This window comes from Poecile atricapillus, chromosome Z (assembly GCF_030490865.1).
Source record: "Poecile atricapillus isolate bPoeAtr1 chromosome Z, bPoeAtr1.hap1, whole genome shotgun sequence".
In the NCBI taxonomy this organism is placed as follows: Eukaryota; Metazoa; Chordata; class Aves; order Passeriformes; family Paridae; genus Poecile; species Poecile atricapillus.
Window position 1 is genome coordinate 122,152,866 of NC_081289.1, and position 144,179 is coordinate 122,297,044.

Below are 144,179 nucleotides of genomic sequence, written 5' to 3' on the forward strand. Positions count from 1 at the left end.
GTGCTGCGCGGCTCGGCTTCTCCGGGAGCTGTGTTCAGCAGTGCCCGGAGCCCCAAAGCCAAGGAGTCAACTTTTCCGGTGGCGCCGTGACCACCCGAGAGGAATTTTCTGTGCAGATATTCCCGGAGAGGAATAAATCAAGGGAGAAGAGTTCTGTTGTTGAGGTAATAACTAGCAAAGAACAAGCTGCTTGTGAGGAAAAGACCACCGAAGCACTGCTTGGGGGAACTAGTGCTGTCAGGAGAGCTGCAGCTGCATTTCTTAACTTTGGAGTGCTGTGAAACCAACCCAAAGGCAAACCAAAGAGTTTGCTCGAGAGCAGCAGCCTAAGCCTTTTAAGTAGGGTGTGATCAGTGTTGTTCTAGAAAATTTGCTCGCACCTAGATGTGGCCACTGTCCTGCCAGAAGTTAAGCTCCTCGGGTAAATGCTAACACCTATTGCTACTGCTAGCGGCAGAAGACTGTTGTTGTTATGTTTCTGTATGTTACTCTTCCTCTTCAAAACGGTGTAGTAAAGGTTTGTTGTGTCTCTCAAAATAAAGCTGACAGTAAGGACAGTACCATTTTGCCCCGTTCTAGGGAAAATGACTGCAGGTGTCCATCCCCAGGAGGGAATCTGCATCCCTGGGGCAGCTCATCACCTCTCAGCAGTGAGGAGCAAAATGCCAGGACTGCATCTTCTCCTACCCCTAGGGAGGGAGAAACAACTGCAGATGGAGAAGGGCAGGAACCGACACACTTCCTTGCTCGTACACAAAGCAGTGTGGAGAAAGTGGAGAAGGTAGAGAGTGAAGGAAGGCCGCCTGCCCTTCTGTGCACTCAGAACAATTTGTGCTTGGCAACTTATATAGTGGCAAGGGCTGCTAGTGGAAAGGAAACCAGAGGAGTTTCCTCTTCAGCTTTGCTGTCTTGCAAAATATCCATAATGTAAAGTATTTTATGAACTTCAGGGCAAAACTGAACTAAGTGGCATTGTTCAAGCCCATCAAAATCTGACTTTTGAAGGAAGATCAAAGTCAAGTTATTGGTGTGATTAACAAGCAATTCCAGGAATCTCATTCTAGTGAACAATACCTACCAGAGGGTATCTTTTTTGTAGGATTTTGCAGGATTTTGCAACTGGGAGACTGTTATACACAGCAGTCACAGAGATGGTGTAATAGTGTAAAACTAAAGTGTACACTAAAGTGTAAAAGGTAAATTAAAACACAGTTTTGCTGCAATGAGTGGCTTTTCAAAGTTATGAAAGTAAAGAAATTTGGGGCAGAAATTTTAAAAAAAGGATAATTTTGATTTTTGGTTGAGTTTGAGAGAGGTCGTTGCTGTCAGTGATGTTCCTCTTTATTTCTTTGTTGAGTGAGTCATTGGATTTGTGGACTGAAAACCACACTTTGCTCCTTCTCAAGCAAAAGTAAACTTCACCTCTTGTATTTAGTATCTTTGATTTCCAAGTGTCATGATGTGCTGTTGATGAGTAAAATCATGAAGTTAGAGTTTGATAATATTTATACATTATCAAAGTACCATAAAGAGGGGTTGGTTGTCTTTTTTTTTTAACAAACAGAGGTGCACAGTTAAAAGTTCTATTCTAGCTGTCATGATTATTTTTCTCATATCTACTTTAAGTAAAAAACAGTGCATGTAGTCTGGACAATCTAAATAACTTTTAGGTATTGACTTTGCTGTAATCTGGGTGTACAGGATGTTATTTTTTACTGCAGTTAAGAAATTTGTTGGACCAATATGAAAGGACTGTGAAACTGTTGAGCCTCCTAAGAGCCTAGTAACATTTTTTTGTACAGGCTTATTTATACATTCTTAAACTGGTTTTACAGTAAATGAACCATGAATAGAGGTAACTGTCTTCAATAGCAGATTGTCAAGTACCAGATTTTCAAGTCTCTGTAAAATATGACCTCTGAAGTAGTATATTCTTACTGCAATGAACTGGGATTTACAGATGATACTTCCAATAATACCAACATAAACTTAGCAATCTACTTGTAGCATAAAGCTTTAATATTGAGGTCAGAGTGAAGCCTATGACTGGCTTTAGAAGGGATATAAAGTTTAGAGGAGTGTATTTTCCTCATTCTGGAGGGATTTGCAGGTGTAAACATCATATAGAATGTATATCCACTGCTTTCTTCTGGGAAAAAAGCAACCAAACAAATACAAGATGCTTCAGGGTTCCACTGCTGGCTTCCAAAATCACTCATATGCTTAAACTCATCATGTTGAAATTAGTCATGTGTAAGAAATTGGTTTCCTGTGAGCATAAAATTTGTTAGGATTTATAAAGTTGCAGTTAAAGCCAGCAAAGGCTCTTTAGCAATGGAAAAACTGATACATGTGAATATTTTTCAGTGCTTGGATGCAGTGACTTCATTCTGGGGCCATACTAAATATGCATTTCTGAGGGTAGATTCTACTTCAATATAGCTGTCCATTCTGTATGTCCTTGGTAGGCACATGCTGCTTGCAGAAAAGCCTTCTGCTTTAGTGCTCATCAGTCAGGTCATACTGTGGCAAGGTGACTTCAGGAGCATGACTGGAGTGTGCTATAAGAAGTGGTGCAAGTGTGCACCTTTAAATATTCCCTTTCTCCTTGTTCAGTAAATCCATGGTTGTCTTCTCACAGGCAAGATGCAGAAAGACCACTGATGGTAGGAAAAGAAGTATTTAACTTTCCTTCAATTCCTACTACAGTGACAGACATACTTCCCCTCTTGCAGCCACTCACTCAGCTCCACTCCAGCTTCTGCTCACACTGATCATCACTTACTTCTTTTGTCTCTCTAAGTTCCTCCTGAGCACCGTGCTTCTGAGGAGAGGCTGAGATGAGACCCTTGAGCCTGGAGAAGAGCAGACTCAGGGCATATCTCATCAATGTAAAACTGAAGGGAGGGTGCAAGGAGGACAGACTCCTTCAGTGGTGCCTAGTGACACGTCCAGAGGCAATAGACATGAAAGAAAATATAAAATGGGAGACCCTCTATGAACATCAGCAGGGAACAGAGGGTGACTGCAGGTGGTATCAGTAAGGGTGACTGAGCACTGGAATTAATAGGTAGTTCAGAGCTGTTGTCTTCATGCTTGGAGATACTAACAACTGCATCCAGATAGCCCATCCCAAACAACCAGCTATTGATTGACCTTCTTGGGTGTGTGGGGGATTTGACCAGATGACCTTTTCAAACTCAAGCATCCTTTGGTTCTTTGCTTCTTTGATTCTGCTGTCAGGCAAAACATTGTTACTCTTCACACTTTCCTGTTGCTTTTCAGCAGTCAACATAGCTCCCCATTCCGCAGCCTTCACTCCTCTCAAGCACTCTGGCACATTGCACAGAGAGGCTCATCCTCTTTAGGTGTGCTCTTTCACCATTAACCTAAAGTAAACAGCATGGGGGTTGCTGCTTGAGGGCTGCATTTAGCAATGCTTCTCCAGAGTTGTGACTTCTTGTTCCTTAAGAAGAAATACAACAAATTCCTTAAGAAAAAATACAATTTATTTTCTGGCATCAACTCAAATGTATACCTAAGCAAGGGAAATCCACGTGAGAATGGGCAGATTCCTGCAATGCTGTCTGAAATCAATAACAAAGTTGTCACTGAACTCAATGAGAACAGGGCAGGAACTGGAATACTAGGATGTTAAGGAAACCTGACTAACTGACTAACAAAATAGTTTATCTGCTAATGGATATCAATTCAGAAACAAGCACTGTGAATAGCTAGCAACACAGTTTAGGGTATGACATAATATTTTCACCAAGCTCAGTCTGCAAAGTCAAAATATGGTTTATGTTCACATCATTTATTAAAATTCTAAATGCCATTGATATCTGGGATCGGTAAATTACCATAAAAAGAATCTCAAACTAGATAGTCAACAAATCTTAGAGATCTTTTGGGTAATACTGCTTACCCAAAAGTGATAGGTTTGGGGGTACCCCACAAGTGTATGGGTTCTGAGTGGCATTCCTGAATTCCTGGCTTTTTTCCAAATCTCAGTTGTGGTATAGGGCAAGCAGCTCAAATCCCCAACTTAAATTTCCCAGCCATTAATAGAAAGGAAGTGAGTCTTTAGAGTATTGCAATGAATGCATAAAACTGTCTGCTCCTGTTATTAACTGAGGTTTTAGGACACATTCATCTGCAACTAAGTGCATTATGTTCTGGGAGGCAGTGAAGTCTAATCCAGAGCTGCAGTCTAAACAGCAAGAAAGACTGCATGGTTGAGTAATGAAACACAGTCTGCTTCATTTTACTTATACTGAATCTATCTTCAAGGTTGTCCTCAAAGATAGCCACCAGAAGAGCACTATGGCAAGTGGGCAAACATGCAAATATGTAGTGTATGCAGGATGTAAACCACAACTTGATTTGTGAACAGTGACAACTAGTGGGCAAAACAGTTACCTAGAAATTTGTTATTACCAGGGCCAACACGGGCTCACTGTGGTAACTGGAAAACTGAAAAAACTTTGTCAAAGAGATTGATAATCTCAGTCCAGTTCTTTGATGGATTAGTGCCTGTTAATATTGCCATAATTGCAACGACCCATGAACTGCATGAAGAGAGACATCCCGCAGATGTCTAGAGGCTCATGGTCTCTCTAAACTGAGGCGTTTTAGTGAAACCATCACTTATGAATAAACTGAAATCTAATTCATGAAAGTGCTTCAAAAGAATTAAGAACCAAAAATAAGTTATTCAGACCATTTTTTCATACAACATCACAACCATTGTAGCAACCATGCTTCGTGTTTCTAGTATTTTTATATTACTCATTAAAATTAGGGGGAGAAACAGTGGTCAAATGTCAGGTTATATTCCAAAAGGAAGGAAAGGTATATACACAAGTGTTCCTTGGTGACTGGCTTTCAGATAAATGCTTTATTAGGCAGGAAGTGTACTGCTTGGATGACATTACCAATTCTTGAAGGATTTATTATGTGCCATTTAAAACAGAGAGATTTAAACTAAAACCTTGCAAAGACTTAAACCCCCCATATTTAGCTTTACACCTCCTACATAGTTTCACTGAGGTCAATGAAACTATTCACTGTGGAAAGCTAAGAAGGTGTGTAAATCTCTGTAGCGTTAAACACTTTTCTTGATTATCTCCCAAGGGACTGGAAACAGGGATTGGCAGCTATCAGACACCCAGGGTAAAATGGCAACTTGTGTCATTGAATATTGGCTTAATTAAAAAGCAACAAAATTGTGAAACAATTTTGGCCTTTTCCCCCTAACTTGCAGTGGGTGCTATGTGGCTCTAAACTGCTCCTTTTAATACCTCCAAACAACTGAGATATCCTCATACGTGACTAGGGCACATTTTGACTGTCAAAATAAGTATTTGTAACTTTTTTTCAAAAAGTATTTAGCCCATCTGGGGCTGCTGGGGACGAGTGTATGTGTGCGCGTGTTTGTAATGTTGTCCATACGCGAGGCTTGAAAGCAGACCTGCATGGCTCGCCATGGGGCCGCACCACCGATAATGATCCTTCTTCTCACTCTTTTCCTTATATCCTCCTCCGCTTCCCCCCACCCCAGGCGGGCACAGCCCGGTGGTCGCAGGCGCTTCCTAAGACGCTGCCGAGGAGGGGAAGGGGCTTAGCAGGTCTGGGGACCCCGGAGGCAGCGCGGGGAGCTGGTGGGGGTGACGGGGAGGCGCCGCAGGGGCGGGAGTGGCCGGGGCAGCGCCAGCGGCGGGGGGAGGCGCCGGTGCCGGCGGCGCGGGGCGCGCGGCGCAGGGGCGGCGGCCCCGCAGCCCCGGCGGGCGGGCGGCAGGTGGGAGCGGAGCGGAGCGGAGCGGAGCGGCGGTGCAGCGGGGCGGGGTGGCTGGGAAGGGAAGGGATGGGCTGCGCACCCAGCATCCACGTCTCGCATAGCGGTGTGATATACTGCCGGGACTCGGAGGAGTCCAACTCCCCGCACCAGACCACCACGATCTCGCAGGGCACCACCACCCTGCACGGCCTCTTCGTTAAGACAGACGCGGCCGACTCCATCCCCTCCGTCCTCGCCTACCAGAGCCGGCAGCCGCCGCCCTCCGCCGGCCCCCGCCGCAAGGAGCGCAGGGAGTCCGGCGGCGCCTCCGCCCGGTCCAGGACGCCCCACTGCTGCAGCGTCGAGGCGGAGACCCAGACCAGCAGCTCCAGCGGCAAGGTAAGCGTCCCCGCTCCGGAGGGATCTCCGGCTGTGCTGGTGCGGGTCCCCGCCGGCCGCGGCAGAGGGAGGACGGTGCGCGGAGCCAGCGCCTCCCCCGCCGGAGGATGCTCGGCGGGCGGGATGCAGCTGGCAGGAGCGGTGCCCTGGTGCCCACTGACTCACCGCAGCTGCGGCGGCCGGGCCGGGCCGGGCTGGCACTGCTGCGGGGGGGCCGCCTCGCCTGGAGCTCGCCGGGGGGGAGTAGCAGCCGCCGGGCCCCTCGGGCTCTCCGCCTCTCTCCGCCCCGAGCCCACAGCCTTGGCGAGGCTCCGGGGCACCCTGTGCTGGGTTCGGTCACGCATACCCAGCGAGCGGGGAAAGGGTTTGTTTCGAGCTCTGTGACTGATGGCAGAGAGTGGGAGCCTCTGAGAGAGGCGGAATAGAATCTCCCCTCCGAGTAATTCTCAACTGCAATAAGCCCATACTTGCTGCTGGCTTTACTTCACCCCTTTTTCTTCCCGCCATATCTGGTTAAAATGAGCTGTTGCTGCTAGGCGTGGATGTTCGGCTGAGAACCGAACCGCCGTGATCTGCACACGTATGTCAGTGCACCTTGCTGGTGTTGGGCTGTGGAGATGCTCCTGGAGGAGCGGCGCGGGCTGTGTCTGTAGGGTACCTGGAAGGCTTGGGTCCCCCTCTCAGTGGCTGAGACAGGCACTGCTGCAACCTGCCTGTCAACGTCTTCACTTAAGTTTAGCACTTGAAAAGAGATCACTGCGCTGGATTTTTTTTTCCGTGAGGTTTGTTTGTTTGTTGGTTTTTTAAAATATCAGAGTAGGTTTTTCATGAACTTCCCTGAAAGCCTTTTTAGAAATTAAATTTTGCTTTGTTGTCCTCCTCCAAAGTTTATTAATTAAAAAAAAACCAAAACAGGCCAGTGTCATGGTCCTAGCAGCTCCTTAGATTACTTTTCTGTTGTACTAAGAAAGCAGAATATCATGTCACGAAGTAATCCTTGTATTTTATTAGAATATCAGTAAGAAATTCTGAAGTTATAAAATATTCTTTAATAATTTGCAAATTCAGTAGTCACCTTAAGGAAAACACAAATGGGAGAAACCACAGAAAAATCCCCAAACTCTCCCACAGCCCAATGTCAATTTGTTAGTTCAAATGCTGAGAAATTTGTAGAATTGTCTGTAGTCACATTGATTGCTTTACTCATTCAGTTGAAGAATGTGCATCACCAACTGGGACAAAATTAAAGCATGACTGGAGTAAAGCAATTATTGTATTTCTTGGATTTGTAGATTCATTTATTTTTTTTTTTTACTTGTCAGAGTGTAATTCTTAAGATAAATCATAATTTCTTTTTTAATGCAAAGGAGAGCAAAATCAAAACACTTTCACAATTGTTTTAAGTTGAGAATTAAAAAATAAATTAAAGAATTTGAAAAAAGGGTTTGTTTAGAGTATTTTATTATATGTTTTTACATTATGTGCTGTTACAAACAAATATATTTGCCAACTTTCTAATTATTTAAACTGAATGTATTTCAGATGTTTTTGAACTTCCTGATTGGTATTGTAATGTTTTGGGTTCAACAAGGCCCAGAGCTGGGTCCTGCGCTTGGGTCTCAACAACCCCAGGCAGCTCCACAGGCTGGGGCAGAGTGGCTGGAAAGGACCTGGGGTGCTGGTGGCAGCAGCTGAACATGAGCCAGGCTGTGCCCAGGTGGCCAAGAAGGCCAATGGCATCCTGGCCTGGATCAGCAATGGTGTGGCCAGCAGGAGCAGGGCAGGGATTGTCCCCCTGTCCTGGGCACTGGTGAGGCCACACCTCGAGTGCTGTGTTCAGCTCTGGGCTCTTCACTACAAGACATTGAGAGGCTGGAGGAAGTTCAGGGAAGGGAAACAGAGCTGGTGAAGGGTTGGGAGCACAAGTCCTGTGAAGAACAGCTGAGGGGGCTGGGACTGTGCAGACTGGAGAAAAGGAAGCTCAGAGGGGACCTTCCTGTACTGTACAACTGCCTGAACAGAGTGTAGCCAAGTGGAGGTTGGTATCTTTTCTCAAGCAGCAGGAGACAGGATGAGAGGAAACAGCCTCAAACTGCTCCAGTGGAAGTTCAGGCAAGACATCAGGAAGAATTTCTTCACATAAAGGATTGTCAAGCGTTGGAAAGGACTGCCCAGGAAAGTGATAAAGTCACCATCCCTGGAGTTGTTCAAGAAATGACTGGATGTAGCACTTAGTGCCATGGTCTAGTTGACAAGGTGATGTTATGTCATAAGTTTGATGATCTCAAAAGTCTTTTCCAACCTAATTAATTCTGTGATTCTGTGAAAAGACATCCAAGATCCAATCTTTGACCGATCACCACTCTACCACGGAGAGCATGCCACAAAGTGCCACATCCAATCTTTTCCAACCTAAATGATTCTGTGGTTCAGTGATTATTTTTGGTAGCTTCGCTTCTTTTTAAAAATTTCAAGTTTGTTAGGTGTCTCAGATTTTTTAAGTTATTTAACAACTGTTTCAATTATATAGTATAGATATTTCCACTCTTATAAGAATTAAGATCTGTTTGGGGTTTTTTATTATTTTAAATTAAATTAGGGCTGCCATTCTTACTGCCGGTCCTGGCATGATTTTGTACATCGCATTAAAGTATTGACTAAAACAGGGTTGGATTGTTACAGAACTACCATAAAGGCAAAATAGTATAGTATACTTGATAGATTACAAGAAGTGGAAAAGTGTGGAAACATGCTTCTGCAGTAGTATATGATAACAAGACTTATTTCTATAAATGCTCAAAAGTGAAGAAAAATGTTATGTCATGTTTCAGCTGCTGTAATGCTTGGTTGCATGTGTGAGCTGTATTGGATATTCAATACTGTGTGGCATCACACTGAGGGAAAGAAGGAGGAAGGAGGGGGACATTTGGAGTGATGGTGTTTGTCTTCCCAAGTAGCCACAGCACATGCCCTGCTCTCCTGCGGATGGCTTTACACCTGCCTGTCCGTGGGAAGTGGTGACTTAATTCCTTGTTTTGCTTTGCTCATATGTGCGCCTCTTCCTTTACTTGTTAAAGTGTCAAAATTCCTGAGTTATTTTACTTTTACTCTTCAGATTCTCTCCCCATCCTGTGGGTGGTGGAGTGAGTGAGCAGCTGCCTGGGGCTTAGTTGCCATCTGGGGTTAAAACACCACAAAATCTCATCTGAGTGTATTAGGGGCAAAACCAATATACTGGTCAAATGGCTGTTAGCACTATTATATATTAAAATAATTTCCAGTTGTGTAACTGCTCAAACCACTTAAACCATATTGCTTGGAGTATCTTCATTTTGTTCTTTAGTTGTTTATACAATTAAATATTGCACTACTTACATTTGATCCTGGCTTTATACAATATTTTAAAACTCATCTACACTATGCCATGAAACTAGCATTAAAATAAATCAACCTGTAATAATTTCAACTCTATTCAGTTCAAATAAAGATAAAATAAAAGCCAAACAAACAAAAAAATTATACCGTGTCACTTGAAATATAAGGCTTATCTACACCTTACTTTCAAAGTTTATTTAATCTGTATTCATTTGGTATGAGGTCAGTGTTACAAAAGACAGGTTTTTATTGTTTTCTTCTCCTTTCCTTAATGCAAAGTTCTGAACTGTTCAGAGCATTGAGATGTGTTGGTCCCATCCCGTTCACACTGTAACCATTCAACAGTTTTGGTGGGTGGGTGAGTTTCTTTTGATCTTGAAAGCTTGATAAACAATTATCTACAAGTTGCCTGACAAGCATCTCAAGTGGACTTTTTAAGGATTAGAAAATGCATCTGTACCTTGGTTTGAGAGAGGACCTACAGTTTCTCATGCCCAGCCATATGCTCTATTGTTAAGGTACTTGGGCAGAAGCACTCCATTGAAAAAAAAAAAGACATTCCTTCCCCTTGTACCTTCCTTAACAAACCCAAACAGTGTAATGAAAAGAAAGAGCATTAGTATCTCAAATTCTCCATCAGCTTTGTATGAAGATACAAGACATTTAGCTTCCATCACAGATGCATAACTATGAAGACGCTGACTGTATAATGGTTGCTTGACCCATTGCTCAGTTATTACTAGTTCTGAAGTGCAACTGTGCCAGCTGTTAAGCAGGAAAAAAACAGTTTTTTGGACACTTCCTTGGGGGTTTGAAAATGTAAAAAAAAAATGCTTACCTTATATATGTTTACATCTTTTAATTATGGCCAAATCTTAACCAGAAGTTATGAATAGTTTTGCTTTTCTTGAATATCTTGAGGCTTCAGCATTAATGAAACTTTACAGCAACTCATGTTTAAAACTCATGTTGCTAACATATTAGATGGAAAAAAAACTCCAAATAACTTGCAGTCTTCCATTGATTGCTTTATCATTTTTTTTCTTCATGAAATTACAAGAACAGCAGGTATAATGATTTGGTTCTTCTTATGCTGTATTCTTTGTGAAAGAAAAAGTCCTGTTTATGAACCTCTCTTGATCAGTCACAAGAGGAGTAGGTTTTGACAGTTTTCAGGCTTTTCTGTAGCAAAATAATTATTAGAAGCAAAGCTCATAAATAAGCAAAAATACAGTAGGACAGTATCTCTTACCAGTGTTGGTCTGTGTTAAGTTCCAAGGTAGAAGTGTTGGGATATATCCTTCTCTTCAAAATGCCAAGGACCTAGCTTTTAGATTTTTATTTTTTTTTTAATATGGGGGAATAAGTCAAAGGCTGCAACTGCCAAATACAAAGTGGAGAACATGGAGAAATCCAGCCTCTGAGAGAACTGCATCAGGTCCATAGGTCCTGTAGAAATAAAGTCATAAGTATTGCCTTGATTTCAAATACTGTTGTCTTTCAAGCAGTACCATGTGTAAGAAAACCCAGTGTACTTCTTGCACTTCTGATTTTTTTGAAGCATACTATGGTTTAACTGGCTGCTAGTAAGTTGTTGGCATGTGGAACATGCCAGATGTAAACTTGGAAAATAAACCTCCCAAATCTGTACCTTAGTGTGATGAAGATCCATTTCACAACTCATTAGAACACCTGAGACATAAGACACCTCTTGAACATAGCTGAGGTATGCAGAGTTGGCATAAAAAAATTGAGCAGGCTAAAAAGTGTTGAAATATGTTATAGTGCGGGACCTTGTTAATTTAGGCTAGCTGCTCTCTGAGAGGTGCTGGCCTGAATAGCTCTTACCATATAGAAATGCTCTACTGTAACTAAGTCCAGGCATCTTGAACGAATGCAGTAAAAGGAATTTTGCTGCTCTGTACCTGACTTTTCCATTCCTCCTTCAAATGATGCAGGTAAACTTCAGAAAGCACTGTAGTTATACTCTTAAGCAGTGCTAGACAGGAGAACTGTTACAGAACAGATAAGACCATTTCTTCAGAATATATTAAACCACCTGGCAAAGAGAAGCCTGATGGATGACTTCACACAGAGTCAAACAACATTCTGGACTTCTGAAAGTGCTCTGGCTAATATGCATTTATGTCACTAAATATAAAATGAGCATATGTGTGAGCACACACACATGTATAAGAAAAGAGAATTGCTGAAAGCTTGTAAGACAACAAGCCTCAATCATTTCATCATTGGAATTCAACAGGTCCAGGACCCCTCTAGGTCCTATAGTAAAAATTTGTTTTGGAACTTTGGCTTTCAATGCCCAAAATACCAAGTGGTTTTAAACTGACCACTAGCAGCATCTGTTTTCCACCTTTTACTGTTTGCTATGCACAATTTGTGACTGAGGTTTTATCTTCTGAGGAGTTTTGGTGTGAATCTTTGAACATTTTATCTTCTGTAAATGTAACTTTATTAAAAGTGCCTTTAGTGAACACTGGATGTACCTGTGTGGCTGCTAGAAAATAGCATGTGAAGTATTTTACGGTGCAGCAGAGTTTACCTCTTTTTGGTGAGTCTTGTCAAACCCGGGATTAAATAGCTTAAGGAAATCAACAATCACATTTACTCATGTCAAGATGAAAGTACAGGGCATTGTGAAAAGCAGCCTGTGTGTTTGAAGTGTTTGAGGGCATGAGCGTACAGTAACAACTGCCACCTGATAATCTCTTGTGTAGTACTGTCTCCCTCTGGCACAGATCAGTAGGTGCATTTCTAGTCTTGCAGGGCAGCAACACAACACCTGGCTGTCCCCTTGTTTCTCTGAGGGCATCTTCTCTGGGGCAATCTCACAGGCCATGAAGTAGAACGAGCTCATTCTGCAGGAGCTTCCACAGCTCCCCCAAAACACCAGTGCTATTGGTTTATGAAGCTAGAGTCACCTTTCCCTCTATGTGAGGAAGAAGCACTTTCCAAGATACATTATTAATTCTGAGCTAAGGTAATATTCTGTACAACTTTTTGATTGCAGTGTCTACTCCAGATAACTTTCTTCACTTGGGAGTACCATTATTCCATTTCCTGGTGAACTTTATTTTTCCCTTTCACTTCAGTCATTTGTGTCAACCACAGCCCCATCCTTCAGCATCCAATCATTTACAAACCTCTTTCTCACCCATGTTGTTAGCTGTAAAAGAACAAAATGCATTAGAGACATGCTGTTCCTTTGTATTACCTCTGACTCTTTGAATAGCAAGGTACTCTGGAGAATAGTTTAAATCTCTCTATATCTCTACCCCGTATATCTCTGACTTAGCTATCCATTGCCAAATATTTTGGATCTTGAATATAGAAAGGGTAGGGTTCTGATTTATACTGAGAAACCCCTCAGCTAAATGGCGCTACTTCAGAAACTGTCTCAATATTAAACTCTTAATAATGTGAGTTATTCACTTTGAAAATGCTTATCTAATTTTGGTGTAGATTTAAAATTCATTGACCTTTTGCCCTGGATTCAGACTGCATCTGAAAAGAGCTTTTGCTCCAAAAGGATGGGAAAACTGGACCAACGCAATTGGTTTCATGGCATGGAAGAAGGGAGCAGGAATTGCAAAGATCTACACCTGGACTCCAGCACACTGAATTCACAGACAATGCAACCAAGTGTGTACAGATATTATTAAACCGCTTTTAAATAAGAATTCCAAGGGAATAATGGATAGTTGAGAGACTATCAGTAGGGTCAGTAACATCCACTGATTGAATAGGCAGAATGGAGTTTTGAAGCAATATGGGTATTATAAATCAAGCTATTCAACATCTGTTTGTAAGCCTGGGAGAAACTGCTCACAGCCAGTTTGCATACAGAGCTGCAGCCTGTCAGATTTAATTACAATTCATTTGTTTGTATTTGGAGGAGTGAAGTCTGACTCTTATCTTGTTGTATGCATGTTTTCATTAAGTAGTGATATAGTTACAGGTGGTATACCTGTCAGTGCTGTCAGTAAAAAAAAAAATCAATGCAAATGAATGTGGAATTGGACTTGAGGTCTCTGGTGTTAGCTTGGGAGCTGCTTCCAGCAGTCAACTTTTCCTTTGCTCTTAGGTTAGCCATTTTGCCACAAGGACAGTAAGAGAGGCTTTCCTCTTCCCCTGCTGCAGATTTGGAAGGCTGTGTGAGGTCACTGTGGACTTGAATGTTGTCAATGGCCATTGTTCTCCTGCAGTTATCGTGTCCATTATGAAGTGCAATTTATCAAACCATTGTGCCAGCCAGAAAACCAAGAAACCTCTTTTAGAAAAGGAGAGAGAAAATGAGGCTTCAGTTTTTTGTGTGTGTTCTTTTCCAAAGTTAACCAAATTTCTTCTGAGACCCCAGATTAGGCGTTAATGTGATGACTCAGCTGTTTTCTGGAGAGACACCCAAGCTCAAGTCTCTGTTTTGAAAGAGTCTTAAAAGGTTCTCCCACATGAGTTCTCTTCTTCTGGCCTGTTGGCTATTGTGGGTTTCTCTTTCTCTTGCTTTTAAGATTGCTTCCCTGAAATCCATGCATTCCAAAGAGTCCTGCCTGATGAATCGCTACTTCCTCCTTGTCGCAAAGACAAATCTTTCTTAAACATCTGTTCAATTATAGTGTGAAAAAACAAGATTTCAGAAAGGGTCTGAATATTACATTTCAGAATTAGTCCATTCACATGTGTTAAATATTTGGGGCTGTGTTAATGTTCCAAGGAGTGTTGTGGCTCGTGGAAGAAGTCAGTAAGTCCCAGGTCAAACAACTTGCCATTACTTTGTTTCAGGCTGCTTCATTTTATCTCAAATTGCAGTGTGAAGGAGACTAGGATAGAAAGACAAAAAAGTTAAGATTTCTTTAATTCTCATGGCCACATTGTATTGGTCTGCAGCTGCTGGACAGCGCTTCTTCCCCTTGGAGCTCTGGATGGCAGCCACAGTGTTCTGGTGGAAACCTGGGAAATCTTTGGCTACCTTTGTTCTAAAGACATTGAAAAGGTCAGCTGGAGTACTATGGCGGTGTGGTGGATAATTAGAGAAGAGATGGGTAAAGTGAAGATATGGGCTAAGCAGGTGAGGTATCACTGCTCAAGTGGGAAAAAAGTGTTCAATCTGGCCTAAGCTGGTGTGGTTGTGGATGGGTCCTGTCTAATGGGCTGGAGGAGATCAGGGCAGAGACATGCCAAAGCAAATGACACTTAAGGGGCATGTGGGTAGAGAGGTGTTTTGGGGGAAAATAAAAGTCTTTTCTTGGTGGCACAGGATGTCTTTGACAATTAGGTGTCGTGAGGAGATGTGATGTCTGAATCTAGAGATTTCTGTCCAAATCTTATAGCTGCACAACAAAAATGAATCTTACCATTCAGTGCTGCTGCAAGCAGTATCTAGGAATTGCCTAGGTGATGTTCTGTGTACAAAACTGTAGTAATGTATCCACTGCTGCCTGAAGTCACTTGATAGTCTGTGCTCATCTCCGTTTTATTAATGAGCCCATCACAATTGCAGAGGACTCCTTCTACATCTTGTAATTAAACATTTGAAAGCAAGAGAGAAGTATCTAATATTTGTGTAGACAAACTGAAGATCACTAACCACCTGTTTTCTGAAGAAAGCTTTGACAAAAGAGGAGCCAAAGGTATTCTTCCCAAAACCAAAATTACAACAACAAAATCATACCAAAACAAAATGAGTAAACACTAAGAATCAAAATTATTCTAATATGGTGATACTACAGGTATAACTGGTTTTAGTATAACTTCTGTGATAACTTTGTTAAATGGCAGCATGCACTCCTGTATTGCCATCCCAATCAAGAGCGAATTCACACAGTGTGTTAGCTCTGTGAGTCTGGTGCATGGGAATAATTTAACCTTAGTGGTAGTTTTTTCTTTCAAACGTGACTTTTTATAAATGTTGTCATTTTGTTTGGTGGGATTTTTTTCATTTCAGTGTGACAGAGCTTTTACTACTCTAGTCCTTCAGGTGAGGTTGGACTGATAAACAACTGCATTTTTGTTTCCTCACACCATTAGTGGGTGAAAAACAATGTATATTGATAGATTTATTTAAGGCTCACACTCAAGACAAGAGTTGTGCAAATCTAAAATGCAATGTATTTTGAATGTCATCATTTTAGGTTAGATTCTGTGCCTCCTGGTGGTGCAGATGTCAGACCTTTTCTTTCAGGTATGAAAGTAAAATATAAAATTATTGAGAACAGAAAAACTAGTGGGACTGATGAGTATTACACTCAACCAGAATGTGTGTCTGTTCGCAGATACACATTAACAAGAACAGCTGATGCACATAGAGATAGATCTCTTTTGGCCCTCTGGCATTTTAGTGGCTTAGAGTCTATCCATGTACTTATCCATTCAGTTCAAAGAGTTCAGTAATGAACTGTCTTCAAAGAAGGGAATCTTTTTCATGGGTTCCACTGCATTTATACAAGAGGCTATTTTTAGATGAAGAAATTTTTTTCCCTTTTGGAGCTATACGACATCTGTGACCTCACCTTAGATTTGAAAAATCTGCTGTGCTGGAAGTAACTCCTTTAAGGCCATCCTCTCATGTTTACTTTATGGTTATTTTTCATTTAGTTGCAAATATCTGCAGGCCTGAAGATAGTTGAAAACTAAAAATGACACTGTATTTCTGTGGCTCACAGGTGAAGTCTTGTCTGAGAATACTGGTTTCCTGCATGGTCGATGCAGACGATTGCCCATCAAAGGGCTTAATCTTAAAACCCTAAATCGTCTGAATTTTTTGTGTATCATTTCCTATCACTGAAGAAAGAGAAGCATTTTATTTCAAAATCTAATGAAAGAGCTTAAAATACAGGTTTGCTGTACAGAACAGTGTTTAATGATAAAACATAAAAACTTGATAGAATTTTGCACTTCCAGCCCCAGTGCAGAAATGTGAAATGCATACGTATAGTCCAGTAGTGCAAATTCAGAAGTCACCACTCCATAGGTTAGAATGCAAATCTTGCATCTGGAAAGACTCCACTGACATCAGTGAGATGATGATCTGGCTTATTTTAGATAGACAGTGGGCAAAAGGCTATTCAAATTTTCTGAAAATTTCCCCACATTTTTAATTCAATAGAAATAAATGACTGGGCTGTAATACATTCTCTTGTGGTTAAGGGGCTAACAGGGATCAAAAGAGCAGGAGTTATACCTCCAGCACAGCCCTCAGCTATTTTGGCTGTAGTTGGGCTGTGCAGTGCTGCTCCTCCAAATGGCTTCTTCCTAACTCTCCCTGATAACTGTTCAACATTTCTTGGTGGGTGAAGGAGGTAGTGGTAGGGCATTGATGCAGCATACAAGATTTGCATCACTTGGAGATGTCAGCAGTCCGTCCTTTAGTTGATCTGCCACTCTCCCTGTCGCAGGATTTTTATTTTCACCTGTTCTTTCAGCATAGGATCACTGAAGAAGTGATCACATAGGAAGATGATAGTCTGCCTTCTTTGAACAATTGGAGATTCTTTTGTATGTTTGTACATACACTTGCTGTATTCTTAATCTGCAGGTTGTGTGAGCCATCTGCTGGCATCTTTCCTGCAGTTTTTGTTGATTTTATTCCCAAAATACATTTTATTCATTTTATTGCCCTGCTCCTTGCCCTTTTGAACAGTTGCAGAGGTATTGCCATTTCTGAAAATTGAATCAAAGTAGGATACATTTAAATGTGTGGATTTCTTGGTTCTTTCTGGTCACAGTTCACAGCCTGCTTTTACCAGCTGCTAAATATCTTCTATCATTCTTCCTCACTCCAAAGGAGAGCTGTTTTTTGTCTTTTCCAAGTATTGTCTAAACTGATTAGTATCTGACAATGTAGGTGTATCTTCTTTTTTGCTATCAATATGCATGCAATGGACAGGAAAATATCATGGCATAAATGTGTGACACAAAAAAGGACCATAATCACAGGATTAAGCATGAAACAGGGAAGAGCCTTCTGTGCATCTTCTCTAACCTCCTTTCAAACTTTTTCTACTTGCCTGCTTAAAAATTCACTCAGCAACTGACTCGTATGCTAATGGAAAGTTAGTGAGAATTGGATTTTCTCTGTACTTGAAAATTCTGCTTCAACAAGAGAAATATTTCAAGGACAAAATTCTGGAAAAATGTTTCATGTAAATTAGAACTTACTATAGTCAATTTGAGATTCTGGTTATATTTTGATAAAAATTTCACCTGTTTTACTGTTTCTTCAAAAGGTTTTATTTCTAATACATTAATGTCTTCTATCAGCTGGGAGGATCCAGATGAAAAATTTCTCACTGTCTGGAACTGCTACCCTCACTTCATGCTGCAGTGCGGAGGTCCGAAGGCATGTTACCATAGAGATACCCACAGTAGTTTTAAACCAACTTTAGGTTACTAAAGCTTGAGTGCCAGTGATCACTGCAACATCAGCTGCCAAATGCACACTGTCAGGTTGGATGTAGGCTTCAGCAGCTGGCTGAACTACAGCCTAACTACAGCACAGTGGTGTTCCTTTCGGAGGCTGGAAGCATAGGACTGCGACCTTACAGCTCTTGTTGAGATACAACCACTCGTGTATTAGGGGACCTGACCAGGTGCATAAGCACCTCAGTTGTGCTGCTATTGTTAGGGAGAAGTAGGTGGCCTTGAACAAGTAGATCAGGTCTAAAAAGGCCCCAGTGTCTGCCCAAATGGAATTGCAGTGCTTGCTGCTCTTCCTCCTTGTTTGGTAACTGACGTGTTGTTTTATTTTTTTTAGTTTTTGTGATGATGTATTTCACATCTTGGCTAGAGGTTGAACTGTTAGATCAATATTCCAGGTGAAAAATAAAATGAGTGATTATTTACTCATCTCACCATCAGCCATTACATCTCCTATGTAGCTACAGATTCATCTCCACTGCATGTTTAATGCTTGCAGATGTGTTCAGTGAGCACATACGGAAGTGGAAGTTCATTCCCTTTTGAAGAAAAAGATGCAGTAGAGCTCTAAGGTGAAGAATTTAGCAATCAATCTTTAAATAAATAAATTTCTTATTTGATGTGCTTCTGATCTAAAATCAGCCAAAAAAAAATACTAAGCAAGGTGGATGGGCTGGTAGTGTTGTCATTATGTTTATTTTCATGGAGAACCTAGCCTTATGAGACAGCACATGGATGAAATACTTTCCTGATACTGCTAGCAGTGATGGAAGAGTAAAGTGTACGACAGTGAGTCCTGTGTGTTCTGCTGTACTTATAAATACATGAAGATGCCTGTGCTGCTTCATGTTGTATACATTACAGTGAGAAGAAATAATCTCAACCAGAAGCACCTGCAAGTCTACCTGTAAGAAGCAACATAGACAATCATTAAACCAAGCCATCTTAAATAAGATGGGCACTCTTGCAGCTGTTCATTTCCTCAGAATCAGTATTTAAAGTAGAAGTAAATCATGCTTATAAATCCTTTTGAATTAGAGTGTATTTATCCTATTTGTACAGTCACGGGCTCTTCACGAGTGTTCCAAGGATAATAGGAAAATTTGCGATGGGTACCAGTGAAATTACTGTGTTCATAGTATAATCTAGTTACTTGAACCTGTGTAAAGACTGTGCAAACCTGTGACTATACCTGTGTAAATACTGCACTTCTTGGCAAGTGTCTCATGCAACTAAGAAAACTCAAAGTAACTGGCATGCATGAGAAATGCAGGCATAGTTTTTATTTGCTGTGAACATAGGTAAGGCTTCTTCATTACCCTAATGTGGTAACATGAGCAATAACTACAAAATTATTGCATTTTATTACATGCAGAAGTAGGGTAAACAACTCTTTTATGATCTGATGTAGGAAGAGTTTGAAATTTCAGTGTCCCAAGCTTTGAGATGATGAAATGTCTTTCATGCTGTGCCTACTGCCTCCCCAGAGAACACTGGCTGTGGAGACAGTTTCTGCTTTGAGATGAGGATTCCTGCACCACTGCAAAGATTGTCTCAGTTGACCAAGTGGGAGCAGACTCCCTTGGCTGGAAGGGTAGTTTCCAATGCACAGATGAAGATCCCACTCCCAAGAAAAATAGGAACTGTGCCTAGGCTTGCTTTTAGATTGCCTTTGTAAACTTCCAAATATATATTTCTTAGCTTTCTCATGGTAAGTGTTTTGAGGCAATCATATTTTGAATGTGGTAAATAATTTAAAAATACCTCTGCATACATCATGATTGAAATTAAAATACAAGATTAGATAATGACTTTTTTTTTTAATGGCAAGGTATATTTTTGAGGGCTGTTTTAATGAAGTTAAATATAAAAAAGCCAGTTAATACAAATTCATTTAATTGAAACTTTTTATGGGACAAACTGTATCTACAAATATGTGTGTCTCTGCTGGAAGCTGCAACAGGAATTGAAACACAAGAAACTTCTATAACATGAAATATTAAGTATAAGCCAGCACTTCAGACTTCTTTGGGGAAAATGCATTTTTCAGCACTTTGTTTGTATTCAGTACACATTTTTTTAAAAAATTGATGCTGAAATGGGTCATCAGTGCATGCTTCTATAAACTCTCCATAGTTCTCATCACTGGCAAAATTACTTCTCACCTTCTTTCTCATCTTTCTGCTAACCTTAGTGGGGGCTCTTTTGCTGAGACCTCCACTTGTCTCCTAGAGTACACAAGGCAAATCCCCATCTCAGAGCAGATCTCTTGGCATGATAAATACGCCACACTCACTGTAAAATTGCTTTTAAGTCTGTCAGAGCTGTTGTCTCTGACCTACTGCAGATTCATACCTACTGCAGTGTTGTGTCAAGGCCACTTGTTTTTTAGAGTACACAAGGCAAATTCCCATTTCAGAACAGATCTCTCTGTATGGTAAGTACACCATGCTGACTGTAAAATTGCCTTTAAGACTATCAGAGCTGTTGTCTCGTATCTGTTGTGGATTCGGGGTATGTTGATTCACACCAGCTTTGAAAATATGACTTTATCTACCTAGAGGACTTAAAAATGTCTTTGCTTTATTTTTAATGAGAGTTTTCTGAATAATCTGTATCTGTTACATGGTGGCCACTATGAAAAACATAATGACTGCAAATTACAGAATGTGTCAGACTGTGCTGTGCTTCTCAGCTATATATAAAAAAGGAGGTAGTGTTCCATGGTGCACATAGCATGAGTTCTCAGCAACAGTACAAAAATAAGTAAAAGAACATTTTTTGGGAGGATTAATAAGTAAAAAAATTGCTCCTGTGTATTTTGGAAAAGTCTAAGGCTTTTAGTAGGGAATAGATGTGGGATGCAGTCACACATGCTTATGCTGGTCTGGTACAAATTATCCTGTGTTGACCATTCTCAGAGATGTGATGTTAGTTTGGTGGCTTGATATGACCCTCTGCAGCTGTTATGTCTTTGCAATCCTGATCTTCATTGAAGCCTGACTTAGCAAAATATTTAAGGGCACAAGTAGAACCATCCAGCTTGACTGGAAAAACCAGAGCACCCGTTTGACTTAACATTTTCACAGGGTCATTACACCCAGAAGAAGTCTAAAACAGCCTTGGGGTGGTTATGACCCGTGTCTGGCAGCAAAATTTGGAGCAGTTGGTTAGCTCCATGCCGTTGAGGTCTAAAAGGGAAAAGTGGTATTTCTCCAAGGACTGCATATGTGAAAATTCATTGTTTTAGTAATTTTATATGGATCTGAAAATTTGAGGTCTAAATTCTGTAGTGATGTAATTAGTAGTAATGATATATTTCCAGTGCCACGATTGAAAGGGTATGGGGTGCTCTTGTGTTAGTCAGTGTGAGGATCCAGCAATCTGCATTACCACTTCATCACAGGGTTTCTTCTACAGGTGGGACTAGAGAGCAAGTCACAGTGTTCTATGTGTGCCCAGAAATGAACTTTTTATGTTCCTTGACTGTAACAATTACAGACATTTTGCTACAGAGGAAGAGGTCTTCCAGCCCAATGTCTCTTATTTGCTCTTGGGAAAGCATTTGATCTTTAACAGTAACTTGTTATGTGAAGTGAAATGTAATTTCTGAACTCTTGGATCAGAGAGCTGACCCTTGCAATTGTCAGAAGCCACCTCCTGTATCTCCTTCGGTTTCATCAAAGCCTTGAGAAAGTTTATTTCTGGTCTTCTCTGATTTACTGATGGGAGTCCTTAGCTGTCATCTCTGCTTTTTCTGATGTATTCAGCTACGAAGCTTCTAACAGATAGCAACATAGCTCTTTTTATTGTTTGAATGTCATCTCATTTCTATGACTCCTGCAGTCAAGGTTCTCTTCTACCCTACCTATGTTGCAGTTTTTGTTTCTCCTCCAGTTTTTTAATAACTTTGCCTGTGACATTCCTACAAGCCCTTTTCAGTAGTCTTGAACAGATAAATAAACAAATTTATTAAATGATCTTTCTCCTGAAAATCATATTTATGATTATATACGTTTTTACATTTTTCTATATTTTATAAATATTAAATATGATTTTATCTGCACTCATTTTAGAGTGACCACATGTTTTATAAAATGATACTGTATTGCATCATTTGTTCAATATAACTCAATGTTTTTGTTCTTCCATAGAACTCTGTCACAGAGTGACGTAGAGTAGCATGAGTGGCCTGAATGCCACTTCACCTGCTCTCTTGGCAACTCATTTCCCCCAGTTTATGACAATCAAATATTTCTTAACTTCTTTGAACACTGAATGGGACCCAGTAAAAAACCTACAAAAGTTTGTACTTTTACTTATTACTAGTGACATGCACTAGTAATAAGTACAATATTAACAGGAAATACAACATATTTTCCTGAGAGTGCCCCCAAAGACAGCTGTAAAATAAAGAGATGTATGAGAGAGATATATAACAGAAAACTCAGCAATAGATTTTTCTGTTGTGTTCTCATGGGCTGTAGTGTAACAGTGTGAATAATTTACGCCTAAGCATCTATTCATTGGAGTTGTACATGATACAGGGTCTAATCCACTGAAGCGAAGACATCATGTCTTATAAAATCTGTATTGGTGAAAATGTTTGTGAATTGAATCTAAAATATTTTAAGGCATTCAAAAACTGGATTTCTTAATAAGGGTGGTTGGAAAGTGTCAGGCTTCTGGGGTTCTTAATTAGGGTGGCTGGAAAGTGCCAGGCTTTTAATGTCCATGTGATGTCTCCTCTTGGAAAGGAGATTAATATTCTTCCACAGTTCATGATATGTATATAGTTCCTGTTTCTTAATAAGGGCTTAATTCAGTGAAGTCCTGAACATTTGGGTTATGCTGCCTTTAACTGTACAAGAAGACCTTTTTGTCCCCAGAAATCTTGCTCATAAAATAGAATTAAATAATTGCTGAGCTGAGTTCAGCTTCTGCAATATAAGGTACATTGAAACTAGGCAATTGCAACTCTTCTTTGGGGAGAGAAAGTTTGGCAGTTAATATTGCACGCAGCAGACAGAACTTCTGCTTTTAATTCTTAAGGGTGGAAGTTCATTCTATGCATGTGCAGAAGCCATGGAAGAAAATTGATCGCCAAGACATTTGCAAGAGGGCTGTGCTTCACTGTGTCCACAGAGTATAACAGTATAATTTTTTTATCTTCTCAGTAATGTGTTGGTGGTAAGTTGCATAATTATATCCTCATGATGGACAATCCTAATGGTGGGCAGAAATTACTATATTGTGTTCAAATAGATGTCAGTACATAAAAACTGGAGTAGCAGTAAGAGGTCTCTGTAGAACATTTGCATGAGTCTTGTAATGCTGGGTCTGAAACCTGGCACTTAATTTAATGGTGCTTCTCCTTGGTAGGACTGGAACAAAATGTCCAAAGAAAACTTTTTCCAGAAAGCTTTTAATTTCACACACACACACTGTGTAAGTAGTGATGAGTAATACCAAAATTATTATTGCTTATTGCATAAGTAATAATTTGCACTTGTTCAGCAGACCAGGTGAAGGTCTATTGTTATGCCTTCTTTCCATGCTTTAGCAGAGCTCTTTTGGATCGCAAAAGTTCAACCCTAAAATCAGATGCGGATCCTATCTACATTTATATGAATAGAATAATGGCAGTCAAATTTTCATGGCTTCATTCAAGTTTGTAGGAGTGGGTAACTAAGTTTCATCAGAGTATTTCTTGCTCCTTCAAGGTATGAATTCTTAAGGTACATCCAATACTTGCTTCTCTGTTGATATGAGTTAGAGCTTCCCCTTTCTCTACCACTTCATATATGTCACTTATACCTACCTTGTATAAATACACCTTCTACTCTTCCTCACTCTTCATCTTTGTTTTGGTAGGGCTTATAGGATCAGTCAGCCCATGTGCCCTGTAATAAAAGTGAGAGGTGATCTTTGTCTTTGGGAATTGTAAAATAAGTGAGACAACCTTTGTAAACACTTTACTCTTGAATGATAAAACACAGAGGGTGGAAATGCTGGGTTTGGGTAACTTCTGTGTGGCTTAGTTTGATGACTCACGAGTGGGCAAGGCAATGTGCATATCACAGAGTGTGATATCTGGATATCAGTCTTGGAGTATTTGAGACATGACTGCTGCTGTCTGGATTAGCTGCAGTGCCTTTGTCAAAACTAAAATAGAAACTGGAACTGAATTAAATGTGATCATGAATTATTCAGACAGCATGAGAGCCTTGGAGCTGTTTATTTTGATGAGAATTTGGCTTTGATTTTCGTTGTCTGCACAATTTTTAGTGTGAGACATGGCACATACTTTCATGTTGATAATTTGTAGCTTCACAATAACAGACAGTACAAAGCTGAAGGCTTTGTTACAGGAGAAAGCATCATTCGTGATACTTGAGATGGTAGGGTCTGTTATGGGAATAATTCTATTTGTGGGTTTCTAACGAAAGGATCAATGGTAAAACAGTTAATTTTTATATATATTTGAATACTGGTTTTGGATTTTAAAGTCATTGTTAACTGTAATGGGAAAAGCATGGTAACAGGTGTCTGTTATCCTATAAACTTGAGAAGATATAGTTTTTGTTTTATTGGTGTTTGTGCTGTGAATTTGCAATTTGGAGTGTTGTTGGGTTTTGTATTTTTGTGGAGGTTTGGAGATTTTTTTAATAGAGTTCCTAGGCACAGTTCTAAGACGCATCTTGTGGATGGTAAAGTTTTAATCAAAAGCCAAACTAGTTGTTTTCAGCTTCCATCTCCCAAACTCAACAGTCAAGATAGAAGTGCTGCAAAACAAATGCTGTCTGACAGTATGAAGGAGCAGGGAGGAGAGAACATTATGTTTTCAAAGGACATATATCTGTCCTTTATGTACAATGCCCTGTTCTTTACTGGAGATTATTTTGGTATTTTTGCAAAATGTAGATCAAAGTTCAATGCTGAGGTTTTTTTCTAACTGCAAGACAATTCAGAAAACTTGAATAAATGACTCACTCTCATCAGAACATGCTTGTTCTGGGTTTTGTCAGGGTTTTTTTGGCTTTTTTTCTTTTTTATTCCAGAAGAGGAATATGGTGTTTTATAGAGGTTTTAGTCTGAAATAGTATGTAGGTGGCTTTCAGGAGCTGGCAAAAAAAGATAGGAACAGACCACTTTGAACCAGGAAAAAATTCCTTCCAGCATTTCCCACCCAAGAGAAGTAAGAGGAGGTAATACAAAGCCAAGACTGTAATGGTGACATCCATCATGCATCTCTGAAGGAGCAGCCTAGGGTTGATGTTGAAATCTAGCAGCATGTACAGTGAATAGTCTTGGAGAAATGGTAAAACAAAACCACACGTGCTGGTTTTGCACAGCCTGGTTTTTGGTACGGGGGGGCACAGCTGTGGCTTCTGTGAGAAGCTGCTAGAAGCTTCCACCATCTCTGGCAGAACCAATCCCTGATGACTCTGGGGATGGATGTGCTGCTGGCCAAAGCTGAGACAATTAGAGATGTTGGTAATGCCTCTGTGATAACAGATTTAAGATTAAATCAAAGCAAAAGTAGTGTCAAAGTTTTAATTCCAGCCAGAGAAGAGGAGGAGGTGAGAACATGTGAGGAGAACAACATGGAGACACCAAGGTCAGTGGAGAAGGAGGAGAGGAGGTGCTCCAGGTGCTGGAGCCAAGATTCCTCTGCAGGCTGTGGTGAGACCATGGTGAAGCGGCTGTGCCCCTGCAGCCCATGGGGATCCACAGGGGATGCAGAGACCCACCTGTAGCCCCTGGGGAAGATGCCCGTGCCAGAGAGGGTGGATGCCTGGAGGAGGCTGTGGTCCTGTGGAAGACTCGATGGAGAGAGGGGGCCCTGCTTCCAGGCTGGAGCAGCCTGTCCTTGGAGGGCTGCACCCCATGGAAGGGTGACCCACACTGCAGCAGTTTTGGGAGGACTGCTGCTCATGAGATTGGAAGGCAGAGAACTGTGTCCCATGAGAGGGACCCCGTGGTCTCAGAGGGGAAGGACTCCTCTCCCTGAGCAGTGGAAGAAAACCTCAATGATAAACTGACCAAAACCCCCACGCCCTGTCTCCCTGCACTGGTGGTGGGAAGGAGGGAAGGATTGGGGGGGAAAAGATGTTCTTTAAAGACTTACTTTACTTCTCATTATCCTCCTCTGATTCTGTTAGCAATAAACTCAGTATCTTTAGTTTTAGACTATTTCACCCTCAAAGTGTTTTCTCCCAGTCATTAACTCATTAATCCTTCATGAAATTTTCTTTCCCCTGTCCAACTGTAGCAGGGAGGGTGAATGAGAGGTTTCCGTGGGTGCCTGGCATTTGGTCAGGGTGAAACCACGACACCACAGCACATGCCTTGAGTCAAATTCTTTTTTCCATTTTAACCTTTCTAGTAGAGTCCATAATTAACTACATGTGCACTTGCACACCAGAAGTTCAGGTGCTGCTTCTGACTGCTCACAGACTGTTGAGGGGCATGATCTTAGTGACTTCGTTTACTTTTAGTAACACGCCATATAGTTTATGCCAGACAGTGGAAAAGAAGACAGCTACATTTTTCAGATTATCTACTACTGGAAGAGTAATGTTAAATTAATTGAAGTAGGTAACTCAGGTGTATGCAGGTAACTTCCAGGTGCTTTTTCTTAATCAGTGCTTGGAAGACAAAGTAAATTTTGCATTTAAAATTATTGTTTGATTGCAGACTAGCAGTATGCTTCACAAGTTATGAGTATTTACCTAGGCCAAGAGGTGATGGAAGACTATCATGACTATTAAGCTAACCTCTTCCTGCAAAATTATGTTCTAGCTGTTTCTGTTCATATTTCTATGATCACATTACCTGAATGAAACCAGTATTGAAACTCAGCTCTTGGGGTTTTTGTATCAATTTTAATAGCCATGTCCAAGAGTTGATCTACTGTATTAAGCTGTAGATCTGTCTGGCTCTTGTCTTGGGCAAGTGTAAGGAGCCTTAGACAACAGAGAGAAAAGATGGAGAGGGATCATTCCCTGGGCCTCTTTTAACTTATGACTGAAGGGCATGTGAGTTGTGGTTATGTTCCTCCTGGGATGTTCTGCAGCAGCACAGGGGCCTACCCTCAGTCAGTTTTGTTCAGCTGCTCTTTTGACAATGCCCCTTCCAGTGGCCTGCTCTAAGTGCAAGCATCAAATTTCTTGTATTGGGAATACTCTTGGTGAATCATGTTTCATTCTGCTCTACACTACTCCTGATTTCATAGATACCTATTCAGTTCCTTAGGAAGCTCTCTTCCTAGACAAAGCAGCCTGGTCTTTTTAATTATCCAAAGGTATATTGAAATTTCATTATTATTCTTGTTGCTTTCTCTTTAATTTTTTTCCAGTTTTCCTTAATTTATCCCAAGGAAAGCAAATATATACAACATTGAAAGTGTTGGTTTACCATGAAGTTACATGGTAGTATAAAGTTGTTTTGTTTGGATCTTTGTTCCTATCCTCACACTGGCTGCTTTTTTGACTACCTCAACATACAAAGATGAAAATACGATTAATTCTTATTTCTTTCTGTATGTATAGTCTTGGATTTTGCTCTCTCCCAGACACCATAGTATGTATTTTTTAAGCAGCTCTGTCTCAGTTGGTGTGTTTTTCCCTAAGGTGAAGAGATCTGATCGGATTCCCCAGTAATGTGTGTGACTCATGCTTCTGCGAAGTTGAGAATGGACAGTAATGACAGATGGATTTACAGAAAGAAGTCTCATCACGCCAAGATACATAAGTCTGGACATACTCTGTTCACTTTGGAAAAAGTGAAAGTGAAAGATGTTTGGAAAAGTTTGTTTTCCCTTCACCTCTTCGCACTGTGAGGGCATTAACATAACTAACCTGCCATGCATATTTAGTGAAGTGAAATTTATGTGCTAACAAAATAAATACACTTTCAGAGAAACTTCTGTTGATAAAATCAAAAGTATTCAAAATAAACATGATGCATTCAGTACTTGGTTTTCCTTCCAAAAATCTAAGAACACGGTAGTTTGGAAATCAAAGCACTTGTCCAGTAAATGGGTTTTAATTCCCCTCTTGTCAGTACAGGCTGGAATGTGATTGCTGGGCAGCAGACATGCTGCTAAGGGGTAGACAAAGCCGTGGCTGACCTGATCACACATTGCAATAGCACCGCTTGGAGGGACTTCCTGGCCTTCAGCGGTCCCTTCAAGACAAAAGTTTTGCAATACTTTATTCTTTCGTGTTTCAGTGAACATCTCAAGCCAATAGCAAAACTTTTCTTCTTATTCGTGTTCTGAGTATCTGGGGGAAGGGGAGGAAGTTTCCCAGTGCTATGAGTTTTGAGACACTCTACATGGTCCATGAAGAAAAAGATGATCTTAGTTTACATGCTCTGCTGCTTTGTGAGCAGGAAAGCACAGGCTAAGATGAGCTATAAATGTCAAGGTTAGGAGGGGGGTAAATTACTGTATCACTTTGTGCTTGCCCTGGTTTTGCATTTTCTGGTTTTCCACCTGCCTTTGGCCACTTCTGAAGACAGGATGTTGGACCGAGATTGGTTAGTTTGACAGATTTCCTGATTGTTCCTCACAGATTTTTTAAAAATGTGAATGTGTTTAGAAATCTCCCTAGATGCTTTTTGGGTTTTATTAAGGAGCATCCTACTCAAATGCGTTCAACCAACTGTATCTCAAACACCAAATTCTATGCTGACATCAAGAACCAGAATTTTTCTAGTGTTCCTAACAGTAGATCATGATCCTTGAATCCACATAAGAAAAATCTGCATGGTGAGAAATTGTGTGTACAAACTGCAGGACTGCTTCCAGATGCTGTTAAAAGCCCTAATCTGCAAATTATAGGAATAAATGGGTTGTGGACTACCCTCTATGGATTGAGGGCTTCTGAGTCTTTTGTAGCCTTGAAAGGTCTCAAAGTAGCTGCTGCTGTGAGCAGAATTGGGCTGTTTAACAACAGTAGTTTGTATGCCAAATATAGCACAATAATGGCTGAACTAGTGTCTTTTCTGCTTGTTTTTTCTATTGCCCTATTATGATAATGTATTCACAAGGAAGCTGCTACCAAACTGTGAAGAGAATGTAAAAAGTCCTAAAATAATATTCTTTCTTCAGTTATCATTTTATATCAGATACACATTTATTATATTAGACCTCATAGGATTATTTTACAAGAGTCAGCTTGCTTGTTCAAGAAGTCATCTAAAATCTCTGTCAACTTGACACTGATATTTCTTTCCCAATTTTTGTTTTCCTAAGGATAATCCACTACTTGTGACCTGTTGGTGCTAACTGCCTTTTGTTTTCCTCTCTCTTTCTCATGTCCTTCAGAGGTTTACCTGCATCTCCCTGGTTTGTTTTTCTTCCCTTACCACTGATTTTAAATTGAAACAGCAAGATAATATGATCACTACTGACTGTATTTGCTTAAAAACTGATGACTTATTTTCCAGGCAGGAAAAAAGGAGTGAGAAATAGAGAAGAAGCAGACCTGTGGTTTTGACTTCTTATTTTTCTAATTTCTTATTTGAAACACAAGCGAGGAAACCATATAGAGACGAATGAGAATAAAGGAGGAAAGAAATCTTGACATCTGTTCTGGAAGCTGATTCTGAGACAGAACTTTTCAGTTTTACACAAAAAGAGTTCTAGAAGCGGACTCTGAGAACGAAACACAAAAAATGCCAACCAACTTAGACACTTAATATGTTATCAACTGTGTAATTCATAGAAATTCAGTTCAATTTTAGGTATATTATTCTTCCTTTGAAGTTTTTATGAGGACTTCTGTTATCTCCAGAGCTGGGGAGGGACTACCCACCAGAGGAGGGACTATGTTAGACCTGTTGTTTGCAAATAGAGATGGGCTGGTGGGAGATGTGGTGGTTGGAGGCAGCATGGGGCACAGTGATCATGAAATTATAGAGTTCTCAATATTTGGTGAAATGAGAGGGGCATCAATAAGACTTTTACATTGGACTTCCAGAGGGAAAAATTTGGCCTATTTAGGAGACTTACTCAGAGAGCTCCTTGGGAAGCAGCCCTTAAAGGAGTCCAGGAAAGGGGGCGTTCTTCAAAACAGAGATCTTGAGGGCACAGGAACAGACTATCCCTGTGTGCTGAAAGACGAGTCAATAAGGCAAATGTCCAGCCTGGATGAGCAAGGAAATTTTGGAGGAATTTAGGAATGAAAAGAGGATGTATCAGCTTTGGAAGGAGGGTCAAGTCTCTCAGAAAGTATTTAAGGGGGTTGCTAGGGCATGTAGGAAAAAAATAACAGAGGCCAAAGCTCGAATTTAATTTAGCAACTTTTGTAAAGGATAGTAAAAAATGTTTTTACAAATATATCAATGGTAAAAGGAAGCATAAGACCAGCCTTTGTTCTCTGCTGGATGCAGGAGGGAATTTAGTAACTGCAGATAAGGAGAAGGTGGAGGTTCTTAACGCCTTCTTTACCTCAATCTTTAGTGGGAAGATGGCTTGTCCTCAGGACAACTGTCCTCCTGGGCTGGTAGATGGTGGCAGGGAGCAGAATGGTCCCCCCATTATCCAAGAGGAGGCAGTCAGAGACCTGCTGAGCTGCTTGGATGTTCATAAATCTATGGGAACAGATGGGGTCCATCTCAGGGTGAGGAGGAGTGGCAGATGAGCTTGTGAAGCTGCTCTCCATCATTTACCAACAGTCCTGGCTCACCAGAGAGGTTCCAGATGACTGGAAGCTGGCCAATGTGATGCTCATTCACAAAAAGAGTAGGAAGGAGGATCCTGGTAATTACAGGCCAGTCAGCCTGACCTCAGTACCTGGTATGGTAATGGAACAGTTTATACTGCATTTTATAGCTGCACCCAGCTGGGGGCCAGGCACCAGTGGTGTCCCTCGGGGGTCTGTGCTGGGGCCAGTCCTGTTCAATATTTTTATTTGTGACATGGATGAGAGTATTGAGTCTCTCATTAGTAAATTTGCAGATGACACTAAGCTGGGAGTGTGTGTCAATCTGTTGGAAGGTAGGAGGGCTCTGCACAGAGACCTGGAATGGTTGGAAGGATGGGCAGAGTCCAGTGGGATGAAGTTTAATAAGTCCAAGTGCCAAGTCCTGCATTTTGGGCACAAAAACCCCCTTCAATGTTATAAGCTGGGGACAGTGTGGCTGGACAGTGCCCAGGCAGAAAGGGCCTAGGAGTACTGGTGACAGTGGCTGAACATGAGCCAGCAGTGTGCCCAGGTGGCCAAGAGGCCAAATGGCCCCTGGAATAGTGTGGCCAGCAGGAGCAGGGGGGTCATTCTCCTCCTGTACTTGGCACTGGTGAGGTCACACCTGGAGTTCTGTGTCCAGTTCTGGGCTCTCAGTTCAGGAAGGACATTGAGATGCTTGAGCGTGTTCAGAGGAGGCAACGAGCTGGTGAGGGGCTGGGAACACAAACCCTGTGAGGAATGGCTGAGGGAGCTGGGGTTGTTTAGCCTGGAGAAAAGGAGACTCAGAGGAGGGGTCTATCTATTATCACTCCCTACAACTTCCTGAAAGGTGTTTGTAGTCAGGTGGGGGTGTCCCTTTCACCAGGCAGCAACTGACAGAACAAGAGGACACAGTCTTAAGCTGCACCAAGGGAAATACTGATTTGATATTAGCAAAAAGGTTTTTATAGAAAGGGTGATAAAATATTGCAATGGTTTTCCTGGTGAGGTGGTGGAGTCACAATCCCTGGATGTGTTTAAAAGAACTACTGGATGTGGCACTTGGTGCCATGGTGTAGTTGAGGTGTTAGGGCTGGGTTGGACTCGATGATTTTGAAGGTCTCTTCCAACCTGGTGATTCTGTGGTAACCAGATCTCTTACCATGCCTATGATATTATCTCTTATCATGCCTAGATACAAAGTCTTGGCACATGGCTCTCACTGAAGAACATGTGGAGTTTCGAGCCAGAGGCATCTCTTTGGCAGGTCCCCTGAGGAACCCAGTCTGGCTGGTATTGAATGCACAGGAGAAATGTAGGGACTGCAGTGGGCTGGTGGATCTGATATGTGATATTCTATGCCTAGCCATGCTTGGTTTCAAATGCTTCATTGCCAAATGAGTGCTCTCCCACCAAGTGAAGGCAAAGTTGGTGGGGAAGAAGGAGGTGGGAAAGAAAGTTAGGGCTTAATGATTTTCAGACAAAGGCCACTGCAGAAAAGGACTGAAAAGGTCATGGGTGAGAGTACAAAACAGGTGCTGGATTTCATCACCCAGAGGTGAAAGAAGTCATGGAAGGAAGGGCTGTTCTTCCTCTTGACTTTGTTCTGCTCCCTTGTAAATTACTAATTCTCTTGTGTGCAGTGACATAGATTTAACTGGGGATGTTGAAATGGCCTTAGCCCAATTCTGCTTGCTTTTGAAAAAGCAACCAGAAAAGAACCAGATGCAGGTTTGTGAATGCTGCCCTTGAGCTACACATAGAGCCTGCCAAACCTACATGTCTTGTGGATTTGGGGTCCTGTGTGTTGCCTGTGGATGTAGTATTTTCATTCTGCATGCCTCAGTGTGTGTTGTCACACATGTTGTTAACAGGTCACCAATTCCAAATGCATGTGTATATTTTTTACCTATGTATCCCATGGGTCAGGCTTCTGTTAGGAGTGTTTGCAGAGACTGCAGTGGCTGCAACAGCAGTGATAAAACTTTATTCCTTCTAAGTAGTATGTTTGTTTGATCATTGTTTTCAGAAAATAAAATAGCATGACCTTGCATTAACTTCAGCTGAGCTATCCAACTACCTAATGCTCCTCTGGACTCGGTGGAAAGGTGGCAGTCGGCTGGCAAGGGGGGAGAAACTTGTGGAGCAGAGTGAGTTGGCAGCCCTCTAGTGGGGGCGAGGAAAATGAAGGGCAGGAGCCACCCGGGAAGCAGTTGTAAAAATCAACTGGAAGCCACAGCAAGGAGGATTTGACAGGAAAAAAAAAAAAAAACAAACCAAAAAACCAAAAAAACCAGCAACTACAAAACCTAACAGAATTTGACAACAAGGTGCCAGAGAGCAGTCCTTCCTGAAAGAGAGTTGCTGTGCTGGTGGAGAGGATAAAGAGGCTGTCAGTCAAATGAGCGAGGTAGGGAAAGATGGTGTCTAAAAATGGTGGGAAAGTCAGACCAAAAACTATCTAGCTCAGGACCAAGTCTCCAGCAGTATGAGTACTTAATGTAGGAGTGATTCATCCTACTTTGTCTCCCAGCCTTTGCCAAATTATCATTTCGGGGCTTTTTGACTCAGAGGTGAAAAGAGCACTTCAGTCTCCTCCTGCACATCTGCCCCTTCTTTATAAACAGAAATTGCTAAACAGGTCAAGTGATGCTCTCTGTAAGAGTCAAAGCTGACAAAGAAAGACAGGGAAACTCCAAACAGAGAAAGAGTGGCTGAGTGTTAAACCAAACAAAAATGCTTGTGGATTGCAGTTGAACAGACCAGAAGTGATTAAAAACGAAAAGAGGAGAAAGGTTGTGATATAGTTCTACTAAGGAAGACAAAACAAAGAGAAAAAGGGGAAGAACAGGGTGTAGCTTTGCTGGACAGTGGAAGGGGAGCTGGGCACCCTTGTCTGGTGTGCTGTAGCAGGCAGAAGTGCAGAACACCAGCTCCAGGCCAAGGATGTTTGACAACAGATGTTGGCCCTGAGTCTCATAAGGGAATTCATGCAAGACTAAGGCCAGGATTGAAGTTATACACGGCTGTGGGCTGCAGTTTGGCCAGGCAAAAAAACCCACAAAAACAAAGAGCAAAGGGACTTGAGGTTGAAAATAGTGGTACAATCAAACATGGAAATGGTAATAGCCAAGGAACAGGCTGAAGTGTCAATCTTCACCAGCTGCGGATAGAGGAAACTGAGCTGGAGGGAAGTGAAAAAGAGCCCATGCAAAGATTCAGAGATGTGGCCAGGGGAACACAAGGCTGAGGTGAAAGCTGGGTTAAAAAGAGATTCCTTTTACCTACTTGCAAAACCAAAGGGACAGAGGTCTGAAAACACTACAAAGCTGAACAAATGGATACACTAGTAAAAGGGAAAGGGAAGAGAGGAAGCCTTCAGGGCAGTAGGGTGTCCAAAGGGACGTTGGCATCTGTGTGTTGCTTCTCAACTGGCACATCCACCCTGAGCCTTTTCAGGAGACTGAATTCACCAACACCTTTGCTTCACTGCTTGCTTGGCTCTAGCTGCTATTGTTGCTCTGAAGCAGCACAGAATTATGCAAGAAGATTTTGCTGTACTGATTAGTCAACACTAATTACAGTGGCGTGTTGGTAATTATTGATGATTCATAAACTGCAAGGGCTGTAAGTCTGCAGCCGTAATGGGGTAAAGACTTTTGTACTGGTGATTCAGAAAGGTGAAAATTCAGTGAAGTAATAAGTGCTATTTGCTTAATGGCACTGCTATGATAGTAAGGTAATTGATGATCACTGATTTACACAAAAGCATAAGAGCTAAGAAAGTGCTATTGACTTTGTCTAATTACTTGTTTCATAGCTGATTCCTGTGGAGATTGCTTAGGAGATTACAGTGATACTGAAAATAATGTTGGGCAGCTAAAAATGTTAAAACAAACAGTTTTCCACTTTCTTAGGCTTTTATTAATTCTAGGTGATTATTTCTTTGCTTTCAGTGTCTGGTCCTTTGCTCACTGAAAATGGGAATTTTCTCACTGGGCTCTTTGGAATCAGTCTTGTCTCTGCATGTTTTACCAGAAAAGTCTATTATGAGCTACTACACTAATTGATTTAGGTTGCAGATCTATTAGCAGTCCTTCCTGGCAGTCAGTCAAATAATGAGAGCTTTATTTAAATTGGAAATAATCAGCAATGTGATATTCACTTAAGTGAGGAAATGAACAGAGATATGGTCACGGTATCACTAATACACAATGTCCACATGGTCAGATTCTTCTGGGAGTTCGGAAGATGTAGTAGATGTAGTAGATGTAGATTCTTCAGGGAGTTCCTTCAGGTGAATGAGAGATTCATAGGACATTTGTGAAGGCCAGGCATACATGTCCTTATTTTTGCTGCCTCCTTTAGCTGAGTTTTGACAGAGAAAAGTCACTTATACCCACAGCAGCTTGGCATATAAATCCAAGGGTCTGAAAACAAGACTCAGAACTTAAAGACCAGAAAGGAGGATGTCAGACATAGTTTTTGCTGTATCTAATGAGAAGGTTTATTTATCCGTCCCATAATCAGGTTCATTGCCAGCCTTAATTTGGCAGTCCCCATCTGTTTCTGTGCATTGTATAAGCAATGCAATTGAACATTTTAGGAATTTAAAGCCTACATAGCAAAAAGGTATAACAGCACCTATTCTGCATCACTCCGTAGTTCTGACCCCATCATGTCTGCACTGAGCAGGACAGGGACATCAGGGGGTCTCAGATTTTCTAATTTTCACCGAGCTTTCCTGCTGTTAGCAAAGGCAGGAGTGCTCTGGATCTGGAAGGGAGGAAGAAAGAGAAAGACCCTGAATTTTTTGTCCTTGTATTGAAGTGTTTTCTATTCATGAGGCTGACACAGAAACAGCCAGGAGAAAAACTCTGAGTCAGAGTGTCAGTGAGTGGATTATTTTGTTGTCGTTGTTTTAAAATAAACAGGATAAGAAAAGTGGCTAATCTATAAAGTAATCTCTGTAAAGGACTTGATAGGCTTGCCTGCATTGATCTATGTCTTGGACATAGTTATTCCATTTTTGAAAATACAAAGTGACTAATGCCGAATGTCTTCTGAAGTGGTAGAAAGTGAAAGGCATTCATTTACAATGTGAGTTCCCTGATATTTTCCTGGCATTAATAAGTGGATAATAAAATATCAATTTTATGTCCAAGCATACATGGATGTGTCTGTATTCTTCTTTTATTGAAGAATCTCATGCTCTTGATCCATACATTCTGAGACTACGTTTGAGCTATGTATTGTCAAAAAACACACTTTTGCTCTGAGACTGACTGAAGTCTACTGTGTAGTCTTACAGATTTGTCTAATGAGATGACTTCAGAACTTTTTTTTTTTTTTAATCAAAGTATATGATGATAGAAGATTTATTTAAGGGTTTCCTATTGAGTACCATTGGAGTGTGAATGTGCTGTTTTGCTCTTTTGGATGGAGGGAAGAGGAGTTGTGAGCTTTCAGAGAACTGTTTCTTTAACTTACTGGTAACTCATGGCTGATGATGGGTGCTAACCTTCCATTTCTGTTCAGATACACTTACTGGCACTAAGCTACATTCTGCTACAGCAGGAGCTGAAGTGGGAAGTGAAGCTTTTCTGTGAGAAAAGGAGAGGTTAACTACACTTATATTGGGGGCAGTTTTTGCTTTGGAAAACAGTGGCAGGCTTTGTAGTTTAATCTTTTGGAGTCCTGCCCGTTACCACCTTCTGACGTACGTTGTTGGGCTGAGAAGAATCGATGCGCAGTGGTGCATGAAAGTCCAACGTGTCAATTGTAGCTATACATAATGCCACTGTCTCACATGCAGGCAAGGCTGTTAATGCTTAACACAGTATTGTATTCTCTAAAGAAAGGAGTAGAATACTGGGAACTTCACCTGTTTTAAATGTTTATACACATTCCTTTGAAAAATACATTTTTTTCAGGATTAAGTATGGCTCGTAAAAAAGGCTCAAACTAATGAGTACCACAGAGAAAAAATGTCACAGAAATAAGGGTCCAGCATTCTTATGTGCTAGGGAATGGCCCTGGGAATGTGCCTAGAAATTAGGGTTTTGGTCAGATTACGTGTCTTGCAAGGTGATTGCTTTAACTCACCTACACCTGGGGCTCCTGGGGTAAGTGGTAACCAGGAAAGCAAAGAACCTGCCCTTTTGGAGATTGGTAACTTGCACCTAATTCTCCATATGCATGAACATTTTAAGGGTTTTAAGACTCTTCTTGTGAAGTATGTGCGCCTGTGTGAGAACATATGTATTGTTCTGTTGCTTAACAACCTTCTGTAGCTAATGATCTGAAGTGAAACAAATCAGCAGTGTACAGGAGAAGTGTACTGAAATGTATCAAGACACAAAAAGTATTACCGTTGTCCAGCTCCTAAGTAGTATAACAAACAAAGCAGCCACAGCCCACATGTACTGGCTTTCTTGCAGCAGGCTTAAATTATGAGGTGCTCTCATGTCTTCTGAAAATGTCATGGCTAACATGGTAGTAATATTTTTACCTGAAAACTGAAGGCTGTGGTTCTGAAAAACAACTTTAAATCTGCAACCCAAACCAGTTCCGTTTTCTGAAAAGTCACTTATTTCCTTCTCAATCCCATTAAAATATTATTATTTAGAATATGTCACTTTAATTAAAGTTCCCATTCAAATGAATAACTTTTGGCCAGAGATAAATAGCTTTCTGTAGTCTCCAGCAAAAACAAGTCCTATGTAACCTGGGTACTCTGTTGGGGAAAGAAGGAAAAGGAAGTGTGTGTTTCTTGCTTCCTTATTTAAAACCCTACCATACTTAACTTACATATTTACATATTTAACTTACAGGCAAGTAAAACAAAAATAGGAAATTGGTAAAGATGATCATGTAAGAGGCACTTCAAAGCAACTAAATTAAGGCTGCTAGTTATATGTCAATGTGCCTTTTAACATCTTTCATAGTTCTGTTTGATCTTTAATTCTTGCATGCAAAACTCTATCTTCTTAAGAGCCAGACTGGAAAAAAAAAAAAAATAAAACCTGTATTTCTCTTAATTGTAGGCTTCAACTGCAGAAGTACAAGTTGGGCCCATGAGACTGACACAATACCCAATTCAGGTAAGATGCTCTTTCAGTTTCTGAGAGAGCCAATTCAGTATTAATAGCTGAAGAAATTAGGGCTCAACCTCTATAGTTAAGTATAATACTTTAATTTCACTTGTACAAGGACTGTGAGATGGGTAATGTATGTTTTGTGTATCTGATTGCTTGAGATCTACAAGCAAATTAACCTGGCAAATAAGACCTTTAGATTTCCATTAATATCCCCTCTTTCCTTGTATCTGTCCTGCCAGTAGGAGTGTGTGTATGTGCATCAACCAGAAAACCAAAAAAAGGAAAGAGCTTCCTCTATGGATATTAAAAACTTCAGTTCAGTTTTGATACACCAAAGCTGAGAGCTTTATGAAATTTAGTTCAGTTCTTCCTGGGTGTTGCAGAACAGGACAGAGAACTATAACAGGAGAGAGAACTGTGTTTTACAGACCACCAATCCAAGAAATCACATGACCTCCAACAAGACAGGTTCAACTTCAGCTAAGGAGCAACAGCTCTGACCCATACTTGTTTCTTTTTCTGTATATTTTGTTCCTGTGACAGTATCAGATGCCAAGTGCTATTATTTTTCGGCTTATAGTGGATGTTGGAATTCTCAGATTATTGGATATTGAATAATTTTAGTCTTTAACATTGTTTTAGTGATACATAATTAATCTGAATTAATTTATGGGTCAGTTAATTCTGTAAAATACAGAGACATTTGGTCACCAGTCACCCTTTCTGTGAAAAACCTATGTGTGGAAGATAAGCAGCATGAAGCTTTACATTTGTATGTCTTTACATTCGGTCTTAATGATGACTCAGTATGATGAAATTACCTGTTAATGTTGTAATAAGACCATGGAGCAGTAGCTGCAGCAGTAGAACAGTCTTCGGTTTTGCAGGGAATTTCAACATAGAAATGTGGAACTTTTCACAGAAAAATTATTTTAGATATGTTCATCTTCAGAAAGATTAGCAACCAGATATTTAACAACTCTCAGTGCGTTTGTCAGGATATTGCTTCATAGAAATTGGATTTGCCCAAGGGAAAGCTGGATTTTTGCTGTTTATAAAAACTGATATTCTTCTTGGTATCTTTTCAGATGTTATTTTGGGATATTCAGGGTGTTATTTTGTCCTTACATTTCACAACTGAGAATCTGTGTAAGAAAATAATCTGTTTTAAGCAGAAACTATTAAGTAAAATCATTAACTAAAGAATTTTCCTTTAAGAAGTTGCCATACATTAATTAATTTACAGTTAAGTAAAACTCTTTATGTAAACCCAAGTTGTTTGTTTGTGGAACAAGCCACATTACCTCAGATAATTTGGCAAGTAATGCACACATCCACACATTTAAAAAATGTGTGCTAATCTTTTATTCCATCTTGACAATACAATTATGTGTTTCTCTGTGCAGTGCAAACAGCTACTGAATATCACATTTTAAATGTCTATTTGTGGATGATTAATCATGTTTACTGTTGTCTGAGAAGTTCAGTTGTTTGTTAAAACAATTGCCACTGGGGCTTTTCTTAGCAAAGTTCATTTTATTCCGGTGTGTTTTATGCTGTTATGGGACACCTGTGCCAGCCTCGAAGTGGCACATATTTTTTGCCTGAGAAGTGACCTCACTTGTGCCTGTGACCTGCCATAAACCATTTAATAGATTCTCCACTGGACTTCATGACCATATATGTCAGAGTAAAAATCTGGTTTAGTTTGTGCAGAATTGTGACCCAGGAGCTCCTGGCCTTAAGAGGCAAAGGGAAGAGTCCAAAGCAAACCAGCCAACTCCAGCCCTCCAAACATCCCATATACAGCTTGCACAGTTGCCTCAGCCTTGTACAAAGGCTTGTAAATAGGAATGGTTTGATTTCAGAAATGACTGTGCTGAAAGTACAGGAAAAAGGGGACACAGGAGATCAGTGGTTTTTATAAACAATTTAAAAAGTTCACATAAAAAAGGCGTCAGATCCTCCTGCAGAAACGTTTTCCCATAGATGTTTGAGTATGTTTCTATTAAAATGCTGCATTTTCTCACCTTTTAGGGCATTTATTTGCCATCATCTCTTTCACAGCATTCACACTGATCTTCCCTGATGAGCTGCAAATGAGGCACGGTGATGCACAGCATTTTGCTCTTCTCTCATACCAATATAACAGGAGCCTCTCTGTAACTTTATTCAGAGATACTATGTCTTTTCCACCTTGAAAGTCTCTCACTGGGATATGATGATTTAAAAACAATTAAGTAACTTAAGTTGCTGTAATTTTCTTTTTTTCTTTTGGCAGACTGTTTATCCTCAGCTGGTGTTTCTTGTATTTCAAACTCTTTAAAGAAAATTTCTGTCCCTTTTCTGTATTTGAATAATAAATTTGGAACAAAGTGTGCAATGGTTGTGTGAAGCAAATACTTAGAAGTAGAGTAAAAATTTCAGTACATCACCAAAATTGGAAAGACCTCTATAAAGAAAGTCACTGGTATTCCTAAACTATGGCAACATTGAGTAAAATGATTTTTCTACAGTAATATTGGCAAATCATGCAGAAAAAAAAAAAAAAACCCACAAAAAACTACATGAAGTTTTTTTTAAGGAGCACAGATTGAATTTGCTTGATCATTTGGTTTATATGGATTGTTATATTTTTGCCTTGACTTTGACAGCATTGTTTAAATACACCTCTAGTTACATTATGTTTTGATGATTTTTAGTAAGCTCCATGTGAATGTTAATGAGAAAGCATAGTAGTAATACATCAAAACAACTTTTAAAGTTAACTTTCTTGTAAGGATTTGTATGCTGATAATTAACTACCAGTGAGAGATTCGATGGTTTAATTAAGCTCCATTATTTTACAGCTGGTAAATTATTGCATTTTGCCATCCTTTATTTCCAAACTGGGAGTGCTAAGAGAAGGAAGATTCCAAAAAATGCGCCACCCCCGCCCCCCTCAGATTTTCTTTCCCCATAACATTTCAAAATAGGAACAGAATAAAACTAACGGCAGTTGGAACCAAACAGAAGATTGTATCAGAGTCGGACTTCACTCAGGAATCAGAAAATCTGCCGCTAGGCCACGTCAATGCTTTCCAACACTTTGATGGCTGGAAAAATCCCCAGGGATTAGGAAGAGTGACAACAGTTACTTTAGATGTCAAGTGTCAGTAAACTGACAAAATCTGTGTAATGATAACTGCAATCAAAAACATTCCAGTGCATTGAAACTTTTACCTTCTTAATATTTACAGAAATTCAGAGCATATGATTTTCTTCCATTGTTTAATGGAGCTCTGACTGGTTGTCCTGTCAGTTACAATGATTAATTTTTTTATTGTATAGAATTCAACAATCCTAAAGATAAGACAGCTAAAGGTAAGAGGAAAGCTATTGTCACCTTTTCTAGCTTCTAGACTGATGGTGTTGAAATTCATGTACTACAGCTGCATAAAGCAAGCTTGGATAAAGGTTATTGACCTTTCCTACAGGCATTTGGAGCAAAATTTTGCGTATTTTTCTCGAACAGGTTGTTTCAGTAAAGTCAGGGGATGACTTTTATTTTTGAAATGAACAGGATTTTGCTTTATACATGACTAGTCTCTGGCTGCTGCCTTTTGGTGCAATTTTAATAGCTGTGGATAAACGTTTGACTTTCTGAGGCCCTCTTTTTCACAGCATATTTGCACTCAATTAGCCCTTTTCTTCATCTGACACACAGGGTAGCATGGTTAGTTTCACTGTGGTAAATACGTGCAGCTGTAATGGAGAATGTCTGCATGACTTGGATAAATAAATTTGATGCTGAAAAATTGTGCATTATGGGGAAAGGATGATGAAAAATTTATTCTCTCCGAAAACCACTTTTTTTTTTACATGAGAGGCACAGAAATATAGCTGTTTTCAGCTTCTGTTCTTTGTGTCAGCTTGCAAACAGGCTTCCTACAGCATCTCCTTGATCTTTAGGGTGGCACCTGAGTACTACCTGATCTATGTGAGCAATTCCTTAAGTGCTCAATTGAAATTGTCTAAACTACTTTATATGCTTAGGGACCATTTGGTATGATTTATTGGGTAAAAAATTCTCACATTATAATATTTTTTCTCCATACATACATACTTGCCTGTTATTCTTTTCAGCTTTGTAATGAAATTGGTTAATGCCAATTTTTGTGATTAAAGAAGAAAGAACAAATGAAACGGCATTAATTTTTTGCCCATGTCTTCAGGGATAATTAAGGCAGTTGCATTTCAGACAGTTCATTACAATCAAAAGTGTGTGTAGCTGGGATGGACTGATGGCAGTGATGTTTGAATGCTCTGGCTGGTTGCTGATTGAATTGGAACAGGAGCTAGGAAAAAATCATTGTGTGGCAAGCTGGTTTTGTCCTAAATACCAGTCCTTGTTTTAAACAATTAACTATTGATTATCTATTGATGACCACTGTATCCATTAAGAAAGATTTTATAACCCGTGGTTCAAGCCTCTCACTTCTAAAGCAGACTCAATCTTCCAAAGGGCAGAAGTGTTTGTTAAGACTTGCTCCATGCAGAGGACTACTTTACGTGCTTAATGGGGTGCTGCTGTTTTCCATCCCCTGCAGGTTTTGCTGATCTTTGCAAAAGAAGACAACCAGAGCAATGGTTTCTGGTGGGCTTGTGACAGAGCAGGATACAGGTGCAATGTTGCCTGGACTCTGGAGTCAGCGCTTGAATGTTTCCTGGATAAACACCAGGAAATAATTGTTATAGATCACAGGAACTCCAAATATTTGGATGCAGAAGATATCTGCAGGTAACCTAAAGCACCTTATGCCTCTCTTACCTTCAGAATACATTGTATGAAACCAAACCTCTTACTTTTAAACCAGAAAAGGGGAGTGGGGGGAAGATAAAAACAACAAAAATAAATGAACACCTGTAATTGTAGTAAAATGGAAGTTTGGGGTCTGAGGCCAGGAAGTTTGCATACATCTGTAAGAGAATAACAATATGAAAGCTACACTATGACAAAGATGAATTGTAGAACTATGTCTAGGTCATGGGGCTCCTATCAGAGCATAAGCCAGAGCTGTTGAGAAACTATTCCCTGCTTTGGGTGCTGCTTCTCCCCTGGATTACTGCTGCAGCAAAATCTGAAGCTGCAGACTTCAAAGGAATGTTTGTTTGTCCACAAGGTCAGGCACTGCCAGTTCTTCACAAAAGACACTCTTTCAGTCCACATGGTTGTGTCAAAGCTGCTTTAAGATTGATAGTGCTTAGTGTTGGGGTCCTTTGCTAAAATAGACTGTTTCAGCTGAAGCATACATTTTGCACCATACTGTGCTTCTAGTATGCCATGAACTGAAATTTGCCATGTTTATGACAAGGGGCATTTTAATGCTCAAATACTTACACTGGTCTAAGTCTAAAAGACCAACAGATAAACATAAAAATTGTTTATTCAGAACAGTGTGATGAGTGAAAAAAACAGACTATTGGCCAGTAAAACACAAATGGAATGTTCTTCTGATAGCTGGTCATATCCTTTTTGGTTTTTCAATAATATGCAACATAAAAACTTGTTCATTCAGTATTTAATAAACTATAGTCTTTTATAATTTGCTATGCCCACTTTTCTTACTTTCATGCCTTGAAAGTACTTCCCACCCTCTAAACAAAATTTTGCAATGTCTAGAAGGACAGTGGTAAATATGAGAGGGGGTAGAGATTATTGTTTAAATTAGTCAAGGGTGTTGAAGAGGCTTTGTGTGGACTGACCTTTCCCAACTCATACATTCAGGGCAGTCTGCCCCAGATAAGCTGAGTACACAGGGGAAACCTTCACTAGGTCATAAGAGTGGGTCTGAAAAGCTGATGTTTGAACTCTGTGGTTTTGGAGCTTTTGCCTTCTTACCTGCAAAATGAGAAATCTGGTGGCAAAATGAAAATGGTTTGTCTAAATGGGCATAGTTAGGTTTGGCAGTGCACTATTGTATTGTCTAGCCTCAGTGGTGTCTTTCAGTCCTGACTTTCATTTATATTTTCAGTGAAAGTACTCAGAACAATATTGAGAAAGCATTCAGTGTAACTGAGAAATTTTTGTTTCCTCAGGTCTATTCGTGCCACAGCGCTATCAGAGCATACTGTAATACTTGCTGTGGTTCCACGCACGTAAGTATTACTGGTTTGTGAAAGATTTTTTATTTTATAAGAACAGTTATTTATCTATCACAGTTATCTAACTGAAGTAATTTAATTAATTAACAATATCTTACTAGCAAGTCCTACAGAGTAAATGTAGTATTTTTCACCTGAAATGGGCTAATGATGTTTGATGTTTTATTTGAGTGTTTGATAACTTCCCCTTAGTGCCAACTAGTATTACCCTTGTCACCTTCATGATGGGCTGTGCAGTAAGAAAGTCAGACAGATACATGTTTTTTCTAAGAGAGGAGGAAAATACAAACCCAAACCAGAAAGCTGTGTATTACTTTCTAAAGGAAATAACTAGATAAATAACAAATTATTGTTCATTGAACTGGGTAATGGGGCAAACTTCAATCCCATTGATGCTAAATTCACCAGAACATTGTCCTTAAACCCTTATTCAGTAATTCATAACCCATGCATTTAGGAAGAATTCTTACTGACTTATGTATTTATCAAATACCTTCAAATACCCTTGTTGGCACTCCTGCACACTACTGAATCCATTGCCACTTTTACTCATTTCCTAGATCAATTAAAATATTAGGAAATAGAGTGGCAGGAAAACTATTACTACCAAGATTTGAAAATCAGCTAAATTTTCTGCTGAACAAGATTTTACAACTTAGCTTCACCTTTACCTTAATAAATTTTTTTAGATTATTTCTCATAGGATACCACAGAATGTCTTTTATCTTCTTCATGCATTTTTTTGTAATCCTCTTCTGTGTATGTAAAGAGATACAGGATTTCTTTGGAGGATCTGTCAGTTTTGCTGTAGGAGTAATTATCAAGCTATATAAAAACTGCAAATACCTATAACAGAAGACTGTAGCATCAACTTCTGTAACAGCGTGATTTTATGTATGAATTTAAGGAAAAACACTTCTCATGAGTTCATTCTGTTTAGAGAACTATGTCAGATTCATGCCATCTAATCCTCAAGTGTTGTGTCCCCTTATAGTAAATAATACACCAGCCCTGCTTAATATCTGTATCAATGGCCTGGACAAGGGATTGAGTGTAGCCTCAGTCAGTTCAGAGATGACACCAAGCTGTGTGGGTTATTGATCTGCTGGAGAGCAGTCAGTCTCTGCAGAGGGATCTGGACAGGCTGGATCATGGGCTGAGGCCCATGGTGTGAGGTTGAACCAGGCCCAGTGCTGGGTCCTGCCCTGGGGTCACAACAACCCCAGGCAGTGACACAGGCTGGGGCAGAGTGGCTGGAAAGGACCTGGGGGTGCTGGTGACAGCAGCTGATCATGAGCCAGGCTGTGCCCAGGTGGCCAAGAAGGCCAATGGCATCCTGGCCTGGATCAGCAATGGTGTGGCCAGCAGGAGCAGGGCAGGGATTGTCCCCCTGTCCTGGGCACTGGTGAGGCCACACCTCGAGTGCTGTGTTCAGCTCTGGGCTCTTCACTACAAGACATTGAACAGAAGTTCAGGGAAGGGAAACAGAGCTGGTGAAGGGTTGGGAGCACAAGTCCTGTGAAGAACAGCTGAGGGGGCTGGGACTGTGCAGACTGGAGAAAAGGAGCTTCAGATACCTAGAGGTACCTGAGGTACTTTCTCTAGAGGTACCTGAAAGGAGGTTATGTCCAGGTGAGGGTCTGCCTTTTCTCCCAAGTAGCAAGGGATCTGACAAGAGAAAATGGCTTCAGGTTGTGCCAAGAGAGGTTTACACTGAGCATTAGGAAAAATGTATTCCCTGAATGGGATGCAAGCTTTGGAACAGGTTGCCCAGGACAGTGGAATCACCATCCCTGGGGGTATATAAAAGTTTTGTGGATATGGCACTTGGGAAGTGGTTCACTGGTGGGCTTAGCACTGCTGGGTTAAAGGTTGAACTTGATGACCTTAACAGTGTTTTCCAACCTGAATACTTCTGTGGTTCTGTGATTTTGTTTTGTAGATCTGCTGACCAAGAAGAGACTTCTGTTCTTCCCCTTCTTGATGCAGGCTTTGATAGGGTATGTATAATTTGCTTATGTAATACAGAAAACATAGCAACTTCATAAATTATAGACACTTCCGCTTCGTCAAATTGAAAATTACACATCCTCTTCAGTCAGAAATTTATTGTTAAGAAACCAGTGGCAGTTGATTTAGTTTTCTTTTCAAGAGTGTATTCCAGAAGCATATGAAACAAGAAGTTCTGTGATCTAGCTAGTCCTTTCAGAATAGCAGCTGTACTGAGATTAGCTTTGTATGGTCTGGCTGGCTAGTGGGTGGGTTTTGTTTATGACTGCACTTAGAAACAAGGGTGGGGGACTCTGATTATCACAGCATGCTGACTCATCACCCAGACCCCTCTCTGTGTCTCAGGCTGCTGGGATTTCTTTTCTAAAAGGACTACAAACCTGGTCCAGCTTGTGATGTGAAGAAGAATTTTTTTCCACCCATTAGGTCTGTTATGTTGGTTTGCACCAATTCTTCTCAGTACAGAGTTAGAGACAGTCCTGTACAAGGAGCAGAAGGGAAGATAACTGTTCATACTGTTTCTCAAAGAGCTTTGTAGGAAACAGCAGAAAGGCAGAAGTTCTCAGCTCTGAAAATCTAGGTTACTTACTCTCTCCAGATCTTTGTGTGAGTGGCTTTGGATGGATATTAATCTTATGTTACTCTGAAATAAACCAGCTGCATTTTTTAAGTTAGCCATTCATAAGGAACGATGTGTACTTGAGCAAAAGAAGCACGTGTGGAGTTAGAATTAACTGTGCATATTTTCTTAAATATACACATAATAACTGGTATATATAGTTGATTGTTGATAGTATCAACAATAGTATAGTTGATATATATAGTATCAACTAAAGTAAGGAAAATCAGGGAAGAGATGGAATTAACCAAGGCAAAATCTCATTCTTCTATGCTCATACTGAGTCCAGTGTCTGAGCTAACTCACATTCAGCCCAAGTTTGTTTATACAGCAGAACATGAACCAAAATTACCATTTTTAAATCATCTCCCAAAAAAAGAGGTATAAAATCTTGCCTCTACTGCAAGGATATTGTGAAGCCAAAGCATTTCTGAAGCACTTAGATGCTCTGAAAATTGGAAATCTGAGTCTAAGAGAAAGGTCAGCCCAAGAATGCTGGTGCTTTATTAGTGTAGTCTCTTTCCCTCTCTCCCTCTCTCACTTTAATATTTTTCAAAGTTTATTACTTCTCAAGTCTAGTATTTCATCTGAACACAACACAGGGCAATGAGTTCTGTGAGCTAGATTAAAACTGTGGGTGTAGTGCTGGATAAAGTCAGAGGAGACTCTGTGGCTGTGGGACATGGCTCAGTGGTACTCTCTGCCTTGGAAAGAAAAATCTTTTTGCACCTGACAGCTGCTTTAACAACTCTCTCTTGCTGTCCCAAATTTATCAGAGAGCTTGCATCATGTCATAATTCCCTACTGGAATTATTTTCAAGACTTTAAAATGCATCTGATGTCAAAGTTTTAATTTTTGCTCTGTGGTGGACATAGGAATTATTTTTGCTTGGATGGGGATCCCTAGGGACTTAATCCATTACCACACAAAGATTTAAAAATACCCTTCTTAAAACAGAGATGTGGAATTTGTGGGGAGTCTCTCCTCAGCAGCAAAAATGAAAATTCCTTTTTGGAAAATTGTACCTGTTTAAATCGTAAGTTTTTCTTTATGCTGACTTATTTCTGGTTTTTCTTCCTTCTTCTCAAAAAAGTCTATTTTATTACATCTAATTTTCCCTCTATATCATCAACAGCTTTTGTGTTTGTGTATTAATGCTGTTGCTAATCCAGTACATTAATTATGCTGATTTTTTTTTTTCCTCTCAGCCTCATAAATCTAAGAGTGGTGGCCTACTTAGGATGGGCTAGTTTGAATAAGTGATTTAACTTCCTGACTGATTTTATGATTTAAATCAGCAAACAGGAGATCTTAATGTTTGCAGTTACGGAGTTACAACCTAGTCTTGTATTTTGAACTTCTTTTCCTAAACAAATGTTGATTCGCATTGAGCAGATACTATTAAAACTTTCTGGATTGGAAGAAAAGAAGTCTTTAATATGAAAACTTATTGCTAAGCCAAAAGAAGGGTGCATTCCTGCTAGCTTATAGCTCTTGTGGCTTGTACTAAGTTCTGTATAGAAAAACAGTGGAATCCCATCATAATGAAGTAAAAAATAATTTAAGAGTATGTGTTATTTAAATCAAAATGTACTGCATAAATACAAAACTTTTTAAAAAGAAATTGTTTTGTCTGCCTTCTAATATCTGAGAGTTCAGAGATCTTCTCACTCTTGTGTCACATTAGAAGCACAGATTAGAAAAAGAAATGTTTTCTTCTATTTTCATGTCCCAGTTGATTTCTCAGTTTTAAGTCAGCCAGCGAATGACCAGCATTAGCACTATGAACTTAGATAAAGCAATTCTGTACATCTGCAGAAGACTATACAACAGTTAAGAGCACAGTTAGCACCACTTAGATAAGCTGCAATTCTTGATTCCTAGCAAAAGATTTGTGCCAAAAGTCTTGTCTGTGAACAGCAGCACTTAAATTTTTTCAGTAAAATGCACTACTATAAAATTAAGTTTATAAAGAGCCTTAGTATATTCTAGTAAGTCTATTTCCATAAAATAGGTTGCCATGATGGATAAATTTTATATTATTGATAGATTTGTTCTTATTGTTTTAAATTTAGCACAAATGTATTTGAATATTTAAAAGGCACCCTAAAACTAAAAATCTAAGTCTAAACTGCTGCAGAAGAGAAGTTTGTTTGCAAGCAGTTTGATATACAAACACACAACATTGTTTGCAGCTTTGCTTCTGCCAGCTTGATACTGTACCTTTTGTTTTCCTATGCATTCTGTAGTGTGTGAAGTGAAGATTACAGAAGTATTTTAAGATCTCAGCATTAAAGAGTGGAACAGACCCATTCCATCAGTTGTTTTTAATTTTATTTTTTTTACGTTTTGCTCACAATTTGGAATTGAGGCACTAGTCTCCAAAACACAGTTTCATCCATGGCAAAAGCAGTTTTCTTAAAAGCTATTCTTTGGAGGTTTGCATGCTACTCTGGACTGTGCATGCAGCTGTGCTGTGAGAACTAGTGACAACACAGGGCATTTCCTATGATAACAAAAGTCAGTGCATGTGATTGATCAATAAACTTTAATTGAAGCCAGAGAATCTACTTGTTTTGTAGCAACATAAAATTTCTGATTTCAGCAGGACCAAGCACAAGACCTTTCAGACCTAACAGAGAGAGAACATTCTCTCGTCTGGAAGTAAAAAATTTTTTCACCATAGTAAGATGCTTCTTACTTTATATACTTGCGTGCACTTCTGAATTCAGAGTGACAGCTCAATGAGATTACTCGTGAAGCAAAGTTATTTCATTTTTGGAGCCTTAGCTGCAGTATTTGCTTGGAAACAAATGCCAAATATCCATCCTTCCTCCCTCCCTCCGTCCCTCCCTGTCTTCCTGCCTCCCTGCCTGCCTGCCGCGCTTCCTTCCCGCCTGCCTGCCTGCCTGCCTCCCTCCCTCCCTCCCTCCCTCCCTGCCTCCCTCCCTCCCTCCCTGCCTCCCTGCCTCCCTCCCTCCCTGCCTCCCTCCCTCCCTCCCTGCCTCCCTGCCTCCCTCCCTCCCTCCCTGCCTCCCTCCCTCCCTCCCTGCCTCCCTGCCTCCCTCCCTCCCTGCATCCTCTCTGGGCAACCTCTGCACACACTGTCATCCTCTGTCACACCGTCACTCTCTGTCACCCTCACAGTAAAAAACATTGTTCCCTCATGTTCAGGCTGCCTGAAACTCCTTTGCTTCTGTTTGTACCTATTGCTTCTGCTCCTGTCACTGGCCACCACTGGAAAGACGCTGGCTCTGTCTTCTTACAGTCTCCCTTCAGATATTTATATACCTTGTATGTTCTCCACTTCAGCGTTCTCCTTTTCAGGCTGAAAAGTCCCAGCTCTCTTGGCCTGTCTCACAGCAGAGGTGCTTAATCACCCTTGTGGGCTTCATGCCAGCTCTCTTTAAAAAGTACAAGTTTTAGATGCATAAACAGAAATAACAGTTTAAAACTATTCCAGCCTATTTTCATGCACTCTTAATTTGTCTTCCAGCAATTCATGGAGAATACCAGCGTAACTGCTTGTTACAATGAATTGGTACAAATAGAACATGGGGAAGTGCGATCTCAGTTCAAATTACGGTACGTAGAAGTGTGAGAATCTGCAAACATCAATCTCTTGGTCTAAATAATTGTATCATGTTACTTTCTGCTTCTTCCCAGTTACACATATGTGCACCTTGCATCTGTATGACACCTGATACACTACACTTTGTATTTCCTCACTCTATTTTGTAAAGGACAAACTCAGCACTTTAGTAACTGGTACCCTGAGAAATCTTGGTCAGTGTAGGTGTGGTCTGCAAATTTACTTGATGGTAAAACTTTACAAAGTCATCCTTGATCTCATGTGTCTGAGCTTTCATATTCAAAGGCTTGAAATTAATGCAATCTTTATTCAGCTCTATGTTTTCATTTCTTGCTTGGCCAAGACTTGGCAGGCCAGGAGCACAGTTTTATATGTTAGTGAGAAGTTAAATGATATTCATTCCCAAATGCACTTTTTTCTTTAATGTGACTAATTCTGTATTTAATATAGGCGCTTTTGCATGCATGTAGATATTTTTCCAATGCAATCATATGAAACTATAGGAAAGAAATGCAGAGAAGGGGCTGTTCTCTCTGTGGCATAAATTAATTTCAGTTCCATCTACAGAATACACTATCACTTCTCTACAGGTTTCAGTGTCTCTGTTTAAGAAGTTGATTTTTTCTAATATTTTCTTTGCAAACTGATACCAAAGTGACTTCACATTTTGAGTGATTGCATATTCATACATTCAAACTGCAATTACAATAAAATTTCAGTGAAAGAAATTGAATTTTTGTTTATACAATTTTAATAGTTGTTTTCCAAAACTCAGCAGGAGTGTCTTCCCCTTACCTCTATCTTATTAGGCAGTGCCATTAAAAACTAATCATAACTGATACTGGTTATGGCATTCAGGTATAATTTTTTTTTTTTTTTTTCATTTGTGTGTTTTAATTAAGTGGGGGAAAGAGTGCTGCACTGCATGTCTGTGCTGCTTGTTGCTGATTTGCAGGTCTTCTAGACAGCTTTGTAAAAGCAAAAGGGAAGAGAATGCAGAAAGTTAGTTGAGAGAATTGAACACAGCATATGGCACACTTTCAGACACAGGAGAAATGTGGTGAAAAAGTAGCACCAGCCCCAGAGAGCTGTAGATGAGCTCATGTCAGTGGTCAGAAGTAGCTTTCCATTCCTAGCACAGACTCTGCCTTTCCACATAGCTGGTTCTGGTTTGAAACTTGTTTGGACATCTGTGTGCTAATTTTGTGCTAATTAAAGGGGATATGGGCCATTTAAACTTGTAGTTTTACTGGCTTGCTAGTCAGATCAAATGAAAATACTAAGGCTTGAATAGTGCAAACATATCTGTGTATTTTCTTACAGAAAGTCTATGTAATTACATTTGTTAGCACCAGACAGGTATCTACCACTGAGACAAATTAGTTCCTTCACACAGCACAAAATCACACTTGGGAACCAGCTTGAATTGCTAGAAAACCACATATAAAATTACAGTCCAAGCCCCTTTTATTATATGAACAGAAACACTTCTGTCATCTTCTGTATAAAACACTTCTTTCCTACAAATCTTCATCACATGACTGCATATCTGTGTTTCTGTGTATGTCTCTTTGTGTATCCTACTTTGTTTTGAGTTACTTCCACAATAAGCAGAAGTAACAATATCTTGTATTTCTTATTTCTCCAGTCAGGGGTACTAATTCAAACCCTACTATGCAGCCTGGAATCAAGATATTCCTTTTAGGCAATAACTGTGTACAGGAATGTTTATGCATGGTACATTTTTGCTCCCTGCAATGAGAGTTATATAGAAGGTAATTAGTTTGTCTTTAGATGAAATCAAAGATGAGATACTGACATCTTATCAAAGCAAGTATGCCTGAATTGTTTCTTCTAGTATTCTCTTCTGGGCCATGGTAGGGTCTTGGAACTACATGATCTTCAAGTCCATTCCAACCCAAATAATCCTATGATTCTATGAGATACACATTCTTCCCTAGTGTTAGAAGCCTATATTAATGTTAATGCCATACATTTTCCCCTAGTTTTAATCTATATTAACGTTAAAGCCATCCTGTGTAATTCATAATGTAAGCAATTTGAATTCTGTAACAAGAAGGTAAGGCTTTTGTTTTCCTGCATTAGTTCAAGGATAGCCCTGAAAGAAAATGGATAACAAAGATCATCCTGAATGATCAGGATGTATGGAAATTAAGTCACTGCATTATTACTTGGAAGAATGAAAATTGGTATTTTCTGGACTAGAACTCTGAGATGGCTTGAATTGTTTCCTTCAACTGTGTTGTATTACGATTTCTTCGATAGTGCCAATCTATTTGCTCCATTGAAAACTTTGTATATATTTTATATTATATTGTATATATCTGCTGTCACGGTTTTTGTGTTCCTGATCTTTAATGATCACAAAACTTTCTGATGTAATAGTAATGTGTTATTTTTGCTGCTAATTGTTAGTTCCTGCTGTTCAGAACATGTGTGTAGATACAAGCATACTATTAAGATGCAGCAGTACCTATAAGCACTTTTACAATGTAATCTGCAGTAAAAGCACGTTAACAACAGGGATGTCTGAGGCTGAATGTTCTAAAGAAGTCATAATAAAGATAGCAGCATGCTCTAGTCAAAACAACTGCTACTTTGTGGTTCATCTATCAATAAGTACAATTTAATCACGTATTTATAGTGAACAAAATGTTCTAACACAAAAACTAATGTGTAATCATTTGCTGCTTTCAGGGCTTGTAATGCAGTGTTTACGGCATTAGACCACTGTCAGGAAGCCGTAGAAATAACCAGTGAAGATCATGTCATTCAGGTAGGGGGGAAAATGTTAACTATTTTATTGAATTTGAAAAGAGGAACTCCAAAGAGATCTTGGCTCAGTAGTTCCTGTTTTGTATCAGTATTTTAGTTTTGTTGCCCATGAGAAAGCCTTGTGCAAAGAACTGCTTAATTTCTGGTTGCTGCACACTGATACCTGCTGAATTTTTAAGACTTCCTTCTGTAACTTCATTTAGATGGTAGTTTTCAGTAAACCAGTTGTTTCTGGTAAAACCTGCATTAGTTCTCTTTCAGTTATTTCTGATATTTTACATACTGCCTTCTCTGTTCAGCCTCTTGAATAAAATGTTTCACCATTACACAGTATTTTTATATGAGAAACACTGAATTGGAGGGGTGTGTGGTTGTGGCTTTAGGATACAACTTGTCACACTTTGATACTCATATATAACTTACTAGCTTTTAAATAAGTTCTTTTTGATATTGTGCTAATGTACTTTTGTTTCTGCAGTATGTTAATCCAGCCTTTGAACGGATGATGGGGTACTGCAAGGGAGAACTTATTGGCAAGGAGCTCACTGAACTACCTAAAAGTGATAAAAACTCTGCAGATCTTTTGGACAACATAAACGCATTTATTAAAAAAGGAAAGGTAAGCAAATAAAACAAAGTCATGTGAAATTGCTATGGAGTTCTATTCTGATTTGTTTTTTATTGCTGTAAGTTCAAGAGCACAAGATGTGTTCTTGATGAGTACACATACAAGACCAGAATTCTGTTTCTCAGATGTCTAAGCACAACAGCCCATGCCACAGACAAGTGACTACAGATTTCATTAGCTTTGCTTTTAGGACCTGACTGAACTCCTGCTGATTTGCCGGGTTAAAATCAGTATCAGCAGTATCAGAATGTTTTCTGTGTTTCTGTTTTGCTTAGAACCCATGGAGCTTTTGTCAGTTGGAATGTAACAATTTGTCCCTCAGTCAGTCCCTCGTGTGGCTGAATCACCCTATCAAAATGTGTAACTTCCGTCAAACAGCAGAGCCTTCACTGACTGCTTACTTAAAGCACCAAAATGTATTGGCACACTGTGGGGTGCCAATTGTTTACCTAAAAATTACCTTTAGAATATCTGCAGTGCACTGAGAACTCCTGTCCTTGCAGTGATGGGCCTGGCAATACATGTTCCCCAAATACATGCAACAGTCTCTTATCCCATCTTCCCTGGGTTGCAAAAGTACCTGTCGCCCTGCCCTGTCTCACGTTCCGCTTCAAGACCTTTGGGGAGTTCTTGAACTTTCATGTAACATCCATCAATGATCTGAGTTTCGTGAGTCACTGGAGTTGCTTGCAGGTTCACTTTGGTTCATTAGCAATACCTACAGGCCACTTCTGCGGTGCTCCTCCTCATTTATATGGGCTGCCGAGAAGCTAGCACTGCCTGCTCAAAGGTATCGTCTACCCATTTTCCAACTTCATCCTACCCTGCTGCCAGGTAGTTCCCTCCTTAAGATCTTTCCTCTTTGAGGTTAGTTGAAGGACATCTTTACATCAAGGACTTCTGAACTGTAGCCTATATGTTGCATGACAACTGACAACTTCAAAGCTGAATGGTGCTTGACACAGAGCTCATTTCTTCTGGTGCCAAGGGATATCATATGGATGTGTTGTAGCCACTGCTCTTTATGGTGGCACCTAGCAATAATGTTTGTCATGTCTGTAAATAAATTATACCTAAATTTGCTTGTAAAAAACACTTTCTCCCAAGAGGAACATAATTATACTGTCCTTATGTTAGTAAAAGGTGCAGCTCTCCATTGGGTGAATAGCTGCTGCTCTCTCTCTCTCTCTCTGTATTATACTTAAGACTATATTAATTTTATACAATTTTTAAAAAGACAACCATGAAATAAAAATAATCATTTAGTACATAAGGTCTATGCAGGAATAAAAAAACATTTGACTGCAAGCTATGTATGCTCAGATGCTGTCTCTGTTTTTTGTGGTTTTTTAGGAATGGCAAGGAGTTTACTACGCAAGAAGAAAATCAGGAGACAGTATCCAGCAGCATGTGAAGATAACACCTGTGGTCGGTCAAGGAGGGTAACTAACTTGTGCGGAACATAATTGCTTTCTGGGTTTTAGGGCCTTCTCTCTGCTATCTGCATCTGTAAGTTTGACATGAACCTCCATGTATTTAGCAACTGGGCAACCCCTGTGTTTGTGTGTGTGCTTGTACGTGTTCCCACCTTCACAGTTCAGAACGGACACATTACCAAATTCAGCCCCCAGATGTGCAGGAGAATTCCTGGACCAACAGAAGGATCAGGTGTTGTGGGACAAAAGCCTCATGTTATGCTGAAGGAGTGCTTATCACCCAGTTGCCTTGCTGGTGTTGGGCTTGGTATCTGCTTCCCTGAGGGCTTGGAGATCTCTCCTTTAGAAAATAGTCATGTATCACTTCACTTCTCTCTTTTTAATTTGATGTGGTAACAAGTGATTATTTTTGTTGCTAGGAAAATAAGACACTTTGTGTCCCTCAAAAGACTGCATTGTACCAATGAAAACAACAGACAGGTATTGTGTTTCTTTCATGTGATAATTTTCATAGCTTTTGAACTGATATTTTTTGGCTTATAAATTTTTCCAAGAAGATGTGACCTGTATTGTCAATGAGATTTTCACTGTTGGAGCAAGCAAGAAAACTTCAACATTTGCATGCATTCGTCTCCATTTATAGGACCCCTGAGTAGAGGAAGATCATCATTTATTTTCTGGAGCATGGATATGACAGTTGAATCCATGATACTGTTGAGCAACACAGACCACAGTTCAAAAGGAGTTCAGGCCTTTTCTGCAGAGCTGTTCTGCCAGTCTGATCTGGTGTACTTTTGCCAATTAATGACCTATGCTCAGTGGTCCCAAGGTTTGACAATGTGTGGTACTTACTTAAATGAAGTGTAGTCCTCATGCTGGCCCTGAGACTTCGCACACCTGCCAGAACAGGTGCTGTGGAAGGATGCAACTCATGCCATGACCCGAGTAAACCAGCAGTGGTGGCAGAGCTGGGTCTTTGCAGTCCAGACATAGATCCACAAAAACTGCTCCTGCAATAAACCTGATGGTGTGGGGAGCTGTTTGCTGTCATCTTGTCCTGGTTTCCTCCCTCTGACAGTGTCTGAGTCCTATCACATACATTGTCCTGTAAAGTCTGGACTTCTGTGAGCAAAGGAGTGAAACCTGTCTTTGGCATGTGGTCTCTAGGGGTGGGATAGAAAGTGGAAAGCATAGGAAGTGACTGAAAATATTTTAGACCAAGCATGTGCTCCAGAAATAGGATATGTTTCCATGTTGTTTCGGGGAGGAGTTATGTATCTTGTTTTATTTAGAATTTTATGTTCTTTTTCCTGTGATGCAGGTAAAGACACTTAGGTAGGAAAAGTATTTAGAAAGTCACTAGTATGCCTAGTTGCCCCTTCTTGAGTAGAATGCTGAATATTAACACATTATTGGAAAACCACCACTGCTAAAAGAATTCCGTAAGTGGTAACATTTGACTGTTGAAACCATCCTCCTTGCACAAGCTTTTGTGGAGGTAGGTAGTAACAAATCAAGGAGAACTCTTCATAATTCTTAGAAGAACTCTGAATGTCTATCACTGAAAATTAAGACTCACAGTATTTTAAACTGACTTCATCTTTGAACTGAAACACGTATCTTAGTATTAGCTGCAAAGTATCATTTACAATCAACTGCTCAGACTAGAGTGCAACAGTTTTATACTAAAAACAGTGATAAAGTTACATGTATTTCTTTTTAATTCCCTGTTTAAACATCATAACTGTTATTTCATTTATAGCTGCTTCAATGTTGATTTGAAAGTAAGACATAATCTGATATTTTTTTCTATATTATACACACAGCTGAAAGACTAGTACAGGGAGATATATATGTGATATTCTTAATGCAAGATAGTAAATACTACAGACTTGAACCCATATGTCAAAAACAGCAGTAGGAATATAAAAAAAAAAAGTCCTTTTCTTCTGTTCTTCTTCGCCGTGTAGACTGGACTGCTTAAACCAGTAAGAAACGTAGAATCATAGATTGATTTGCCTGGAAAGGCACCTTAAAGATCACCTAGCTCCAACCCCCTTGTCACAGGCAGGATCACTTTCTAGTAGGCCAGATTGTTCAAAGCCCCACCCAACCTGGCCTGCAATTTCTAGGGACAGGGCATCCACAACTCCTCTGGGAAACCTGTTCCAGTATCTCACTACCCTCACAGTAAAGAATTTCTTCCTTATAGCTAGATTAAACCTACCCTCTTTCATTTTAAAACCACTCACCCTTGTCCTATCACTACACACCCTTGTAAAATTTCCTCTCATTTTCTTGTAGGCCCCTTTAAGTATTGGAAAGTACTAAAAGACCTCTCAGACCTTCTCTTCTTCAGACTGAACAACCCCAACTTTCTCATCCTTTTCACATAACAGTGATGCTACAGCTCTCTGATCAGGCCCTTCTCTGGATCTGCTCCAGCAGGTTCGTGTCTTACACTGGAGGCACCTCCCACGTGTTGCGGCCCCTCATGACAACACAAAGCTTGGTGCCATCAGCCAAGCTGCTGACGGTGCACCTGATCCCACTGTCTGTGTCCCTGACAAAGATGTTACATAATACTGGCCCCAGTGCAGACCCCTGAGGAGCACCACTCATCACTCCTCTCCACCGGACTCCTGGCCATTGGCCTCAACTCTTTGAGCAGGACCATTCAGGCAATTCCTTATCCACTGAGTGGTCCACCTGTCAAATCCAGGTCTCTCCACTCTATAGTCAAGGGTGTGCATGGAAGCATCAAATGCTTTGTACAGGTCCAGTTACATAACATTCCCTTATCCACCCATCATAGGAGGCCAATATGTTAGACATGATTTGCCCCTAGTGAAGCTGTGCTTGTTGTCGCTGGTTATCTCCTTATTTTCCATCTGCCTTAGCAGAGTTTCCAGGGGAATCTGCTCCATGAATTGCAGGGCACAGAGATGAGACTGGCTTGTCGTTCCCAGGGTTTTCCTTTTTATTTTTTGATCTTTAGAAATGACAGTTAAGTAAGTTTCTCCATTTCCAATCACTGGAAATTTCACTGGACTGCCATGACTTCTGAAATCTGATGGATAGTGGCTTAGCTACTTCCTCCACCAACTCCTTCAGGACTCACAAATGCTGATCAGCTCCTGTGATCTTGTGCACCTTCAAGTTCCTTGGATGCTCCCAAATCTCATCTTCTCCTATAGTGTGTGGTTTTCATTTTCCCAGTCCCTACCTTTACCTCCTGTGACTCAGGCAGTGTGTGCAGCTGGCACACTTGCCAGTGAAGACCAAGGCAAAACAGTCAGAGAGTACCTCAGCCTTCTATGTGTCCCAGGTAACCATATCACTTGTTTCCTTCCAGAGGGGGACCACATTTTCCCTAATCTTTCTTTAACTCACCAAGGTACCTATAGAAGCTTTCCTTTATGTCCCTGACCAGATTTAATTTTACCAGGCTTTAGCTTTCCTAACATGATCTCTGGCTCTTCAGACATTCTCTGTACTCCCAGGCTACCAATCCTTGCTTCCACTATCTGTAGGCCTCCTTCTTTTGTTTGAGTTTCTCAACAAGTTCTTTGTTCATCCAAACAAGCCTCCTGGCATTTCTGTCTGACTTCTCCTTCTTGTGAAGTATCACTCCTGAACTCAGAAGAGGTGATCCTTGAATATTAACCAGGTTTCTTGGGCCCCTCTTCCCTCCAGGGCTTTATTCTATGGTACTCTAGCAAGGAGGTTCCTGAAAAGGCCCAAGTCTGCTCTCCTGAGGTCCACGGTAGTGAGTTTACTGTGTACCCTCATCAATGCCCTGAGGATCTTGTACTCCTCCATTTCATGATTGCTGCAGCCCAGGCTGCCCTTGAACTCCACATGCCCCATAAACCTCTCCTTGTTAGTGAGAAAATGGGAAGTTAAGAAACAAATACTATTTCAGGACTTGTGCATGAGGTGACATCCACATTCTCCTGTACTGCTGGAAAGTACCATCTATTCCTGTCTTTTTAGTAGTGGTTCATGAGAAGCTACTGGCAAATTAAGCACTATTAGACCTGGGAGATATACACACTTGGTGATCCCAGGGAATATGGTCTTCAAAAGGTTCTCCACAGATACAGAAGTCTGCCGCAAAAGTTAAAGACTGCAGCCTAACAGAAAGTAGGGTCTGTGGAGATTTAAGGTCCCTTGGGGAAAAAAACAAGGTGTATCTGACAGAACTATGTAATTGTTCTGTTTCACTTCTGTCACGGAAATATCTCATGCCTGTAAGAGATCCTGGACAATGCAGTTTTCCTAATATCCATGCCTTAATACTTGCAGCAGTAGAACTTTTCCTTATACTAAAAAAATCAGGTTCCTTTTCAAGCCGCAGGTAAATCTTTATGGAAGAATAAAAGGAAATAAAATTAAATATTTACTTACTTTACAGAGCAGTAAAAGCTGTCGTAATTCAAATTTTGATGCAAATGTCTAATGTTTTACTGCATCAACATAATTTTAAACAGCTTAATCTCAGCATTCAAACAGTATATGTTGACTTCAAAACATCCTTATGTCATTATACAGTTTCACCTTAAAAAATGTTTATGTGTTTTTTGCCAGTACCAACAGCCTCTGTAAGGGATATCAGAGACCACCAGAACCTTCATGTATTTCTGTGCCAGATTTATCACATAGAAAAATCTAGCATGTTACATTTACGCATAGGGGAAAAAAATATCTAAAAAAGCATTAAGCATTCTTACAGTGAAGATTTATGAATGGGAATTGACTTTCATGTGACTATTCCCATGTGCTGAACCTAGGTAATTATTAATGTTGCCATTGTCAGTTTGAGACCTGGCAGGATAGAGTCCAGTTTTCACATTCATAAATTTACAAGAGAGGTGTTGTTTCTTTCAAGAACATATTGACCCAAGATTAACTGTGTAACTGCCCTCATAACTTACCTTACATGGCTCTTTCAGGATATGCCTGCAAAAGGGGAAGAGAAGTATTCAGAACAGAAATGTGGTTTATTTTTTTAGTAAAGCACTTGGAGGACTATGCCTATGTTTCTGCCAGTTGTGCAGTAGACAGAGATATCATTGGCTTTGAGAGAAGCTCCACGATGAGGCCAGAATAAGCAGTTCTGATGCCTTGTCTCACTGTACTGTATTTGATGAGATTTCCTTAATCTTACTCTGTTTGGTTGAAATTATTTCTCTGAGAGTTTCTATGCGGTTACAAGAGAGGTGTTCAAACTTTGAATTTTTTTTTTGGATGAAGAGTCAGTTCTTACACTCCCCTGAACAAGATTTATATGGAGCATGAGCAAAGGGTTTCCCTTTCTTGTTTTTTTAATTAATTACAAAAAGCCGTGCCTATATTTTGTGGGTTTTTATTCCTTTCCATTTTCTTCTCTTTTCCTTTCACCCTTTTTACCTGTCTCCCCCCGACAGCAGAAAGAAAAAAACAAAAGGTGTGCAAGAATAACAGAAAAGAGAATTTGTATAATTCCTTTCCTTTTTTCCCTGAATAATCCTCATAGGGACCCTGCAGCATGCACTGTCACAAACTGATACAGACACTAAGAGCACACAAGTACAACCTTGTTGTACTCCCCTTTTAACTGACAGGTTGCAACCCTGGATTTCATGCTTCCATGCAATCTAGTGCTTTGCTAGAGGCAGGTGATGGATTTGGTCAGAGGAACCAGTCAGCATATGACAGTAATGGATTCCTAAATATTAAGTGTACTGAATAATGTGTAATTACAGTGTCAAGTACTGACAATTATTCATCTGAAATAAGAGGGTAAGTGTATCTTCTCTAGTGACCGCAGTAAAAAAAGTACTGCATTATTTCTAGTCTTTCTCTGTGACTCTGTTAGCTATACTTAAATACACCACACACCAGTTTTCAAGGGATAACTTGAGGAACTGCCATCTCTGGACAGTTTTCCTATTATCAGCAAAAGACTATTCTTATCACATAACAAAGGAAAGGGGTGAGGTGATTAGCAGGTATTAAACTGTCATGAACTGGACGGTATTTTTGAATGAAAAAGCAGAGGAACATTTCATTTGAGTTACTGCAAACCAAGCAAAGGCTGTAAATTTTAATATATGGAAATATCCTATCTAATTTCTAAGAAATCTTGAAATACCTACTGTTGGAGATACCCAAGATGTTTCAGAAGCACAAAGAACTAAAATTTCATGTTTAATTCTTCATTCATGAGAATGATTAAAAACTATTTGAAAATAAAGGTCTGATGAATGACATCTACCTCTATCTCTTATTTTCTGGAGAGTAGTTTTTATAACTGAGTTTCTTGAAGTCCAGTTTATCAGTGACTCATGAAAGGATCCATTCAAAATTAGCTTCAAAAGTTCTAAGAAAATGATTATATTTTTATTTATTATATATTATTTATATATTAGTATTTATTATATATTATATTTTTTATTTATTTCAGGTTCATATGCAATTTGCACTTAAAACACCACCTAAATGAATATCAGTTCTCTTGTAAACACAGGTATTAAAGAGGAATTCAGTACATGAAAGCACTTGTATCTGTGATTATCTGCATGGCATATCTGTTTGCTTTCATATTATTTCTCTACATCTAATTACACCTGAAGAAGAGTCTTTGCCAAACATTTCTTTTTAAATAGCTGAATGGAAAATGCTGGATATGGACAGTGTTGAATGGAGCCTGTTTTAAAGTTTTTTTGTATTCTTTTTTCTTACACATGTATTTTATCTCCAGCTATACAAGAGTCACCGTGAGGATAAGTACACAGGAGACAATTCCCAATCAGGTTAGAATATTACCATTTACCTCTACATCCCACTGGGCCAGAGGTTGTGTCGGGGTTCTCTGGTGGTATGAATTGTTGTCTCTTCTCCCTATCTGGTCAGTGGTTAGAGCTGATGGCCAAGGACAGATGCCAGCTGCCTCTGATACCACGCCATGAACTGCACTTGTAATCATCAATAATTGAGTCTCCTGTGCAGATCTCTTGCTGTGCATTTGCAGTTCAGATGCATTGCTCTTTGTTGTATAAAAACACTGTGTTTGATCCTGCAGCTGGTGTTCCTTGACACCTCTTTGTGTTTGACATGTGGAATGTGCTGATTCGTGCCAGCATACCTGCCACAGTGTTTCCAAGTTTAAGACCAGCAGGCCATTGGTTTGGCCCCAGTGCAGGTTAAGAGAGTTGTCTGAGGTGTCCGAGCCTGAGAAATTCAGTTCCAGTCAACACAGAGTTGCTGCAGCATGTCTGCAAACCTTGTCTTCTGTCTCAGGTAGATTTGCTTACTCACAGACAGCACACTCCAGCCCTCCTTGAACTTTGCAGAGAGCTTTTGACTAGAAGTGTGGAGCACAATGGAATAATCCCTTCCTCCAATGCTATGTAGTGTTTGGAATACCACTTTCCCCTGAAGAAGGAGGTACTTCAGGTGAATTTTAAGCTTGTGACTCAAGTGGTCTCAGCCAGACTGATGTCTTATAATTATGGGTGAAAAGGTTCTCATACCTTGTTACCTTCTAGGCCTTTCCTGCTACAAAAGGTGAGACAACATTGCTGTGCAACTTCAGGCAGCTTCTGGTTTTCACATGGGAGAATATAACATACTAAAAGCATGGGACATGACTGCTTGACATCCCCTGTTCTTTCAAGGTGCCTAAGCATACATACAAGCATACATACAAACAAACATCTGACAGCTTTGTGATGCCAAATAACAATGGGCCAGGGGAAGAAGAGACAATATCAAATTAGCTGCTCTCATTCCCACTGTTGCCACCAGAATTGATCCACGGTATGTTAAACCATTTGCTCCTGTATCCTTGTAATAAAAGCAGATTTTCTTCTGTTTCTTTCCTGCAAACAGGAAGGTGAGGAAGCCCAGAAATTAAGCAGGACACTCGTCACTAATTTACAGATTTATATTAGCTAACTAATGTGTTAGGTTTGCTCATTATTGTGACAGATTTCAGCAAGACTGGGTAGCTCCATCCTACAACACCACATTGATGACTACAGTGCAGTGGAAGTAGGCAGTCTCAGAGCACGTGATGTAGGTTTACCCTTTCCTGCAGTCCTGCAGGCTGTGCTTCAAGAATACATTTACGGAGCCATGGGCGTGTACAAATATGTGACAAGCAGAGAGAAGTAATCCATGTGGCTCGTGCTGTTTGCAGTGGTATGATTTGTAATAATCTGGATAAGATTTTCTGACCACCAGGTGAAGAAAAAATTTTTACATAGGCATTTAAGTATTTAGAGATGAAACCATCATATGGCACAGAGTAGCTTTTATGCACCTGTGACTCTCTGGGTGGCACTAGCAAAGTTTCTGACTTCCTAATTGGTATTTAATATGAGTTGTTTTGTCAGCTATAGCCACTCACAGCTATATTTATGTGTAAATGCTTGCTCCCACTCAAGTGCCTTATGATAAACTCATTCAAATGTTAGTGAAGAATGGGGTTTGTAAGTAAGTTTGTAAGGAGTACTAGCAAATAAATAAAATTATTTAGCATTCATTAGCTATGCCCTGCTCTTAGGTGTCAACAGAAGAAAATGCTTTCAATTTCTCCAGTTCAGACTACAATAAAGAAGACACAAGCTGTTTTATAAGTCTGTGGTAGAAAAAGAGAATTAAAACAGAAACTATTTTAGTAATTTTTAGGATGGATCAACTTTTAATTCTAGAGAATTGTATGTTAACATTTTATTTTGCTAAAGAGAGGCTCCATACATCCTGTCCTGTGACATTATCATGAAAATTGGTCTTTCTGTTAAGAATATTGAAGCCATGATACTTCTGATTCTTCAAATGTTTTTATCTTCTTTGGAAAGCAGACCCTACTAGGGTCTCTGATCCTTGAGAGGCATTATAGATACCTGGGAATAGGTACTACAGAGACTCTTGGAAAGTGGTAAATCTGAATCTGCACAGTTCCTGTTTTTAAACATAAGGGAGAGTGCAGACTTAAATGTTTTGGAGAAAAATGAAATTTTACAAGATCTTTTGAGACTCTTTCCTGGCATTTCATCCAGCTTTTGAATTTGACGGGACATGATAATTTCTCTTGCTTTAGCAAACAGCAGTTTCAAGAATAACAGTTCGCTGCATGACTAATATTCAGAAATAAATTGACTGTTGAATCATTCTCAGCATGTTGGATTTTCCTTAAACACAGGGTACAAATAATTACTGCAAATAAAATCAAAAGCTGTCTGAATCTGAACTGTGGTTTGGCTTTAAGAGCGTAGATTGAGATGAGACTCTTTTCAATTGGCTGAAGTTTTAGGCAGTTAAACTCAGGCTTGTTCAGTGGTCAGAGGAGAGCAAAAAGAACTCACAAGGGGTTCAACCCACCTGCCTGATACACCTCTCCTGAAGCAGGATCTCTGATAACCTTAGATGATGACAGCCTGCAAGACTGCTGCTTTTTAAGGAGCTAAAGTTAGGTGAAGCAAGTCTCCTGTTCCATAAGGCATCTTAACTTCCTTGCAAAACACCCTTCCAGGTGACTTCAGTTACTTTAAATTGATAGACACTGAGTTCCTTGTTCTGATGTGCAGAAATTGCAATACTTCTCCCACTTATGTGATATTGTTAAGATCACTTAATTAAATTCCCAAAATTTTAGATGGATATTTTGTAGAGATTTCACTTGGTGCATTTTTAAAGTTTTTGTTTTGTACTTACAGAATCCGGTTCTTACAAGTGCAAGAACAGAAGGAAAGACTCAGTTGATGTTAAGTCAATAACATCTCAAAGTAGTGATGGTAAGAAAGCAAACTGTATGTACAATACTATAAATATACATGAATATATATTTATAAATAAAGAACAGACTTGGCTTGGGCAATAAAAGTGCAGAACAAAAGAATAACCAGATTCACAGTTAATTAAACAGAGATTACCCCATTTTTTTATAACTGCTGTAATATTTCTTTCTGATTTGCAAAGCAATGCCCCAGCATAAGTACCAGCATTCCTATACAATGCATAGCAGTACTGAATGCCTTCATAGGGAGGAGGAGTGACTGTGGCAAGGGAGCAGCCTGCTGAGAGTGAGTGAAGCATTAGTGCCACCTCTCTTAGAAATCTGCAGCTTGTGCTCCTGAACACGTATTTTTGGTTTATTAATGCTTAACATGAAGGAACCTATTGCTGCTGTTTATTTGAGAGCAGTACTTCTACTGATCCCATTTGCTACTGCTTACTGGGGTGGGACAATGGTGGCAGAGATTTCTTTCTGCCCCTGTGTGTAGTGAGAGAAGCACTGCTTATGAGGAGCAGGAATGGTTTTCATTAGAGCAGCTGTACCACCAAGGTGAGGGATACACACAGACTAAAAGGAGGAGCCATGTATGACAGAGATCCATTGCAGTCAAACTGCATGAAGTATAAGTACAGGTCCATTCTGAAGTGAAGTATGGATGGAAAATCTGACAGCAAAAATGAGGGCTGGCTGCCAAGGAGACAGGAAGCAGTACAAGAAATGAAACAGTAAAAAACTTGCAGGGGGAGATACAGGAGAAATGGGACACAAGGCTGTATTTCATTCTGCTGTGCCCCAGCCTTCTGCACTCTTCAAATGCTGTCATCTGATTCACACTGAGTGGCTCTCTTTAATGGCAGCTCCAAGTTTACAGACCCGACGGTACTCTTCAATGGCACGGATTCATTCTATGACAATAGAAGCTCCTATCACAAAGGTGAGTCCTGAGCACTGACACTTCCACAAAGTCCAGAGTTTTGAGTTGCACTCATAGGGAAGTCTGTAGTTTCTGGACAGAAAAACAGTACTTCCTGCACTTTGTATTTAACAGAGTAATATAAGTATTATTTTTTTTATTACCACTTTCTACATCTCATTATGGCACTCCAAATGCTAGTCGTAAGGAAGAGTATTACGGAGGGGAGAAGGGTGCCCTTGCTAGATGCACGGCTTCTGGCAGATGCACTCTTGGGTCATGAGCGAGTATGAGGATATTTTCCAGTCTCTCCTTTGCTGTCACTATTGATAAGATACCATGCAGAAGAGGGAGCACCTGCACCATCTTCTGTCTGACCCAGTTTCTGCAGCCTTTCTTCACTGTATTACACAAATTGTGCTGCAGTCACTTGTAAGACACCAGGGTGTCAGGTATCTTCCACTTTCAAGCCGCTTTTTCCTCTCTCTCTCTGTTGCTATCAACAAGCTCTTACCTCCCAGCACCACTGTGATTGTAAGAGCAACTGGCTCCTTTCCTTTTCCTCAATCATATCCACAGGGAGGCTAGTAGTGGCTGTGCAGCAGCCTCTGGCTCCTGGAGAAGACAGCACTGGGACTTTCCTCCTGTAATTCTTGGCAGAGCCAGAAGCAGTAACTGCTGCATTTCCAGATTGTGGCTGAGGCACAATGTGGGTTTCAGAGAGCCATCCTCTTCTCCCACAGTCCAGCTCTTTCTGCTCTCTGCCCTTCACTTCTACATGGAGAAAACTAAGCCTTTACCTCTAATATCAGGGTATTTGGGTCACATCCAAGAATTTGTTTGTTTGCGTTTTCCTCCAGGGACTGAATAATTTGTTTCAGAGCAGACCTGGATATGGTGAAGGACTGGGACATTTCTAGTTTTTGGTCCACCCACTGGCAACTATTTCAGATACTTCACACCATTCTACTTCCACTTCCCAGGAATTTACCAGTTTAAAATAGCAGATGGATACCAGGAAATCTGAGCACAAATTTACATTTTCAGAGTTGTACTTCAAGGATTGTAGGGAATTACACTGCATTTGGTGAGAATTAGCATAATCAAGACAAGAATAAAAATTTTGTAATAAGATGTGCCATTCACTTTTCTTTGCCTGCCTCCTTAATCTGCTTTCAGGTTATTAACATAATTAATGCTGCCCAGGAAAACAGCCCAATCACAGTAGCAGAGGCCTTGGACAGAGTTCTGGAAATCCTGCGGACAACAGAACTTTATTCCCCTCAGCTAGGTACCAAAGATGAAGACCCTCATACAAGTGATCTTGTTGGAGGTCTGATGAACGTGAGTAAATTAGTAAAGATGAAATTGCTGCTACCAAGTGTCGTACATCACAGTTCAGTGCTCCGCTGTGCTAACATTTCCCAAGCAATGGGAAGGGGACTTATAATTCATCACCATTTCAGTTAAGTATTTGTACTTTACTAGCAATAATGTAGGATGTAGTAAGCTGTGGCCACATCTCAGTCCACTGGGTACATTCATCCCCAGATACAAGTGAACAGACTTGCAACCAGAAACTATATCCAATCTCTCAGAAGACAGTGAAGGAGATACTTTATAGAAACTCTAGAAGCTTATATGGGATTAGAAGGATTGCTCTATAGCTGGTCAGTGTATCAGTGTATAGTGTATCAGTGAGGTTGCTTTAATCAGGTACTAATTTTGGTCCTGTAACAGCAGCGAAAGAGAGACTATCTAAATTTTGCCATGGATTTACTAATTTTTTTAATAGAAGTTGAGCTAATTGCCACCAAAATAATATAAAGAAAATGAAAAATAAATTATAGTGGTTGATTTGAATGATGAAATCCTGCAGGTGCTAATGAGAAGGTCAAGGAGGACAATACACTGTGCATTTATTTTCTGGAGATCTCATACCAGTGTACCAGGGATCCTTTCATGTTTGTTTTGAAAGACCCTAAAACAAGGATTATGCTGTAGTGTTGCAATAAGAGCAGTGCTTTTAGTACCCAGGAACAGTACCTAAAGTGCATGTCATGTTTTTCAACTGGTGATACAAAAATCTAAGATAAAGTTGCTTTCTTTTCCAGGATGGCTTAAGAAGACTGTCAGGAAATGAGTATGTGTTTTCTAAGAGTAAGCCACCATTTTAAACTTCCCTTTGCACCTGTGACTTCTTTTGTTGATACTGCTAACATACTGCTTCAGGCTAATAATTTGCCATGGGATATATGTCTCTGGAAATGGTTGTCTAAAAGACTGCAGCACAAGTGCTAGGCTGTCTCTATTTTGGTGTTGAAATAGGCTCAAATAATTAAAATAATGCATTTCAAAATGTTAGCAAAAAAACATTGTCAATCAGAAATGTTTACTGATCTTTTTGGTTTATGTTGAAATGCTGTGTAATAAACCTTTCCATTATAGGCATTTACAGACTTTTTCATGTAAGCAAAAAAAGTAGTTTTTCTTGAAAAGGAGTTGTTTTCTAATTGGAATTCTGAAGAGGGGCTGTGGTAGTGTAGAGGGAATAACCCAGAAATGTGTTAATTCACAAATTCCATTTCAACAGATATGAACCTGAGCCATACTCACCTTCCAGTGCCAAACACCATCAATGATGTTCCACCCTGTATTGCACAGCTCCTAGATAATGAGGAAAGTTGGGACTTCAATATTTTTGAGTTGGAGGCTGTTACAAATAAAAGGTACTGGACTCCTTTCCCTGGGTGCAGAGAGAAGGTTTGTTGAGGAGCTGTAGCTCTGGAAAAACTGAAGGAGGACACAGAAAAACTGTGAGAGCTGTCTTGCTTGACTCACATCCACTCTGTCCAAGTGACACTGTTCAATGTAGTCTGATGTTGCCACATGCTAGATGCCCTCCAGATGGCCCTTTTTCCTGCCCATGTGCAAATGGTCATGCTGGAAAAAGCAAACCTCTCCACTTATTCACCTAAATCATCCCACGATCTGGGAAGATCTAAGGCAGCTGTGGCTTTTGATTACAGGGATTAAAAAGTGGGATGGAGGATAAGCCAGCGGATGGGATCAACAGATACTGATTTTAAAGCTTGTAATGAAAACAGACGTCAGTAGATTTGAGGTCATGCAGACCACAAAAATAAGCGTGTCATCCAGAGAGAAAAGCTGTTTTCGTTCCAAGACACAAAGAATCACACAGACACCCTGCTCTTTCGTACTTTGCATAAAATTGTCGTTTTCAAAATTTGCATTTGCCTGGTTTTAATCTGCAGATGTTGGGGTTTGGTTATTCCTTTCTCAACTTGGAGGCTCTGCAGGAGTGAAAAACGTAACTGCTGGATAGGACTCTCTCACAATACAGAGTAAAAGACAACCCAGAGTGGATTTGGATTTGAGAAGCAAAAAGCTTAGAGGTTTTACTGTTTCACAAATGGGCTTCCCAGCATTGTACAAACACACACACATACACACACAGAGCACTTTACAATTGACATTTGACCTTTTTTTTGGCTTAAGACTTTTTAGCCTTTGGCATCTGCCCATGTCATGTTCAAAATCTGCTTTTTCTCCTTAGGAAAAAAATAAATGCAATTTTGTTTGATTGACAGATACTACACACAAAAAAACGGGCTTTTTAGATGCTTTTTCTGAAGCCACAGGAATTGCTGAAACTCTAATGGAACTGTACCATTTCTACAAAACATTAAAATAATGTCTGAAAGGATGATAGATGCAATAATTTGTAACCTTGGCAAGGCTTTTTAGAGGTTCTAGATATGCAATTTAAAAATGTTTAGCTTTACCCATCCCATTTAAAAGTCTCAGTTTCTTTGTTGAATGTATCACTTTTAGAACATCACAAGTTCCTATTTGACAGCACTGCTTTTTTCTTCTATTGTTTTTCAGGCCATTAGTGTATTTGGGCTTAAAAGTTTTTGCCCGGTTTGGGGTCTCGGAGTTTTTAAACTGTTCAGAAGCAACACTGCGGGCATGGCTGCAGGTCATTGAAGCCAACTACCATTCCTCCAATTCATACCACAACTCCACACATGCGGCAGATGTCCTGCATGCTACTGCCTTCTTTCTCGGGAAGGAGAGAGTTAAGGTAGAACCACCACCTAGGAGTTCTTTCGGCTAGGATTTCAGTGTACTTGCCATTTTACGTGTGTCATCCAGAAGTCAGATGTTTAAATAATGGTCCTGGCTCTATAAACTCTGTCTGTCCTTGAAGTCTTCCTATGAGGCAAGCAGGCCCACAGAGTTTCTCCAAAGTCTGTTTATACAAATTTACATTTAAAGTAGCAATGATGGAGGTGGGGAGGGAACATGGCTCTTTTCTGTCTCTTGTTAACTGGCTGTAGGTAACTTCTTAATAAAGCTTTGCAAATGCTTTGGAGAGGGAGGTGTAAGGCTATTCTCCCTGGTACCCAGCCCAGCAACAAGACACATGAGAAAAGTTCAAAAGTTCAAAGCTGTGCCAGTGGAGGTTCAGACTGGACATCAGGAAAGACTTCTTTACTAAATGGTTAAACACTGAAACAGGCTTCCCAGAGAGGTGGTTTATGCCCCAAGCCTGTCAGTGTTCAAGAGGCATTTGGACAATGCCCATAATAACATGTTTTAACTTTTGTTCAGCCCTGAAGTGGTCCAGCAGTTTGGCCAATGATTGTTGTAGGTCACTTCCAAGTGAAATAGTCTGTCCTACCCTATGCTAAAACATAAGGTATGTAGGAGCAGAGTCAATACAGATACATTCAGGCAAGCATATGAAGTGGAAGGAAACTACTAGGTGTTCTATCCATTGAAGAATTCTATGCAAAGATATTGATCAGGTGACAGCAGTGTAAAAAGCTTCATTAACAGTATATTTGGACACGGGTAGAAGTGGAAATTTTGTGGCAGGTAACCTGTAGGCACAGTGAATGGAAAATGACTGCAAGGAGGCAGGATCCCTGCTTAAGTTTACATTTGTGTAATTGTGGGTGTCTGGAAGTTACCAGAAAATATTGACTGTAATTTTTGTGCCACATTTTAATTTTCTCTCTCCCTGTAGGGAAGTCTGGACCATTTAGATGAAGTAGCTGCATTAATAGCTGCCACCATTCATGATGTAGACCATCCTGGACGGACCAACTCTTTCCTGTGCAATGCAGGCAGCGAATTAGCTGTCCTTTACAATGATACAGCTGTATTAGAGAGTCATCACACAGCACTGGCATTTCAGCTTACAATGAAAGACAGCAAATACAACATTTTCAAGAATATTGACAGGTGTGTCTGCCAGACAAGGGGAGTGTCCATGTGTGGACTGCTTATTTGGCAGTTTTAGTTTGGGGCAAATTGAGAGCCTACCTTCCAAACAAGAACACATAGTTTAAATAAAGATAATAAAATTTAAACTCTTCTAGAATCCTATGTAGACATGATTTATAAAAAAGTTTTCATTTCCCCCTCACCAGCCCTGTCTTTCAACTTGTAATTATTGGAAGCGTAAAGAGATGTTTAATAATCTTTTATGAATTACATGAACTTGGTCCAGTTAATGGCCTCAAGGCTGCATCTTGGCCCACTGCCTTTTCATTGAAGGAGTCTGAACATTACTTTTTTGGGGTATGTTTCACACACCAGCAGCTAGATGCTGCATTTTGTGTCTGCACAAGGTCCTATGCATTCCAGCACTACTACGTTTATATGGAATGGAAAGGGTGGTAGCAGAAGACATGAATCCCTGTGGTTGGCTGGGCATGCAAGTAGCCTAGGAATTCCCACTGCATGACTCTAGCTTTTGTAGGGACAAGGTGAGAGAGAAAGAGCTCTGAAAGGGAAAGAGCCTGACTCCAAAGAGATAATTGATTTGTTTACCTCCATAACACTGTTGTTTTTGAAAAATCTGAGATTTGCATTCCAAGCTAGCATACTAACATACACTGCAATGGATGCATTGGTGCCATTCGTGGAGAAGTTATTTTAGTCTTACAGCATTATGAAACTGAGCTGTAAATTTTTGTTGACTTCAGCATTGATTTTCATTAGGTAAAAATAACAAAGCAGGGGGAACCCAGAGAAGCATGATCTTGTCCATTCCTCCATCCCTAGATCATTCCTAACTCTAGGTGCCAGCTTGTGGCTAAGCCCCTGAGCAGCGTTTTGTAGCACTGTGTGGGCACGGATGAGGATAAGCCAGAGCTGTGTCTGGCAAGCTTGTGAGCAAAACCTCTTTTTCTTTCCTAGAAATCGCTACCGGACATTGCGCCAGGCCATTATTGACATGGTTTTGGCAACAGAGATGACAAAGCACTTTGAGCATGTGAACAAATTTGTGAACAGTATCAACAAGCCTATGGCATCTGAGGAGACCAGCCCACACGTAAGTGTTTGCAGGATTTTATGCCTTCAGGCATTAATTTGCATTGTGGTAATGTCCAAATGACACAAATGGATTTGTGGCTTCACATATCAAAGTGTGAAAAAATACACTTCTTCTCTTTTCTGCTCTTAGTTCATTTAAACACTTCATTTTATAAGCCTTGTGTTCAAGGTCATCTTGTATTCAGGAAATATATGGGCAGATGTTGTTTTACATGGAAAATTGTGTGCACGGAGTCAGGTTGGCACCTGTTCCTATGGTCCTGTCTCCAAACAGTGGGATTTGTCTAAGCCTAGGGCTGTAACTGAGGAGCCTCCTCAACAGTTTTGTCTCTGCAATCTGGAGCCTTCAAGCCCTAAGGAATAACTTCCTGAGACCTCTCCAATCCTTTTTGTACCAAGAGATGTCCAGGTCTTCTTGTGTAACAGTTACACACCCTAACATTCCACCAGGGTTTATTTAATAAGCTGCCTCTGGGCTTCCCATCCCCTCTTACCTTCTCTTGCTGCCTCTCGCGGCTGAGCACCCATGGCCTGACCAGGTTCTCCTGGGCAGTGTTACCTGAGGAAAGACTATCTTAATGCACCTTTGTAAATATAATGCTTTGTGGGAAACATGCAAAAAAATCAGACAAAACTGAAGGTCAGCAATGTTAAAACCAAATTAGAAGTATCTTCTGTTAGCTATCCGTAATTAGACTTTGTACTGTAGACTGTCGTTGGTAGCATATACAACCTTAAAAACAGCATTCTGTCAGCTGAAATTACCTGCATCTAGGGACTAGTGAGTTCACTCTCCCAGCAAAATGAGCTGTAAACCACAAATGCTGCTGAACTTATCTCACAATAAACGTGGAGGACAGAACCACTTGAACGAAAGACTTCTTGTTTTCCCTCAGTATTAGGTTGTTCTGTTCTTTACTGTTAACAGTGGCTCTTTCTGCTTTTGGTCTTTAATAGCTGTTAAGGTACAGGGTTAACTTTACAGTTCTTTGCTGGGCTACCCATTCTGAAAAAGGATTACCTGCTAAATATAAAGCTAGAAGATTAATGTCTGAATTGGCAAAAATCACAGCAAAATATTTCCCCACAAGCCACGAAGATATTAATTTAGCTGTGGTGGCAAGAAGTACCTACATTCAGTTTTTTACTCAAGAATTGAATTCAGCAGTGAAGGGAGGCCAAAATCCTGCAAATACATTATTTTGAGAATAGCAGTAATGCCATATAAGTAGCGGTCTTTCATTACTCCATAATATACCTGTGCCTTTCTAAACTGTTCAAGACCCAGAATATGGTGCCACAGCAGGCTGGGAACAACTACCTTGTCACCTCCACCTGGTTTCCAGAGCAGTCATTAAAAAGTTCGATATTTTACTGTCTAGCAAGCAGAGAATTTCTGCAGTCAATCTGCCGCTCCTGTGATTTTCTACTGTTAATCTCTCATATTATGTAAGATTTCACCTTACTGGGAAGTGAGAAAAAAAGATTATTCCAGGTTGAGAGTTTAAAATCTGGCACAAATAAAGTAGTTCTACTTGGAGACATGCTGGAACTGAGTATCAGAGATCTGCTTTTCTGTGTATGGAAGAAATAGTTGTGCCAGTCCATTCAGCCTCCTGTGGTGCCTCAGTTTTCTCTTAGGAATAAAAATCTAACTCCAGAAACTCCCCTAAGAGAAGTAGTCCCCTACTATCCCTACTATCACCACCCCTACATTTAAACATTCAGAAGTGAGCATTGTTTATGAGCTTGCAGTTGGTGGATGCATCCCCTATCACGGTCCTTTTCCAAGAGGATGCAGAAAAGGTAACATCCTACATGATAAAGAGCCTGTGACACATTATTTCACGAACTTTGATACTAATTCTGAGAATCTCCACAACTGTAATATGTATTTGGGTTATCATTAGTTACTTAGCATGGCTCCAGCTCTCAGACATCACCTTCTTCTCCAAGTTCTGGGAGCTGTGCATGAAATTGTAAGGCAGCAGACTGGGTGCCTGCATAGTGCCTAAGGCCAGTAGAGCTGATAATGATGCCCTTGCTCCTGCTAGCAGGATTGCTGCCACTGGCCCCTGTAACCAACTCTCCTTTACAGAGTGAAAGCAGCGACACTGAATGTACAGCCAACATAAAGAATTTTCCAGACAACCAGACACTGATCAAGCGTATGATGATTAAATGTGCAGATGTAGCAAATCCATGTCGCCCCCTAGAGCTATGTATCGAATGGGCAGGCAGGATTTCAGAGGAGTACTTTGCACAGGTACGTATATTTTTATGTTTTAACTATTATATTATGTAAGGAAGTGCCATTGGCTGATCTGCTGCTCCACACAGGGAACACTCTTCCTGGTGTCACCAGAGTCCAGATGTTTTTTCGTTCACAGTCAGAACTTGTCCCTCAATTTCATGCAGAAGAATTCACTCCAAGCAGTTAGCTAGTCTGCTTATCATGAAGCTCATTGTACAGAATGGTGGAAAGGAGGTTTTACACATTCATAATCTGACAAAACAATTTCATTAGTCCTACTCAATTTAACTGGAAATTCAATATGGTCAGCATTCTAGCTCCCTGTCCCAATACCTTCCCTGAAGATCCAAGCCTCAGCTGAATTACTGGGATCGCCCTTTCTCTTCTAAGATGGAACCTGAACTACTAGCATTGTAAGCAGAAAAGCAGTGCACGCATGTGGGCAGTGTAAATAATTATCACATGGGATGGCTCCAAACAGTACTGGAAGCTCAGCTTTCTTTTCGTCACGTTCAGCTTTTCTGACAGAAATGCAACCAGCTTCCTAAAACACTCTTTTAACTCTTTAATTAACAACTGATAAAATCTTAGCTTTCATTTGCCAGTAATGGTGTGGAAATAACAGCTATATGTTGAGAGAAAGGAAAGTGGGCATGCCTACCCTTGAAATTCAGCTCACATCCTCATAGTTACTACTGAAAGAAAATTGTAGCTACTACCTGAGACATGTCTGAATTTCATTTTAATCATAGTGAATTCTGTCACATCCTAAGAAAGATCAAAGATTATTTATGTTGTATATCCCTAGCAAGCTATCATAAATTTGCTTTAAAATGCCCAAATTAAGCACTAGCCTACTTGCAGCAATGTGAGGTACAGAGAGCTGTTCTCCTACTAATTTTCTCCTCCTCTGCTAATTTTGGAGACTGCTCTGCTGCCAATTCCTGTATTAAATGCTGCCTGTACTACTTAAAAGGGGATGTTATTTGGAATTACATTCTAAGAAACTGTTGAGGTGATCTGATCCTCCATCATAGTGAATATAACAAAACCAGGCCTCTTCCAGCTGGGGACACACAGTTAAAGGGCATACCTTTACTTCTATTATTATCTTATAACCTGATACAGGCAGAGGAAATAACACCAGCAACAATCTCTTCTTATTTAAAAGACAAATGGCTTGTAACACCCACTAAAGATATGGAAAAATGACAGATCAAACCTGTTCTCTGCTGAAGGACTCTGCAACCTCATTTTCCGTATTTTTTAGCTGGTGTACCCTAATCACCAGATTACAGCATTCTGTCTTGTTGGAGCTAAGTGCAATCACAGGACTGCCATAATAAAGAGTACTTGTGAAAGGGCAGAGATGTTGATTTCAGTCCCTGTTCCAGACACACATGAAACTAAGGCAGTTCACCTCAGGGGTTCTAAGGCGTGTCTCAAATCTCCTATTGCAATTCATCTAATGCCTTGACCTCTTGCTACTCCAGCATGAAAGTCAGCAAAGCTCTAGTTGTTAACTGGAGTTTTTTCTTCTTAGACTGATGAAGAGAAGAGACAGGGTCTGCCTGTTGTGATGCCAGTATTTGACAGAAACACCTGCAGCATCCCCAAGTCTCAGATTTCCTTCATTGATTATTTTATAACAGATATGTTTGATGCATGGGATGGTAAGTACTGAATTTTCTTCCTTGCTCTGACACAGAGATTCCTGAGCCCAAAATGACTAATCTCAAGCCTGTGTCCACTCTTTTCAGAGGCAGTAACCATATATAAGCAGTACAGCACAGGATATTGTGCAATCATGACACTGAAGCCTGTTTCACTGCATACTGTGAAGTTGCGCACTTACCAGGCAATCCATGTAGAGAATGAGTAATGGCTTAAAACTAAGCTTTTTTCCATCTATGTATTTTTTTCCTTTAGCACTGTATTTCTTCTGAGCAGCAGAAACTAAGACCACCATGACTGCATGTTAGCTTAATTTAATAAAATCATCATGCATTTGGAAAAGGATTTTCTTGAAACAGAAATGCACTAAAAAAAAAATATTTTCTCTTTTAGTATTACTTTAAGGAATGAAAGAACAAAAGAGAGTAGGAGAATGCCAATTTCAGATCAGGCTTGGCTGTTCTTCTGCCTATAAAAACTTTTCCCTGTTCTTTCAGCATTTGCACATCTGCCTGTTTTGATGCAACACTTGGCTAATAACTACAAACACTGGAAAACACTGGATGATTTGAAGTGCAAGAGTCTCAGGCTCCCATCAGAAAACAACAACTGACACTAAGTCAAGAGAACCAGATCTCTTGCTCTACCAGTTTCACTGTGAATCACTTACAGAAACTCTTGGCTACAAAGGGGATTAATGTTGCTTTTCCAGTGAAATTAAGACTGCGTGACAAGAAGGAAATACTTTACTGATTTTTAAGCTTCTATGAATTCTACAGAAAAATGTTTTTAGAGGCTATATAAACCACAGATGACTAAGTGCTCTTTGGAAATACTATTTTGTGGCAGAAAATGTACTTCTGAAACTAGTTTCTAATACTGAATATGCACTTCTTGAATCTTGTAGTTGATACAACTGTATTCACTAACGCTTCACACAACTGTTTTTCAGAGAGAGGGATAATCTAGTCACCAGGAGAGTAAGACTAGCCTGACAAATAAGGATAGAAACTTCCCACTTATCTAGCATGAATTTGTTTCAATTCTATCAGCTCTCTGAATCATACTTCTAAAGAGAACATGCACAGCAAAACAAGTAAACCTTAATAAACTGGATACATAAAAAATCCAAACATGACACCTTTTAAAACAACCTTCTTATTACAGAGACTCTCAGAGCCCCACCTGTTCTTTCTTTTCCATATGAAATCTTGGTAGGAGTCTATATTCTCTAAAATTGATCATATAATACAGGAAAATAAGCATGTTCTGTCTAGATAGTGCCATCTACATGATTCTCTGCCATCTAGCAGATGTTATCACACAAGTTCACCAAATTTTACACAAAAAACTATTGTGGCACTTGATCCCCATTCTTTTTTATAAAAATGGCGTTTGTAAACATGGTCATCACTTTTATTAAACTGACCTAAATTTTATGGCAAGTTCATTTATTGTGCTACTTTTTGGGTGAACCTATCATTTTTAAAAAAAATTTCAGGCTATAATTTATAAAAGCATTATAATTTGTACTGCTTTATCCTCCTAATAAAATACTGTTTGTTTTTGTGATGCAAGAAGTACTTTGAAATATGTAAATCAGTTGGAAATCAAACATAGTTCTTCATTAGTTCTAAGATACAGAATTTATGCTAAGGCTTTCAAAGCACAAATGCATATTTTTGTACATCTCATTTTAATCACATGCAGAACATAAGTTTAAATTTTAGACTATTCTCAGACTATTCAGTAAATAAATACTAGCAGAAGTGCTTATTTTTAACACTGTGCACTCCAGGCTGCAAGCAAGACTGTCAAAGCTGTGGCTGCAGTTAAAGAAGCAGTCCACCTATCCTGTGCTATATCAAAAATCAAACCGGGTAAATGAAAAGGGGAAAAAAAAACCAAACAGCATAAACTGCTATGGAAGAATAGTGACAATGCTGTTTACTGCAGGTAGCTTACATATGTGCCAACCTTTTTTGTATGTTTTGTACCAAGTTCTGAAACAAAAGGCAACATTCATAAAATGTATGTGCAGAAAAATGTATAGAAGCTATATTTTTGTTAGAATGGTAAGAGATCCTTACTTTTGTCATAGCCAAGGCAGGTTGCTGTGTATTAAAATGCCGCATCGTGTATATTTGAAGAATGGTGTTTCTGGTGAAGCATGGTAATTCATTCTTTCCTGTTATCTATGGCAACATTCTTCAGTGGATTTTTATTCAGAGAAGTTGAACCTCTGTTTTTTAATACTGTATACTGTTCGCTTTTAACATTCCTTTACTTAGGACTAGTGCTCTTGGTGATTGTACCTTAAATATTCTGATAACTGAACATTCACTGCAGCTTGCATTAGAGAAAAGAATTTCCCAAGATTAAAGCTTTGTTAATTTAATTTGTTAAATACAGTAACATTGTAAGACCACATCCATGTAAAACATTTAATTCATAATTTTTGTCACACTTCTGTCACACAGAACAAAATGTCAACAGTGGAAGGCATCAAAAAAATAAAATTCAACTTGTGAACCAGAACTGAGGCCAAAGTATTAATACAGAATCAACGTGTTTATTGTAGGATATTGTGTTTCTTCCCACAGGCAATTTGTGTGGCTATAGGTCCTCTTTAATAGCAAAACACACCAGCACAGATTAGTCATCATCTGCCAGTTGTGTCAAATCTCCTAGACTCGTCCAGACTAACTCATCTAGACTAACATCTGCTTGTTTCATGCTGTTGTCAGTGCACAGATGTAAAACAGCCACCTCAGAGTTGCAAAAGTGTTGAGAGCAGGTTTGATAAAGATATTTACTTTCATGAGGTGAATATATGGAACTCAGTGTTACTGTAAGGCAGAAAAAAAATTAGGACATCAGTTAGACGTAAAAAGTCTCATCTGGTCACCATAATTATGCTCACTGCATCTCCCAAGAGCAAGTGAGAAACTCTCATTTAACAAAGGAGTGGGATATATACCTATGTTCCCTGTTACACTCAAAGTTCATTTGTATAACGAAGAGCTCAGTACTTTTAAGTCAACCATCTTTAAAAGAAGAGACCCTTGGAAGATCTACTGCCAATGGAGTTTATCTGAGAACATTTGCACTTTTGATAAATATCAATATACATGCATGTAGGACTGTTTAAAGCTGAATTACATTCCCATAAAATGCACAGTGAGTTTTGTGACTAGAACTGTTCAATTTAATAGGTCTGTTTCTCTACCAGGTATTCACGTAAAAGCAGCCACATAAAAAGGAAATAGTTGTTCTCATGCTACAAGAAGATATAATAAAAATATGATCTTCATTCTCTCTAGTTATAATTGATGATAGCAGGAGACTCTCCAAAAAAAACCTAAGTTCTATAAGCTTTCAATGTAAAGGTGTCATAACTATGTGTATACACAAGCACTATATATAACCAGTTATTTAGCAATTAAAAAAAGGAAAAAAGATCCAAAGAAAGGTTTTATCTCCCCAGCTTCTCCTGGGTAAGCCAAAAATGCAACATGAGCTGTTGAAGACAAGCTGAAGCAATATAAACTTAACATGCTTTCCTCTCTCAAGTTAATACCATATATCCAAAGGCATGCTATCCTCAGCTGTAATCCAAATGCCGTTCCTACATGGGTCAACAGAATAGCCAGCCTTAGCAAAGAATACGCAGCTCAAGCTTTAACACTGATTTAGCCTCCCTGAATTGAAAGGAGAGGGTAATTTAAAAATCCCTCCGTTTTGTGATTTTGAAATATGTTATTTTGAGCTCTATACTCAAGTAAGATTAGCTGTACAACATGACAAAGGTAGGGGAAAATTACAACTCAAAATCTTACTGCCCCTCTGCCCTGCTTTCCAGAGAAGATTATTGTCTCATAAGACAATAATCTTCTCTGGATTAAAAAGCAAAGGTAGGCTTCTGAGTTGTAGGAGAAAGCCAAGTGCCCACTTCCGCTGGGGGAACCAAGTCTAAAAGTCTCTTTGGTTTCTTCCTGGAAACTAGGAGCTTTCTCCTTTTGCTTCTGCTCTTTCAAAAATCTGCTTAGCCCTTCATTTTAATCGCACTTACTGCAACCACCGTAAGTCTGGAATCACAGCCATGTAGCTTCCTGTACCCAAAACGATTTTCATTGATTCAAAGGGAAGAGATGGCACTGAAAAGCTGTACAAGATTTATTCCTACACCATTTAAGTGCTGTATCTTCTGAGTAGATCTGAGGATAGTAGCACCCTCTTCTACATAGTTTTATGGCCACTAAATTCACAAACTTCCCCTTTTCCCTAGCTCTTCTCTGTTCAAATAGTAATGTACCACTCATTATCTTGTACTCCCTCACACTTCCCTTATATCAGCTCTGGGTTTAACATTGCTTCATTTTTTGGTTTGTTGTTGTTGTTGGGGTGGGGGAGGGAGGGGATTATTTGTATGTTTGTCTCCTGATAATTTTTTGCTTTTGTGTTTTTGTTGCTGAGGTTTGAGCTTTATGTTTTAGTTTGTATTTCTTTCCCTACTCCTGTTTAGATGCTTCTACTTCAGACTCTTACTACCTACGTACTTAGATACTTATTTTTTAACTCTGAGATACTATTTACCCTTACAAACTTGGTGCAGATTTCTCTGAAGTCAGACTTCAGCTGAGAATTTAGTATTCATATGTTTCACTACTACTGAACATATAAACTCCAATGGCTTAAGAAAGTATTTTACATTTTGAAAATTCATGGTAAGGCAAATGCTTTTTATTAGATATAAATTAATTTGATGAATGCACTATGGAAAGACAAAGCTAAACTAATCACATTGCATGCTAGATTTGGTAATGGTGCTTTATAAACTCCAGTAATGTAGGCTAATCCAAGTAAAACTGCAGCTACTACCAGTAAATCATTTCTATGTACCTCAGTTTGCCAAAAATTAAAACCTGACAAACCAACAAAAGGTAGGAATTACCTACCTTTTTTTTCTTTTTCTTACCATTGGTGCAGGATATTAATGTCAAATGCAAATTTTCTATTTGAGAATGATTTTTTGGGGGGCTTTCTGTATACACACAAATCTGAGCCATCAGTGAGGAAAGTTCAGCTTCTAGAAATAAACTAGATAAAAGAGGAAGCTGCAGATTTCTTCCCATGCCTTCTTCCTGCACATAGCACTCTGGATGCCCTCACCTGCTTTAATTGTGATCCATCTAAAGTATTTCACAATTCTTAATTTTGACATTCATTCATGATAATTTTAAACATTCGGAATAATATTAGAAACTATTTAATGAATCATCATTACCTTCAGTCTTTCAAGAGAACACCATTTCTACTGACAGAGCATACCAAAATGCAAAATTCTCCTTTGAGAAGAGTAACAACTAAGAGAAGTTCAATATAACACATGACATTAAGTGTAAGCCTTACTAGTAGTCAGATTTCCAGTAGCTCAGACATACCTTTACACTCATGTTTAACGCACATCCAGTTTACATATATGCAGCCTGTATTCAAACAACTTAAAGTCTGAGCTGCAAATCACCGTTTTGTGCCAATTTTTTAAATAGTGTTAAACTGCGGAGGCTAGATTCTCGTTCACCATCCTTCCACAAAATAATGAGGTGGTCAGCAGAGCATGTAGCCAATCCCAGTTCACCAAAGTACAGGAACATCTGCAATGAAACAACTATTATTACCATGATGCTTGCATGAGATGGTCAGTTTGCTTAACTCTTTAGTGTACAGCTGCACTAAACAAATACATGTATTTGAAATGGTTCTGCTTATAGACGGGAATACAAAATTACATACTGTCTGTATGTTAGAAATGCCATCTAGCTGCTATGCAGAACAACTCTTTAACATTGCTACTCTTTAGGCACTTCATAGTGAAAGACCTCCATCTGAAACAGTAAAGCCTTACAGATAGGGAAGCTAAAGGACAGAATCCTGAAGAAACTGTAGCAAGTAGTTCAGCAATAGAAGCATGAATGACCTGCATCAGCTCTGATTTGGTTTCTTGGGAACAGAAGCCACAGTACTCTGTTCACTGGTTACACTGAGCCCCCTACCTCCTACAACACCGTAAGGTACTAGCAGCAGGCCTCGAAAGACCAAAGCTGTGACGTACATCAGCACATGCCTAGTCACACAGAGGAAGTCAAACAAGCAAGAAGCTCAACACTGGAAGGAAGTACAGCACCAGTGGAAGGATCCTGCAAAACCAATGGAGCTAACAAATCATGTGCTAACCCCTAACTTCTGTTACCTTCACAAGACTGCAAAATTAACCACTAACTGCAGTTCAGCACGACAGCAAAAGGAACCAGTGATGTCACTATGGCGTGCTCACAATGCCCTGATTCTTCAGTTTGTTAAAGGGATCTGTCTGGCAGAAGCATTCAAGCCAAAGCCTACCTGCCCTGGGAATGGTCACTTAATAGCTACAGAGTTCCAGCAGACAGAGTCTGACTAGCCCTCACCTTGGCCATCACACCACTGCTCAACATTTTCTTCCTCAACAGCTCCCATCCTGAGTTTAAAAAAAACCAAAATTTTCCATACGTAGAACATTGCAGGAAACCACATCTGCTCCATCTCCATTACTCCTTTGCTCTGCATCTCAGACAAGACCCAACATATGCCTCTACCTTCTTTGTGTCTCTTGCTGAATTACACACTATGTCCTCTTTCTTAGATAGCAACCTTCCAAGTGGCTAATGAGACCCCTTCCAACAGTTTTGCAAAAGAAAGATGGCAGAAAGGGACAGAAAGCCTTGTGGAAATCTCTTTAGCAGAAAGGTTCACCTTAGCTATTAAAGAAAAACATTCATGTTTTAGCAGCAGCAGTTCTGTCCAGAAATCCAGACTGTCTCATGAATGCTTGTGAGCAAAGCTACTCCAGAACCACACTATCCCCTTCTAGCTGCCCTTCCCCCTGCTCCTGCCAAGAATGTATGTAGAAGTCCACTATAACAAAGTGCTTTGTTACTCCAATAGGTTGTCACAGAACAGTGTGGAGAAAACTACTTTAGGCAGACAAAAGGAATAATAATACTGGTAGTACTGCTTAAGTTAGAAGACCTCCCTAATGCTCACAGCACAGAGGGCTAGGAAATTACTCAGTGTGTTTTGGTTTTGGTTGTTTTTGCAGGAGCCCTTGTTTAGATTGCAAACTTAAGATGAAATCTGAGTCATGTACATGGTTCCCTGTATTGTCTGCAGTCTATAAATGAAGCCAAATACTCTGTCAGATTATCTCTATCATGTATGTACAAACACAGTCCTCAGACATGAGTGAGCGAGTTCTCATTAGAATATTAAGTCAGCATGAATTACTGTTTCCACACTGCACGGAAAGATACCACACAAACAATATGCTCCTAGCCTCCAGAGCCAGACAGTCAAAAGTTACAATTCAAGAAACGCTGCCAAATTTATGTTACTTACTAACAATCACTTTTTCTCATTCTTACTAAAACTGACCTACCTGCACAGCTGATGAATGACCAATCAAATCACCAACCAGCTCCAAGAAATACACAGGTGTATTCTCATGCATCTTCTTAGCAGCTTGGATTGCCTGCTTGTTTGCCCTTCCAAATCCCCACATGTTGAAAAACCCTGAGAGGGGGGGAAAAAAAAAATAAATCTTATTTTGGCAAAAATCACAAATACAATTTATTTCTTCTAGCTTAAAGAGAGAACTACAAAAGCCACATAAAATCTAAAAGCAGGACACTCTGTATGGCAAAAAGACAGAAGCATTGTACTGTGCAGCCCTTTAGCATCTGGATTATTCATCTGGAGGGAAGAAGGAAACATAGCTACTTGTCCCACTTAACGTAAATTAGAAAACATTCTGAATTACACATCTGGGTGACACAATACACAGATTTAGGAACAAATACAAAGACTTGCTGAAAGAATGAACTGAACAGCAAAGGTAGGTGTAAAAAGTGATGTTTATCTTTTCTCTGCCCTCCTAAATTGTTACTTGTACAAAGAGCACAGAAATGAGGCACCGATCTCTCCTCTGTATGTTCTGCACTACAGCATTTAAGTGCTGGCTCACTGCCTCCTTCCTTCAGGTTTAAAACTATCAGCCAATGTGGAGTGCAAAGATAGTATTCCATATGTTCCCTTTAGACTGCACGAAAGTACACAGCCACAGCCCCCAGAACTGTGTAATGGTACTAACACAAGTAAGAAGGTTGTAAAACCAAATCCTTCCCTCAGCCCTATCAGCGCATAAAACTAGAATTGTGCTAAACTGTGGTCACAGTGCAAGGCAGATAGATGGTGAGATGAACAACTTCTCATGGGATCCCTAGAATAAAAATAGCGCAAATCAACAGCAGTATCTCCCTAAGGTTCTTTCCAAACTTCTAATGTGAAACCAAATACCACTTGTCACTGTGTAGATCAGCCTGTCACCAGCAATGCTGAAGACAGAAGATCCTGAAAAAGTGCTTCTAAATCAACCCAGGCAGCAAAAATGTATTTTCAAAAGTTACCAACAAGAGATGAACAGCCAGGTAGACAAGCTACATCAAGAAAATTATTCACACCTTGAATAAAAGGATTTGTACAGAAGAGCAACAACAGCAACTGTTGCTGTTTCCAGTCCTTGATAGCAATTGTATTGTCCAGAGCACCTGTTGCAGACCACAACCGCCAGTGTGCAGGGGAAATTGCTCAAAAAGAGTAGCAAGTACTACAATGGAACTGTCATTTCTCAGGCATAAGCAGGAAATACACAGGAGATGGAAGCAGGTCAGGCCACTTGAAATGAACATAGAGAGGCTGTCAGAGTAAGGAAAAATGAGGCAAGTTTTAATTGTTTTAATTCCATCTGGAATTAAAACTGGCTAAGGATGTCAAAGACAGTAAGAAGGGCATACATCAAGAACAAAAGGAAAACTAAGGCTAATGTGGGCCTGTTACTAAATGGAAGGAGAGACCCTGGTAGACCAGAATGCAGAGAAGTCAGGTACTGTACTTTGCTTCAGTCTCCACTGACAAGACCAGCCCCCAGTATTCTCTGATCCAGGAGCCCAGGGTAAAGGAATGGTGGAAGGAAGACTTTCCCTTGGTCAAGGAGGATTAGATTAGAAGCCATCTAGGCTACCCTGACATTCACAAGTCCATGGGCCCTGAGTGGATGCATCCACAAGTGCTCAGAGAGCTGGTGGACACCACTATTAGGCCACTCATGATCATCTTTAAAAGGTCATGGAGATAGGGAGAGATGCTGAGGACTGGAAGAAAGCAAACATCACCCTGATGTTCAAAAGAGGCAAGAAAGAAGACCCAGCAAACTAGCAGCCAGTCAGCCTCACCTCAATCCCTGGGAAAGTGATGGAGCACCTCATTCTGGAGACCATCTCTATCCATGTGGATGACAAGATGATCATCAGGAATAGGCAGCATGGGTTCAATAAAGGTAAGTCATGTTTAACCAACCTAATTGTCTTCTACAATGAAACAACTACTTGAATGGATGAGGGGAAAATAGTGGATATTGTCTACTTGACTTCAGCAGGAATTTCAACTGTCTCTCACAACATCCTCATAGACAAACTCAGGGATGTGGGCTGGATGAGTGGACAGTGAGGTGAAGAACATCAAGAACTGCCTGAACAACACATCCCAGAGGGTCAAAATCAGTGGCACAGTTGGAAGTCTGTCACTGGCAGTGTCCCCCAAGGTTCAATACCGGGCCCAGAACTGTTTAACTTGTTCATCCTTGACTTGTAAAAGATGGAATGTGCCTCCTCAGCAAACTCTCAGACTAAGAACACAGAGCTGGGAGGAATGGCCAACACCCTGGAGTGCTGTGCAGCCCTTCAGAAGGACCTCAGCAGTTTGGAAAGATGGGCAGAGAAGAACCATATTCAGCATATTCTGATATTCAGCAAAGGCAAATGTAGGGTCCTGCACCTGGGGAGGAACAACCTCAGGCACCTGGGGCTGACCTGCTGAGATGCAGCTTGGAGGAGAAGGACCTGGGGGTCCTGGTAGACAGCAGTGTCCTGGTAGCCAAGAAGGCCAATGGGATCCTGGGGGGACATTAGGAAGAGCATTGCCAGCAGGTCATGGAAGGTCATCCTGCCCCTGTACTCAAACCTTGCAAGGTCTCCCCAGGAGTGCTATGTCCAGTTCTGGACTCCTCAGGACAAGCAAGCAGGTCAAGCAGAAGGCTCCAAAAATGATGAGAGGACTGGAGCATCTGGATAGGCTGAGGAAACTGGGCCTGATCAGCCTTGAGAGGGGACCTCATCAATGTCTATCAGTATCTGAAGGGAGGGTACAAGATAATGGACCAGGCTCTTCTCAGAGGTGCTGAGTAGTAGGACAAGAGGTAATGTACAGACAGTGATGCACAAGAAGTTACACCTGAATAAGAGGAAAACTTCTTTAGTGTGTGGGTAAGTGAGCACCAGAACACGTTGCCCAGAGGTTCTGGAGTCTCCCTCACTGGGAATACTCTAGAACCATCTGGACACAATCCTGTGCCATGTGCTCCAGGATCAACCTGTTTGAGCAGGGAGGCTGGACCACATGACCAACTGTAGTACCTTCCAACCTTATCCATTCTGTGACTCTGTGAATATCTGTACTTGGGGAAAATGCTTCCTGTAACACTAGCAACTAGCTCTGAGGACTGCAGTGCAGTATGTGAGTTTGGATACAGCTTCAAACTAAGTCCCAATATCACTGCAAGTTCAAAGAGGAGACATGGAAAACACTTTCTTTTTGGTGCCAGCTGCTTATCTGCAAGGTTTCATCACAAAGTCCTGCAACTATTCACTCTTGTATGGTACTAGAGTTCAGTACTGTTTGGTACAAGGAGGAAAGGATGAAGGTTTGTCAGGTCATTTCTTTTAACCAGCTCATACAACAGTGAAGTCCAAGTAAGCTTTATGGCTATGAAACAGAATTGTTTCAGCTGGACCTCCTACCATCCCATATCAGATCCTGGAGGACTTGTACACCCATGTTCTCTTCAGTTTTCCTCCTACACCTGAGATCAGTTGGTTAAACACAAGTGTCTCTCTTTACAAAGCCTGAAAGCTTCTCTATTTCTGTATGGTGAATATTGGGTTTTCAAATGTTCCTTTCAGCCCCCACTATTAGCAAACCTGTTGAAACTGGTTCAGCTGGCAGCTGCTGCTTTTCTCTGAGTTCCCAAATGCGCACACTGCCATCTTCTGAACAGGAGATCAGCTGCCTGTAAAAACAGTTGATAAGCAGCACTAGCATGGATACTTACCTGTGCAAATCACCTTGTGATGCTTCTACGAAAGAGACAGTAAGTGCTTCAGGTTCCACACAAGTTTACTAGAACTGTTAAATGTAGCAGGGTGTGGAGATGTTCCACAGAAAACAAAATTCATTAGCAGAACAAACTATAATAGACTTGTAGAATAAGTGGAAAAAATAAACCTTTTAAACCCCATACTAAAAGCATACCACTATGTTAACCAAAACATAACCAGTCTAGACTCTGCAAACACAGTTCCATTAGTTGGTTTCTATAAGTTTACTTTCATTAAGCAAAACACTATTTTTTCTTACAGAAAAATAATGAAAGGAAAGGTACTCTGTTTCATGACACATTTAGAACAGCTTAGAACACACACATTTACAAGACCAAGGCCTCAGTTTTTATCTTCTGGCAGACTTTGCGCCACTGAACAAGAATATAATGGGATCTAACACTGCTATTAGCATATATATATATATGCAGCAACTTGTCCAAGTTGGCTGTCAAAACAAGTTCCAGCTAGAAATTCTGACAAACTAAATTTCTAACAAACAAAAACTACAAGTTATTAATTTTTGTTAGAACATTTCAAGTTACAAAATATGTAGTGAAAAATATATTCTGAATATGCTGTAATGCCTTGGCTTTCTAGAAGTAAAATACCATTAAGCTATGTTTTCACACTACAGACAAAAGTGCTTCATCAGTGCTGCATCATTTTGAAAATAGCTCTTTTCAGCCTGTGTACCAGTCATACTGGAATACAGGTTTTCCCACTGAATTACAGTGATAAATGTTCCAAAATCATATTAACAAGCTCTACCTAACAAAAGCAGCTCAAATTGAAGATCAAGTCCCTGCCCTAGAAAGCCAATGTAGCTTTGCAGTCTGTCTCTAGTCACCCTTCCAAGTTTTGCTTTTCTTTATTACATTAACAAAATGCACTATGTTTTGTACCTGTTTGGAAGCTTCTCAATGTGCAGCACAGAGGAGTCGTGAGCAGTTCTCTGGCAGGCAATCACACGCTTCATTTGAAGATTATATACGTATATGCCTTTGCCAACAGCAGCAAACACACACTGGAAAGAAAATTCAATAGAACAACTTACAGAAACAGATACTGAAGGATCACCTTGCATAAAATGGATTTCCAGCGATACTATGACCTAGCTTGTTTCTGCACTCATGTTACTACTTTATCCCAAACATATGAAATTAGCAAATTATAAAAAGAGATGGATTTTTTAAAGTAAATATGGGACATAATTCTATACTCTAAGCAGTAATTTAATGTCTGTATTTTTATCCTGTACCTCAGAGTCTAAGCAGAAACTAAAGATACCAACAAATCAAGACATTTCTGTAATTAAATGCTTATGTTCTTAAAGTAAAATAATGTCCCATGTTTTGAAAAACTCTTCTTTCATCAAGAAACACTGAGAATACAAGAAACTGTTCAGCATTCTTGATTTTTTTTGAAATTTAACTGAGGAGACAGATGGATAAAGAGGCCTTGCTAAAGGATTTGGGCTCTACTGAATACAGAAAAGGAACTCTCTCATAGTAAAGTATTACACAATACTGCATTTTGCATTCAATCTTCTTCAAAAGAGTGTAGGCATTCCATCTCATAATCATCATGACCCTAAGGCTCCAGAAATAGTTTAGAGATCTTTGGACCTGGACTGCTTCATGACTTGCGATGAACTTTAAGAGAACAAGTATACAATCCTGTGTAAGTACACATCATTAATATTCAGTACCACAAGACTGCAAAATGTTTCCATTCAGCATATACTTGCAGTTTTTTAATATACCTTGTTCAGATGACAGTGTGCTGGAACACTTCCCTGAACAGCCTGCTTTCTTTTACACAACCCAAACATTAACATCTCATATACAATTCACACTACATGTCTTGTCAACATTTTGTACAACTTGTAACCTAGGGTCTTTGACTAAAATTTCCTCTATATATTCAACAACGTTTTGACATTGTACAGAACTCTTTGCCCAGGTTTTTATTCTTTTCTTTTTCTTATGTGAAACTGCTGTGGAAACACTGAACAGATTTCTCATAGCGCCATTTCCAAATCAAGACAAAAAACCAAACCACTGAGCCCATTATCCTAGTTCCGCATAAGGTTCAAATTCAGTGGCCTTACACATAACTCTTCCACCTTAAGCCATACAGTCTTACAGCTCTGCAAAACACGCTCTTCATGGAGCACTTTTCTTTTTTCACAAGCCCTGGCAAAATCCTGGTCATCTCAAAATCCAAGAAAATAAAACACATGAAGCATAAATGGTACACCTCTATTAAAAGGCAAGCTAAACACACACATACCAGGACAGCGGATGCACTCCTTAGCACTGTTTCCTAGTTTTGAAAACCTTTATCATCCCATTTGTTTCTGAATCATGTTTTGCTTATAAGCTCAGTGTCAAACTAGACAAGCGTATCTTCTCCAACTACCTAACTACCAAGTCTGGAAAACAGAGGAAACATATATTTTCCACTATTTTTTTTAACATGAAGAACGGTGTTCTGCTTTCAGGTAGCAGGTAACAAAATAATACGTTATACCAATACATTTCTGCACCACCTTCTAAGCAGGAGCTTTACAAAACAGACAGCACTACCTTAAAAGCACCATCTATTTTGGTATATAACACTAGAACCACCTTTTTTTCCCATCATTCAAAACTCTCACAACGAAAAAAAACCAAAAAAAACCATAGCAATTAATTTAGTTCAGTTCCATGAATGGAAGAAAGCCTTCAGCACCCCCAGATTCCATACTGAATGTTTTGACAATCTCTGACTCTCCCAAATTCTTTTCTACTTCCTTAAAACACATCGTACGTAGTTTTCAAGCATGGAATGGAAGTGTTTTGAAGCCAAATTACAGAACTTATCCTAAACAAAATTCACTTTTGGCTCATTGTAGAAATAAACACTGACAACAAAACCACTGAAAATCCCACCTTTAAAGACAACCACATCTTTTTGAGCACCCCTCCATATCCCATAATATTTCTCTCTCTCTCCAGGGTTTTAGGAAAAGTTCTATTCAGAAAGATGCAAATGCATCAGGCAACTATTTGGTCCTTACCCTATATTCAGGCTTTTCCACAGCCATTATTTTGTTACAGCTTACATATCTGAATCCATTTCCAAGAATCTCTTCCTTAATCACTCCCAATAACTGACCAGCATGCCTCAAACTAAATCCCACTGTACCCCAACAATGAAAGATCTTTTATTTTGTGACTAACAGTTGGTAACATTTCACAAAATTAAATATCCACCTGAGTATTTTTAGTGTTTGCTGTACAATAACTGAGTTCTAACTGAGTATTCTGACCAAGAACTTATCTCTAAAGCATGGCAATAGTAGCCAGGATTTTGGAAACATATTTGAGTATACAATTCTGTATAATCTACCTGAACAGAAACAGCAATACTGATTTACTATTAAGAATAGACATATGCCTGCTCTTAAATAGTACCCCACAGTAGTCTTACAGTTATCTCAGCTGTAACTGCTCAAACAGGTGCATTATTGGGAAAACTGTATTTCCAAAAACTGGAATACAAAAGATGCGTGCCATCAAAACATGCACCCATATTTATTTTTCTCTAGTGGTATTGTAAACAAATAATAAATTTTTGTTGGTCAAAAAGAAATGCTGTTGTGACACTCCATTCAATTAGTTTCCATACCATCAACATATTAAACCCTTCATATAGGTCAATGCCAATATATTTTATAAAAACTGTTGACCATATAAAATAGCAGTGCATATTTAATGAAGCCTCTCATTAAAACAAGGAAACTGAAAATAGGAACCACTCAAGGTCTTCTGTGGTAAGATCATCCTAGCTTACTTAAAGTAATTTACTCTGAAGCTTTTTACCTCCTCATCAGATGTTAAGTGTTGAACTGAAGTTTCATGTGGGCTTTGGGATAACTTTATTTCTGGCTGTACATCTGGATGGACAGAGGAGTCCCAGAAGTTGCACTCAGATGCCTGCTTTGTCCAGTCAAGTGCATCCCAAACTATTAACTCACCTATGTGAGAACCTGTCACAAAAGTCAAATCTGAAGGAAAAAAAAAAATCATACATAGAAATCACATGATATTAAAAAAAAATAATTTTACACAGAAGTTACAACCCTAGAAAGGGAAGACAGCCCATTTATATGTAAGGCTATGTAAAATGTCCAGTACATAACTGACTGGACATAAACCTCTCTCTCTGAGTAAATACTCATCTAATTACCTAGTATAGCTCAGAGGAGCTCTCCTGTAAATTTATAACTACGAAGTAGAACATTCACTGCCCACAGTGCACAGTATACAGTTGCAAAGGTAAGGAACACCACCAGAAGTGTGTACAAATATTTGAACTTCATTTCTACATACAAAGCCCTTCTACTCCTTGGAGAAGCAAGGGTACAGTCATCCCCCAGACACAATAAAGCATGTCTTTGCCATAAATAGAAATTCTGATCACAAATGGAATTAATGAGTTAATGGCAATATTAAAGTACCTGCTCATTTTGAATTTGTTTATTACACATGGAAAGGAACTTCTACAACAGTATTTAATTCAGGTAGGATCTTGTCTTTTTAAGCCAAATATTGTTTTGATTTCATAAGCAAAAAGGAGAAAATAATGGCAACACTTTAGCTCAGAAACATGTACCATAGAATGCAAACTTTCTTTTTTTCAGCCTCTTGTTACCTCTGTAACACAGCATCTTTATGTGAACCAGGCAGACATAGATACACCCACAGATAAATACACTCTATCCTGACAGTAATACCTATTCCTGGTCTGTGAGGATGCTCAGTAAAAAAAAAAAAAAGACTTGCTGATACTTGCAGCAAAGTAGACAGAATTTCAGGTATTAGTTCAGTATTACTCTAATGAGCAGCATAGATAGTATCAGCTTCGTATCTCTATAATGGATCTATATGCAGGCTCACATCTGCACACTCAGAACCTTCAGTTACCTTAGGCCTACAACTGCAAGGGACATGGCATTGCATATTCCATTTTAAGACTAAGAAGGAACAAGACAAAAAAAAGAGCATATTTAACTTTCCCAACAGAAAGACCCAGACTTCCATTTCCATCAATGACATTGACTCTTCTATATTACTCTTCTATATTGCCTGGTTTAATTTCATTGTTAATCCATGAACAAAGGAATTATATTTTGTCCTATCACTACCTTTGCAGCTACAAAAAAGGTACATCTACTAGTTAATATGTTTCCAGTTAAAACTTTGGTTCAAATAAAAACTCTATAGATGAAACATCCTACTGGTAACTAACAAAACCAGTAACATTATAAAATTACTCTTACCATTGACACTGACTAAAGATGAAATATTATCGTGATGGTCAACAAGGCGCTTTACTTCAAGGATATTCCAGCTTTCAGACCCATTGTTAGAAGCACTCAACTTAAAAATTACTGCAAAGATAGAAAAATTGCCTAAACAAGCCTTTTCATTTGGAATAAGATGGAACTATGTTTAAATAAAACAACATTTTTCAGACACACAAATTAAACATTGTAAGTGAGACCATACAAGACCCACTTATGATCACTCATAACATCAAAAAACAGGAAGCAGTTATTTCAGTGTTACCAGTTAGGCATCTTAACCACAGCAAATACAGAATAAAACACTTCCGCCTAGTAATTCTGAAAGTCAGAGAACTGGTCAACACCAGAAGTGAAAAGTATCAGACACCTTTATGGAAAAATTACTAAAAGTGAAACATGTTTCTTGAGGACTCATGTATCTGAAACAATATTGAAAAAAATACAATATCCTCTAGTAAGGAAATAAGTATTGTCAGAAATTAAGACTTTGTTTTCATCAATCTTGGAATTTCTATCTCAAGAGTACTACAAAAGCTACTCATTATAGCTTTGGATAGTAAGAGACCATCAATACCTCATATTTCAGACCCTGGGACAAGAAGGCTCTAGAGAATCTGAGTATCTGACAGCTCAGGTAAGCAGTTCCAGACCCTCTCCAGAAGAACAAATGTAAATTGCCACAATCAGATCTGGACAGCAGCAGTAACACTGAGGAAGTTGACCAAGGAGCTCACCAAGCTAATCTCTGTCATTTACCATCAGTCCTTGTAAGCCAGGGAGGTCCCAGTGGCCAATGTGATGCCCATCTACGCGAGTGGTTGTAGGAAGGACTGAGGGAATTACAGACCTGTCAGCCTAACCCCAGTGCCAGGTAAAATGATATAACAAATTATCTTGAGAGTGACCACACAGAACAACCAGGAAATCAGCCCAGACAGCATGGGGTTAAGAAAGACAGGTCCTGCTTGACCAACAAGAGCCAATGGGTGCCCAGGGGTCCAAGAAGGCCAGTGGCATCCTGGCCTGTACCAGCAATAATGTGGCTAGCAGAACCAGAGCAGGGATTGTCCCCCTGTACTTCACACTGGTGAGGCCGCAACAGCCATTTGAGGCCACACCTCAAGTTCTGTGTTCAGTTCTGCATCTCTCTTAACAAGGAAGATATTCAGGTGCTGGAGTGTGTCCAGAGACCACCAACAGAGTTGGTGAAGGGTCTGGGGCACAAGTCTTATGAGAAGAGAGCTTGGGTTGTTTAGCACTGAGTAAAGAGAGACTTCATCACTTCCTACAACTACCTAAGAGGAGGTTGTGGCAAAGTGGGCACTGGTCTCTTCTGACAGGCCACAAGCCACAGGAAAAAGCAAGTGGCCTCAAGCTATTCCAAGGGGAGGTCTTGGCTGGACATCAGAAAGAATTTCTTCACAGAAAGGCTAGCTGGGCTTTGGAATGGGTTGCCCAGGGATGTGGAAGAGTCAGAATCCCTGAACATGTTCAAGAAATGAGTGGATATGGTACTCAGTTCTATGGTCTAGTTGGCACAGAGGTGATTGGTCAAAGCTTAGACTCAACGATCTTAGAGGTTGCTTCCAATTTTAGTGATTCTATGATTCTAAATACAGAAAAGTTTTGTTTTGCATGTCATGCATATCTCTAAAAAATTCTTGAATAAAATCAGTATTGTCTCCTCTCTGTCGATTGTAAAAGAAAAAATGTTGCTGATCATGGCCTAATACCATTCATTTTTCCTATACAATTCCAGAGTGCTGTTCACACATATCTCTGATAAGCAGCTGTTATGGAAGAGCATGAGCACTGGAAAACGCAAGATACTCACTTAGCTCTTTGCCAACTGCTGCTGCAACACAGTATTTGGGCAATTCAACCAAAGCACTGATGCCTTTGGAAAAAAATAAGGGAGAAAGGGACATTAATAGATCACAATAAAACACAACAAACTGCTAATTCCTTATTAATAAAGTTCTTAACAATCTTCTTTCCACTTATCAAAACGAAAGTATATTGCCTGAAGAGAAAATTAAAAGGCACCAGAAATTCACAGATTATCTCAAACAGAGGTAAGGCCAGGAGTTTTGGTCCTGAATCAAGCAGAATACTGAACATCAAACTTGTGGCAAAGCTGAAAGTAAATGATCTTTTTATTTTCTTTATATTTTTTTTTTTTAAATACAATTAAGATATTTATGTCATAATGCTGGACCATATTAAAAACACCATGACAATTATTGTGACTCTGAATACAAGCAGTACCAAAATCATTAGAAAGTCATACTACCTCAAGTATGCACAATTCTAAAATAATGTGCAAAGCAAGATGAGGAAGAATAAAACACATGATAAAATACCCAGCTTGCTGTCAATGTGTCTTCATCCTGCACAGAACTGCCCCACCCTGTGCCAAAGTATCACTAGAGGAAAATTACCCAAGGAATAAGCAATCTCTTTCTCCACAAAGTCAGAGATTAGGAAGAGAGGGCCTATGCCACACATTCCATTGACTCCTTGTACCAAAGTTTCAGTAGCACTTCATTTTAAGCACCATGGTCCAACAGGTATTTAGCATGATATTTCCTACTGAACCAAAAGAAGTATTAATATCCTCAAGCATTCAGAAGGCTTTGCCTACCACTACTCTATTCTGTGACAAAAACAAGGCCAATATTGGTTCCACTTTCGAATGTAATTCATAGCTTTGTAAGCATCTTTGTAACATACAGCAATTACATGCAACAATTTTCTTCACATGGACAGATAATATAGAAGTTTATTAATAGAAAAGCATGACTGACATTGATTTCTGATTAAGTTTATTATACTCTTATCAAAACATGCATTTTCTACATCAGAAGTACTGATTCTTAACAACAAAAAGTAATCTTTACTGCTCTACTATTACAAAGCTTCACTTAGAAATATAATAGAACTCCCACTCAATCACACAAAAAGCCAGTCAAAGGACCTGGTACGTGTTACAGCAAACACATAAATCAGCATGTGAGCTCTAGCCCTGTAGTCAGAGATAATGTACAGTTACTGAGATCTGAGATATTCCAAAATTCACACAGCACAGAACATTAAAAGCAGTCTTAGTTCAGAAACTATTAAATCTGACATTTAAAAAAATAAAGAGTTGGTCTAATACATAATGTTATCATTAGAACTAAACTGAATTTGCCAAGTTGGTTTTGCATCATTATAGAGATCCATTTTACTTGCACTTTAACACCTATAATGAGTCATTTCCATTTTTACCTGCATCAGTAAGATGACTGGTCTTACACAAGAGATCTAATTTTCGGTTCCAAACACACAGATCACTCCCTCCAGACAACCATACATTCAGTCTTTGAAGAACTGTCAAACACTGCAGAAAAAAAAATCAGATATATGTCTCCTGCAAAAGTTCTTCAGGGAATTTCTCAGTGAAATGATCAAGAGCTTTAGTTAGATAAATCTGTAACTACTGTGAAATACAGTATCAAAGTCTCTGAGAAATACATATTTAATTGCACACTAATACGTTAAATTTTTCATCAAAAACTTTATATGTTGTAGGTCGCCTTTTCCAACACAGTAATAAAACCAAGTCATACCATTACCTTTGTTCTACATCCTTTGAAAAACAAAATTGAGATATTAAAGAGTTTCAAAAACAAATTAAGAATTGTGCCCACTTCTGAGCCATTCATTATGTACCTATTCTTAAATAAAGCAATGCTGTTCATTCTAAGACACTTGCACACATGACCCATAAGCCAGACATAATAACTTAATGTATAAAACAAAACAAGAGACATTCACAGGGTTTCCTCAGTACCTTTACAGTAGAATGGAAACATGACACTTTCTGAATCTGTCTGCCACTAGTGCAGTCCCAAACCTGTCTTTATTCATTAAGGAAACAGAAAAGTTTCTATGAATCATAAATGTAAGTGCTATGCTGGTAACTAAATGAAAGATTAGGAAAGAGCTGCAGAAATTTGGTATCTTAAACCCTGACAGTCTTTTCAATATTTGGCCTAAATGATATATTCATAAAGGCCCGTTATGGATTCATTTTTGTGGCAAGAATTGTATCTACATGTGAACAATAAATAGTGAAACCCCTGTGTAATCCAATTACACCTAGTGGGTATTGGTAGCCATTAAGTTTTGAGATGGGCTGCAACCTGCGTCAGTGCTACCTTCAAAAGTAAAAACTACAAAAAGCCAGTAGAACTTTAAATTCTGCTCAGATCAAAGGATACAATAACTGTTCTATCAGCTGATGCTGTTATAATCAAATCATTTTTTTCTTCAGTAACATCTGATGAAGAAAATGGTGCTATAGCTGTAATTTTGTGTGTGTGCCCATGAAGTTCATTAAGTTTTTCTCCAGTCTGAAAAACAAAAACAGGGAAAATAAGGTTTAAAATAGGAAAATGCCTACTGTAACACAAAATATAGGTATCAAATGACTTTTTAAAGCAAGAACTTCTTGAGTCTAAAATCTCCTTTCCAGAAGTAATTTAATGATTTACTACTTTCTACCTTCAGTGCTGTTCAAGATCTTAAATTAAATAACATACTATGAGTTAAATTTAAAGAAGTGGTACATAACACAAGTTACTCTCTAAGTAAAAAAATGTCTAAAAGCCCTTAAGAACAAAACTCCGTACTTAATTCATTTAATTTTAAAGAAAATATTGGCTATTCACCCTTCTTAAATACTACAGCAATTTAGCTTTATTGATAAATCCTTACTTGAAAATGTATATTTTTTTTAATTTTAATTATTGGAAAAGACTGACCTATATCTATGGCCAAACTCCAGCCAGATTTATTTAGGATGGACATTATCTATAGATTTAAACTGGTGCTTTAGATAACTACAGCTGCTTCTACTAATATTTTAGTTAAATGGCAAAACCCTACAAATAAACATGCAAAAGCAAACTGGCATTTTAAACATGCAACTAAAATACAGGGTAATTTTAACTGCAAACTTCTTGACATATGTGGGTTAATGTTTAAAATTAAAAGTACAAATATTTGCTTTAAAAAGAACAATAGAAGTCCTACAGAAGTAGAAAATGGAACTCAGTTCATAAAGCTGGGTATCCAAATGATATCCAAAATTTTATGTTCACGAACTGCTCAGAACACTGGGCATATATATTCACACATGTGGGTCTAAATATTCAAATCCCTTTACTTCTCCAAATTACAGAATTATGAAACTATAAAAAACCTTCAAAACCAGCAAAGCACTAACAGAAGGTGTTCGAAAGAAAAGTTTCAAGTCTCTCCTTCTGTATTTTAAAATTACACTATTATAAATGTCACATAAATTTTTCAGAAGATTTTAAAGAAAATTTAAAGTCTGGGATTTTTTCTTCCTCAATTGAATGTTTGATACACCATAAATGGTACAGTAGGTCTCCCCTTCAAACTTCTTATTATGCTCATCAGTTCTCTATGGTTTTGTCAATGATATGGAGAAACATTAGAAGAGCAAAACAGCAGGTGTCACACTTAGAGAGCACTATTTGTACGGTAAAATTAACATCTTAAGGTAAGGTTTTCAAAAGTTGTAAGGAGATTTTTATCACAGCAAGCAATTAAAGGCCTGTTCCTGCATGGCATTATATGTTTAACTTCTACTGATTTTGGTATCTTTCCAATATAGTTTTGTGATAGCCCTCCATTAATAGTCATACTAAAGAGATATTACTAATACAGTGATTGAAATGTACTTAAATCTTAAGTGTATATAAAAATCCTGCGAGGTTTGGGATCTCATTACGTATTTGAGTTAATAGTCAGCATTTCAGCATTTAGAGCAAACCCAAAACATACTTTCAAAGAGTAATTAAAGCCATAACATCATACACACTTCTGCTTTTAACACCATGATTTTTCTAAAAAAAAGTCATGTCATCATGTCATCATGTGTCATCCCATAACATTTAACTTCCAAAACTTACCCTTCCCTTGGATTCATCCAACTTCTACTTTCCTAACTCTCCTTCGTAAGCTAAGATTTAACAGACTCCTTCCACTTTTACATTTTCAAACAGTAGCTCTGCAACAATTCTTATTTATTCTGCTTTTTTGCTCCTAGACATTTCTACCTCATCTCTTCAACTTCTACCCTCACCAAAGCACACAAGCCACCCCTAAAAAAGACAGCTAACCTGAGCATTCCACAGAAATATGATTCCATCATCTCCTGCAGATGCAAACCTGGGAAAAAAAACAAACAAAACAAAAAACTGTAACAAACTGAAAACTTCATTCTAGTGTAATGTAATGGAAAAGCAGTAAATACTTATGGAAGAAAAAATGCTTACAAGATATATCAGATTCTGACTCTAAAGAATAAGCATGTATTTGTAAATCCTAATTACAGTTTCTAAACTGAATTAGTATATTTAAATAGGTGATTCTCAACATATACTTAACATAAGAACAAGACTTAAGAATTCCAACAGTGTTATAAAAAGCATGTCTTCATGGGTTACCTCAGTCTTTTCCAGTCATGATCACCATCATCTATAACCTTGTCTGCTTCCTGAAGGAGCAAGGAATGGTCAAATGATCAACAAAAAAATCTATTCTTAAAACGTGTTATGAACCCTGTTTAATTTAATGTGTCAAATGCTGGAGTATTACTTGCAATTTCATCTCAGTCCAGTTTTTGGAAGACTCTTGCTTAGGCTTAGCCTTCTTTAGTGATATTCCAATCAATATGAACCTTACTCTATGTTCAAAAAGTACAAGAGCAAAGAAGAGAAAAAAAAACAAAAGAAGCAACCAGCTTTCTGTTACATTCATAGAGGATTTATTTAGTATCTTCAAAAAACCAATCTGAGAAAATTTTCCACTCACTGGTTTTAGCTGAGCCACTGAGAAAACAAGAAAATCCTTCTGTAAAATTCTCACTAAGATGATATTATCTAAAGACCTGAAGCGTGAAACTTGGCTTACAATAGTTGACAAAAAGCACACAATGGAATAGCTGCAGAAACTAAATAAAAACATTTCAGAAGCTGTATAACAATACTAATCTTATGAAAAGAATAAAGTGAAAAATATTATCATGGGTTTAACATTATAGAAAATAGAATATTCTTGATAAAAAAAAAAATTAGAATTACTGTCCAGTAACAATTGAAACAACTTTTTTAAACTCCTCAAACTCTTGTAATACTAACCAGCTACAATTTACTTGTCATCCATACACTATATGATAACCTATCTTAAACATCGTTGCTAAGGCTTTAGTTTTACAATGATTATCATGATTTTAGCTTTAGTAATTTACCTGCTACCAAATAACAGCCCAAAATGGTAAAAGACCCCTTTGTATAAGACAGTATATGCAAACTAAGAATACTGTGGTGCTACTACAATAATGAATTACACGTATTCAGTATACATTTGAGAAAAACATACTTTGATAAAGTATTAAAATTATTATTTTAATAACTCATGTAGGAAAAAAAGGATTGAAAAACCATACAAGATTCTTCCATTTTTATATGAATCTTCTGGTGGACTACTACATAGAAAAATAAGTGTTATGATAATGCATGCAACTTTCCTGACATATATATGTATTTATGATATTAAAAATAAAAACTGGCAAGCTAAAAATCCTCCATGGAGTCTTCTGTGAAATTTTATTTATGTATACGTATAGATATATATAACACTAGAAAATAAGATTCTGTGGGCATTTGTGAACTGGAAGAGACCACTAGTATGGTCCTTTCCAATCAATGTGCATTGGGAGGGAGACAAACCTCCCTTCACAAAACACCTGCTGTACACTGCGAGGTATAAAACAAACTCTTGCCTATGTTAACTTCATGCCATGTATTGATGAATATATTGGAATTTTCCTTCTGTGCCTAATTCATAAAAGACATAAATTACTATAGCTCCTTAACAGAGCTATTCTTGCCTATTACTTACATTCTTAGACACTAAACATTTTCTATTTAATTCTCCACATCAGTCAACAGTCACTACATTTTATGACTGTATGAAGAATTCACACCTTACTTTTAAGACAGAAAATTATTTATTCTCTTGTAGAATTATGTTAAGTTAAAGAACATGCAAGGCTAATTTAGAGAAAACTGGAACAGAAAATTGGTTGTAATGTACAACTATTGCAATTCATTCTCTCAGTCACACTTCCTAAGTGACAAAGGTAAATACAATCACTTTATCCTCTTAACCAGTTCTCCAGTTATTACATAACTGTCCTCAGAAGATAAATAACTCAGTCTTCAGAAGTTACAGATAGAGATTGTCAGGAACATACAAAAAGGTGCATACAGCTGTAACCTGAAGGAGACAAACAAAGGAACTATCGGTTTCAAAGAAGTATAGCAAGTTGAATCAGATCAAACTGGAAGAGATGTAATGCAGAGGTTATACATATGGTTACTTTTGCTAAGTAGTCATTCTGAATAAAGTAGCCAAAAATTTTAAAACTTGGAAAGTTAAAAAAATTGCATTAATCAAAGCTCAAGTGAATTTAGCACTACAGTATCAAAAGAAAGTGCAATAAAAGATCAGAAAAGCAACACTCGTTGAAGATGGCATGTCCAATTGCTACAGCACATCTGTAATCTTTCGTAGAACCAGAAGGTAAAAAAACTATCCTCAATTCAGAAATATAGAACACACACATCTTGTAAGAACAGCAGCAGACAGTACTCCATATTATCCTGTGAGAATCTATGCATGTACAGAAGGCAACACTCAGACCAGGAACAGACTGATAAAGAACAGCTGAATTAGCTAGAGGCAATTCTTACAAACAAATTAATCTGTACTAAGAAACATAACATTATCACCATTATTTTCTCATTAAAGTAGGACTTAGAAGCCAAAAGATACACGAACATAGCAAGAAACGTGAGTATTCATGCTTTGCCTTAAAAGCAGTTTCTCCTGCCTTCACCCCGCAAAAGTAAAAAGACAGGATTAAAACGTTACTACATTTTTACAAACATATTGCCAAGGACATTGTGAAACAATTTGAAATGGCATTTCATACCTGCAATCATCTATTTGCACTAGAAATCGTACTATATCTTGATGGCCTTTCAACACAAGGAGCTCCGTGTAAGGATTCTGTATTTGTTCTTCACCAATTGTCTGTACAGAGGACTTCTAAAATTCATAAGAAATGAAGTAAATTTATTTTGCACTATCAAAATTACTTTCATCAGGTCTTTGTAATGTCTAACAACCTACATACAGACCCATGTGTGAAGTTTCTGAAATACCATTTTGCCTTAATGAAAATAATTATAAAATATAATTTCCTGTTATTTCACGTAAATAATGGATTTCTATAGCATGTATTTGAAATTATGATATAGCATTTTCTGTTCAACAAAAACATTTTGTACAGATTTAATCACTAATACAGTGAGATGAAAACCCAGTTCAGTTATAAGCTGTCATGTGAAGCCAGCCTCATGACTCAATTCACCGTACATTCAGTTTTTCATTAAATTACACCTCTTACAAGATGGCTGTGAACCTCTCATAACTTTCATCCACTGTTCAATTTTAAAATCCTATATAAAGACAACATATTTAAAAGAAATAAGAACAAATGCTGTCCTGCTCCATAATATATAAATCACCCGTTGGTACTCTGTTCACAAAATACCAAAGCAAACCGCTTAAAAAAACAGAGAATGATTAATCATTTTATAGAACAGCATCTGCAATTACCCCCAACTAGACTATTAATTAAAAGAACAATCAATCACTTGGAGCAAGCTGATCACTAGGCAGGGTCCATAAAATACTGCATAGAACTGCATTTTCAAGGCAGAATAGTTCTGCCAATCTCAATCATAATTTTATTTCAAGACAACTTTTTTGTAATTAAGGTTTTAAACATTCTGGAACAACCTGTGGTCAGACATTATTTTTTTAAAAAAAAAGCATTTAAGCAGCTCAGTAGTTACTCAGTGACAGCACTCTCTCCCCTCTATATTCATTTTACACAACAGTCAACATCATACTATTTCCAAGACTGTTCTTCGAGAACTTCAACAGAACGTACATTGTAAAAACAGCAACTATAGAACACTGTACAACATCCAGTACACATGACAGGTAATACCACATGAAAGACAAACATGTTATCCTCAGAAACGTGAACCTTTTCTTGCAGGAAAAATAGAAATTTTCCATTTCTCTGATATTGGTACTATGATAACATTCTTCAGAAACTAAGAAGACATAGTTAGTAAACACAGATGGAAAGAAACCTGTGGTTATTTTAAAAATTAAGAGTTCTTAATTTTTAAATTAAGCTCTTGTGATTTTATCTTTGTTTTGTGCTACCTGATGCATTTCATGAAGCAACTGTTCCTCATTTTATGCAATCACATGAGAACAGCAGTTCCCCTTTAAAATAATGCAAGTAGAATCTGCATTTATATATATGGCTATTTATATATATTATGGCTATAATAACAAATTTAAAAAATTGGGAGTTCACCCATCAAAAGCTAATCAAAACACTCCTTAAAAAAAATGACAGTTCTAGAACTCCTAAGGAAATCTCAGTATATTAGACTTATCCTTACTTTCATGGCAGGCCCAAAGGACTCTGAAGCATTTGGGAAAATTACATGTTAGCATCAACACCAATTCTGCATCAGGATGCACCAGCACAGATTTATGTTCCTGAGAGATATCCCATTTATCACGTGTGTGCTGTAAGATCCCATTCTGCATAGGTTTTTCCACAAAAGTTCAAGCCATGTTAAGGCTGAGAATATAAGGAGCAAAAATTCCAAGAGAGACTCTGTAAGGTGAAATGACATATACCTCCTGTACCTGTTCTCTCAACACTCATTTTGTCCCTTTTCACTTGTTACTTTGTCAGTGTGGACTGCATTCTTGCAGTCCCTCAGACAGCCCTTCACATGGACAGCTTGAAAGAAATCCAAGTTTTATAGTCTTATTATTTCTGACTGCAGTCAGAAAACATATATTCAGAAAACAATTTTAACACCATTCTGAAAAACTCAGAATTTGTATCATTAACAACTGAATTCCACAGTCTGATGTCACTTCCTATTCAATACAAGATGGTGCTATTTCTTTTGAACAACAAGTCTAATCTTAATTCTAACAATGCCTGTGAATACTGAAAGGTACCGTGCTGATAAGGTACTTAGAGATGAGAACAAAATAACAACTTTTCCCCCAGAAATTTCACACAACAAGTTATGCTCTCTTTAGATCTTCATTAATATTTACACAAGTGTTGGGCTATATGAGTATTCTTTCTCTGAAGAAATCAATTGTTTTTATACAAACTACTAACTGGACTCTCCTGTAGCAACATCAAGTTTTGCCCATAAAAGCTGGATGGTTATGTTAAGGGAATCTATTCCCAATACACATGTTTTTATGCATGACTTGTAAAAAACACAAGTAATCAGAAAAAAAACCCAAAAGGTTCATCACCACCTCAAAAATTCGTATAACCTCCGTCATGTGAAGCATTCAAAAAGTGGGATTTTCAAAAGCAATTAATGAAAAACATGGATACGAGAGTACAGAGGAATACTGATCTATGGATCATGGAGCATGACAGATTAGCTCCCACAGACCATGATGCTCCTGCACTTAAGTGCTCCCACTATCACAGCCACCCCAAAATGAACACCATGGTTGGCCATCAACCAAGAGATGCAGGAGCTTAAGTCTAAGTTACTTCCAATTCCACATTAAAAAAAACAAAGAGTAAGAAGAAACTTCTATTTCACAAACTCAGTACAGCTTTGCCAGGTTTCCTCTATCCACCCAGTGCAATGCCACTCTACCACAGCTGTCTGAAGTCACAGCACAGGAAACAAACACTATGGGTCCACAACCCACACACTGCTGTGTGGGCTGCTGTAGGCTTTCCTACCTATTAAGAACAAATGGTGATGAAGATTATTAGATGAAACAGTACTAAATCATGCAGGGCAAAAAAAAGGTCTAGGAACTAACCCTCAGCAATACCTGTTCTTCAGATTTTCAACTGAGAAGCAAAATTATTACTGTCATTCCACAGCTCTGTGAGAAGAAAACAATGAGAACAAAAGCCCTGTGGATTGGATTTAACCAAGGTATGAGTGGCAGAAGGGAAGAAGCAGGCCACACCTTGATTCATGCTCATGGTTTATTAAATCATACTAAATAAACCAAAGCCAGAGTCTAAATTTTGGAGAGGGGCACAGAACTAGGCAGTTTTCTAGCACATCTTAGAAAACTGCACCATATTTCCTATCCTCCTTCTAAAATCAACTACACACAAACCTGGAAATATGACAGCAATCCAACTGGCACTTTGACTGATGACAAAAGTTAGAGGTATTCCCACACACCATCATTCCAACCTGGGACCCAAATTAAGTACTGACCTTTAAAGTAAACATTGATATTGGCATAACTTGCTCACGAACAGACGCTGAAAAATAATTATTTCCGCATACTTGCCTAGATTATAAAAGCACTAAGTGTGTGGAGCGCAGCAATACTTTTAATTAACTCTTGTTAAATCCATGCTGAGAACTTCAGCAGACTCTTAGAAGCATGTGTCCCTCTAATTCAGTAACATTACTCTTAATCTGAGTAGCAGCAAGGATGTCAGTGCTACTCCATAACAAAATGCACTCCTAAAACATATTTCATGGATGAGGAAATAAGAAGAAATGCTGGAAAGCTACTACAAACTACAGTGACACAAATAACTTACTGCCTATAACTTACATCATCGACCTAAGAGTCCTGAAGGCAGGAGCTGCAAGAACTGCATGTAAACTACATACCGTAACACCCACCGAGCAGGATCTTAGCTAGGTCGTTCTGCTGTTCACAGAATCAATTAGGTTAGGAAAGACGTCTGAGATCGAGCCCAGCCTAGCCCAACCTATGACAAACACCACCTTGTCAATTAGACCACGGCACTGAGTGCCATGTCCAGTCCATAAACACCTCGACGGATAGTGATTCCACTACCATTCTAAGCGCTCCATTCCAATATCTAACCACGCTTTAGAAGAAATTATTTCTGATGCTCAGCCTGAATTTCTCCTGGTGCAGCTTGAGACTGTGTCCTCGTCCTGTCACTGGTTGCCTGGGTGAAGAGAGCAACCCCCAGGGATATACCCTCCTTTCAGGCAGTTGGAGAGAGTGCTAAGATCTCCCCTGAACCTCCTTTTCCCCAAAATAAAACCACCCGAGCTCCCTCAGCTACTCCACCCAAAACTTGTAGCCCAAACCCTGCACTACCTCCGTTGTCCTTCTCTCGGCACGCTCCAGCACCTCAATGTCCTCCTTGAACTGAAATGCCCAGGCCTGGACACCGTCCTTAAGCTTCGCCTCTGTGCTTTCTCACCGTCCCTGTTTCTCTTCGAGGACGCCCGTAACCCGTTCTACCAGTCCGCCTGCCTCGCAGGCCGAGACCCGGCCCGGACCACGGCCATTCCGGGGCCCAGACCTACCAAGCGGGAAAGGCCACGGCCCAGCGCATCCCGACCTCATGGCACCCGCCCCAAGCCTAAGTATCCCCAGGAAGCCACCTCACCTCCGCCAAGCCCTGCGGCTCCCGGCCGCCGCCGATCAGCCAGCGTAGCATCGGAAGCCGGCCCGGGACCGGGGAACAGCAGCGCTGAGGGACAGGCTGCTCAATCGAGCTCCGCGCGGAGACCCGCCCACCGGCGCGCGGGGCCGGGCGCGGCCGGAGCAGTCGATCGCCGAGCGGGTGCGCCATGAGGGGCGTTGCGGGTGTTACTGCGGGGCTTCGTACGGCGGGCAAGTGAAATATTTACTGGCCTTTGACCTCGCTGTCTTCCGATGTCACAGAAGATTTATGTCATTTACCCTTTAAACTTTACTATACTTTACTACCCTTTATACCTTTTACTATATTACCGTATTGCATATTACCGCATTACAATTATGTAATTGTCGTTTTATTGTGACGGTCTTCAATTGTTTCTTGAAGTAGAATACGCACCAAAATATTTTCTAAGTATCAGATATCCCTTAGCTATGGCTGTTTCCATCCTCCCTCGCTGAGGTCTTTGATCAGGATGAAGCAACAAATATGGGTAAGCTCACCTGATTCACTGTCCTGCTGCTCTGCTGCCGTTCATGGAATCACAAAATCTCAGGGTGGGTCAGGCTGGAAGGGACCATAGTGGTCATCTGGTCCAACCTCCCTGTTCAAGAGGGTCATCCTAGACCACATGGCACAGGATTGTCCTGGAAGTTCTTGATTATCAGCGAGGGAGACTCCACACCCTCTCTGGTTAATCTGTTCCAGTACTCGGTCACCCACATAGTAAAGAAGTTCCTCCTCATGTTCAAGTGGAATCTCCTGTGCATGCCCATTGCCTCTTGTTCTATTGCTTAGCACCACAGAGAAGAGCCTAGATCCATCTTCACACTCTTTAGACAGCTATAGACATTGATGGGGTGATGCATTAATCTTGGAAGCCTGTTGAATTTTAGATGAATGTGGGGCAAGGTCACAAAGCCCATCCCAAAAGGCCCCACAAACCCCATTCTTGACCAGACACAAGAAACCCTGAAGGTGTACAGATGTGTCCAACAGGCACTGCCCTGAGCATCTGAATAGACATCAGTCACTTGCCCTGATGGTTTTTTGCCTGCATTTTTTCAAATAAATCCACACAATGCCTGAGATTTCCCATAGGGCAGGAGATTATGGTGCTTTTCTAAATCACAGAATCATTGAGTGTTTTGGGTTGGAAGGGATGTTAGGATTCATCTAGTTCCAACTCCTCTACCATGGGCAGAACCATCTTCCACTATCCCAGGTTGCTCGAATCCCTATCCAGCCTGGCCTTGAGCATTCCCAGGGGTGGAGCATCCACACCTTCTCTGGGCAACCTTTGCCAGTGCCTCCCTACCCTCACAGTAAAAAATTCCTTCCTAATACCCCATCCAAATCCACCCTTTTTCAGTTCAAAGGCATTCCCTCTGGTCCTGTCACTTCATGCCCTTGTAAAAAGACCCACCCCACGTTTCTTGTAGGCTCTCTTTAGGAACTTGAAGGCCACAAGAGGCTTTCTCTTCTCGAGGCTCAACAATGTCAATATTCTTAGCCTTACTTCACAGGAGAGGTGTTCCAACCCCTCCTGAACATTTACCATTGATCAGTCTGTGTGTGTAAAGCATGGGATGCTAGGATAAAATTATACTGTAGTAACCTAAATTCAACAAATATTTGTGGTGTGTAATCTGAGTTTTGCCATTTGTTAACTGCTGTGAATTCCTTGCAGCTTTGTAACCAACTGAAGTTGGTAACAGTCATAAACCACTCTTAAAGCAGTTGCTAACCTACTTTAGCAAACTTCTGCTTTTTCATTTCAATTCAGTCATGCTGATTTCCATCTTGGAGGTGCAGTTCCTGCAGACTAAGGGCACAGCCAGTGGAATTACTTGGTGCATGTAGGTACACCTGCCAGGGTTTCCATGGTAATCAGCAGTTTTGTCATCAGCAATCTGGTCCCTGGCAGTGTCCCTAAATAATTTGGTATACTCTCCAAACTGGCAAGTGTTGAGTAATTTTGTTACATTTTATTTACTGGAAGAAAGGACTGCACAGCATAACACTACTTACAGTTGTGTGACCTATATGACCATGTGAGATGAACTGACCAGAGGCTCCTTCCACCATCCCCCAGTGCATCTGCATGAGGAAGAGAACTTGTGAGAAAAGTTGAGCCCAGAAATAAGGAACACATGGAGGGAAGGTGTTGTAAGATGTTTTTTCCCTTTTTTTCTCAATATCTTACTTACTCTGATTTGATTTACAATAAATTAAATTAAAGTTTTCCCAAGTTAAGTCTGCTTCCTCTTGATGGTAATTGGTGGCTGATGTCTCCCCATCCTTTTCCTGACCCATGAGACTTTTGTCATACTTTCTGTTCCCTGTCCAGCTGAGAAGGGGAGTAATAAAGCAGCTTGATGGGCACCTGGCATCCAGCCAGGGTCAACCCACTACAGATGGACTTCAGGAGAGTGTTTTTTGTCTCTTTAATTAAAACTGACTTCAGAATTCTGCTTCTGGGCATATTTTCATTCCTACTTTAAACTAAAAATGCTATCTGCTTCCAGAATTTTTCTCCATTTTCCGTTTCTCCATTTGTAGGTTGTATGAATTTCTGTACACTTCTTTTTTGAATCCTTCTTACAATCTTAAGAAGAACAGTTTTGTTGTTACTATTTCGAACATCTATTGTACTGTACACTTCCAGGAAACTGAAGCAACTTCTCAGTTTCCTGGTGTGGTTGGTGCTGTGTTTGTCGTTGTGCCTGGGTGAAAGTGTAGTCAATCACAGCATTGCATTTGCAAGGTCAAGATGCAGTGTTTTCTGCAATTTATGGCTTGTTGTTATCAACCATTGGCAAAGGATTGTGCTCAGACTCTTAAACTATGCAAAAATGTTGGAGTGTTGGAGGACAGCACTCACTGCAGGAAATTTGTAGCACATGTTGTGATTTAACTAGGATACTTTTCGACCAATGTGACGGTTCTTGTCCCTAGGCCTTAGTATCGGAATGGAGGAATACTTTTTCTTCCCACCTTCTAGCACAATGGCTTCCCTTTTAACTTGCCCCAGTGAGATCCTGGCCTCTGCAGTAGTGACTAGGCATAGAAACTCTCACTAGGTTATCTCTTGTTCTATTAACTAGCATTTCCAGTATGTCACATTAATTGTATACCTCTTCTAAATTGCTGAAGCTTATTACAGTTTCTTCAAGTTATACCGTTCAAATTTTTCTATAGATTTAGTTCATTGAATAGAGTCCCTAGGAGCAGGTGAACAATTTACAATCAGTCTTACTGTAAGAATTACTTGGGGAGATTTTTACAAAGGAAGTACTAGAAAATATTATTTTAAAGGTGACTTCCCTAAATCAGACCATGTACCTTTGAGATATAATTGTGATTTCAGTTGCGAAATTCATGCCTAATCCACACAGTGGTTTCCTTTATGTCAAATAAATAGATCGCTTGAAAAGTGCCTGCAAGGATTTCACACCCTGCCAAGATCAAACACAGTCCAAAACACTCCACGTATTAAAGAAGCAGGGTTAGAAGCAGCCAAGAGATGATATTTCAGTAGACAGCATATGCTACAGTCCTCCACAACCAGCATGTATGTCTTAAAAATCCATGCTGCTGTTCCTTGTATTCAGTGATGGTTAAATCCACCCCCAAGGAAATGGCTAACTTTGCATTCCCAGGTCAGGTGAGTGGTATGCAAGTTCAGATACCTGTTATTCCTACAGAAATTATCAATTTCAATTCTGTATATCCTTTTAGAAGTGCAGCATGGCCCTGGGTGATGTGGGATAATGTTGCAGTCGAGGGAGATGGAGATACAACACGACACTCCGAGGTTTGTGCAGCAGAGAGCATTTATTAGTGTGCACATCACTTTATATAGGCTGTTCAAAAGACTCCACATTAGAACCTGATTTACAATGATTTGGCTACCACTCAGCTCACTGACCAATAGCTGCCTGCCTATGTTTTCGGTAGGGGTTGGCTCCCTGTAGCCAAACCCCTCCTCCTCTTATGAACCATACAGTCCATCTGTATGCAGTCACAGGATAACAGAGCTGTCACTTGCATCTTTCTGGTGCTTGAGGCCATGCTGTCTAACCTGTTCACTTTGTGACTGAAGCTGATAAAAAGTGCTGAGAAAAAACGGACCCTGTGGCTCCTGCCATTTCGAGGGCACTTGTTGTAGATAATGCAGTGTGCCACCAGAGGACTCTCTTGGTGTTCCTTACAGGATTCAATTAATTTTATCATATGACCACCTGTCTCCCAATTAAATACCAACATTTAGAGGTTTAGGAGAAGGGTAGGAAATCATCCAGCAATACCACCTGAGCACATTGAGTTCCTCCTCTTGGCCTGAATCCTTGTTGCACTAGACCTGGCCTAGGGATATTAGATTGAATTAGGTGAGCCTGAATCTAAACTCCAGGAACTTGTGAGGGAATTTAAGTTCAACCATGGGTAGTAGTCAACTTGATCTCTTTTATCCTAAGGAGATCTCTTCAGCTCCACCCATGGTGTTGTATCTGAGAGAAATGTTTCCCCACCCTGATGAAATGTTCAGCTGCTTCCATCATGAAATTCTGGAGTTGCTCACAGACCAAATATATATATGGGTTCAGATTCATATATGAAAATAAATAATATTTTTCTAGATTATTTTGGCTGCAAGAAAAGGCTTTGTCACCCCTTCTAGTCAATGGCTTCAGCTACCCTTGAAGCCACAGTAGAAATTTACATGTTGCCCAATTATATGAGATCACCTTTGCATGCTGTTTTTGTTCTCTGTTAATCAAATTACCCATGATGTGAGCAAACACAAAATAACCCTGCCCCTAAAGATAGGCACCCTTCATGGCCCACACACTCAAGTTCCCAGATCCTTGACCCTGGAGCAGCTTACTAGATGGAAGGACAAATCAGCAAGTACCTGAGTGCTTCAGGGTCTTAGGACTTTGATGCAGTTCATCATACAAAGTGAGATGGAGCCAAGTAGTGCAGTCCTCCTATCCACCCCTTCATGGAGAATTTCAGCAGTCTGGAGAGAACTGGAGAAAGGTATCACACTGCTCCTGGCCAAGGGAAAACTAAATGGTGACTTGATTAAATTCTCAAGAAAATCTTCTCTCTCCCCTTGGCTTTACATTTAACATCTAAGTGTGCAAAACATGTATTAATTTCTTCTGTCTGGTCAGACTCAGAAAAGTTCACCGAAAGTGCAGATGAATAGTAGTAGTGTGGGGATGCTACCCCACCCACATACTAATAGCCTTCATTTGTATTAAGTTCTAATTTCTGGCAAAGATTCTTATCAGCTCTCACTTTTGTCATATTGGCACAATCCCTCAAATTAAAGCTGAGGAAAATCTTATTTTTAACACTAGTTTAATGGATTAGAGCTATTGTCTATATATTTCCATTTTTAATGTTTTGATGTTGCAGTTTATCTGTGCTTGAACAATCCCTTTTCTGCCTCCACAAACTGTGGCCTTCTCCATCTGATGTAATCTGGTCTTTTCTATGGGTTGTCAATAAATGAGCTTATTTTTGTGTTTCTTGTGTTTGGTTTACTTTCATCTGTGAAAAATAGAGTACCTCATACAGCGCGTAATGCTGTGTTTCTCTTCGCAAAGCAAATTGGTTTGCTTCTTCAGTGCCTATTTCTTGTATTATGTTCTTGCTGAAAGTCTAAGGAAGCAAGTTCCATAAAATGGAATAACACCTGCATGAATTCCTCAAAGTCTGACTGTACTGTGTGAAGAAAATGGAGAGAACAATGCTTTTTTATCTGACAGTACAAATTGCATGCTGCTCTGATCTAAAGTGGACTGTGATGGCAATATAAGCCCCCAGGTGGCATTCTAACCTTGTTTTTCTAAATCGTTTGTTTTCATAAGGAATGGATCTGATTCTTTTGTTTAAAAAGGAATTTTATTCACCCTCATGGTAGATTTGAACAAAGAAATTAAAGCCATAAGCTTATTTTTCTTTTGAGCTTTCCAATTTGTACATTTTTTGTTGATTCAAATGCAGTAGCTTCAAACCCAGCTTGAAATCTGATAGACATTTGATAGAATGATATAAATTAGACTATATTCCAGATACTGAAGTCCATAACATAATGGTGTCCTGCAACAGCTATTCAATAAAAGATACAATTTGAATTTTGAAAATCACAATTGCAGTAAAATGCTTTGCAAAAAATTTATGAGAAAAGTGTAAATCCAATTGTGACTAATACCTTACAACACATGGATATTAACTGATGCTGGGTTACAATGAAATCCGGGCAGAATTCAATATTATGACTACATGAAACCAATGTGGTTCTGGTTGGATTTCTGTGTCCTTCCAGGAGTACCAGGTGGGCCGTTGCAAAGAACACAACTTGTACATCCTAACTTAGGCACCATGTTTGTTTATCAAGGGTGCTGATGGTTCATCTTCAGGTCCCTCATTCACCAGAGGATGGATGTCTCCCACGGAGATTTACTCAGACTACCTCACACAGCCCTCAGATCAGTTGCTCCCTGCTGAAGCATTTCTTTCCCACCAGCTTCACAGTTCAAAGCTGGGGTCTAATGTCACTTTTGCAGTGTTACTCCATTTCAGCTCTCTCCTACCCAGATGTTACTTTGCTAGTGAATACTTAGTGCTTTCTTCCACACAGCCTGGTACATGTGGGAGGAGTGCCCACAAAAAAACTTCACAGTTTACAAATCTTTGCTTCCAACTTTCCTCTGCAGCAAAACCTACAACTTCCTTAGAAACCACTGATGGGCTGATGTGCTGCAAGTTGTCCTTACAGCTCTGACCAAAACTGTCACCTAGTCATGTGCACTATGGGCTGCCCCACCTGCAAGTCTTTGGCACCTCTGCTTATATTTGGATTACAACCTGTTTGAAAGGCAGACTGGTTTCGCTTGTATTTGTGCAGCACAGACAAATGGAATCTTTGTTCCTCTTTAGGATTCTAGTGGGATACGGAGCACAAATACACAGTAATCATATTTAATAAAGCAAACTGAGCTAATTTAAATTACTGGTTAAAATATATCGGTATGTAATAGGTCATAAATAAAAATCGACCTACACACTGACCTGGATATCTTTGAGAGTGTTCTTAGGAGGAGTCACTAAGTCAGAGTATCATCAATCACAGTTCCTAAAGCAACAAAATCCAAATTGCTGCTACACTGTAAGACACTAAGTAGCCAGAAGGCACAGAGGGAATGTTTGAAATCCAAACTTAATATGTCTTTGCTGTGTTTCAGCTCTAAAGTTCTCAACAGTACCCCTGAAAAGTCATTCCATTATATTTTTCAGTATAAGGACCTTAATTTATAGTAGACTCTTACAGGTGGTATCTCTGGGCTTTGGACTGGAGAAATACAAAACTTCTCAAGTTTAAATGGATTTTGAAACAAACCCATGTATGTTTGTTCACAAAAGTTTGAGTTACCCATTGGGCTGTCTTGCACTGTGCATGTTATACATTTCTGTTTAGTTATTTTCACATTTGTCAAAGACATTTTTTCATCACAAGTTTTCTAGTGGCATTAGGTGTGTATATGCTTAAGTGCTATAAACTTAAAATTTTGAAACCCTATCCCCTTCATAATAAGTCCAAAACTTATCACAGGGTATTTATTCTCTTCTTACCTAATTCAGAAAAGCTTGAGAGAATCATTTGTCCTTACAAAAAAAATTAAAAAAATTCCTCTTGCGAGGTAAAGTGTAGCTTGACAGCTGATCACAGTAAAGTTTTATGCGTGTAGCAAAGAGGTCCAAAATGGAAGAAGCCTCACTATCTTAGCTGTACTGAATACTCTGGCAACTACAACAAAATACCTTCAATACCTACAGTATATTAAGTATTCACAATGAGAGGATGGGTCACTTCCTACCTTTCCAAAGAAGAAGTTGTTGAATGTCCTCTACTGTTAGTTTTTAATTCCCTTGGGGTGACACTCAGTTTCTGGCCATATGAGCACACTGGCAGTGTGGTGCAAATGTACTGCTAATTCTGCAGCTACAATATGGGAACTGACAATGGTCAAATAAGTGATTTTTTAGGCTTCAGGCATTAGCTTGAACCTGTGTGAAACTAAGTCACACAATGTTCTCACTCTGGCCTGAGAAATCATAAGGAGGAATCCAAACAGTCCTTAGAGAAGAAAAACAATCTCTGCAGGTGTTGTTTGGATCCTTGTTGTTTACTTGAAAGAAACAGTCAAGGGGTGGTGTTTCCTAATTGTCCAATGATGGTGATGTGTTGGTTTCGTGACCAATGAGAGTTTTACTTTTCGGACCTTCTCAGAACTGTCTGTGAAAGAAGATCTGGAAGAATAAAACTTGCTCTCTTTTGCAACCAAAGGCAAGAGAGTCTGTGTCGTGCTTCTGCCGTTCTGAATACAGTGTGATACTACAATGGTGAGATACTCCTAGTACAGATTTATAAAGACCATCATACAGGATGCTAGACAAGACCTGATGCACCATGTCAGCTGCAGTTCTTCACTCAGGGAACATTAACTCACACCCATGCACGAGCACAGAGCAGTCACCTTAACCCCAAGGCTCATCATATCATATGACACCAGAAATTCAGCTCAACCAAACATAAGTGAAAAGGGAAAAACAGCAGCCCCTCGTGTATCGTGGAGATACTAGAAGAAGGCTGGGAATTGGGAAGGGTTTTTAATCAAAAGGAAGATTTTGGTCAGAGAATCTCTTACAGGGCTGCACAATGGCACACAGGCAGCCTCAGGGGCTATATGGACAGAAGTGGTGGTTATCCTGGAAAATCTCTTCCTGTGCTCCTGTCATCATGCACCAGGCTGGCAGAAGGCAAATAAGTACCTAGCAGGGACATATAATTAGACAAGTGTCAAAGATACATATACCTTGCTCTGATCTCTGAACCAAGCATGGTGTTTATAGGGAAGTTTCAGCGTTTTTTTGACAAGATCAAATCTAGCAAAATATTTCCATCACATTTGTTATGTACAGCATCTGAATTGTCACCAAAAATTGTCACCAAAATATTAAAAGGCAAGTCTGTATGTAAGAGTGTTGCCTGAACACTATGTGGGCCACATTCTGATAATTGGATTTCATGCCCTTTCTGTTATTCTAGTGAAGTCTTCCTGCTCAGATTAAGAATAAAGCCGAATTCTTGAGCATATTATTTCATTAATTTATCCCAAGTAACTTACTGGGAATTAGGCAACTAAATATCTGAAGGAGTAAAGGCTCAGCCATAAGATACAAAATATGGTCTGACTGCAAAGTCCAGCCTCCAGTTATGAAATACACTGAAGTATATGTTACATGAACACCAGATATTGAGGTTTTTTTCTTTCACATTTCAGTATGCAATAAAATGTCATTCAAGTTTACATAGTAAGTTCAAACAAAAATTATAATTGATGAGCCATAATTATTTAGAAGATTAGTTAGAGATAAGTTCCTTTTTATGAATACCATGGTTAAAAAATACTACTATATTAATTCATACTGTGTCAATAAGTATAATGATTTTCCAATTATGACTCCCTTCTCATGTATGAAACTGAAATGCTACAAGAAGGCAATGGTATTAGGCCATATTCTCTGCTGCCTTTTCATAAAATTGCCCCCTTGAAATAATGGTTAAGTCAGAAGAAGTCCCCATTTTCTTTGGCCTTGATCTCTTAAATCCTTGCACAGTTGGAAGCTTAGAAATGCTGTTCTCACGGCTAATTTTGTGGCAGGTGAGTCTGGACGATGTAGCTTTGAGTGTCTGACTGTCAGCTAACCAGCTCTGTCATTTGTCCTGTTGCTATGTGGCTTTCCTTGCCTCCTTCAGATGAAACTGGCTGTGGTTGTTCTCCAGAGCAAATGCTGCAAGCAAATGCTGCATCTGGACTGCAAGAAAATATGAGTGAGACCTCAAATCTTCCATTAAGTGTGTAAATGATTCACAAGAGCCTGATCTCTTATACCTTTCATGACAAAAAGGGTAATAAAGGGCACAAAAGCTATTAAAATGAGTGAACATTGATAGTGGGAACCTTGGTCAACAAAACAAGCTGGTGTAAAAGCAACATGGATTTCAGGAGAATTGTATTCTCTGACTAAACAGGGACCCTCAAAATTACACTACAACTCCTGTCTCCTCTTCCTCTTAGAGTAGGACAGGCTGGGTTGATACCAACATTGGGCAAGGTTATCTCTTCTTCAATACTGCTTTCTTGAGTAGTGCATTGTCTCCACTGTATCCTGATTTGAGGGGCATTTTAATAAGCTTTCAGACCTTTCTAAACATTTTCTCTTCTTTTCTCCCAGGCATTCTTCCAAACATGTCTGTCACTTCAGAAATAAATAAGGCAGAAAGGGCTTCTTACTGTGCTTGGTAAGTTGTATCTTCTAAGTAACACAAACCAGAACACTTCATCTACCCATTTCTGTACCAAGCTTTCACACAAGCTGCAGCATTTCCTCATAAAGGTAGATGTTCTCAATGTAGAGATTTCACATAACTTAATCTGGCACATGTGTTGTCCAGCTACTTCTGGTCTTGATTCACCTCACTGTTTAAAAATGTTTAAAAACATTTTGAATTTTTTTTCTGACAGTGACATCCAATGACAAGGATCATGGTTTGTATTTTTCTGCCAGATTTCAATAGCTAATCTGTTCATTCCCAGACATGTTAGCAAAGTGAGGTACAAAGTATTCCTATGGACTTTTCTGTGCCCCTGAAATGTTCTTTTTCCTTCTTTCCCAGATATAATCTTGCTCTCCACCTCAGCATCTGGGCTCTCCTCCTGACCTCCTTATTAATGTGAGGTTGCAAACCCATTCATACCTCATCTTTGGTTCATAGACTTGTGAGATGGCAAACTCTCAAGTTTGAGATTAAATCTCACCTTCTCTCACTACTGATCTTCAATTAAATAAAGAATCAGAGGATTCTACCAGAGACCATGTGTAATTTTGTGAGAGCATTGTACTTGAGGGAACTTACATAAGTAAAAACTGAAATTTCTGATATGACTGAAATGTAGGCTTTGAGGACAGATGGTTTCAGCGTTTTGTTGTTCAGCATGCAGTTGAAGAGACAAAAATCCCAGTTATTGCTTTTCACAGGCAAGAGCTGCTTTTTACAAGGAGCCAACACATAGGCAGCCTCAAACTGTGAAAAAAATTAGGGGACAAAAAAACATATTCCTGCCCTGGGGCTAACCAGAGTTAACCATTAAGCTCCTGCCTTATGTAAGAGAATGGGGAAACACCAAGCCCATTGCTCCTCTTCTGCCTCTGAGTACCTTCAAAATGATGGAGAAGGAGTTGGTGCTCTTGAATATATAAAAACGATGTGGTGCTGTAACCCAGCAGCTTTGACCATGTTTTGCGCTCTGGCAGGCATAAGGATAGCCTCCTGAGTATGAACTGGGGAAGGGTGCAGATGAGAAGAATATGCAAGGACTCACTTGGTCAAGAGTTGAAAAAGGGAAATATTTGGTCTCTTGCTTTTCTTGTCTAGAGACATGTTCAACACATTTCCCATCAAGAACTACCTAGGGTCTAAATGTCAGAGGACCTTTGAAGAACAAATCTCAGTAGCTTCCATTCATCTTCAATGACCATGTTTTGGGGTGTTTTGGTGTGGAGTGCCGTTTTCAGAAGTGCTGAGTGCTGCTCACTAAAGGAAGGCTGCTTGCAACTGTCAGTACTCACTGCCTCCAGGAAACACAACTCAAGAGGTTTTAAACAGCCAAAAATCAGGAGCAGCTTTTGAAATCTGTAAACTTCCAAAGCAGCTGAAGCAGTTGTGCCACTAATCAGGCAGCTTGCTACACTGCCATTCAGGTCTTCTCCAGCACCAGCTTTTAAAAACAGACTTGATTGTTGAATAAATAGCATGGCCATTTCTGCTAGTGCTTCTTTGTGAACATGGGCTTGGAACCACCACCCCCTTCTCTTCTTGCAGCTGTGGTTACATCCACAAATGGTACCTTTGCTGCATCAATTCTGGACCTTAAGTAAGAGCACAAGAGAAGCAGAGGAAAAGGATGAGGTTGTAAAAGGAGAAGCCACAGCCCAAGAATTCTCTCACCTTCAAGGAATGTCACACCCACCACCCAGGCTTTCCCTGCTAGGACTGGAGTCTGTTCCCAGTGGGGCTGATGGGCTCCCTTTCAGATCCTTGCACACACACTCTTTCTTGGATACACTTCCTCCTTCAGGCTTTGTCCTGGGTTTTCTGCAGCAGAGTCTCAGGTGTCAGATGTATAAAAATGAATAATTTAATGGAGTGATATAGCAACAGATCAGCTTAAACTGACCCAGAAGACAATAACCTCTGGGCAATTAGACCCTCGTGATGTATGCACCTGCCCTCAGGCACTCTTCACCTGATTTCAAGTCCAATGGTGATTTTTGAGCTGGGATTTCCTAACACCTTATTGGATTCTTTCTCTGTCTCCCCACAGTCAGGCTGTCAACTGCTCTTATCTTGTTGAGCTGTAGCTTCTGCTGATAGCTGCAGCCTCCTTGTCTTCTGCTTTGTGTTTCTTGTGCACTAGATCAATCAGGATATAGTAATGAAAGAAGGCCTAGACTTGGGATAAAAAACACTTAGCAACAACTAAGCATCAGTGTTTTATTAATCTTCTTCCCAAACTAAAGACAAAACACAAAACTGTGCCAGCTACCAAGCAAACCAACTCTGGTCCAACACATCTGGGTGAAAGTTCACAGTTTGCAGCCCAGGGCTCCAGCAAATCCAGCTGCTCATGCTGAGCCAGTAGAGCCAAGCAAACAGCAGATTAAATCACACAGTACTGTAATTCTGAGTGACCCATTCTGTTTAAAACTCACTGATTTAAGCTAAACAAAAAGTATCTCTCAACAGAGACCATATTTTTTTCTTTATAGACAAAGAACAGTCAGGGTCCCCTGCCCACACTTCCTAGATATCCATCTGGATTTCTATGCATATCCACCTGTCTATGCATCTGGATATCCATCTTAGCATTATCGGAAGGTGATAATATGGCGCTTTTTTTTTTTTTCCTTTTTTTTCCTTCTTTATTTTTTTTTCATTTTAGTGGGCCTAGAACTTCACTTTGATTCTTTACAGACTCAAGGAAAATTGTGTATACATCCTTGGAGACAGAGCTCTGCTTTCTTATGCAAGGTACTAGAGCTCCTAAGGGTCAGTGTGTGTAGTAAAGACATGTTCCTAGGCATGGTCCTTGTCAACACCAACTCTGCCTTCAGATCACACCAATGAGTTGCTGCAGTTGATACCAGCACTGCCACCACTTACACTCCAATGTCCATGTCAGCCTATGAGTGAGATATGGACTCAGGGTATAGTTGATACCTTTGTGCTTTCTCAGGTCTGGATTAGAGGCAACTTTTGTGATTAAAACAGGTGTGAAACAAAACAAAGTTACTGGGTCTGTGATGTAAGCCCCACATTGTGTCATACTCTGTAATAGTGACTGAGGTGCCTGCTGCTCTCTCCCCTTAGCTGCAGGCACGGGGAAATGTTTTCCCAGGACTCAGGCACCCAAGAGATACCAACAACTGAGTGAGGACAAAATGAAAAATACATAAAGCTTGTAGGCAGACATTCCCATCTTTCCCAGACGTGGCAGCTCCTCTTGTCATCTCCCATGTTAGACAAAGAGCCTGTCAAAGCCAAACAGATTGGTAGATTACAAAAGCCCCTCTGACCCACTCTTTTCTCCCAAGAGGATTCACTCCCTTTCAGCTTTCACATCATTAGCACTCTCATGGCAGGCAGAGGGTCATTTCTAATTTGTGAATGCCCTTGGACCACAAGCTGGGATTTTTAATTTGTTTACCTTGCATATTAAACAGTACTTTCAAAGGTACTGTCAATAAATCCTCTATGAATCAGAATCTTCACTCCTAACAGCAGACCTTGTTGTTACTTTCACTCTTATTTGACTAGACAAGACTAAAAAACATTCCGTAAGGGCAATCTCAGTCACCAACCGCAGTGTCATCACCAAAATCCCCAGAGTGCTGAGGGCAAACTTCTAGGGCTTTGTGACACAAGGGAAGAGCATGACTTTGCAAAGGAGAAGTCAAAACAAGCTGCTACATCAGATCCACAAATGGGGGCTCAATTCCGAGGGTTGTGGCAGTGAAAAATGCCTCCTGGGATAAGCTCATACAGAGCCTCTGCCCATCAAGAGGGACGAAGGGCGCTGTATCACCTTGCCCAGGGTACCCTTGGGAGTACCTAGACCTGTGTTGTCAATCTCCTTAGCACCACACACAAAGAACCAACAGGGAAATCTCAATGAATTCATCAGCTTAGCCTTGCCTCAGACATCCATACCATGAAGACAAGCATAGTACTCACAATAGCTGTTATAGCATTACATCTTCATGAAACCTTGCTTGTCACCTTGTCCCTCCTATCTTTTCTCCAGGGTGAAGGAGGGAGTTTTATTTATTTTTCATGTTTTGAATTTATGAAACAGTTTTATTACAATTACAGGGCAAAATAAGAAATGCTTGCAAATGTTTGAATGTAAATGCATGACAATGAGTAGTGCTCACACTTTCTCCCCCTCTTTGGCTGATAGGTGGTGTTGCAGGGCTATTGAACTCTGGCACTGATCACATATAGAGCCACGTAGAACTCAGCAATTTCAGTTCACAGGATTTTGGTAAACCTTGTTCCCACTTCTAGCTCCTGGGAGGTTTGTTCATACATATAGACCAGGTCTGAGTTTCAGGATACCTGAAATTTGCTCCAAAATGTTGGAGCAAAACTTAGTTCAGCTTCTCATGGAAACTGTGGCAAAGCCATTGCATCTAATAATATGTAATCAAATGGTCATTTGAAAGAGGCACAATCAAATGTGTCCCATATTTGGTCCTTTATACTCTAAAATTAATTCAAAATTTTGGCCAATTTCCCAAAGGTGTGTAAATTAGAGCAAATGTTTAAGAACACGACAGATCCCCATTGAGCTCAGATAAGGTTAATGATAGATTGGTTTCCTGGTCCTTCTACTCTGGTACATTTCAGTAAATTTCACTGGATGCTTCATAGGAAGCTGCAACAGGGAAAAGAAATAAAAGAAGAATATAAAAGAAAAGCAAGTCACAAACTACCTCTCAAGCATTTCTGACTTGACCTTCTCCAGGGGAAGGGGTAAACTGCCTTTCAGATAATTCTGTTTAGAGCTTACCTTGCATCCTGAAACATCAAGGATATTCTATAACACAGCATGGGAAAAGAAAGGAGAGTTGTCAAACTGAACATACGCCTGAGAAAACACTGTCAGCCAAGGGACACTTTCTGTCTCAAGAGATAATTCACATTTTCATCTCTTCTGGGCTTCCCCTCTGCTTCCTCATGAGCAGCAGCTGCAGTGGTCACAGCTTCCTCTTCTACCATGCCTGTGGTACCTGGGTCCTCCAGGTAGGGCTGCTCCATCATGGGGAAGAGTTGGTTACATCATGCAATCCATCCAGAGGGTAGCAGGAATGTGAATGGAAAAACCAAGTAAAAAAGAGGCAAGAGAGGCAGTGGGTAACCTTGGGCTAAGACTACAAAGAGTCTCCTCTGTTTGCACAATGTCTCAGCATTTATCTTCCTAGCTGGATCTTCTCTCCAACACTGCTCACCAGTTTTGTCTTTCCTGTGTTCAGTGCCATGATTCTGGGCTCAGGGGTCATGTCCTGCTTGTAGTGTTTTTTAACACACTTTTCCACTGCCCCATGGAAGGTCAACAAGTGCAAATGATCCTCTATGTCTAATACAGTGGCACAAATAATGCCATAAGGCCTCTGTGAGCTGTAATGTGGAGCCACACTGGTGTTAGGAGTAGCACACATGCAAAGTGCTGCAATGGAGTGGAGGGGCTGTGGCCACACCAACAGGGACAGCCAGCTTCATAGACTGAGCCCCCTGGAAAGGACAATGAGAGGCCAGAAGAGCCCCTTAGACAATGAATTATCTAAATCAGGCAGTAAGATGTAACACTGATTGAAAATCTTGTTCAAATTTCTTTCACTGTGATTCATAAGCTCTTCATGTAAATTCATATGTTAGGATGAGCACAAAAATTAGAAAGCTGGAATAAGATTGCTTTAATTTAAATAAGAGACATGGTTGTGAATATTAGGTCTTTACACTGTTAGCAGTAACCCATCAGATGCTAACAAAATCTGATATGCAACAGTTTTACATATCCCCTTGTGGGAGAAGGATCAACTTGCAAACCGCTTTATAAATCAGCCACACTGTTAGAGTTAGGCTACTGTATCTAAATGGCTTTTAGATATGCTTCCTGTTTTCAGCTACCATATTTACAAATGAAAGCTTTTTCAAACCACGTCTTTTAATATAATTTGCATATTTAGTAATACATTGATTAACATTAAACACGGATTATTGCAATTTATTTCAGAAACAGATGGGATGCATTAAGTGAAAAGCCAGAGCGTTTAAACAGAGCACACTCCCAAGCTGACTCCCGATGATTGATGAATAAAAAAACTTTATTAACAAGAAAAAGAAAAAGAAAAAGAAAAAGAAAAAGAAAAAGAAAAAGAAAAAGAAAAAGAAAAAGAAAAAGAAAAAGAAAAAGAAAAAGAAAAAGAAAAAGAAAAAGAAAAAGAAAAAGAAAAAGAAAAAGAAAAAGAAAAAGAAAAAGAAAAAGAAAAAGAAAAAGAAAAAGAAAAAGAAAAAGAAAAAGAAAAAAGAAAAAAGAAAGGACACCTCATGCTGAGTCCTTTTCAAGCACTTCCCTCGCTTAAGAGTATATAAAACTGCCATTAAGGTGATTTTAAATAAAAACATGCCATTCAGATATGTGCATGGCTTAACAGAAAGCTTTGGCACACGGAAGACAAGATTCTGACCCTGGATGTCAGCTGAAAGGAGATAAAACCTGCCCCAGGGGCCGAGGACTGGTCCCCCACCTCGGGCTCATCCCCGGTGCCAGTAGGTGGCAGCCGCCCACAACGCACATTTCCAAGGCATATTTTGGGCTGTTTTTTTTTACTTTCAACGTTCGCTGAAACTTCTCGGCCTGGGAGAAAGCTCTGTCGGGTTTCCTTCTCTTCGAAATGGCCTCTTAGCACCTGGCTTTCAAATATGCTGCCTTCAGTTGGCGCCTGATAGTAGGAACACCCTGCAGTGTGTTGTGGTCCTCTTGTGTTTGTGTGTGCAAATATACAGGCGTCATTTTGACACAAAACCCAGATGCACATAAACTATATAAAATTATCTATTAATCAGTCACATGTACAACATACACCATGTATGCATGGTTTTTTAACAACAAAATGAGTGTTAAGAGCAGCAGTACGATGGAAACCTGCTATTCATGTTTACAAATATTCTCCTCAAAGATAAATCTTCATGTCCCAAAAACAAGTTGGCAAGTCTTTCATCTTTATTTAGGGATATACAGTGCAATAGTCAAGAAAGGAAGAGCCAGTGTCATTGAAAGGTAGGTCCATTGGTGGTATTAAAACATGACAGTTCATGAGCCATGGAAGTGTGGTATGGGGGGATTATTTCTGTATGTGCCCTGCTTCTTACACTCTTATAAGAAAATGTATCCACTGCTGGGCACTGATCAACCCATAGCCTGACCCAGTGCATTGGTTTGTATCTTATTTAAATTAGCTTTCTGTATAATTAATGATGCAGCCAATTAGTCTGACAGAGCCAGGATACCACAGCTAAAATAAGCTTTGACACTTCAATATATCTCTTCAAGTAGATTACATAAATGTTATTTCTATACTACCCATTCAAAGCCTTTCCTTTTGCCTTACATTTCTAATAGGAATGGTCCTTCCCAAAGCAGGAGGTGGAGATCTCCAAAAGGAAGCACTTTTACCTTCCCCCTTCAGGTCATTTAGATTCCAAGTGGGCCTTGTTTTCCTCTCATGCAGTTGCGCATGAGCTTTGCAATTTAGTATAGTGAGGGAAGGGAAAACATTCTGTCACCCACACAAATACAGACTCACAGGCAGCATAATTGTATTCTTTCCTTTCTGGATGGAGAACACAAGTTACCCTAGACCTGGGAAAATAAGACTCCATCCATCAGAGCATATAATGATCCCGGGGGAGTAAGAATGGCTCCTCTGGAGTAAAGTCTAAGGGAAGAGACCTGGAAAGGGAAGGCAATTTTATCTAGGGTTCACTTGGGGGATCTACTCCAAAATTTGTCCAAAGAGAAGAAGAAAAGTCACCTGGGACTGATTGTACTGATGCTGGGATTTAACTCCTAAATTCCCAAATTTTCCTGAGTTTTCTGTGAACACAGGGGAAACTCACAGAAGGAACCTGTGTGTTCAGTTCTCTATGAGTCAACCCACTACCCCCGCAGTCAGGTGTCTGTAAGATGAGAGAACACTCCAAACTCCAGGCACACAGCTGAGCAGGGAGATTGGCCGCTGATAGACACAGGGGAAAAAAATATTTTTTATCCTTCACTGCTGTTTCTCCTTCTCTGTCCTCTGGATCCTAAAGACTCTTTTAGTTGGAAATTATTTTCAACACCTCCACTTTCTGTGAAAGGAGGAAGGAGAGCTGTGTATGACACAGGCATCTCTTGCACAGACCCCAGCAGGAAGATCAGCCTGTACATACCCATACCAGTTTGGGTGCTTGTATGTAGCACAGCTGGACACTCAGCATGGCTGAGAGATGGCACGTGGCTTGGCCAGTTTTTACTCTACTGTTCAGTATACTGCTTCCCTCAACTCCTTCCAACTCTGGCAGAAGACCATGTCTGGACTGCCTTATTTAAACCCCTTAATCTACAATCCCTCCATTTTCTGTTAATTTAGTTTTGTGTTGCTGTTAAGAGTATGCAAGTCTGGACATTCCTTTAGGTCACAATTTCAGGAAAGATGCTGTACACAACTATATCTTCACTTAAATCTCTTTCAGATTAATGCACTGCTTAAGATTACTTGAGTAAGTTTATTTGCATTCATTAGAATAGGGAGAATTTCTTTAGGGGAAAAAATAATAGAGAGTATTACTTCATGAGCTTGTTAATACGTATGAGCTCTCCCAGTTCTGGGAAAGAAATTATTTGTTAATATTTTGGGTTGCTGTGGCACAGAGCCAATGTTTCAGTTACACTACAAAAAGCACCCAAAAATTACCAATACCTCTTTTCCCTGACTTCAAACTTTTATTAAATACTCAAAAGTATTTAAAAGGTCAGTTACCCATTTTGCTGCTATCAGGAGATTACTCTAACATGATGTGTTTGTCTCCTATTGTGAGTAGTGAAAATCCCCCTGTATCCAGTGTGTTTTGTTTGGATTGAGATGGCATGCAGCTGATGGCTGTGACCTTCATGGTGGCTTAGATCCCTGGCTGGCACTGATTTTTGATTTAGTGCCGATCTGCTGCGCTTGTCACAGGCTGCAAGGTGCTTTCCATGCACTAATGGAACAGCTCAAGGGCAGAGGGGCCCTGTAAATGTCTATCTTTCACCAACACTGTGCTAAATAGAGAGCTGAGTTTTGTACATGTGAATGACAGAAGCTGAGATTATATACAGGAGTGAACTGGGAGTTCTTTCACCTGGGCTGATGTTCAGCAGTAAATAAATGTCGCTGTAAAAAGAGAAGTTTTTATTATTCTGAGTGGTAATGAATATAAGTGTACAGTATTAAACAGAATACTTAATATTGCCTATATATCCACATCTGAAGACAGGAACTAGCTCTACACAGCCCATATCCTCATAAGCAGTTATTTCCTTTCAATACCAGAGGATTTGTACCAGAGTTCAGTTTGACTCTGTCTGCATTAATGAGTCATTAATAAATCCTGTTCCTTAATGACATATTCAGGTGAAAATGAATTCACCCTGAGCTCTCCCTTGCAGGAAACCAGCACACTGGATTGCAAATGGCAAAGGATTCCAAGTTAATTCTTTGCTTATTCACTAAAGTTAGGAATGGATGAAGGGCCAAGACAATGTTATCCACATAGGAAAATTCTCCTACTGATGGAGGTTTCTTTGACTATGAGTGTGGGGAAAGGTCATGAGGTTTGCCTCAACCTCCCCCTTATAAGGAATAGTGCAAGTCTCATGTTTTATTTATTTATTTAGTTTAGTTTAGTTTAGTTTCATATTAATCTTTCAGTTTATTCTTAACAAAACAGGTTTTAATTGGATAAAAACAATTTAAGGATATCCTTAAATAGGATAAATGTATTTCTTATACTCAAGACTTCCTGGGGATCTCCATTGTAATTTCCATATATTAGATACAAGCTGGAATATTCAGATAACATAAACAAATGAGATAATGAATGCATGCCTTCTTAAGTATAATGAACCAGATCACATACCATCAGCTTCTGCAGAGGAATCCTGAGTGAAATCAAAATTAAGAGCTATGCGTGGGCTTGAGGTGGAATGAGGAATTCTGCTTAAAAGCCAAAACTGTTTCTCTCTCTTAGTTTATCACCTCTCCTTATCACTGAAAAACTATCTAGGTTTTAACTACTTAAATGTGTTTCAAAGTTGTTGGTTTAATCAGTAAGGTTGCCATCACTAATTTCTAAGGTGGGAGATGAAAGCAAAGAGGCCACTGCTTCCTTGTTCTGCCTCTTGACAGCTAAGTGCATTCGCAAGACTACTCAAAATAGCATTTTGCTGCCCATTGCCCCATGGAGAAGCATGGGGTAATTATAATTTGGGAGTACTTGGGCTGTGGAGTGCTGCTCAGGACCAGCTTTTCTGACTTTAGTCTATGTCCCAGGTGAAACCCTTAAACCACTTTTCTGACCAAAGTGGTACAAAAAAGCCATAGCAAAAGAAAAGTATTCAAGTCATTTTTCTAACCAGTTTCCTTGCTTACAGAAAACAAGCAAGAAAACCAAACAAAACTATGGCATTGAATTAATGTATCATGAATATATAAGTCATTAAATCAACTAAGGAATTTTTATGGGGAAGGTAGAGGGAGTAACACCCACTACAGGATTTTGTATTGTGGGGATTTATTGACATTTTTTCCAACCTCTTTTTTTTTTCCAGCAGTAATGAGTATTCTGTGAGTTTTGTCTATAGGGAAAGACCTATAGGAGAGGACCCATAGTCCTCTCATTTGGCCCATGAATGTACTTTCAATGGTTTTGACAGTGAGAGGCCAAGCAAGATCAGGCTATAGGCTATGTAGCCTCAGTCTCCTCATTTGTGACAGAGAAGTTCTATTCCTAAGGGTCTTGTTGGGCTAATTAATTGCCATTACCAGGTTATAACAAGCCTTACCAGGGAGACAAGAGTGAGAAGCTGTCAGTTCCACCTATGTCTGAGCTCTTTCTTGGGCTTCAGCCTGAGCTTTGGCTCAGAGGAAGATGATTTGGAGGGATGAGGGTGACACACTGCACTTTTAGGCTGTGGAGGACCAGGCTTTCCCTCCAGCACCTGCTGCTGCCTGGGGTTCATTCAAGCACTGGTGGTTTGGAAGACCTTGAGAGGGACACCTGGAGCTGTCAAATCATACACCGCCCAGAGCTGCCAGGCTGGCCCCCTGCCTACATCCAGATTGCAGCTGGGCACACAGCTCCCTCCACCATCCAGAGGGAAGCCAGTATCTGGCAACCCCATACCACTGCATTCTTCCCCTCTACATAAACTCAGGCACTGCAAGAAGTTCAGTGCCTCGTGGTCCTGTCTGCCACGGGCTTAGGATGCAGTTCTAGTACGTTGAAGTGTGCTGTGTTTTGCAAAAGCCTGGATCTCACCTCTCTTGCACTTTGCTCTGGAGCTGTCCCCATGGTCCCAAGACCCCATGATAACTGAAATTCTGGACATATCTGTTTAAATGGTGCTGGGACAAAGCTTGTCCTAGTGGTAAAATTGGAATCTTGGAAATGCTGGTACAAGAAATGTTTGGACACCAGTACTCAGGATGTGTGCTGCTGACAGGCTGATGGGAGAGTGTAGGCAGGCATGTGTATTAGTGGTCATCCTTAAAAGACAATATTTGCTTTCCTGTGCACATGATGGTTTTACACAAATTAGTATCCCTGGATATTCATATATTCCCTAGCATGGAACTAAGTTAGGGGGAACAATAAAATTAATCTGTTCACCTCTTCATTGCTCTTACGATATAAGAAGATAACAGATCTAGGATGTAAATGTTTTTTGCCCCAGCCACAATAAAACTATCATTGGAAATTCAAGACCTATATACACAGCATGTGAGAGCATGGGTTTGCCTAACATGTAAATGACGTTACTTGAGAATGTTTCACCTTTACATTTACTTCTTCCTGTAAGGCTGTGAAGGTCAGCAAGACCTTGGTTCATCTGCTGCATAAGTGCCAGTTGTTTAAGGCAGAGCTACTGTGGAACAAGATTCTTGAAATATTCCTACCTCCCAAATTTGTGAATCAGTGAAGAATTTCACATGTATCAGAACCTTTACGAGCCCTCCTTCTCCCCTACTGACATTTAGGTTTTCTAATGCAGCTTATTTCCTATATTGCACCATATTCCATATGTTCCTCTGAACACACCTGCCCTCTGGTATTTCAAGAAAATAGGGTAGTATCTAAAAGCTTGCTTTGCAAAACTTAGAGAAAGAGTTCAACATGTTCTTTCTTGTTCAATTTAACAGTGACACATACAGTACATAATGCATGTGAACCGTAGATTCCTATGGATGATCCGCTCTGCCGAGCTATCAATAGATGGATAATGCAGTCACCACATCCTATGAAACACCTTTTTCTTCTTAATATTTTTCCCATTGACTTTTTGAGATTTTTGACTGGGGCTTTTTTGCATAAGACCAAATTCTGAGGGAGTTTCTGGGCCCACAGCCTGATCTGTCTTTTTGCGTGCATGAGGCTGAACACTCAGTCGCTCAAATGGCTGGAGAGTCCCAAAGTGAAGGATATTAAAACCTAATTTTCTGACTTAATTTTAGAAAAAGCTGCTTCAGTGTTATGTGGTACAGAGATATCTCATTAGCTCTTACCAGATCCCTGCCTTTGGAGGGCTCTTTCACTGTGCTAATGGCACTTTGACATTTTGTGGATTACTCTTTCAGGTTCCATAATCAATTTAACATTAACATTCATGTAAACTATTAATGAAATAATATTAAAAAAGAAAAATGTTCCTACAATACTGCAACATTTTAATGCCTCATTAAAATCATTAGTAATGCTAATATTAAAGAACTTACTTCATCTTTCAGAGAACCCCAAAATAAATCATAATCAAATGTTTGCTAACGTACAGCCAGAGAAATAATTTATACATTGCTGGCATATAGGCATCACGTACGCTAAAGATGACACTGTAAGGTCACATTATTAAGAACTCACAACTAGTTCTGGCTTTGGAAACTCATTGTACACAGTATTATTTTATAATTATCATTAAACATACTGAATATTGTTTGTGGTTTTTATTTATGAGGGAAAAAAAGGATATAGTGTGCCTCTCAGCCAGCCAGTGCTTTCATGGAATTCAAGTTGCAAACAATGACATGCTTCACTGACCTCAATGACTTACAAAGGCCATTTATATTCAGTACTCTCATTTACTCTATCTTTAAAAATGAGTAAGAGACATATATTAATAGGAAGAAACTGTGAGAATGATTGCATCACTACCCATCTCCAGACATACTGCAACACTTCATTCTCCGGGAGCAGAACTGGCATGGGAATGTAAATGTCTTAGATAGTATTTTTATAAATTTTTCCTACATGTGTAAGGGTAGGCCTATGGTACTCCCTTTGCTGACTAACTTTTGTAAATCATCCTGAAGAGCTGTGGCCACAGGAATAGCCTTTATTCAGTGAATTGTAAGGGTGAATACCAGAGCAGAGTTCTGATTTGGGGCATAACAGAGCTTTAGACATGTAACAGGTATGTCCTTAGCAGCGGGCTAGGAGGAAAGCTGGCTCCTGGTGGGGTTCGCACTGCGTCACACCAGCACCAGCACTTCTAGGGAGTGGTCTAGAGGAGCGACAAGGCAGGTGCTAATGCTGAGCTGGAAAGAGTTCTCAAATGGGTGTATCAATTGGTTTAAACCGCTCTGGACATCCATTTACCAATGAGCCACCCATTCCCGGACCAGCAGGCCTATAATGTCAAGTGGCAAATGGGCATGTAACTGAGCATCCAAACCCACAGCAAGGAACCCCTTGAGAAAGAATCCTTCCAGCCTATCCCTAAGAGCTCCACAGTGTCAAGCAGTTCAGCAGTGCAGTTACCAGGACCAGCCTCCTAGCTCCTCTCAGGGTGAGCCCCATGGACACAAACTGCCTCCTGGGTGAGGGTTGCCCCCTCCAGCACAGGCTGAGCTAGGCAGGGCTGCTCCAAAGGCAATTGCAGCTTTCCTTGCCATGAGCCAAGATGATTGTTAGGCTGGAGACATGCTGTGCTGCTGCACTCAAAAAAGAAGTTAGCTTGGCTTGGATGTTCTACCCACTAAGCCATGGTATTCAGTTAATCCCTCATTCTGGAACAAAACATACACAATTTTAAAAAAATCACCTCCTCACCATTGGGTTTTGCTGTTTGCTGTGTCAGATATTTGAGACCAGATCCACTAGATTAAAGAGGTCTTAACTTGCAAAAATGGAATACCCAAGCTTCCACAGAGAGTGTCCCAATCTACTCACTGAATACCATTGTCTCTTATAGCAAAGACAGCATTGCACACCTTCCCTTTATTTCCAGCATGAGCCGACCCAAGCCCTCATTGCTGAACAGATTTTGCTTTGCAAAACCTCCTTGAGGAAGCTCAGCAAACAAATCCATTGGCATAGCCTTCTGAATTCAAAATCAGAAGGCTGATTCTGGCATGGTTTACGTTTTCTATTTTAATTTGTCATTTGGTTTAGATGAAAGGTTAATTGCGTTTTCTCTTAATATATTTAATATATTGTAGTAACAAGCAAGCTCTAGAAATGATAAAGTAATTTGTTAAAAAACTCAGCTACATCATCTTTAGCCATTCATGTTCCCTTCAGAGAGAAAATTAATTGTTCCAATCTAGTAAGCTACAAAAGAAATACAGCCGACAAAGGGTGAAATATGAACATCACTGGTAAGTTTCAAATTTACCCTATTTATTTTGAATGTAAGATCTCGTGACCCACTAAAATTCAGTTCACAGTGTTTTATGAAAAATAATGGCTGAAATTGAATGTCTTAATTTACATTTAATGCAATTAAGAATGGTTTAAATTATGACTGATGAACAGCACACACAGATGTCAGTCAGTTTCATCAGAATAAATTGAAGTCAGTGTCAATGAATGCTCCACTGATAAATCCCACTTTACACAAAATTAATAAAAATAAGGAAATATAATCCTTAGCTAATTGCAAAATGTTCTGGAATTCCCCTGAATTTTGGAGGGGGTGGGGGAGTGTAAGCCACAAAATAGAGTATGAAGAGCGATTTATTTTCAAAGGTGTCCTGTGTAAAATTGTGTAATGGTCTGAAAGTTTACTACAAAGGGTATTTTTGTGCAGAAGCACCTTGCTTTACTGAAATGAGTTGTGGAAGGGTGAGGAAGACAGCTGTAATGTGCAGCTGTGCACGATCACGAAAGAGCTGTCCTCCTTGCAGTTTCCTGGGAAATGCTGTGCCTCCACATAGGGTGCAGCACCTGGATTGGTATTTCCCCGGCTTTTGCAGCTTGTTGGGAACCTGCATACCTTTGCCAAAGCTGGTGCCAGCAAGAATAAGTCCAGAGTTTTCAACCCTGTGCAGTAAATGCAATGGAAATATCATGTAGTGTTCTCACATGTAAAAAGTGTCGGCTCCTCCATACAAGTGAAATCTTCCAGTTCTCTATTGGCACTGGGTCTGGCACAGCAACATCATGGCTCATTGTGGGTTCCCTAAATACTTCCATAGTTAGGAGGGTAATTTATTATTATAATAATTTATTATTATTATTAATATAATGAATTAATATAAATTCAGACTCATTTCTAGATTTTTTTTTTAAGTAAAGAAAGAATACGCTGGAATTTCACCTAACATTTGATAAATGTTTTTCATGCTAACACATAAGGGCAGCTTTCATTCTGCATTCTTTGTTGAAAAGATACTGTTGCTTTCTAAACAAATACAGGGTATTCTTCAGTCCACCTTCCTGGAGCAAACATCAGATGTAGAGACTGCTGTAAACTGAGCATTTGGCTTACAAAGTAGTTACAGAGAGGTCCTGCAGTCCTAGTGCAGGAAAGAGAAATCCAACCAATGTTGAAGTTGGGAGGCTTTTGAGCATTTCTTCTGTTTCTCTAAGGACTGCAGAGGCTGATTTCAACAAATCTAAACTCTCAGCATAAAAAATTCTTTCTGTGGAAGACCAAGGCAATGCTGAAAAACATTAAGCTTCCTCATCAGAAGTGCCTACAACTGCTTGTGGTGGTCACTATCACCAGAAAAGCTCTCGGTTGTCTTAAACATGTGAGCTGTTTCCTGTAATTTCACAGGTAATCATAAATACTTTTATTTGTAGGGGCTGAAGGTTACCAACCATTTTTTTGTGTATACATAAAGACAAAAACCTCTGAGATAATTCTTTTTTCACATCAAACTACTTTTGTAGTTTTGAGTTGGAGAAGTTTTATGTGAAGGAAAAACCATAATCTTCTAAGACCAAGCACCACACCTTCTAAAATGTGGGGAAAGACATGTTATGATGCTACTGTAACTAAACCTCCCAACAGTATTTTGCAGTTAGACACTCACACTTTCATGAGGCAGCTGTAGAACAGGAGCAATAGCTCAAGCTGAAGTTGGCCCTTAAATGTACACGATGTATATTTTACATAGGTAGGAAATGACTCCTTGTCTCTTTCAGGATACGCCTACTCCCTGTTCTATGTCTGTTCTGTGATATCAGATTAATCAGGATGCCTTAATTGTGTATTCTCTCTGGGTGCCGGTGTTCATTGTCTGTATGTTAAAGAGTTGAGTGTCCTACCTGTCCTTATACAATATGGCCACTGGGCCAGGTTGTGCCCTAGATAGGTCAGTTACAAAAACATACTAAACCAAGGGAGCTGGAATGATTTATGCAGCTCCTTTCTGGCACCCAAAAAGCAAAAGGACACCAGTTCAGGTCACTGTACTGTCCTGCACTCCCACTTAACCTCTTCCTGTGAAATGTTTTCCTGCCATGCCAAGCTCAAGTTGCTGGGCTTGCATTTCCATAGCCCTGTGCAAAACCAGACACTGACCCAAAAGCCATGGGAAGCATCTGCCAACAAGAGGAGCTGAGCACTACCTCTCCCTGTTCAAACCCATGGCAGCTGTGGGGGCTCCACACCTGGTGCTAGCCGAGTCACTCATTTCACCTATGGACACGTATGGTGTCAAACACAGCTCATTTAATCCTTGCCAGAGACTGCAAAGGCACCAATTTAAGCACTTACCTAGGCCTAAATTCTCAAAATGGAAGTGCCCAAGGCTGCAAACCAAAAAATGAGGTATGTTCAGAAGTGCACTCAGAATTTCAAGCAGTATTAGTACAATGTGTCTTTGCTATGCCCTTATTATCTTGTAGATATATAGCGTAATTTATGCTAATAGACTGACTCCCAAATTTACCCTTGCTGTGTTAGTTACTTTTCTAGAAAGTACAAATGGCACATTGTTAACAAAGAACAAAAAAAAAAAAAAAAAAAAAAAAGGAAACAGAGGGCAGGGGAGCAACCCCTGGTGACTCACCCCAGACTCCAGTGCACAGAAAAGTGCCTTATATTTTATTCTCCTTATATTTTCTCATGCTTTTTCAATTTAGTTTTAAATGCATAGGACTTCATGTGATGGAGCTTCTCTGCTTCCCATGAGAAATTGCTCCAGAGCTGTATTATACATTTTCCTCTCAGGAAGTTTTTCCTGATTCTTCAACCTAAATTTTTTGTTTGTTAACTTCATTGTATTACTCCTACTTATATCTCTTTTGTCAGCCTAAGTTAACTTCCCCCCTCTCATTTGATAACCATACCTTTCAAACATTTGTAGCATGGCATCCTATCCTTCCCTTACATAGTCAAGCTACAAATATTTGGGGGGTTTAACCCTTTTTTCCAGCCATTTTTTCCATTCCCTTACCCATATATGTTGCTCTTCTCCACACAGTTTGCTCTTTTGTTCAGACAAGAAAGCAAAGGATATTCTAAATTCATGTTTCTCTTGAAAATAAATGCTATGCTTTTGTTTGCTTGCCTCCTCCAGCCACAATTTTCCCCCTTGTAGGCTAAGCATACAGAGGGGAGCACAAATGAAGGAGGCAGGATTTGCATAGGCATGTAAACTGCCTTGGAGTGACACAGAATGCTAATAAAACTGGTTTAAGGGGTTCTTCTACGTACATCTTTTTTTTCCATTTGACTTTAAGAGATCATCACTCAATGTTACTTCTTAAACTGAAGAATCTAAGGCGAATGCTTTGACTTGATTTTAAAGACATTGAATTTTTTCTGCTGGTATAAATAGTATGGACACAGTAAAAGTACTTGAGAGAGCCTAATGAACCATTTCTTACACCCCATTACCTTTAGTCTGATATGACTGAGAGTACGGGCACTAATTATCCTCTCTTTCACAGGCACCGACATAGATCTACAGTAGGTCTTAAAACACAATATTCCATACAACTCTTAGCAGTATCTCATGTAATACATTTCTGTATTTTTTTCTAATAGAAATTTAAATTAGAGGCATGCCACTTTCCATCCACCTGCCACTTATATATGTTTTATGAACAATTCTTTTAGATTATTTCCTACCAAAAAAAAAGTGCAGGTAGCACACCACCAGTCACAGAGTGAGTCCTAAAAATTAAAGGATTTTTCTTTGAAAGGAGTGAGGCAGCCATACTGCTCTAATGACAGAGAAGCTCTGCACAGTGGAGACTAGCACAGGAAAGCTGCCAGTTGAGGGAATCAAGGGAGTGTGAGACGAGCACAAGATCAGAGCTCATTTCCCCTGGGTTTCTCGGAGAATGGAAAATTGCTTTTACTAGTTTAGCTCTGCTCTTCTGTACAAGAAAAGAGCGGGGAGCAAGGCTGATCTAGGGGGATAGGAAATCATGCATTGCTCTGCACTGGTTTGCATTTCAGATAGCCTTGCTGGGGTGATGCAGGTGCATCAGGCAAGATGTATGCCTGTCAATTGTCAGTGACTGTGCTTTTGCAAATTATTTGTCAGACTTCTCAGGCTCAGGTCATATGAGGAAGCTTGCTCGCATCCTCCAAATTCCAGCCTTGTTGATCCACCTGGAGTGCAAAGTGCACGGGTCCAACACCTCACTGCCCTGGGGTGAATGCTGCTCCCACCTGGAGTGCTGATTTGCATGACTGTTACTGAGCTTGAACCTTTATCTCACGTCAGATGGAAGATGAAGTTTTCTGCTGGTTAACGAGGAAACACTTGGAAACATATGAGCTGCATATTGGGATGCAGATGGTTCTATAAGACAGTACATACATTTATAAAGGAGACATGTAAGGTCATTGGGAACCATCTGCTTTAAATATTTAAATGTCCTTACACTAAACGTATGAGTAGTTTTGCCCTGGACTTGTAATATTAGCCATCTACCAATTTTTTATAATAATGGTGAAACTAAAGAAAAATGGGAAGGTGGGAGACAAGGCATGGCAAACAATTTACAACATCTGGGCCCTACACAGCCAGCTCAGCAGCAATGCAACCTGTCCGGGAAGAGTTTGCTCTTTTTGCAGCGGTTCACCCCCAGGAAAGAGCGCAAAAAGTCCTGTGCTACTCTGACCTGGCAGAAGGGAAGTCAATAAGCAATCTAACTATCAGGAAACCTCCATGATCCTACTCCTCCTTAAGGAGTGTTTCCTTAAGGGGGTAGTTTTGGCATGATTTGCCTTGTCCAAAGAGCAATCAAAGATTCCTTGCACTAGTTCATATTCTAACTGAGCATTGGAGGGCTATGGCTCCAGAAACTCTTGTCCTACCGACTGCACTGATTTTCCCAAGAAGATACATTCCCACTTTTCTTTCAGTTACCCCCAGAAACAAACCAAAATAAACCTACTGTATGCCTCTCTCTGCATTGGACTCCTTACATGGTTTGATAGCCCGATCCTTGCAGGCCATCATGCTGGCACTTAGAGAAACTATCACCCTTATCTCCCCTAAGTCCCACCTATGCAGACCCATGCTTTCTCTGAAGACAAACGTAGTGTTAAATCACTTTGGTCCTCCTTTACTTTACTGAAGTATTTTTCACCAGACAGAGAGCAGCTGGAGAGCTTCCAGAAATGCAGTAATGTTCCAGCCCTGATTCTCAGCTGCACCTCTGGAGCCCACAGCACTGCAGTGCTCCCCAGAGCTCCCAAGGAGGAGCAGTGCAAAAGGATCCACATACTCTGGGTTGAATTCCTCACTGTAAGAATTTCCCTGTAATCAACATGGGAAAGCAGAGAGCACCAGCTTCTTTCCATCTCTGGGTTTCTCATCTGGGTTTGTCTAAGACAGGTGCCTTGGGCTTCCTGGGCCAGTGCTGGCTAACAGGATTGAAGAGCCCTGCTGGGGCAGGCCAGGCTGCTGCTCATGCCTGTGCCAACAGCAGAGTAATTTCTTCATGTATTTTATGTCTCTGACTCCTCCATAATCTGAGGAACAGAATTTTTAAATGGTTAATTTTTAAATTTTTAAATCAAATTTTTAAATGGTTATCCAGTTTCACACCCTTTGCTGGGAGTAATACATATACCATAATCATCATACTTACATACACATATATATATATATGTATGTATGTATGTGTGTGTATATATATGTATATGTACATATTATTCCTGGGGTCACATTTTCCCTGGCATCTGTCCTTGCACTACAGTTCTCCTTTTCATCCCTCTATCAAACATATGCATGGGGATTAACAAATTTACCAGGACAGATGGATTACTTTTGATGGTAAAAATCTGTTACCTACCAAAAGAATGAAGTTCTTTTGCTCTCTTCTGGAAATAAATGAGGAATAAAACCACAGACAAAATCATTCATGAATGTTTTTTAGTCTGAATCATTCTCTCTCAGACTGCCTTGAACCGTAAGAACAGTTCTGCCTGCAATTACCAAAGCCTAGGAGCATACCAGGATAACCTCCTTCCCCAACATGAAGCCTTCAATTGTACTATTGAAAATGACAGTTGGTTGTTGTTGCTACTGCATTTCACTGATGTTATGATTTAGAGCCTTGTCTTACACCTACTGAGGAGAAAAGACAAACTCCACCACCTTCTGGGAGCCCCCACGCTCTTCCAAGTTTTCTTTGAGATTGTTTGGTTTAGGTTTGTTGGGTTTTTTTCATTTTCCCCAGGAGACCTTAGTCTGTGTTATTACAGATTCACTACATCTATCTTATCTTCATTTCAGTATTTCTGTCCTTTTTAAAGATCCCTTTACAAATACTACTTGCACCATTTTGGTAGCAGCTTTCAATTCAGAGCAACGATTTGACTTCTTAATGAAATCTGTGCATCTGTGTGTCCTTGAATAATATTCACAATAAGTCCCAAATGGCTACCCAGAGAAATAGTGAAGAATCCGGAAAGAAAAGGAAAGAAACAGCAAAAAGGATAAATGAAAAACAAAAGTGTGAGAAATAATTGTGCTGCTTTGCTCACACAATTAAAAAGTATATTGGAGGAAAACGGTTAAATTAGCTCACTGAGTGCATACAGGAGTTTTAAAGCTCTACTGTCAGCTCAATTAAAAACACACCCTAACAACAGCACACTTATTTATAAGGCAGATTACATTCTCCTGCAGCCTAAGATGGTCTCTGTGACACCACCAGCTACCACCTCCTCCTGCTTCCCTTGTTCTTTGGAGCATTATAGACTACCCAGGATGATTTCAGACTGTCAGGGCTCAAAAACAGCTGCTCCTTTTCTGGAAACCAAACAGCCCAACCTTCCACTTTCTATGGCAACAACAGTAAGCCCTCCGCAATCTGACCTGCCGAGGAAAACCTGCTGTTAATTAAACGTTAATTGCCTTAATGCAGTACGCATTATGTGGAAAAACGCAAGTTATTTTAATCTTTATTTTAAAGAACACATCTGAGACTTAAAATGCCAGACAGAGCTACCTTATAAATCGACAGAAATATATTGCTTTTGCCCTGTTGGTGTTAGAAGAGACTCCTATGAGTTTAATAGAGGTGGTGGTCTATTATTTTTCAGACTTTCAGGTCTCTTTCTGACAATTTAATTTTATTTCTCTACAAATCCAAACGCAGCATTAATAGCCAAGTTTGAGTGATATTAGGATGCATTTTTAAAATTACATCAATTATTTCTTTTTCTTTTAAAATATACCAAGAGCTGAGCCTTTCTAATTCCAGCAGACAGAGTGTGTGATTTGATTGAAGGATTTTTATTCCTGGATAGATATAGACACCTTTGTGTTGCCGCCTGTGTGGTAGGCAGAAGCTCATACAGCCATTCTCAGAGGGGCCATGCCTCTTCCAGCAGCCTGAGGGAAATACGATTGTCAGTTTCTCCATCTGAAAGGCATCTCTAGAGCAACCCGTCTCCCTCCTGCAATCTTCTGCTCAAACACCTTGCCTTCCCTTAAACTACTTAGCACCTGGGCAAAAAGACCTTGCAGCAGTTTTTCTGCCAGCTTAGCCCAGGCCCTGAAGAGGCTTTCTACTCCCAAGACTGAGGTGATGAGGATGAGAGGAACTAGAAGGCACAAACTTTTTTGATGTGTAGGGGAACAACTTCTTCATTGCAGCTAGCTCTGGCCAAAATTCATTGTAATGGCTGTTGTGGGCACAGGAGTGCCCAAAGGTTCCTGTCTGGGGATGGCTGGGTATGTTACACTGCTTTTTCTCCTGACCAAGTTTATTATTGTGTTTTACCTCAGACTCCTGCAAGTGCCATGATGGTCTGTGAAGGACATCACAGGTGAGGCAACAGAAATGCCAAACACACACACACACACACACACACACACACACACACAAAAAAAAAAAAAAAAAAAAAAAAAAAAAAAAAGTTTATTCCCATTAACTTTTGGCTGAATCAAGAAGCAGTGGGGATGAAACAAGGTGTCCCACAATCAGTGCTTGTGTAAAATCACTCATCATGTACCTGTGTTGCCCAAACTATCCTCTGAGAAGAATAAATTGTGCAGGGATATAAACCATAAATATGTAGCTCTCCCTTCTTCCCTTCTTTAACTTCTCTGCAACTCACAAAGGCAAAATACCAAAGCTAGCAGTAGGGAAGGGTCTACTGTTCAGCTTCTCTGCTGTGCAAACAGATAAACTGGAGCTGAGCTGAAGTTCTGCTAGTTTACACTAGCACCAGATGCCACTTAAAATAAGTTGCATACAAGCTGCAGTGGTCTTATGGGAATGTGGGAATACCTGCTTCTGTGATTTGATGCAAAACTATTTATAGCCTCAGAATTTAACCCCCTAGACATGAAGCTACCAGAGGAAAGATGCCAGCAGAAGCAAGTGCTGTCAGGGAAGAGATGGCACTTCCAACACAGCCCAGGGGCTTGCCTAAACAAAGAGTCAGCGTCCATTCCAGGGACCTGAGCCTCTTTCAACCACATCTGGATTTGATCTCCAATGTTTACAAATCTAGAGAGTGTCTCAGTGTTTTTGGACTACTACATGCATTATTTTTCTCATCTTAAAGTTGCCCATGTAGAGAAAAACACAAGACTTCAGTAACAGTTACCAGCATGATTTGCTTTTATTACCTTTCTGTTCAAGACCCTTGTTTCCCCTTGTAGCATGTCAAATTGCCCCCAAAACCATATTATACAGCAGAGAAATGTTGTTCACACTTCACTGGCTATTGATTTACTTTACTTATTGGCACAAAATCAGCCTGAGATAAACATTTTGTCCCCCATTTCCACTATTGTAAGCGATATAGTTCACTGCAAGATAGGCAAACCCCAATGTGCTGGGTCACAATTCGACATGGCTTTCTAATCAATGTGTGAAAAATTACCTAATGAATAATGGGTTGCACATTTCCACAAACAAATTAACCAGGGTGAGACTGAAACTAATGATTATATTTATCTAATGTAATTTCACATCTGTTACTAGAGCTAGTAATTTTTTTTTCTTTCCATGGCATCCTTACAATTGCAGCCTAGCTTTTGAAAGACAGACATTTTACATCCATTTGAACATATAATGTTCAAGTTTCTTATATACATAATTTTAAAACCACAATGTATTTGGGAAGTTTGTTATTATTTTACAACATTTTGGGGGGGTTGAACTGCCTTTTGAAATGTGACGTGGTTCTCACACCAGAGTCAGGGTGCTCCAACTGACAACAACTCGCGTACAGTGAACAACAAAAGTGATCTTTTCCGCATATACTGCCTGATAGTTTTCACTGGAGTTAGGCTGATATTATTTGAGATTAAAAAGTTTAACAGCAGGAAGAAACCTCACAGTCATGTTCTTTTTCTTCTTCATAAAATAGATTTGTGTTTTCCTGATCAAATTATCAGTTTTGTGAAGCAGATGTTCCTGGAATCTGACTGCCGACCCCACACATTTTCAGAAAGTAGCCTGATTTTCAGAAAGTAGGACTTGATGCAGCAAGATCTTCTCAGAATGGGGAAAGTAATTGGCTCTGTGGGGTTTGCTTTCCAGCTGAGGGCTTTTATTTTTCAGGTGCATTAAAATATTTTGCTTGGGGAGACAGAAGTTGCTTAGGCACCCTTCCTGGCCCTCAAAATATGAGACATTAACTTGTCTGGCCCTCTCCCAAAAGAATGGGCTTGTAAGACCACCAGGGAAGGACAAACAGGTCAACGCTGGGTTTTCCTCCACTAAAGCTGGCTCACTTCAATCCCCATGGGGGATATAGAGCTCCCCTTGCAGCAACCACGTTCCTTCCATCTGTGGGGGGCTGTGTCTGCTCTGTAACATCCACCCGCTTCCAGTTTTCTTTAAAGAGGTTGCAAGGAAAGCAAGAGTCTCCAAATGATGTCACTGCTTGAGTCAACATTATTAAACAATTTCACAACCTGTTTCAGTTGTGGTTGCAGCTTTCATAAGGATTTATTATCCAGAAAGAGAAGAAGAGAGGGGGCTGAGAGTGCACAGAGGTTTGAAAGTCATTGTACCGAGAGTTTAATTACTGTATTTTTCACTGAAGTTGAAAGTATTGAGGAAAATCTAGCCAATTTCATATTACCTCATTTGATTAAAGAAGTTGTATGATTGTTCAGAATGTGTAATTGCCATTCAGTACAGCTGAGCTGAAAAAGTTTTTTACTTCACATCTTTAATACTTGGTGATATTTCGTAGCTCCATTGGACTAGCCAAACAAAAGTGGAAAAATAGATTTCTTCTGAAAACATTCTGATAATTCTTTTAACTGAAAATTATGGTAACTCAATGTGAATTTCTGTTTGGATTTGTGTGTATGTGCTGGTTTTAATAGTATATTTTTATGTTATCACCATTAGGAAGAATCCAGTATACAACCATGTTGTGTATATGGCCATATAGAACTTCACAGGTGGGTTTTCAAACCACAGGAAATAATACACAACATCATGTTTATTATATGGAGTAAGACATGCAGACATCCTGCAGCTCTGTGCCTTATAAGTCTACGGTGATGGTTTTTTTTAGTACTGTTTTGTATTTGGCTTCTTTATTAAGAAGAGAGGCTCTAAATGTGTACTACTACAAGTACTTCTTTTTTTAAAAAAAAATGAGATTTGATAGCCCTCATTCCTTTCAATGTTCATTCCAGAAATAAATGACCTTGTTTTACCCAGAAGCTTGTAGGATAGCTGAGGAACATTCTGTCTGGGTCACTCTTAAACTTCTTGGTTACAAAGTAGACATCTGGATCTCTTGATTTGGAGATCCCTTGTTCCACCAGCTACAGAAGAGGTGTCCACATACTACTAACACATTACATAATGAAAAATTATTGCATGTTTCTACAAACAGGCTAACCAGAGAAACAGACACTATCAAGAGTCAGCCAGCCTGGCAACGGCTGAGCTGCATCCTTCTGTGGGAGCATCTTCTGCAGCAGCTTGTTAACCCCTGCCTATGAAGCAGAGGACTCTGGTGCAACACCTGAAGAGGAGTGTTTCTGACCTCTAGAGTGTGAATGGAATGGGATAACACCACTGCATCCATTTGCTCACAGAGATTGAGGCACGTGGTGGTCCAGGCTGGGTTCATTGGTCTGACCTGGGAAGCCACGACTTTCCCAGAGAGAGCAGTCCCGTGAGAGAGCCTTCAGAGGATCTCTGGTGGTCCCTGGCCACCAAGTAACCTCTGCAAGGGGCAGCCTGTGGCTGCAAGTGATTTCAGCTCTGCCCGCGAGGTTATTCCAGGTAAACTCAGAGACAGAGAGACAGGAGTGCTATGCGGCGATTCCACAGAGATGGCTTTACTGTCCAGCAGCTCTGAGAAGGGTAGCCAGGGACAGCAGCTCCCTGCTGAACTGGGCAGAGGCCAGGGTTTTATGGGGGAAAGCCAAGGTGGTACCAGGGGGGAAAACCAATGGGTTACAAAGGATCAGCATAGTCACCAAGCATGGTGGGATAGCTCACCATGACAAGAGATGATGGTCTTGTTCAAGAGGTATCTCTGTAGGTGAGGGTTGAGATAAGCTTCTATCATTACTCTCTCAGGGCACATTCTTTCAAGGGAAAGACTTGACCTACTTCCACAGAGATGTGTGCTGCCCCTGGGGGAGGCAGGAGGTGTGTAAGTGCTAGGTGTTCCCTCTGCACTGCGGCAGCTGAGCAACTTGACAGTCACCACCTGGTCCACAGGTAACTTCGGTGGAGTTCCAGGGCATGTGCAATGGCAGTTGAAAAACAGTATGAAAACAGAGCACAACATATGAGAGGCAAACTTGTGTGTAGCCACCTTTTCCCAAACACTTGATTGTCCAAATGTACCGTTCTTCCTAAAGCGCCTTCTTTTCCCTGCTGTGACCATGATGACTGCAGCATGTCCTGGGCTGCCACAGTCTGCAGAAGCCACACAGTGGGAGGGCTTTAACCAGGCACAGAAAACCCAGGGATCTCTTTTTCCTGAGAACCACAGCAACAGATATAGGTAGAGTTGCCAGAGTTGCTGGAGTAGAGCTCAGGAAAACATTTGATGCCTACTGATAACAAGCATATTCACTCAGTTATTTTTGCATCTCCTTTATCCAGCACAGTTGCTGCAGTTAATGTCTCTTAGTCTAAGTAAGGCTCACTCAGTCCTGAAGATATAACTCAATGCAAGCAATTACTGTTTTAATAATAATTCACTGATTGCTGCATAGGCATTTGTTGCTGGAGAGAGTAGTGAACTCTGTTGACTGAAGAACGCAAAGACTGTTGATGCAAACACAGCACAGACCTGTCCAGAGGGACTCAGAGCATTTATAGTGAAAGCACACCAAAAATTAACTAAGCATCAGTTTTTCTAGCAGAGGCAGTCTGAGTGCCTCAGCCTGAGTCCAGAAGAAGGTCACACAAGAGAGGCATGGTGTGATGGCAGCCTCCATGCCTTTTCAAGATAACCTGGCTGCACCACTTGTGTTTCTCATTTTCCCTCTGGTACAAATTTCTCACTGAGGGTTTTGACAATTTTCAAATATTGTCATGGAAAGTGTGACAACATGAAATGAGAGTAGAGCACAATGATGCAGTAAATAGTTACATTATTAGAAAGGCAGATGCTGGCATTGAAGCAGGGTTGTTGGCCTAAAAAAAATAGATTAGGAGGGAGAAAATAGAAAAAAAAACTGTGAGATATCAGAAGCAGTTGATAGCATAATAACATGCATATGCT

At 39.8% G+C, this 144,179-nt stretch overlaps 2 protein-coding genes across 10 annotated transcripts; one reads left to right on the forward strand and one right to left on the reverse strand.

Annotated features, from left to right (window-relative positions):
* Nucleotides 1-5,866: 5,866 nt before the first annotated feature.
* PDE8B (phosphodiesterase 8B) lies at nucleotides 5,867-78,524 on the forward strand. Of its 9 annotated transcripts, none has more exons than XM_058865229.1 (23): nucleotides 5,867-6,178; nucleotides 10,619-10,621; nucleotides 37,710-37,766; nucleotides 42,353-42,543; nucleotides 43,842-43,901; nucleotides 45,850-45,907; nucleotides 50,034-50,122; nucleotides 52,848-52,926; nucleotides 53,404-53,544; nucleotides 54,907-54,995; nucleotides 55,409-55,469; nucleotides 61,735-61,786; nucleotides 64,694-64,771; nucleotides 65,631-65,707; nucleotides 66,866-67,030; nucleotides 67,801-67,846; nucleotides 68,280-68,415; nucleotides 69,596-69,794; nucleotides 70,743-70,960; nucleotides 71,921-72,056; nucleotides 74,157-74,324; nucleotides 75,856-75,985; nucleotides 76,484-78,524. In XM_058865229.1, exons 1-23 carry the CDS (start codon nucleotides 5,867-5,869, stop codon nucleotides 76,597-76,599), a joined length of 2,661 nt encoding a protein of 886 aa, XP_058721212.1. In that variant the 3' UTR covers nucleotides 76,600-78,524. The 9 variants fall into 9 exon arrangements, with proteins under 9 accessions (XP_058721212.1, XP_058721213.1, XP_058721218.1 ...); XM_058865230.1 differs by having other exon boundaries at nucleotides 55,418-55,469; XM_058865235.1 differs by lacking the exon at nucleotides 66,866-67,030.
* Nucleotides 77,586-106,388, reverse strand: WDR41 (WD repeat domain 41). The gene is made up of 13 exons (XM_058865238.1): nucleotides 106,276-106,388; nucleotides 101,722-101,837; nucleotides 98,843-98,891; nucleotides 96,914-97,045; nucleotides 96,484-96,546; nucleotides 95,919-96,030; nucleotides 94,483-94,545; nucleotides 92,622-92,732; nucleotides 91,162-91,346; nucleotides 88,198-88,319; nucleotides 87,116-87,204; nucleotides 83,461-83,594; nucleotides 77,586-81,643 (listed from the first exon to the last, which is right to left on the reverse strand). Exons 1-13 carry the CDS (start codon nucleotides 106,324-106,326, stop codon nucleotides 81,491-81,493), a joined length of 1,380 nt encoding a protein of 459 aa, XP_058721221.1. The 5' UTR covers nucleotides 106,327-106,388; the 3' UTR covers nucleotides 77,586-81,490.
* Nucleotides 106,389-144,179: the final 37,791 nt, after the last annotated feature.

Bases quoted from the DNA above. Each gene is read 5' to 3' on its own strand.
- WDR41 (XM_058865238.1), bottom strand. From the start codon at position 106,326: ATGCTACGCTGGCTGATCGGCGGCGGCCGGGAGCCGCAGGGCTTGGCG. The intron at 96,031-96,483 runs GTACTGAGGAAA...TTTTTTCTGCAG, and splicing joins GTTTCCATTCTACTGTAAAG to TGTTTGACAGTTCTTCAAAG. The intron at 87,205-88,197 runs GTACAAAACATA...CTGTTTTTACAG, and splicing joins ATTGAGAAGCTTCCAAACAG to GCAGCTGATCTCCTGTTCAG.
- PDE8B (XM_058865229.1), top strand. From the start codon at position 5,867: ATGGGCTGCGCACCCAGCATCCACGTCTCGCATAGCGGTGTGATATAC. The intron at 67,031-67,800 runs GTGAGTAAATTA...TTTCTTTTCCAG, and splicing joins TTGTTGGAGGTCTGATGAAC to GATGGCTTAAGAAGACTGTC. The intron at 68,416-69,595 runs GTACTGGACTCC...ATTGTTTTTCAG, and splicing joins GAGGCTGTTACAAATAAAAG to GCCATTAGTGTATTTGGGCT.